The sequence below is a fragment of the Buteo buteo genome, chromosome 16 (genome assembly GCF_964188355.1).
Source record: "Buteo buteo chromosome 16, bButBut1.hap1.1, whole genome shotgun sequence".
Taxonomy (NCBI): Eukaryota; Metazoa; Chordata; class Aves; order Accipitriformes; family Accipitridae; genus Buteo; species Buteo buteo.
The window spans coordinates 30,399,149-30,539,372 of NC_134186.1; the positions used below are offsets into that span (position 1 = coordinate 30,399,149).

General features: G+C 46.1%; 3 protein-coding genes across 18 annotated transcripts; 1 reads left to right on the forward strand and 2 right to left on the reverse strand.

Annotated features, from left to right (window-relative positions):
• Nucleotides 1-621: 621 nt before the first annotated feature.
• Nucleotides 622-62,273, reverse strand: PLCB2 (phospholipase C beta 2). 15 transcript variants are annotated; one of them, XM_075048501.1, is made up of 34 exons: nt 61,936-62,273; nt 50,294-50,429; nt 49,564-49,661; nt 44,886-44,963; nt 42,414-42,482; nt 33,080-33,220; nt 32,256-32,335; nt 31,567-31,620; nt 28,904-28,979; nt 28,206-28,306; nt 27,320-27,486; nt 26,975-27,121; nt 26,497-26,654; nt 24,449-24,531; nt 24,140-24,224; nt 22,609-22,774; nt 21,650-21,747; nt 20,843-20,939; nt 19,863-19,947; nt 19,303-19,427; nt 18,086-18,240; nt 17,480-17,644; nt 16,273-16,372; nt 15,894-15,998; nt 14,811-14,896; nt 14,617-14,713; nt 12,882-12,935; nt 11,116-11,326; nt 10,734-10,902; nt 8,923-8,999; nt 6,617-6,712; nt 5,375-5,432; nt 4,655-4,741; nt 622-4,009 (listed from the first exon to the last, which is right to left on the reverse strand). In XM_075048501.1, the coding sequence occupies exons 3-34, from the start codon at nt 49,585-49,587 to the stop codon at nt 3,737-3,739; spliced, it is 3,567 nt and encodes a 1,188-aa protein (XP_074904602.1). In that variant the 5' UTR covers nt 49,588-49,661; nt 50,294-50,429; nt 61,936-62,273; the 3' UTR covers nt 622-3,736. The 15 variants fall into 15 exon arrangements, 9 of the variants coding, with proteins under 9 accessions (XP_074904602.1, XP_074904606.1, XP_074904604.1 ...); XM_075048505.1 differs by lacking the exons at nt 49,564-49,661; nt 50,294-50,429 and having other exon boundaries at nt 61,936-62,272; XM_075048503.1 differs by lacking the exons at nt 49,564-49,661; nt 50,294-50,429; nt 61,936-62,273 and adding an exon at nt 48,934-49,378 and having other exon boundaries at nt 11,116-11,176.
• A 651-nt stretch (nt 62,274-62,924) lies between these two features.
• Nucleotides 62,925-64,289, forward strand: INAFM2 (InaF motif containing 2). The gene has a single exon (XM_075047160.1). The coding sequence runs from the start codon at nt 63,139-63,141 to the stop codon at nt 63,577-63,579; it is 441 nt and encodes a 146-aa protein (XP_074903261.1). The 5' UTR covers nt 62,925-63,138; the 3' UTR covers nt 63,580-64,289.
• Nucleotides 64,290-70,076: 5,787 nt separating this feature from the next.
• CCDC9B (coiled-coil domain containing 9B) lies at nt 70,077-123,895 on the reverse strand. 2 transcript variants are annotated; one of them, XM_075048511.1, is made up of 14 exons: nt 123,662-123,709; nt 117,914-118,027; nt 116,169-116,273; nt 115,339-115,401; nt 114,779-114,943; nt 104,789-104,938; nt 95,191-95,265; nt 92,311-92,495; nt 90,879-90,940; nt 90,312-90,365; nt 89,751-89,856; nt 82,739-82,796; nt 81,565-82,382; nt 70,077-72,503 (listed from the first exon to the last, which is right to left on the reverse strand). In XM_075048511.1, exons 1-13 carry the CDS (start codon nt 123,680-123,682, stop codon nt 81,597-81,599), a joined length of 1,944 nt encoding a protein of 647 aa, XP_074904612.1. In that variant the 5' UTR covers nt 123,683-123,709; the 3' UTR covers nt 70,077-72,503; nt 81,565-81,596. The 2 variants fall into 2 exon arrangements, with proteins under 2 accessions (XP_074904612.1, XP_074904611.1); XM_075048510.1 differs by lacking the exon at nt 115,339-115,401 and having other exon boundaries at nt 123,662-123,895.
• Between the last annotated feature and the right edge of the window lie 16,329 nt (nt 123,896-140,224).

Consider the following 140,224-nt stretch of genomic DNA (forward strand, 5'->3'; position numbering starts at 1 on the left):
TGGGAGATGCTTCTGCCAGCGGTCAGAGCCGGCGAGCGGCCATGGGGTTGTGCTGTGAGGGGTGAGTGTTGCTGCGGGGTGGGAGAGAACCAGCTCCAAGTGTAAGGCTTTGTGTTGCTGTCCTAGTGTGTCTGTAAAGGACCTTTCTGTCTCGTGGCAGTGGCTTTGCTGGTCTGAACTAGGACTAAGCCGACACGAGGAGTGTGAACTCACCAGAATAGTTTTGACTCCGGTTGAAGTGCTCTTCTGACCTGTGCTTGGGGGGGGAGGAGGAGGAGGACGCAGCCACTGTATTAAGGTGAAGCAGGGTCGCCTGTAAGGGGGCTCAGGAGCAGTATTTGGACTGTGAGTAATTTGCTTTGCTAGATTTGGTTATTAAGTACAAGGAATGGAATGAACTAGTGCAGAGGAGAATGTGTGTGAGAAGGATATTGCATTAAAAAAAACCCCCACCTCACTGCGTATTTAGTAACTGAAGAAGTTGAATTTGAGAACTGCAAGCACAGATGGCAGAAAACTCTGGGCACTTGATGACTCTATTAACAAACATGTGCGTACATCAGGCAACATTTGGAACTTGTTCCCATATGCACTAACTGCAATTAAAAAAAGGTCATCTAATTTTTTAAGAAATGCAATGTTTTATTTTTTTTGAAAATAAATAAAAATCAGAAATTTACAATACATAATTCCAGTATTATGTTAACACCGCAGGGGAGGTGTGGTCTCTTCTTGGGTGTCAGACCAGGCTTGGAACATCTTGTCCCTCATACCTACTTGAGCTGGTTTTTGGGTTTTGTGTGGTGTGTTTGGTGTTTTTTTTTTTTTTTAATAGCAGCACTTCATAATGTGTTTATGAATGCAGTGTCTAGGTGTAACTGTTCTTGTGTAACAACCACTGTATGCTGTAGGTTTGCTGTGACTAAGCTCACTTTTCCAGAAAAGACAGAAACCTGAAGAACAAGTTGAGGGGTGAGTGGGGACTTTACGAGATTACACTGCAGCGTGGCACCTAAAATTTTGGGGAGAGGAGAGAGACTGTTGCTCCAGTCAGAAACACATCTCCTCTAGTATTGTCTCAAATTAAGGGCAAAGATTTTAATAACAAGAGGCTGGAAAAAGTTCCTTTTTTTAGACCATGGTCTCACCCATTTCTCTTCTGTGGCTGTGTTTGAAGACACTGTACCCTCTGCAGCTCTATAAGGTAGCAGTATAAGGGGGCTCGAGTGGCCAAATAAATACATTGAGGGTTTCATCAGCGCAAGGTTCTCTAGGCAGCTGGTGCTAAGAAGACATGCAGTAGTCATAGATCTGCTCAATTGCAGGTCGAGGTTTGGGGGGTCCTATCCCCCCCTGTTTCTCTTCAGCAGTGTTTAGGGGTTTTTGTTGTTTTTTGTTGTTTCCTTGAACAATTTGGAAGAGTTGACCTACAGTATCTCATCTCTAGGATAAGTATTTGTAGTAAAATAGTTGCAGTTCCCATTTCCTTTTGTCCCCCTAAGTGTATCTTCTTCCACCTCTTAATTTTAAATTGTCTTGCTATTTACAGATGTGTGACTGGAGATGGTTGACTCTCTTTTTTTGGGGGGTGTCAGGTCAGTTTCCCCCCCCTCCACTCATGACATCTGGTGACCACAAGTGCCTAATTTCACAGGGTCCCTGTGACCTGGTGCATGTATACTTTGGCAGGCCAAACTCCAATTCTTGGGCTAACATTATTTCAGGGTGCAATATGAGGAAGGTAAGGATGTGGCTGATCTGTACTGAATTATTGCTATTTCCTGCTTTTTTAGGATCCATAAGCAAAGTCTGTCTTAAATGGTGCTAGGAAAAGAGTTGGACCATATGTTTCCACTTCCTTCCTGCTGGATGAGTGAGAACTTGCTGTGTCAAAGCTGTTCAGTGCACAAGGTCATACAACAGGTGAGAGAAAGTATGCAAGGTGGCACTGGTGTAAGTTCTGCATTCACAAAAATAAGGCTTTGCTGTCCTAGAAAGATGGCCAGGAAGAACCTACCCTTTTTCTGTTGCAAGACAGGACCAAGATAATGGGAATCTGGACCTCCAGGTGCATTCTGCTGGAAGTTTTTTGTGTTATGTGTTAGTGAAAACAGACAGCAGCAAGTATGTGCTAGGACTAAGAGAGGCTGAGGACTGTTTGCCCTTGAAGTCATATGGCTGAGCCATTTTCCTTCAGTTAGGCTGTGGAATGAGATGTACCTGTTATGTCACCAAAGTAAGTGGGGAACCTGCTGTTAGTTACAGGTGCACGTATTTCGTGAAATGGGAAGTGACTAAAGCTTTGAGGGAAGACGTGTGCAGCACTCCTGTAAAGGGAAAGCAAACAAACAGCAGGAGTAGCATGTAGTCTTCCCCTCAAGGTCCTACAGAACATGGATCTTTGAGGAGTTTGGTTTTTCCAGCAGCAAGGAACAGATTCTACAGCTCACTGCTGAGCCCTCTGTTGTCATTAACTGGGATGGCAGCATGTAAAAGAAGCTCCAGAGAACTGCTTTCTGCTACCTGAATGGATAATTCAATGTGTTTTCTTATGAGCCGTACTCAGCTTTTTGCATAAGGGAATCTTATGGGCAATATAACTGGCTGGCTCTTTATTTGAGCAACAAAATTATTTTCAAACAGTTTAGAAATTTTGTTAACTGTTGTTAACCTAAGCCCATTATATGGAACTAATTTAGCTTCACGAGAAAAAGTTCCAGTGAAGCTCTAAAAATGTCAGATTGTTGTAGACAAGTACTCCACTTTTTGTGGTAGCTGGAACACATGATGAGGCTCTTTGACTCCTCATAGTCTGCCTTACAATTGCTCAAGGAGCCTGCTCAAGCCTGGCAGGGTCTTCAGGAGATACGGATCCAGATCGGAGAACTTGGCTGCAGGCCTGTGAGAGTTGAAGTTAGAATCAGCCCCTGGGAATAAGGGGAGGTTAGAAAGAATGAAAGAAAGAAGAAAAGCTACAATGCTGGTAACACACATTTCCACAGAAGGAAATGCTGGTTTATGTTGTATGGATACCAATGTACTGAAAACTGTCCTTGTCTGACTGGGGCAGGGGGCCCAATTAAAAAGCCAACACTAGTTGTGCAAGAAAGTGATATGAGGTTCTATCAAACTGACCTTTCCTCCTATAACCAGAGGCTGTGTCTACATTAGCAGGTAGTGTTGCCAGAAGGAATGGCGCTTTAGAAGACAACAGTTTTTGCTGAGCACCTGCACCCGCACTTACAGGTATTTCAGGAAGCTTTATTCTGGGCTAGCTCTCAGCTGGTAGGAGCATATTAGGTGGGCTACTGGAGAGTGTCTCTCAGTTAACTTTTGTTCAAAGAGATCTAGCTCTGAGACCGCACTGATGTGAAGAGATGCGTGTGACGAATGATGAGGGAACTTACTCTCAAAACTGAAGTCTAAATCCAGACTAAAATATTAATGTAGATGCTGCTGTCAATGCCAACAACCAGCTTGTCTTCAGGCACAGGCCCTTTCATGCTGCTTAAATACCTTAGTGCTAAGGCTGTGGAAGATAAAGAGCGCGAAGCGCTCTCTGAAGGGTGATCTCTTCAGACTACTTCCAGTATCTAGCATAATGAAGCAGTAAATTCCTGAAGGATTTCAGGAGTTCCCCAGAGTGGAAAGGGAGAGTAGTCTGTCAAGGTAGTCTTTAACTTCACTATATATCTCCATAAATCTTCTTGAAGTGGAACAGTAAGGCAAGCATCTCTCAGAATATGCTTTCTTCGATCTCGACATCTGTTTCAGCTCCTGGGGGCTCAGGCACAGCTATGGTGAGCCTTGACACCTCTGCCACTGGGATCTTGTCTTTCAGTTGTTCTGTAGACCCTTGTTCTCCCTCAGGAATGCTCTGAACTGCTTCCTTCTGCATCTCAGGCTCTCCAGGAAAGCCTAGTTTCGCGTAGTTCTTCACCATCTCCTGCACCTCCATACTCAGAGTTTTCAATTTCTCCTCATACTCTGCCAGTGCCTCCTGCTGGAGCTGCAAACAGACACCTCAAATCATTCTCCAAACACTGAAGCTAAGCAGACATCAGGCTAAGAATGGTATAAAAACCTTCTCTAAAAGAGACCAATATGATGAGATGTTAGTACTTCACGATTTTGGTCTCAACCCTATATTGAATGACTTGTCTCCATCCCCCAGGCAATCTTTGGCTTCCCTGAAGATGAAAGCAGGGAGGATTGCTGATGCATGTTATTCTAATTTGCACCACAGTTTGATGAATTAAGACTGCGTGTTCACTGCATGTGAACCTTGAAAGAACATGAATGTGTTTTGTGTTTGAGAGTTTCAGGAGCTCGGGGATGAGACTCATCTCTTGTAAAGATGCATTTCCATCACACTTTAAAATTTAGGGTGTTTCTTTATGGTTAGATGAATGCTAGTGCTGGCACAGGGAGTGCAGCACCTCTGATTTAGAAGGTGGTTCTACAGGAGCCTACGCAGATCTAAGTCAGTCATTCATTTTCTCAGCATACTGAGGAGTGGGTGTCTGAAGTGTGTGTGTGTAGGATGAGTGTAGCATTAATTAAAGAATGTGCAAGGAAGACTGATCCCCTGCAGTGTTTTGGATTTACTGTACTAAGTAACAGCACTGACCCTGAGCTTCATCTTTGCCTTTACCTGACTTTCTTTCTCCTTGATTGTTCTCAGATTGTCTGCCTGCTTCTCTTCCAGTTTCTGCTGATACATGGCTGTCTTTTGTGTCACCTTTAAAAAGAACAAATTAAAAAAACAATTGTATTTAAGCTTTCATCAACAAATGCTTTAGCATAACAGCAAGATACAAGGTTATAGAGCACATGCCACAATATCCCCCTCATTCCCAACTCTGAACAATTTCTGCTGGCTCTGAGTTATCTGTGTAGTACTTGCAAAAGTGTGCACATGTGTGGCACATGCACACAGACGGTCTGCTCTATAAGGGCATGGGTCTCTGAAGGGCAAAGATGAGATCCTTAGGGTCTCCTCCCCTTCTGCAAAATTTTGCACATTATTAAATAGATGTGGGGTTACGCTGCTAATTAGTTGTGCTTCAAAAATATCCCTGAACTGGAAATGTAAAATATCCTAGACAGCTCTGTTTGCACTGCATCTCTGACCAGGTGGGAGGACTCATTAGATCCTTATGGACCTCCAGTATTTTAGTAAGGGTAGTGGCTGTCTTCAGCTGCACTTTGGCTGTCTGAATTACACACTTAGAGTCCTCGATGCAGTAGCAATTTAACAGGACTTAAATGCCTCGGAGAACTCGCACTGTGAGCCATGCTGATGATGTACATGAGACACCCCCACTTTGCAGAAAACAGAGATGCTGTGACAGACTGCCACAGGAGAACTTACCAGTTTGATTGTTTGCACCACTTCCTGAATGTGAGAGTTATTAATTTCTTTCTTCAACCTTTAAAGAAAGGAAATGTATAAAACCCTATAATCCATCTGTTACCTTTATATAAAACCTGTTTATCAATACTGATAAAGTGCCATACAGTAAGAGAGGACTGCTAGTTCCCACACAGAAAGACAGGTGTGCTATATTCTCATAGTGTCCTCCCACATTCAGAGCTTGCTGTAATTTTAGGAAAGGCAAATAAAACACCATTCAAATTTGCCTGAGACATAAGCCAAATAATTGGATTAAAATTCTGTTTTTTTCAGCTTAACAGACAGCAAAAGGACCTTGCTATGAGCCGGAAGCAAAGGAGGTGTAGTGTACCCTCTTCTGTACCCTTGAACACATGAAGCTGTTACGACTGATTCATATCATGCAGTACTTGACTACACAGACTTGGTAGCAGAGTATTATTTTTATAACAGCAAATGGGAAGGAAGGCTGCAGCCATTATATGCCTAAACACAACCTCTTAACTGAGATGGTTGTTGAAACTGATTACAAACAGATTCTAGAGAGGCTGGGGAAGACCTGCCTTTGATTCTAAGGGGAGACAAATACCCACCAAGGCATGGGGGTAGGCAGGAGGTATTTGGAAGTGCTCTTAGGCTTCAGCTGAAGTGACTGGCAGGTGCATCATCACATCAGCAAGAAGCTTACATGTCACATAAGAGAGCCAAAGAGATGGGTGCATAGGAGGTTTGTCTTCAAGGTACAATTTCTCCATCTGTAATGACCTCCCCCTGCATTTCCATATGAGCTCCTACTCCCTGCGGCAGGGCAGGAAGTGTTTCTAAGGCACTGCTCCTCTCAGGCTATTCAGAAGTCCAGTAAGTGAAACCAATCTTGTGGACTCCCTTACACAAAAAAATTTAGCCTATGGAGAAAGCTCCAGAAGCCACTGTCAACAGTGGCTGCAGAAATTACATTATTGCTACAGCTAGGGAGCAGATGTTTGGCTTTGCTATGTATATGCCTGTGTACTGGAATGCAAGGGAGAAAAAGCGCTAAGCCAGGAGTGAGGGCAAGCCAGCCCACCTTCCCTGAGCCCTACAGCTTTGCCACCATCTCTTTGGCTGCTTTAAAAAGTTTCTCTGTTGGTGACAGAGACTGTGGTGTACCTCTGTTCCCTGCCTGGAGCAGGACAGCTAGTGTTCTGCATAGACAAAGCCCAGTAACATCTAACCCAGTACCTCTCCTGAGCTGCCTTGTCACTTGTATTCCTCATCATGGTTTGGATTCGGTCCACTCTCTTTGCCTCCAGCTTCTTCTTAATGTCTTTAATGTTGCTGCAGAGAGAAGAGAGTGCTGTGAGAGACAGGACTGGTTACAAACCCCAGAGAGTGAAGCAGCCCTCCACATTTGCTCTCTGGAGTGCTCTACTGGCCAGAAAAGCAAAGTTTGAGTGATTGTGCAGCAGAAAGCCGTAAGTCTTAAGAATATTTTAAGTCCTGTAACTTCTTTTTTGTAAAGGGAGTCATAACAAAGGGAAAAGAGAAAACACGTTATATAATTAGGTTGTATTGTATACCTACACTGGGGTCCTCTGGAGCAGCAGGAAACTTGCTGAAAGTACTTAAACTGCTAAATTAAAAAAAAGGAAAAAAAACCCCACCTACATGTCTGTAGAGCAGAGCTAAAAAGAAGACCTGAAGCAAGCAGAAAGGCACATAAACTATGTCATGTGACTTGCAAAGCAGAAACCCTAAACACTTAAAAGGCATTTGATCAACTAGTAGGAAAGATGAAAAGAACAAAATCCAGAAAACCTAGGATCTGTGCCCCTGACTGAGGCATGTGCGGCCACCAGAAATGCTAACTGCAGGCCAGAGAATGTGACAAGACAGACAGAGGAAGGTGCATCATCAGGGCATAAGAGGCTACTGACACGCCACCAGTACCTCATCTTGGCCGCCCATGTACAAAATGATTACAACAGGACAGCTGCTAAGGGGGATGTAAAAATGGCCATCAGATTGCGGTGTCCTGCATCCAACAGTGGAAGGAGCCTATGCTTAAGAGAAGCGTAAGAAAAAGAACAAGTATAGGGTCATTTTTCCTTCCTCCATCTTCCCAGTCTCCTGTCTATCCTCCAGCTTCTATGCATTTATCTCCCATGAATGTCTCTCATACCTTGGAGTTTAGCTCTACTTTTGGACTTCATAGCTCCTTGCCCTGAGAGGAAAAAAACTTAATTTATATGCTGTGTGACAGAAGTACTCCCTGAGAACTTCACTGGGTGCGCCACATTTCTTGTCTTATGAGAAACAGTGAGTAATCACTTCTCTATTCTTCTTCTCCATACCATTCATGATTTTACACACTTCTGTCACATCCCCCTCAATCATCTGTTCTCCAAGCTGAGTCCTATTTAATTTCTTTTTGTGCAGAAATTAATCCTCACTGCTGACTATCCTTGCTCTTTCAAAGCTTTTTTTTCAAGATGGCATACTGAAAAGGTGACTGCATTATGGAGATAGATCTAGTGGCATAATGTTGACTTTGAATCTTCCTCTTTCCATACAGTTCCAAAAATTCTATTTGCCACTTTGGCCACTGCAGAGCTGTGAATGATGAGCTGTTTGAGAGAAGTACCCACAGCAGCTGAAGATCTCTTTCCTGAGTGACAATAGCTCACAGCTGAGCTATGGTTATTTTTTTTCCATTCACATTATTTTGTATTTATTCATACTGAATTTAAATACCATTTTATTGTCTGTTGCTTAAGATCTTTAAATCTTTCTGGAACTCCTCATAGCCAGCTGTAGATGTGACTGTACTAAATGACATTGTATTGTTAACAAACCATTATTTAGCTACTCGATCTGTTTTTCTTAGTCTTGTCTGAATATGCTGAATAGCTGAGAGAAACAGAGGATCTGTCTTGATGAAGGACATGAAAAGAGGAAGTTTTGACTGAATTAGCAACTAAAGGCTGAGAGAGGATTTAATGGGAAGGAGGAATGAGTGAGGATTTTAGCTTCAGGACAATGTTACTGCAAGAACAAATGGATAAATGCCTGGCTAGAAATCAGTGAATTGATTCTGCCAGTTTATTTAAGTACTGGAGCCAAGATGCTCAATTCACTTAGAAGACTAAGCTGATCAGTCCCTGGAAGGGATTATATGTGATGGACTGACTACAGCAGATAGAGATGACATCCAGTGGCCAGCAGTCTTATTTCCTGTATTTCTGAATTAGTCAGTCAAGGCTACTTACTGCAGCTTGAACACTAGTACCCTCTTTGGTGCCTCGTGGTAGGAATGCTGTTCTGGAGATCACAAGACAAGAGCTGTCTTCCCACCACTGCCACTGTGTAACTGTGTGAGACCCCATGTCACATCACTGTACCTCAGTTTCTCACCAAAGTAAAAGAAATGCTTCTCTTCCCCTGTATTCACTCACTGTCTGTAGTACAGTGCTTTGAGATCTAGCAGAAAATGCTACCCCAGATAAGAGCTATGCATTATTACTTTGTTATTCAAATACTAAGTTTACCTTTCTGATGACTCCTTCAGTGCCTTCAGCTCAGCTGTCTGCTTCTCTCTGGCTAGCTCTATTATCTTGGTAACTTGCTGTTCAAGGGATGAAAACAAGATCAAAACCAAACAAACCAAGATGAGACACAGCACACCATCGGTATCTAATTACCATCAGATTCAGCTTTATCCCTCCCTGCACCGAATTCCAGGGGCCAGCTAATCCCTGAGGCTTTGTGCAAACCAGTGCACCACAACAGCAAGTTCAGATGTGCACACAGATTCAGTAGCACACAGGCTACTCTGTGAGCGATATCGCACACCTCCAGGTTATCTTTACAGACAGCTTCCTATCCCTCAGTGCAGGAGGCAGCACCAGATTCACTGTACTAGTGGGTAGGTGGGAAACAGCAGCAGAGCTTACCTTCTAAACAACAGAGGCTAGCAGCAAGGGGATGGGCCTTCCATCTTGTGGAAACAAAGTTCTGCGGAAACTCCTGGCAGATAAGTCTCAGTGCAGTCAGACCTGCCTGTACTGCTGTCTGCTGAGAGACAGCCTGAGAGGAAAAACCCTGACTGCTGGGCTACATGCTGTGCAGTGGGAACTCAGTTTTTTATTTCCTTTTCGTAGCCGTGCTTGCTAAATCACACAGTCTTTGACAGTTGTGAGACAAGAATGTTTTAATTCCTTTGGCTTCTCTCTCTGGTGATAAGCATGATTTCCAGGTAAGCTAGTTCTCAAGAGGCAGTTTTTTTATTCCCTCAGGGTTGGTACAGGCTAGACCAGCCAGTCTTCTAGACAGCTTGCAAGGCGCCTGTCAAGCCAAAGTGCACCAGGGAACCTAAGATTTAAGACACACGATGCAAACTCCTTTGGAAAATAATGATAGGAAAAGGCCTCCAAATCCTGGAATCATCCCTCTTTCATTGGAACAGATGGTGTATGCTGTATGCCATATTTATCATCACCAGCTCGTGGACTGCACCTTGTCTCCAGGCATTACTGTGTCTCTTGCTGGTGTTTGCTTAAGGTGGGGTGTCTGAGGGTGTGGGAAGCACTGATGCACTTGCAGGGCTCACTGGTGACACCATAACTGCACACTTACTTTGACTTCTACTAAGTCAAACAGCAAAACACTTTCCAGATTTCAAGAGGAATGAGATCCAGCCCTGCCATCACTGGTAAGGGGTGGTCCTATGAGTACTGTCCCTCACAAGGCTTTCATTTTATTAGCACAGATGTGGCAATGGCAAGCACTGAATGTATTGGTGGGGCTCCTCTGTTCCCACACATCATCCGTCCTGGTTGAATGACAGCAGTGAGTGTGACTGCCCCTACAGCACGTCTGTAATGCTCTTGTGGTTGCCACTGGTGAACCTGCAGGGCTTTAGCATACCTGTGTGTCGCCCTAGCTCTGACAGTACAGCATCAAGCAGGGAGCTTTGGGAAGCGTGGTACAGCCTCATGTACCCATGCTCCTAGAAAGCTGGCACCTGGCAGTGTATGAAGCCAGTAAATGCCACGTTAACCCCAAGCTAAGCTATCAGAAGAGTTTAAGCAGATGGAGCTTGATGTGCTCCAGGGCAGTCCTTCTCAATATTGCAGACCTATAAAAATGTTTCTGCTGGATTTTTATAGCTTCTAACAAATAAGCTTCACTGTCTACATTCTCAATTATCTTGCATGGACCTGACAATTGCTCTGAGGGGTGTCTTCTGCTCTGCGGCCACATTTCCAAGTTCACAGTTTAGTGAAGAACTTGGTTTTTCAGGCTGTCCTTGCAGGGGCAATCCTAGGCTACATTTTCTGTTGACACTTGCAGTCCTTACCTCTGTTGCATGCTGCTCTTTCTTTCTTCGAATCCCATCATGGTGTTCCTCTCCCAGGTGGATGAGGTCCATCTCCAGCCTCTCTCTCAGTTCCAAAATTCGGCTATCGATGCTTTCAGCCATTTCTACAGGATTTGCACATGTACCAACATCACCTGTTGTCAAACTCCTGCAGAACAGATACAGCAGCTGTGCTGCTTCTAGAGATGCCGATGATACAATTCTGACCTTCCTACCCACCCCTCAGTGGGAACACCCGACACTCTATAAACCCAGGGAGATGTGGATGCCTGCAGCACGCAATGCTTCCTTCAGAAAAGGGGAGTCCGTGGGGAGGTGACCCACAGGCCAGGCCCTGCTGGAGACCCTGTGCTGTATTTACCTCTTCTTCTGTGTCTTCCTAGTGTGTATCATCCTTTTCTTGCATCCATAGCAGACAGGGTCTGAAAAGAGTACAGAATATTTCTGCAGCAGCTCCTCCCTCCGTTTACTTCCTTTCCGCTCCAACTCCCTCAGTTCCTTCTCCTGTTTCTTCAGCAGCTTCAGAAACAGCTTCATCTGCTGCAGTTCTACAAGGCTGGCCGTCTGAGGCTCTAAAATACAAAATAGAGGCTTTTCTCAACCTGCTGTGATGCTTTTTGGGGTCAGACAGCTTTTTTTCAGCACTGCCTTCATTCAGTCTTTCCTCCCTCAGCCTTTCCTCCCTCTTTTCAGCATTACATACAGCACAGTTCACCATCTGGTGGATGCATGGCATGGGGATGGCCGGAAGAATTGCTGCCCTTTGGTATTTTAGCCAGAGGAACACACTGGTGGTGATGTGCTAGTCTGTCTTATGCCTTGCACCCTCTTCCACAATTCTAAGTATCCAAAGACAGCACAATTGTTAAGCTAGTCACCAGCTCTAATTATAAGGGAAAAGCTTTGTTACTTCATTACTGAATTTTGCGAAACTGAGTTACAATGACAGGTGCTTTCATCCCTTCCAGTTTTAATGCCTGGCATTTCTTCAGCTGTGAGGAATAAATGAAAGGGCTTTTGAGGGAGATGAAAATGAGAGGGGAAGGATGCCTGTGAACTGTTGGAGAACTTGTTATCTGGCAGCAGCAAGTCAGTTAGATGTGGTTATCTGTGGCAGAAAGGCCACAGGGAGTTATCTTCTCAGGGGAAGTAACTTTTTTTTTTTTTTGGCTTGGAATGTGTAAAAATTAACAGAACTTGTGGGTGTGTCTGCAACACAGCGCTGTGCTGTGCAGGGTCAGCTCCTTCCAAAAGGCTCGTATTGAGGAAACTGAAGTGTACAGCTTAAACCAAGTCTCTCTGTCAACACATCCAGACTCCGAAACCAGAGCCCACTATGCTTCCATACTATGTGATGCCTTTTACCAGAGTACATATTTAAAGTAATCATAGCTCTGTCCTGGGGAACATTTTTCTTTAGGAATAACTTTTAAAAACAAAACTTAATGTACATAACAGTTACTTGGCAACATATCCTGAGTGCAATAGGTTTACGCTTGTGCCTTCAGTTCAGTTTTGTGGCATAATTAGGCACACTGGTTACTAGTGTTTTGTGTTGATTTGCTATCACACTGCATTAAGACACAGAAAAGCAGGTGAACAATACATTATTACAGAGGGTGCAAGTGTGCTGGAGTCTCCCTGTGGCCACATTACCTCTGGTTTAGTCAGGGTAAAGGAACCATCGAATTTGGCCAGAGCAGAACTCGGGTGACAGCTCCAGGCTCCTACCTTGCTATAAAGCTGACTTGCTGCAGTGTTCCTGCAGCCAGTGGCCTCAGAGGGCTAAAGCTGGAGCAGTCCAAAGCTCTCCTGACCTATCTGCAGGTGACAGTGGCCCAGCTTGTCTTGAGACCTGCTGTGAGTTCAATCCCAGCCTGAGAGCTTGCCACACAACACGGCAGTTGCCAAAATGGGCAAATGGTGCCAGACAGGCAGGGAAGTGGGTCCCTGAGCCCAAAGATTCACGTGGTTTGTCTTCAGTCCTGGCTACAACAGGCAGGGTTGGGCCAGGTCTTTTTTAATTTGCATAACAGGCTTCATGTCTATCCCAGTCAGAAATTGGGCAGAGGGAATGTAAGATGACTGACAGGGCCTCAGCCCGTGTGAAAACACAAGAGGAGTTACCTGCAATCTGCATCACTTCTATCACATTTTCGTCCTTGGCAAATGCTGCTGCTCCTGAAATCACAAAAAAGGTTCCTGTTTATGTTCTATCTTGGATCTTCAGGTTGAAAAAGGACAGTGGAGAGCTCATCAAGAACATGGGCCACATGAAGGTTGTTGGTGTGAATACAAAGGAATTAATTAAGCTGCTGAGACACTTAAGTGCTTGGGAACTTTGTTAGCAGGCACATCAGAACGGGAACAGAATTCTCTGCCTTGCCAGAGAGAAAGAGCATTTGCTTTTTATTAGCTGAATATTGCTAGTAATGATTTGGCACATGTAAACTTGTTTTGATTAGGTGAGAAGGATATTCTGGTCTGAAATTTGAGAAAACTGATTGTTTTGATACCAATATATTTGAAAGGACACTAATCACATTGATACAGTAAATATCAAAGAAATACTGATTAGCTGTCAATTACTATAAAACACAATAGAAGAGAATGAGGTAATCTAAGTGTACAGTAGGGGACATGCTCTTACCTAACCTGAAATTGCTCTATCAATTAGTATATATTAGAAGCATGTTTGAGGAACATTCCTTCTGGCACTTTCACCAATACTACACCTTTAACGTTTGTTGGCTACCTTGTAGGTGCCAGTAGTCAAGGAACAAACAAGTTATCAGGAAGATCTTTCTCTGCTAGAGCTTCTTTAAACTTAGTAATAAATGCTGACTTTGTCTTTTGATTTCTATTAAAGCAAATCCATAACTTTTTTTCAACTTATCCGACTGGTCAGAGTTAAGTAGTTTTTGCCCTTGCTATGTTAATGGGTCTCCATTTAATCTAATGGTCAAAACACAGAACTGTGCTCTTATTCCCACTCTTGAAGAATGCCAGATATGGGATCTGTTCACTCTGAACTTGTAATGGATCTTACAAAAAGTTTGGTGCTCATCTGAGCTCATGAGTAAAATTACTAATCTTTAAAGCTCCCAAGTATTATACAACTAGACTCTGGTTCAGGCACAGTCTCACAAGATAGAGTTTTCAGGGGGATCTAAACATACTTAAAGTGTCAGAAATCAACAGTAATCTACAGAAAGAGACGCTTGAAAAGAACAACAAAGAGGTAAAGAGCAGGAAGGTATTATGGGACAAAACCAAGCCAGATCTTAAAACCTTTGTCTCAGAAATATCCAGAATTATCACTTTTTTGCTCAAAATCAATATTCAACCTCCAATTTCACACTTAAGATGAGAGGCTACATCTCTGCCAGAGGCCCCGCTTCTTCCTTGGACAGTGGTTCCCTCTTAATGTAGTTATCTCCCAGGGAACTCTGTGCTGAAGCTGGAAAACTGAGGTCCTCTATTGGAATCCTCAGCATATCTACAAGATAGCACAGGAAACAGCAGTACTACCCCAATACGTTAGCCCTGCCTTGGAGGGGAAAGACTATATTCATGCCAGTTGGGCCTTCAGCTTGTTTCCTGGTATTCTCAGTAGATACCTGAGATTATTTTTCTGTTGTGGAGTAAAAGCAGTATGCATGTCACACACACTCCAGCCCAAGAGTCAGGGGATAACTACAACTTTTGCCATTAATGACAAGCACCAGAATTTAAGGTGGTGACTTGGCCTGAGAGGTTCTGACCCCATTACCAAGGATCTTCACCCTCCAGTGCTGTCTCTTCCCAGCCTTTTGAGTGTACAGGCTTTCCCTTCTACTTTTAGCTCACCCCACAGCTTTACCTGCAGGCCCATTAGAAAGAGGAGTGCTGAATTTCCCAGTGGAGTCTGGTATCCCGTTAGTTTCAGCAGATGGGAAGTTCCTCTGTGTGCCAAGCCTCTAAAACAAAGATCAGAAGTAAATCAAAGCTCAATTATTTCAGGCTGAATCCATGCAACATGTTTTAGAGACAATGACAGAACTTGGAAAAACTTACCTCCACCGAGCCATCTTTTAGCTGAACTGATCTTTTGTCTTGCAGACTGAAGAACTTAATGGGGTTGGAGAGAGCAATAGTAAGATCTAGAAACAAAGAGGAGGTCTTTGCTTGGATTATCAAATAACTCATTGTACTCTGATTTTCCTTGCCTTCTGGTTTCCTTTCTGGCCTAGGACAGGAAATTGTGGAGAAGGGGTATTTTATACTCTCTACTTGTAACAAGCTTCTCCCTGACAGCACAAGGGGAGGTGACCCTCTTCACCTCAGTCCCATTCTGAGGCAATGGCTCACCATTGATGTTTAGGGCAGCTCTATGAAGCTGAAAAGAGCATACCGCTCCCAAAATCCAAATCCAGGTTAAGACTTTCCAAACCTGCACAGCTCCCTGCTCCAATTCAAGTCCAATGCTGTATAAACCTGGTCTTTTTTACAAATATGTGTTAAAACCATCAATTTCACAGGATTTACCCCATGAATAAGGTTCATTTGTATGAACACAGGGGAAGAGACAGTAAACATGAGAAGTATTTACAAGAACTTCTGTGGCTGATGCTGTTACATTCTGCATGGTTTTGTTGATGATTGTTAAAAAGTTTTGCTGTTACTACCTCCAGTGGGGTTTCTTTCCTGATTCATCTCTCGCTGTTCGACCATCCCCTTTTTAAAGGAAGATCACTGTATCTCTGTACCAGCAAGAACCTCCCTCTCTTCAAACAGGGGAGAACACTCCTGTGCTCCCTAAAACCCTATTCTTGTCAGTCCCTGACAGTTACCACCTCTGCACTCTAGGAAACCTCTCCCTGCCACTGAATAAAGGTAGTAAAGAGACCAACCCATTCCAAACAAAAGAGACAGTTCTCAGCCCATACTGGGAACCAGTCACAGTGCAAGCATCCACTCTCTTCTGATGAAAGCAAGGGCGTGACAGGATGCTGGCATGCACTCAGGTCCCACCCTGACAAGGAATTAAGGGTGCAGCAGGAAAGCACCAGGCTGGAAAATGCTTCTGGATCACAGTCTGGACAAAGCCAGAGCACCCCCCCACACACCCCTCCCCGCACATTCTAACACATACTTTACCTGCCCAAGCATCAGGAACATAGTCCTTTATTTCCAGGTACACAAACAGAGAAGGCATGGTGAGTGGCATGTTACTTTCACTGCGGAGACAAACATGGTGATAGCCTGAAAACAGAAAGCAGAAGAGGTAAGCTGACAGAATCTCTGTCCCTTCTTGTCTGTGTGCTCCAACAGCAAAATAAAGTCTCTCTTTACAGAAGGGCATGGTGAATATATTATGGAATTAAGCCAAGGCTATAATAGGATGAATTTGAAGGCTCCACTGCCTACAGGAATGGATATTAAGTAGCAAAACACACAGATGTTCATATCTCCTTTACAGCTTCCAATGGATAGGTCTCAAGGGCACAAAAGCTGAAGGAATTTCCACAAAATTTACCTGAGTGCACTGCAATAACAGGAATGACACGATGACCAATGAACTTCCCTCCTTCCTCCCAAGCCGCAATTTTGAGAGACGCCAACTCAGGCATCATGATCTAAGGAAAAAACAGAGTAAGGCACCAATGTCCTCACCTCTAACTCCTGACAGCATACTAGCTTCACTAGTAGAACTTTACTGTCTCCTCCTTCCAACAAAACAATGCTATCTCTCCAAAGAAGTCACTACCTATTTCTGCATCTTGTAATTTAAGGCTACAGTTTATCATGGACATAACTGAATTCACAGAAACTCCACAAAACACAGGCTTTTCAGAGGAGGGACTGCAGAGTATCACACGAGGGCAGTTTACCTAAAGAAAAAATGGGGCAACAAACCCTCCAAACCACAGCTTCCATGAAGCAATTCACCAGAGAAGGGAATGAACTTGGAAGGGTAATTTAGCAAGCATGTTAACTTTGCCATAAGGGCTCTTGCCTCCCTCTTCCCACATTTTTTTCTGCCATAAAATGAACTAAAAATTATTCTGCTAGAACTGAAGCCTAAAAAGTGCTTTCTGAAATGAGGATAATATTTATCTACCGCATCCCAAGTAGGCTGAAAATATCTGCTATTTCACAGTGTGCTTGACAGAGATGAATTGTGTAACATGTCTTTTGCCTTTGTAACTCACTGCAGAAAGGCCAAACATTACTATCACGTTTGACTTAACCTCCCTGTACCCTGTAGCTGGATTAGTGACCACTGAATTCTTGTGAACAAACAGGGCAGCTTTCCGTATTCTGGCACAACTGAAAACCTCCGACTGGTCCCTTTACTTCTCCAGTTTGTCTGTTTCTCATTTACAGTTTAACCACAGACATTCAGTTCCTTTCTGCTTCCTGGTGCTTGAAGTTTTCAAAGCTGATTAGTCAATTCAGTCTGAAGTGCATCACAAATGGAAGACTTTTGATGCCTGTTATTTCCAGAAATGTTCCCAGCTACCCCTTTTCTGTTCAGGGAAATACTGATGGAGAGTTATTTTGGATATTGTTGTTTGGATATTATCTGAGAGCGCAACACGTAACACCTTGTGTGTCTAAAGCTGTGACTGAGATCTCCAGAAGGGAGTCACTTCTGTTGTCACTGACCTCTCAAGAGGCAGTGCTTGGGGCCAACAGGATCTTTAAGGACCTCTGTCTAAATTACTATCAAATGTTATTACCTTTTCAAAAACAAAGGCCTCCTCTTTCCACACAGGGTTAATGGAATTAGCAGTGGAGGTCAGTTTGGTTCTGTATTTGCGTTTTGTGTCCCTTGGCAACCCGAACAGCTCTACTTCCACATATGTCTTCACACTGCGGTCTGAGAGGAACTGACCAGAGAGTATCTATGAACAAGCAGAAAACATAATTAGCAACTGCTGAAAAGAATAAAACAGAAGAACCCACCCATACCTTCACCCCAAGTCACTCGCCTGCCCCAAAACATCTTTTCTGCTGCAGCTTCCAATCCACAATAGGCTTTTCTTTTACTTCCACCCATGTTTCTTGCTTCAGTACTTCTCCAAACTCCTCCCTCCCCATCATCACAGCCTTGGCTTCTTCTGTGTGGCAGATGCTAATTTTCCATTTTCATGCGATTATGATTAATTTAAAATAGTGAAAAGACTGGGAGTTGCCATGGTAACACTCTCCCACAGGACTCTCTGGGTTCATTTGCCACTAAGAACTCTACTGGGTAATAAATAGCATGGACGCGGATGCCAGTTATATATGTGGTGCCAGGAACTGGCTGTCAGGGGAGGAGCAGCACCATGGTTTGTACTTGCCGTGACAGACAGGGTACTTGCCACCACCACATCCATGCGGTCCACAGAGAAGGGGTCAAACTGCTTGTCTGGACGCCGCATGAATTCATGCTTGAGCAGATAGCCACACTGGCCGTTGAACTCAAACAGAGCCATGTTCTGCTGCATAGGGACATCTGAGATACAGAGGAACACAGGGAGAAAAATTTCTGTTGGGCCTCATCAGGTGGCTTGCATGCTATAAGTGAGCTGAAAGATGCTGTACTTTTACAGCCCCTGCTAGCCAAAGGCTCACAAAGCCATTTCAGAAACTAATCAAGCCTCTCAGCACCCTACAGGGAAAAATATTACAGCAGCTGTTGTAAGAAAGGTAAGTGGTTTGCTTATGATTGCACCATAAGTCATGGGTAGAACTAAATTAAAACCTACTTTAAGAAGTACCCGCTATTTCTGGGTGTGAAATAGTTGTCTGAACCCCTCTACCCCTTCCCCCTTTCATTTTGCGCCTCCTCTCAGTCCATCTTCTCCTCCGCCTGTTCTCTTGAGAACACTGCTTGTGGTCTCTGCAACTGTCTTCAATGAGATATCCTCTTCATAACCAATCTCTCACCCTCTCCCTTTTAAAGTTCCTTCTTTTTCTCTCCTACTGATCCTACAGCTAGTCTCCTACACACTCTATATGCAAAACACTCCTCTGAGGAAGGAAGAGGGGTAAAGAATAGCTTTCTCTGGAGGCTTTTCTTTCCTTCTCATGCTGGTTGTGCAGCAAGGAAAGGCCCTTCTTCCCTGTTCAGGTCAAAATACTGGAAATAATAGCACAGACAGGCCAGTCCTGTAGCCAGATGGAGCTCTGCCTGCTGCCTTGCAAAAGAGGAAGCAACTCAGGAGAAGCAGGAGCTTCTGATGCATTCGGGCACATTATTTAGTCTGACATCATGTTACAGGACAGCCAGAGACAGTACCCAGACACTAGATGACAGCAAGTCCATGTATGTGTGTGTGCACAAGTGTGTAGGACCGGCATCCCAGACACTGTATGCCAGGTTTGTGCTGGGCCTAGAAAAGTGCTTTTGGTCTGTGGGAGATGGAGTCAAAGAGCACTACCACTTTGGGAGAAGGCACACAGAATAAATGCATTCAGGGAAACAGCAACAGTAGGAAATAGCAGCAAAGGAAAAGACAGTGAACGTGAGCACACAGTCTCACCCACTTAAGCTGGAGGACAATGTGACACTCACCCATGGTCTGGAAGTTCAGTGCCACCATCTGACAGCCAACATTCCAGAACATCTGGGGCATATAATTAGAGGAGTCCATCCGGGTGCCTTTGGGGTAAATGCGGCTCATCTGTCGCTTGTTGTATCTACAGTTGCTCTATTGGAAACAAGTCTGGAGCACTCCTTGTGTACCCTGGGGCTAGCTCACATATTCAGATTATGAAATTTGTTGTTTAAGCTCTGTTACCAAAAGCTCAGAGCCTTCCAGACAAGAAGTAAGAGAGGCCCTGGCAACAACAGGCTCCTTTCCCATACCCTTTCCACTTGAGGACAAGCATCTGGCAGCCTTGGAATTCACCACAGCAGGATGCATCCTGTCAAGAATCTCTCTGAATAGCTCCCAAGCCACCCTGGAAGATCCCACGTCTCTAGCACCTGCACAATTTCTATCTCTGATGAAGAGTTTACCAGGTCCTGAAACCAGAAGCCAATTGAATATGCCTCAGCCTTACCCAAGCTTCAGATTAGCTCTCATACACCATACAACCAACTACACTGGACAAAGGTTGCCAAAAGGATACTCTACAAACTGTGTAGGGAACTTGGTTAGTAGATCATAAGCCTTCAGCTCCGTGAAGGAAGAGATGACATAACTCCGGTTCTTCTCTAGAAACAGGAGATAAGAAAGCATTTAGAAGAAAAGCATGCCCAGCCCCCATTCTGTGTGTGGGGACTAATGGACCCAAGAAGCACTTGGCCTGTTTACTCCCAATTTCTATCACGTACTGTTTTCTATCAAGGCAATTTATCTTTCTCTGGTCCCTTGAAAAGGGACTGAAGAATAATACTCCATAAAAGGTGATTTATGTTTACCAGGGAGACAGTGGTTGTGCACTACAGGACAGGAACTTCATGGAGTACAGACAGGACTGGCTTGCAAAGCTTAAATGGCAATAATTTTGCCCATCTCTTCCTGGATTTCCATGACATTTAGAGAGTAGCTCCTGCCTGGAGTTTGAGTTCCAAGTAAATCCAAATAGTCAAAGTCTTGCACGAAGTTCGTTATTTTGTCAAGTTTCCCCTTCTTCACTCCCCTATTGTTTAATTTTTCTTTTCTTTGTTTCATCAAAGCAGCTCACTCAAAGCTAGACCCAAATGTGGGAACTGTTTAGAGGAACCTATTGTGTATAAAGAAATTGCCTGCATTTTCAGTGTTTCAGATGTTTCTCTGTCCAATCACCACAGTCACATACATTAGGAAAAGCTGGGCTCAACCCTGCCCTCAGAAGCAGCACAGCAAGCCCACAGAGATGTCACTGGCCTCTAGGCTGTTTCTTTTCATCTGCACTCATCTGACATATCTGTCTTGTCCTTACCAATTCCTTACTACAGGGAGGAGGGCAGAAGGGAAGTGTTAGTGACCATGTGCATGTTGTGGGAGAGAGAGAACACAACAGAAAACGGGTGAAAGCAAGTCAGGGAGAACAGCAGCATCTGAAAGCACTACTCTCCTGGTAGAATGGAAATGCTTGGGATTCTGAAAGAACTGAATTTGACTTACGGGCAGAGACTTCAAAGGAGTCAAATTTGATAGGCTGTATGTAATTAACTAGGCTGGACATTTCCTCGTATGCTGTCACTTCCAAACCAGCAGTGCCCTGAACAGAAAACAAAATCCAAAAGATGACAGATGAAGAGACCTTTCCTAGAGGGGAAACAAAACACACCTGGGCTTCACAGTCAAAGAACTCTGGTCACTGCCCTGACCAGAACACACCAGTTTCTTTGGCTTCCTGGTCCTACAGTTACAGTGTGGGCAGCATAGTTGGGGGTACAGAGTTTCGAAGTAGCTTGGCAAAAACTGAAACTGAGGCACATGGAGAGGTATTGGTATGTAAGAAGCCCAGGACCTCTTTAACATCTCAAAGTATGGAGTCTAGGACAAACCGGGGATGTTGTTTTCCCTCCTCGCTGAGTGATACTAGGGAGATGGAAATTGGAAATGAATTTTTTTATTCAAGAGAATGCTGAAGTCCTCCTTCCCTCTTCAGCAGCAGCACTTCATGTTTTGGTAACAACTTTTATCACACTAAGCCTCTCCAAACACCCTGAAGACAAACAATTATCTCCAAATCATGCAGAATATCAAAGGCAGAGTCAGAAATAATAACTCTTCTGCCATATTCTCTATGCTTGCAACATAATTTCTCTTATTCAGTTTCTCCTGCAAAAGTCATGTTGCACAGAGGAAGGATTGGTCATAGCACAGTTCATTCCCCTTTGCATTTTGGGTTCATCTCTATTCAATACAGTGAGGTCTGGAGGCCAGGTAAGAAACAGAAAAGAACAGAAACAACAGTGACAGTACCTCATCTGACTGCATCTTTTTAATTTCCTCTTCATCCAGGTTTCCAAGAAGTACATCCTCTTCCTCTGGTTCCTCTTCAGCCACATCACCTGCCCAGACTAAGCACACACAGCCCACATCAGTGGTACATATCAGTAGCACACTGAGACAAGACATTGCAGATTGCTAGCAATTGAAAGCTCTGCAAATCCTCACAACCAAGTCATGCAGGAACAGTAAGTGGAAGAATCATACAATTTTATTAGCCAAATCCAAATATGAACTAGCAGACTCTGGACTACCACACTCAAGAGACCAAATCATTCCTCCTGCAGGCTTCCCTCATACCCCAAGAGTGACAATCACAGTGCTGTTTTCCCCACCAAGGTCGCACACATTTGTGGGAATAAATGTCCATTTCTAGGTGCTCTATGGTGGCGCTCACCTTGTCCTCATATGATTTCATGTGCTCCTACCATGACAGGGACTGAAAATTCACTGTTCTATCATAGGTTCCCTGAGCCCAAGAGTTGACAGCCTTGAGACTGGAGGAAGAGAGGAGAGTGGGGCTGAAGGTTCTATAAACCTTCAAGAACCTCAGAGTGAAGAACTAAGCCATGCTGGATTTGTGGTTATTAGAGAGCTACAAGCAGTAGAAAATTATCCACCCTTCCATAAAACCAATAGCCAGTGTGTATCAGTGAATTACCAACTCATGCAGCCATATGCCTCAGAATAGGCAGAACTGACTGATGGGCAGGGCTTATGTTGATTGTCTCTTTTGTTTGGAATGAAGTCTTTGAAAATATTCTGAAGATTTAATTTATCTTTCAACCTTATGCTGCTTCTTGAGGTAACTGAATTAATGACTAGTAGTGGCTTGCCTCAAGCTAATTTGGGGTGATTTGGAAGGTCTCCAGTGGGCCAGGCTTGCTCATCTAGCTATACTAGTCCCATTTTCCCTTCAGATGTACCAGTACCTTCAGCATCCATAGGGGCTGGCTGCTCGATAATTTCTGGTTCCACATTCCTCCCTTTCTTCAGAGAGTTCTGCCTCTTCCCAGATATAGATTGGTTCTTTTTGTTCTTAATCAAGATTTTCCCTAAGAGATCCTTAGGACTTGGCAGAGGAACTCCTGGCTTCAGCTGCAACAGATAAACTTCAGACTGAATTTTCATCACAAAGACAGAATTCAAACACTCATCTCTCCTGTCCCTCCCAGTACCATTCCTCTGGTCATTTACTTGTGCATGGACACATCTCTCACCCACTGTATAATTTCTCTATCTGCTGCCATATCCCACTATATCTACGCAGATTTTTCCTAAGACTTCACCTTTGGTTTCAGACCAGGATTTTGCACCTCTCAGCCCTCTCATGTTCTGCTGCCTGCACATGCTATGCTGTTCCCAGCCACCTATCCTGTACCACAGCTAAAAAAAAAAAAAAAAAAAAAAAAAAAAAAAATCTACATGGCCTGAAGGCATCCACACACCTCTGGCTTTGACATTCCACCTACTTCTCTCATTATCCCAGAGCCTCAGACCTAGATCAGCACTCGGGCCATATTCAAACACTCTGCCTGCAGCAGATTTGAAAAAAACATCCCAGAGTAGGTGGCTCAAGACAAGGATGTGTGACTCAGACTGTGCTTCTAGCCCTACACTCCCTGTACAGATAGCATCAGGCCTATTATTAATTTAGCTAATAGCCTGAACTGTTTCTCCCAATACACACCCTGTTTCTCCCTATTGGCTGGACAAGGACATGGGTCTGGACAGTGGGCAACTGCTGATTTGCTTACTGCTACTTTTCAGCTCTTCTTTTGATCTCAGTGCTTTAAAATAGATGCTGGGGCTAGGTGTCTCAGCTCCCCCCTCCACTACATATCCCAAGGAACTGCCTCATGCTTTGTTGCAGAACAGAGGCACTGCCCGTTATTTGTAAATGAGTGTCCATGTGCAAGGAAGCTGAAATAGCAATGTGCATGGGGATCACCAAGGATGTCACTGCGTCCACAAAAATACGTGCTTGTACAAGTAAGCTGATGACTAGGGTCAAACAGATTGGGAGCTTTACTCAGCTGTTCTGAGCACAAAGCTATGCATGTCACTGACTTGTCCATCTATGCCTGGAAGGGAGTATTTCCAGGTTGGAAACAGGAATTGAGAAGCATTGGTAGGAAAGTCCTGAAATGCTACTAAGCCCTTGTTCCTGTTTCTTTCCAAAGCAAGTGCTGGCAGAGAGATTTGAAACAGTACCATGTACAAAAATACACTGACACATCTTGGTACAACTGGTACAACTTGGCTACCTAGAGCTCAAGTTTCCAAAGTCACTCAAGTCACAGAGTATTAAATAAGAGCAGAGTCAGACAAGTGCATAGGAAAACCTCTGCAACTGAGAGGTCTTCCATCCACTTACGATGCTCACACCTATGATCCAGGCTTATTTGTCCATGGCATCATGAAAGACCTCTCCACTAGCCTCCTTCCCCAACTCCCACTTACTGGGTATTTTTCCAGCGGCTCTGTCAGCAGCATATCTCCAAATATGGTTCGGCAGTACTCAGCCATCTTCGCCTGCTGCTTGGGCCTAATCAACAAAGAGATCAAGCAGGAGTGAACAGGAAAACAGATGCCCAAATCCAGAGCTTGGCATAAACAACCACCTCAAGATCTATGTACTCTACGCAGAAAACCATCTCTTGCCTTCACTCAGACAGCTCAGGCACCCACTTAAAACCCAGCAGCCCTTGCTTGTATACTTTCTGCTCTGGACAGCAGAGAACACAATTCTTCCAATCACTAGATACTCACGAGTCCACATGGTTCTCAAAGGACAGGATGACAGGGTAGAGAGATGTTTTAAAAGCACTTTCTGCAATGGCCTCGATGGCATCCTAAATGAGAGGCAATGGTCAGAGAAAAGATCAGCACTCATTAATAACAGAGACATGCAGCTGACCTCCTGCTGAATGGATTCCAAACTGATCATTGTCAGGATCTTCTTTTTAAAGTAACTAAACTTCTCCCAGTAAGAAGGTGAGAAGTGTCATCTTTTTCATACCTGCCCGGATTTCCAGCTCCAGAGGATACAACATGCAGCTAAACTCAATAGCTTGCATAAAAAATGAAGCTGAAGATGTAAGAATATGCCTTTTTTGTTGGTGTTACATAGTTCAGTGTATACATAAACAAATGTGAAGCAGAAAGGCAAGCCACTGCCCCATGCACTTTGAATTGGTAGAGAAAGGTGTATGCAGCACCAGATTGAACTGCTTCAAATGCTATTTTATACTTACCTCTGAACCTGTCCAATTTTTTATCATTTCACCTGCTTATAAAATCCTTCTGTCTAGCAGCAAACTGGAAAGTTCAGTAACCAGCAGTGCTGACATTTCAAATGCAAATACCATGGAAACGTTCTCAGCATTAATGATGTAAGAAAAAATAATCATATTTTCCCCAAGCCCCTGTTAAACTGCAACAAACTTTCCACTATTTTCTTTAATGGTGCTGCTAATTGACATGGTAAAGAAGAGTCATTTGCTCCTTTGCAATTACAGTCCCCTACTCCCCCCAAAATCCTGGTTCAGCCATGATCTTAGCACTGAGGGAGGCTGCCACAGCTGCTCCTGCATGGACCACTTGGACTTTCTATCACAGAAACCTGCAAGGTTTGGAAGAGTAGAAGCTACAGAAAAAGCTACTAAAAGGCCACAGGCAATGGTAGAAAAGGGAGAGAAATGTGGAGGGAAAGATCTACATATTATGTAAAACTAAAACCTGGGCACATGCTGCGTTAACAGGTTGTAATTTCCTTCAGGTAGTCACATGCTTTAACAGAACTCTGCAATTACCACAGCTACAGCTGTCATTATTTCTCCTAACTGTAGCGAACTGCTGTGCAAAAACCAGCAGTGGTACTACAGGATTTGGGAAATTACTGACACTGAATACAACAATACCTCTGATCTTAAGGACTGGGGTTTTTTTCCCCCTCTGACATAAATATTTTAGTAATAGTGTGGGAACTGGGGGGAAGATACGGAATAAGAATAAATAGCTTTAAAAAGAATCTAAAGTGCCTCTGCCTGTTGGTAGCAGCTGTGTAAAGGAATGCAGAAAAGAATAAGTGCAGTGCATTGATTTTTAACCTGCAAACTGTTTCTAAGTTCTGTGGTTAAATGCCCTGTATTTCCAAGGGAGAAGTAGGCTTTGCACTGTGCTTCTGAACCCTGGAAGCTGAATCCTCAGGGAAGACATCTGCCCAGCATGCTAGAGGGCAGTTGCTCCACTGAACACGTTCCACACACTCATGTAATTAGGAAGTAACTGAAACTTATATTCTTCCAACACGCCATCATGTGAGGCTGTAAGCCGCAGAAACCTGCTGTAGACCAGTTAGAAGATAAACTCATTTTAACCATTTGTTTTCTAAAACCCATCGTTTGTTTCTCTGACGTGCATCCATCCATAAATCCACCATCCTCATGCAACTTTCTGTCCATACATCCATCTTGCTACACAACCATATATATGCAAGCATGTCTACTCAACCATCTCTCCATCACTTCTACATGACTGCCTGCACTTTCCTCATTCATTCATCTTCATCTAGCTAACAACCTCTCTTCTAGGCCTCCCACTCCAAAACCGTACACAAACTCCAACCTATTGCGTATTTGTTCATCTTTCATTCTGTCTTACACTTCATTCACTTGGCATCTTGCCATCAATCTTCTCCTCTCAAATATCTTTGCCCTCAGCCCATCCATTTGACAGCTCCCTCAGCCAGCCTCCTCAAACAGAGATCAGTCTAAAAACAAGCAGGGGAAAGCATGTATGGAGAAAACTTTCCGTACCTTGAAGAGGATCTCAGTTGTCATGGTGAACCCATGAGTGATGATTGGCTCCTCATCTGGGGGACGGCCCTTCCAGCAATCCAGCTCCACACAGCGGCAGCCAGCCAGCAGTGTCTGGCGATACATTTCAGGAGATGAGATCCCAGAAAACTGACCAGCTGGAGGACAGCAGAAGGAGAGAGGCTCAACGTTAGCTACTCATATGGGACAGTTTCTGCATAAACCAGAGCAACAGAACTCTCTGCCATCCTTGAGCAGGTGTATGTGGCAGACTGACAAGATGTTTTTGGTTACAGGGTGACATTTCTTCTTCTTACACAGCATTTAAGTGCCAAGGCCCTCAGAGTGCATTACAGCCCTCAGCCCTCCAAACTTCAGGGCAGATACATCTGCCTGACTGATTGTCAGTATCATTCATCCATCTGCTGTGATGGTACATATGCGTTGGAGCTGAGGCAGACTCTGGAACTGCCCATACCTGTTAAATATGTGTTGTGTGATGAATTGATGAAGTAGTGTGAGAGTGGCTGGGTCATGTCCTGGTACAGCTGCAATTTGTCCAGCGCTATCACATTGTTCTCAGGGCCACAGAGAAACCAGACCATCCCCTCTGGAGACAACTGCCCTACAAAGAAAGCAAAGCTGTTAACAGTACCGAAACCAAATGGTTCTGGCATCTCCTTGCCGGTGCATTGCAATACAGGGACTTATGAGAATCAGGCTGACTGCTCCCCTGGGAAAGTCAGGATAGCAGAAGGTGCAGGATGCTCTGCTATTTTCATACTATCTTTATAGCAAAACTTTTGGGCTGAACAAGACTCACCTCTCTGGATGTTAATCCCACTGGGCTCATACTTCTCTATCAGGCTCTGCACCTGCTCAGGTTTGGCTGGTGGGAAGAGGATGTCATTGAGGCGAGAGTCTCGCTGCTTCTTGTTGATAAACTTTGCCAAGTGCTCTTTGGTCATGTAGGGCTTTGCTTTTAAATGGCTAAGGTGAGAGAATTACAGAGGAGCAGAGGTAAGGCCTGTGTATTACCCAGAAAACCTTTTCACAAAAGAGAGATTGGTCCTTCCTCAGGTTAGCAATAGGTGTCCACCTGCCTGGGCCCACAGTTTTCTGTTTTGTCTACATTTCTTCCCATAAGTGATGCTTCACACTGTGGCTTTTCTTTTTCCTCACTAATTCAATACTGTGAAGAGGTTGTACTGAGGGGAGCACAAAGCATATTTTGAGCCTCTGACTCGAAATCTAAAGGGACTTGAATTTCAGAGCACACCAAATTGCTTGCCCTATGAAATCAAGTACATTTAAGAACTCACAGACTTAGCTACTTGGGGGAAAAAAAAAAAAAAAAAAAAAGAGTCACTGGCTGCTTGTGAGGATCTATGGTTCTCATGCTGTACATAGCCTTGTTTGGGGCTAGCCACAAGCAGTATGGCATTACCATGATCTAGTGTTAAGCTGGAATCAGCCCTCCTGATGGTGACAGTTAAGAGTCCTTGCAGCACAGTGAGGTCTCATCCTTTTTATTCACGCTGTGAGTGAAAGTGTTAAGTTCACTGGCACTGTTTTGTGACCTGGGTTCCTGCCCTTCTAAGGCTTGAGACCAGACAAACGACATAGCATAAAATCCCCTCGCCCCTCCTTTTTGCCTCTCTTTTGCCACAAGAGATCAAGTTCTCTGCTGTGGCTTAAGGGAAACTTACTGTGAGGTAAATATCTCATCAATCTCAGGCCGTGGACACAGATTCATGAGGAAAGTTTTATACACTGTCTCAGGGAAGTCCTCTGGGTTGATGGCATCATTCTGAGAATGCAACAAAGACATGTCAGTATCACAAACTCATGATGGCTTTCAGCTCTCCATTAACACCCACAGTCCAGCACGTCTTTGTGACAATGCAAGTAAGTGACTGGAACATCTGGCAAGGTATTTAGGAAAGAACAGATGGAGTGGAGAAGCACCAATACCCTATTTTAGAACAGACAGTTATTTAAACTGTCCCTCGGTGCCTCTTGTGTGATGGTATAAAGCTAAAGCTTGATGCAGCAGTAGGAGCTGTCAGAGCCTTGGATTTTCTCTGCAGGTTGGTAGGAGCACCAAGATTAACTGTCAGATCTGTTGCTTCAAAGAGCAGACAGTGACACAGGTGGAAGGGAACATGCTGCTTCTTGTGCCACATACTGCAAGTGATGGAGTCGCAAGCGTTACTGCAATACAAACAGTAAGAATTGATCCTAGCAGGCTTGCAGTTAAGGCATGACAGCTAGTGGTAAGGAAGAGGTTTCACAGCAACAAAGAGCATCTGGGCTGATGATTTTTTCATACCCAAGGGCAACACAGTCAGGGTAGGCAAATATTCTCAAACTAACGATACCTTTGGCTACCTAGCAAAACCCTTACCTTGCCCTTTGGAAGATGACAAGCGGTTAATGCTGCTTCAACCCTCTTCCTGTCTGCAGGAAACATCTGAAAAATACTGACCAGACAGGGGAAAAAAGAAATCACCACAACATAGCAGAAGTGAATTCAGAAAGCCTGGGTTTGGGTGCCTGGGAGCTGCAGCCAGAATGCAAGACACTCAAAATGCACAGCCAAGGAGACTGACAGGAAGACTGTAAACATGAACCAGAGAAAAAAATGCAGTGTTTCTCCAAAGGAGTAACTGATGCACCAAGTCTTATATACCTACAGTGGATTTTTTGACTGCTGCCTTAATAGAGAAGTTCTGTTTCCGCTATGGACTCTGTGAGAGCCCTGTCACTAAACTGCATCAGCTTACTCTCCAAACCCCTCTTCACTGTCCTCCCCCTGCCCCTCTTGGAGGTGCCCCCTGTGGTAGCAAGCCTCATACCGCAATTCCTCAGGACACTTCCCTCCACAAGACGCTATCCCATGTGGTAGCTGGCATTAGCAAGGAATAACTTTGTAGTCTAGACAACATTCAAAAAAATCAAACAAACATTATGCACATTTGCTGCTTTGAAAAAAGGCAAAATTTTCTGGAACCAAAGGCTTTCCATGAATTCAAGGAACAAACTCATTACACAGGCAAGAAGCCAGTATACTACATGATGGAAGCACAAAAGTCTGCTGCTGCAGAAACCAAAGCTCACCTCCAATTTAGAAAGCTGGGTACTGGTCTGCAGGGCAGAATTCACTTGGTCAAGCCTTTAGCATAAAGCAGCCTCTTTGCCGCATTACGGAATAGCAACAATAACTGAACTCTCCCTACTGTCAGAATATCCCAGTCAGCAGCAATGAGGTCTCCTCTGTGGATAAATTTAGATGTCAGCTCTATGATGCTCCTGGCATCACAGCTGCTTACAGCCAAAAAGGGGAACAAAAAGTGCCAAGTGTGTTGACAGGTGGAAGAGCATTCAGTGGGAGCTGCAGCAGACTTATGCAAACTCAGTGCATATTCGTTCCCAAGCTTCCCTTTGCAAGGCAAAATTGCAGCACTCTTGTTATGATTCAAGAGGGAATTAAATGTCCAAAGAGAAAGGCAGATGCTCAGTAGAATTTTCAGAAGAATCAGACATGGAGTTTTGAAAGCCTTACATATACCTGCGCCTGGAGATATTGAATATTTTTTATAAATCTGGCTCTTAATTTGGACTATTTAATGGTCTAATGCTTTATACAGTAAAGCATTTTTACCACACTGCAAGACAGACAGACGAGGGCATTGAAGAGAGGTACAGCCTGTACCAGGTATTTTCTCTAGCTTATTTCAGAAGAATAAGCTGTTTTCTCTCTGCAGTAATGCTACCTTGCTTGCATTTTAAAGATCAATTCAAAATACTCTTCCCTAGTGTGAGTTATTCATTAAAGACCTATACATTTTTAAAAGCCCTTTGATGAATACACTGGTCTCTGCCAGAATGAAATTCTGCTGGTTGGTGGTTTAGAAAACAAACAACAGAAAATGTTTATTGTAGAATACTGGTCAACCATCCAGGAGCCCATTTAGCAAGCATAGACAATCTAGAATCGTTATGCAATATAACACACAGTAGGTAGCATATTTATTACAGGTGATTAGCGCTTGCCTCTTGTGATGCTATAACACAGCATAAACCTACAAGCAGAGTGGTTCAACATTTCCCAGTGAATACCCACAAATGCACTACCTGCAGGTCCTTATACTTAAAACAAAAGATAATTTATGCACCCAAAAGGGAATTCAACATGGCAGTGCAGCCTTTTGTCACTCATTCATGACTTGAATCAACATGGAGGAGCCATAGGATCAGTCATGGAATGATTTTACTAGGGAAGACACTGAGTGGCACAAAATCAATGCTAGATTTATGCTATGCAGTGCAGGGGGGAAGTAATAGGCTGGTGTTTGCTTCAGCAAAACAGCCTTGGCTTATTCTAATGGCAGTACTAGCCTGATGCACAAAGCCAACCATGGGGAAAGTGAAGTGCAAGTCTCCACTGTTCCGTACTTGAACCAGCATTAACATTCGCCAAGACGTTTGCCCTCAAAGGCTGTTTCCCTCTCATGCACATCCAGAGTAAAGACTGAGGGCAGCGGAATTACACCAGTGGAGAACGATTGTAGTGGTCACACGTGAAGAAAGGAGACAAACAAAAGCAATGGACCCCTACTTCAGGCTAGCCTGGGAGTGAAGCAAAAAGTTCTCCAAATACAGAACTCCTTATATGAAAGGCAAAATGAGTCCTACGCGTCAGCCACCTTTCAAATCAGGTTTGCAAAGCAATCTGTGATCAGAATTTTACTGAAGTTTCTTGGTTTTGTTGATTATTTCTTGGCAACAGCCAGGAAGTGAAATCCATGGCTGTTTAAGGCAATTTCTTGCTGTAGTTGAAGGCCACAAAAGGTCTCCTTTCCAGATCCAAATTATGTCCCAGGCCCTTCCCTGGGAGGCACCTAGATGCAACAGGAGTCCCTCCATGGCCTGAATCTGGAGGGAATGATCTCTACCTCTTAGGTGCAGAAAGAGCAGGCAGCTGAAGCCATTGGGCAATCATACTCTTACAAGCTGCTCTGCCTTTAGTCTGACTGAACACAGAATAAAACAAATATCCATACTCACTTCCTGACAGGAATTTTCCCCTCTGCATTAAGCTGCATCTTCAGCTTCACCAGGCTGTGAAAAAATACAAGATTATGAAAATGCACTTGTACAATCTTAGAGGTCCTATTCAGTAAGGAGAAAGAAAAAATATGCAATTGGGAAAACAATCTAACAGTTAAATGAAAATCAGACCAGTCCTACAGACCATCAGCTTAACCTCAGACAACCTGTTCCTGTTTCTTGGGAAGGACAAACCGGCAAATTATAAGAGCTTAGATATTAGAAATATTCCTCTGAAACATAAGATATAGATATGAGATAATGATAACTCCTATTATTTAGCATTCCTCAGTGATCTCAGATTGCCAACCAAACAGTATGAGGGTGCAAAGAAACAGAGGCAGCACTTTGTTGGGGCGAGTGCTGTGACTGCGGTGGGACACATTTGAGGCTCAGAATTTCAGTTTCTGTAATACCACGTGTGTGTTTGACTGGCTTGAGCACTTCAGCACCAGTCAGTTGTCATGCAACATAATGGCTCAACTACCAACTCCCCTACCTGTGCCTTGGGGCTCCTGAGCTGATACAGGACTTGTTTTGGAGGCTGCCAAAGGACCTGGATGCTAAGAAACCTTTTCTTTCTAGTACAGACAGAAAGGGCAGGACAAGAACGTTTCAGAGAACAACGTTTGTCAGAAATCACTTACATTTTCTCTAGGAAGGTGTACCGAGAAGCGTTGTATGTGAGGGGATTCCGAACAATGGCCATAATATCCTCAGCCCAGCTCTGGGAACAAACACACACAAAAGGCAGAGGCAGTTGGTCATTACGGAACTGCACCAAGAAGTACACAGCAACAAACATGAAAAGGGCATAGAACCATAGAATGATTTGGGTTGGAAGGGACCTTTAAAGATCATCTAGTTTCAACCCCCCTGCCATGGGCAGCGACATCTTTCACTAGACCAGGTTGCTCAAAGCCCCATCCAACCTGGCCTTGAACACTTCCAGGGATGGGGCATCCACAGCTTCTCTGGGCAACCTGTTCCTGTGCCTCACCACACCCATAGTAAAAAACTTCTTCCTTACATCCACTCTAAATCTGCCCTTTCTCAGTTTAATACCACTACCCCTTGTCCTGTCACTACAGGCCTTGGTAAAAAGGCCTGTCACAATACTGCTGGGCACCAAATCCCAACAACTGTGCCCTGGGCTTGGCTATATCACCTTCCTACTGCCTATATATACTAGCAGCTGAAACCTTTCCACTGAGTCTTCTCAGCTGTTTATCCATACAAAGCACATGAAGGACAAAAATTTCTTCTACTGATTCTTCTCCATGCAGGACAGAAGTTTTTAGAACTATGGAGGTACCACACCTTACTGGAACATAAACCTGCTTGTTTATAACCTTGCCAGTAAGACTGACAGGGTTCAGGTTCCCCATCTTCCCCTCTCCTTTCCTGCTCCCCACTTAATGCCCCAATCCTTAGTGTTTCCCAGTGTTTCCTAGCCCTCAGGACTCAATACCTTGCCAACATTCTCCTTGTAGGACACAAAGTTATGGAAAGTGAGGTCAACCATGTCAGGGCCAGATACAATAGTCAGAGTCTTAAGCAGGAAGGTGCTGTGAGGGTAATCCAAGTTAAAAACCTCTCGGAGCTTCTGGCACTGCAAAAGAAACAGAACAGATGGGGATGAAGGGAGAATGATGCAAACTGTACCTGAAAAAAACAGGAACCAATCCAAACATTGACCCAAATTCACGGCAAGCTTTTCAAGGGTTGCAAAACTGTTTAACATTATCTTCCTTTCCTTGGCTTTCCTTATTTTTCATCTTTATTCTGGAGCCTATGTTACCTGGATCCTCCATAGAACAAAACATTGTGACTAACATCACTGCACAAACATGCTGGTTTGGTCTGAAAAAGTAAAAGTTAGAGACTGCTTTTAAAGAAATTCATTCTGAAACTTCAGCCTGAACTTGCAGACAAGCAGAGGAGTATTTGGCCTGCTCATACCAGAGGTGCATAACCAAGTTATTGCAGACAGCCATTTGTGAAAACACACACTAAGGTCTTTTAGATTAGTGTGATACCTCCCTCCACCACAAGAAAGATGTTGTTTTGGACCCAGAAGGTCTACCCACTTTAGACATGGTCACTGGAGAGGTGGGCTGTTCTTCCTCCAGGTCACGTTTTCTGCTAGTTGTCAAGTTGCTAGAAGTGGTTTTTTCCATAGCAATTACAGTATCCTACAGCAATGGCTCACCAGAGATTTGTTTTGTTAAGTATAAGGCTCATCTGATTAGTCATACTTGGATTTCATCACCATATGAAAGTATTTATAGAATCCCTTTAAATTATTTAGCATTTTCTGCATTCCTACGTAAGGTGTCACTAAGCCAAGGTATCCTGGAGTTGTACTGATGGCCGCTATTTATAATGAAGAGATAAAATTCCCATGTCCTAGAATAAAGCACAGCAATTCATTATCTAAAGCGCAGGATAAATACATATCAAAGCAGACAGGGAGGCTGTCAAGAGAACCTGCTCCTTCAGAAACTAAGGGCAAAATTCATGATCTGGGATTGTTAGCAGAGCAGGTCAGACTCAGAAGTTTAACTGGAGCTAGAATCTGAGCTCTTGCTGTATGCACAAACCTACAGTTAGACACATGGCTGAGTTACTGCATTTCAACAAGTTAAAACATGAGTAATACCGTAACACATAACTTATCACGTTAACTTCCACAAAAGAGGTTTTAGCTAAATGACTTTACCTTTGTGTTTGCTATAAACTTAGAGCACACACAAAGTCAGTCACTGCAGTTCAGCTTATGTTTAGTGACTTGTTAAGCTGCTACCAACTGGACAATGTCTGAATCCTTGCAAGTTGAAGAAAGCGAATTCCCTGATCTCAGACTTCCATGGACCTCAATTTATCCCAAACCAACTAAAAACCCCTATATGCAATCATCTGTCTGCATCACATTGTGATTCAAATGGAACCAATTCCATTTCTGCCACAGAATTTTCTCTTTACATTTGGACTGTAATAGCAGAAACTCCAAAACAGCTCAGCTTCAGGCGTTCTTAAGTGTCTGTACCATGTCACGCACAGAGCTGCATATATATTTTATAAGGAACTCTGCAGATTTTTTCCACTGCGTTTTTCCAAATTTCTGGACCATTTGCAATTTTGACACATCTGTAGCAAACAGGCACCTTTAGAAAAAACAGGATGGGCTGGATTACAACTCATGATCATCTGCCTGCTGTCTCTCACTTCACAAAAGCAACTCTCCGCAGGGGTAACTCTGAAACCTGTATAATCCAAAAGTATTTAGAGGGAAAGAAGGGGGAAAATAGTCAGCCACCCAGAAGATTTGCCTATTTTCCAATAGTTAGGGAATTTCTAAAATGCCTCATTTTTGCTTTGTGAGCAATTTTCCTTCACAGAAGTGAGCAGCACCCACATACCCACACCTCCTTTCCACACTCATAGCAACTTCTTGATGGAGCTTAATTTTTCATTACAAGTGGCAAAGTGTTAGGATTTTAACTTTGAATTTAACTTCATCTTTCAAACCCACTGGCCTTTGTTCAGCTTCCTTACCTCTAGTGTTGTAAATTATATGAAGCTAAGACAATAGAGAACTTGTGGTTTATGCTGAACTCATTTCCTGTATTTGTTACAAATCGGCTCCTCCCAGCCCTTCCTTCTCTGCGAACTGGTGTTGCTTGGCTCTCCAGCAGACATTTCTGTTCATGCTGTGTCTCCAGCAAGCTGCATGCTGCATCAGAGCTTTTGCCTTTATCTAGCTGTGCTCCACCAGACAAACCTGACACATGCCGTGTTTGGTAATGGCCTGATATCCGATCACCTTCTCAGAAGTTGCTCATGGTTAGCCTTAGCTGCTCTTTATATGCCATGCCCTTTTATCAGCATTAACTTACGACACCTCCTAACACCTTGGCGACGTTGATAGCTTCATTTTACGAGAAGCAAACTGCAGTGGGGAGAGGAAAGGATGATCTTGTCAGGGATCTAAATTGGGTCATATTTTCCCAGCGACTGACTTCCTGCCTGGCCCTAAGCAAGTCACGGGCTTACTTTGTGCTGCCTTTTCTATGTGGGGATTATTTCCCTCATGGGATAAAAGCAGTGATGTTAGCATAACACTGAATGAAGATGGTGAGAGAGGACCAGAGACTGTGTCCAAGAGCACTGAACCTGATGCCACATCTTGGCTCTTTCACAACCTGTACACCTTGTGCTGCAGGTGGCCATAAAGGAAAAATAAGAATTGCTACATGAAAAGCAGGACAACCATATTAGCCATGCAAATCAGAGGAAGGGAAACACACTCAGCAAATCCACTTAAAAACCCCCAAACAAACAGAAAACAACCCACTGGCAGAGTGGCTGAAATACAGATCCAGCTTGCATTTCACTTCCCAGCTCCTGATTTCCCTAAAATCCTCATCTGTACAAACCAGATTCATAGTCCAGAGAAAAGCAAATTCTCATGCAAATATAAACAAAGAGCCAGGCCTAATGCAAGAGACAGACAGTCCTTTCTCTACTTGAAACGGGATACAGCCAAATGATAGCCGGGATTTGCCACAGCTGCATGCACTCACTGCACTGACAATTTTGTATCTTCATGAAACACACTACAAGATGCAGTGCTTGTGGTATTAGAAGACAGGACATGACAACAGATCTTCTCTTTTGGAGAAGAAAGGTCTGGTTTGGTTGCCAGAAGGGATAGGGAGCACCAAGATTATTCAAATGCTTTTGGCTCTGTAGGTAATGCTTGTGTCCTCATTAGCAGCACTGCTCCATCATGGTATTCAGCAACAAGACCGACTGCTGTGAAGCAGGGAGGGCTGTCCTGCCACCGCCTGCATGGCGGGGGCCAGCCTGTCTCTGCGCCAAGCATCTCAGCGAGACGAGGCAGAAAAAAAATATGCAGATGAAGCACTCTCAGCTCCCATTGCTGTCTTATCTAAAGGAACCGGAAAATGCAGCAGCACACAGATTCACATGGCACAAAATAACTCGCGGCATTCTGGAATCGAGCAGGAACAGACTGCGAGGGAGAGATGCAGACTGTGCATCATCAGTAACTTCTGTCCCTGTGATCCAAGAGCTCACACTGTGGAAAGATGGAAGAAGCAGAAAAAGGGCTCAGCATGGCAAAGGGCCGTTATTCAGATGTGACTGTTTCCTTGTTTGGCCCCTGCTCCCCTATTTATAAATCCTTTGCAAGCCACAGGCTTCTACCCTTTTCACTTGCATGTGCACATATCAGTTTGTCACCATATGGGCTACCTGTGATCACTTTTATATGGAGGCCTGAACATCAGACTGTGTTTAGTTCCATCCTTTGCTGATGCCCATTGCTGAATCCAGAGTGTAGCACTGAAATGATGCTGAATACCCAGAGCTGCTGCCTTCCCCCTGTGATGCAGCAGAAGAGCTGACCACCCACAACATGTTTATAGTCCACAGCTCAGCCCTCTGCTCAGCTCCGAGTGCAATGTGAGTGCTCCCTGCAGTAGTGTTCCTAAACACTACTCGCTCCTACTTTATCATCTCAAAATATGACACGTGAAATACCTCAGTATAATTCTCTCCCTTGTACATGTTCAGTTCAGAGTCTGCATCTCTGGGTTCGATAACAACAAAATGCGCATGAAGGATAAAACTGTTTTATAATCATAACAGTCAGAAAAAACAACTTCTGTTTTTATGAAAAATTATGCTTGTTTCAAAGCCAATGCCTGCTGAAATGTCTAAACAAAACCCAAGATGAAGCCAACAGCCTGGCCTAAAACATCATGTATTGTGGTCCTAATTATTACATTCTCTGTCAGTGTTCTAGGGTCTTGGTGCATCAGAACAAAACAAAATGGAGCAGCCATTATTGTTCCTTGTTACTCAAAGGAAAACACAGAATCACATTGTAAATAACATCTTGATCTGCTTCGGCATGCTGCTGAACTACATTCAATAGCTTTTTATCTTGTCTCATTTATGTTCAAAGTCCCTGCTAATTCTTATCTTTATTACTCTTGAACACGCGCCAAAGTTCATTCTGCCCCTTCTCTCAAAAAAGATCTCCAAGGAGAAAAAACACTGCAGAACACTGAGTAGCTCTCAAAGAAAATAAAGCAAAGGGGGTAAGAAGGAGAAACGTGCACATGTATAGAAGAGGTCATGGGAGGACTCGAGGGCTGTGTGCGTGCTTGTGTGCTAACATGCCAGGAGGCAAGGGCTCAGGAGGGGGCAGGAAGAGGGAGGAAAGCCTTTCTCAGAGAGCATGGCTGTCCCTCACCTTCAGGAAGGTTCAGTTCCAGGAATAGTTTCCTTCTGGGGCAAACAGCAGTGGCTCTTCTCATTTGGAGGGGGCTCCTGTTGCTGCCAGCCCTTAATGACTTGTCCCTTTTTCAGTGCCACACTTACTCTGGTGAGCACTACAGGGTGACTGTCTACTCCCTAAACACTTGCAGTGGCAGGAAGGGGGTCCCACCAGTCCCTGCCTCCCAGCTTGCAGGGACAATGCTGTGACCTGTATTGGCGAGGTAGTGCACGTGATGGCAGGTCTCTTCAGAAGCGGCTTCTGTGTGGGTGCTTTGCTGTTATTCTTCTCGCTGCACATAGAGAGGTTACAAAGAAAAACCCCAAACCTCTTACTTAGCAGCAGTGGGAAAGTGTTACTGAAAACAGAGAACTCCCAACATCCGCAGTACAACCACCCGCTAGCAGGGAGACTCATTTCACCTACACGGGTCTGAAAAACTCTGGGCATGTTTCACCCTCATGCAGCTTGAACCACAGCCAAAAAGTGCATAGTGCCTTGCAGAGGAAAGCAATAGTGCAGATGCTCTCAATAAAGCACTTTCCTTCCTTGTAAATGCCTTCAGTCACAATTCAGTATGAAAACCAGATCACAAGCTTTGCCTCACAGAGGCTGTGGATTTACTATGCACTATGGTATCACTTGCAAGGAAGGGAAGAGGAGGGGAAAAGGATGTTTGATTTGTTATTGGCACTATCCAAAGCTCTTCCAACAGCTGTGATGATCTTCTTGTCTTAAGTATCATCCATTAGCTGCTTCTCCTTCACTTTTAGCGAATGAAACAAGTAACCATTTGTATTAATTTCAGCAGTTATATCCCACAACCACTCTAAGCCATTATTTTGTAACAAGGGAGAGCACCCTTTTTCATTCTTCTACCCTTCACCTGTAACAGATCTTTGTTTGCTTCATCACACCAGTTTTTCATATTTATACCTTTTTGTAATGATGCACCTGCTGTAGCTGCCCTGTGTGGAGGGTGTGGTGATTAACATGAAGAAATTTTCACTGCTTTCTGCATTCCTTTGAGCAAATTCTGTTCTCAGGAAAGCCAACTGAATACACAACTGAGGGCTTTAAGCAAGCCCTGCAGAAGCATTGTGGATAGTACAGCCATGTGTAAATAAGAAATTTCAGGACAGGACAGCACATCTCTCCCACTGTTTTGGTTCAATGGACATTTCAGTGCCCCCACAAGACCTCCCATCATCCCATAAGAGAAAGGTGGATAAGGAGCCAGCCTAGTGCATTTTACTATGTATTGTCATAGAAGTGCCAGAAAATTCCCTGAAACAAAAAGGGGACTTATTTTAAATGGGTCTCTGTGAAATGCAGAATTCAAAAAGCACTTGGGATTTTCACAGCAGAGGTTGTCATCAAGTGCATCACTTCTGCCTGTTGAGAATACTTAATAAATCACTTGGTGCTTGACCTTTGTTTCTTTGTTTGTAAAAAATGAGCAGTAGCCAATTCCCAGGACTGTAAAATACTGTCTCTGGCCTATTACAATGGCTAGAATACAACAGCTACACCAGGTCAGACCACAGATCCATCCAGATGCCTGGGGAAAAGCATAAGAACAGGGCAAACACAATGATACTTCCCTGACAGATTTCTGCAGCTTCCAGCAATTTATGATTCAGCAACTTCCTAAACCTGAGGCATTATCTTGCATTTAGTAACCCTCAAAGGGCATTCCCTTCTTGTCCTGACTTTTTAAACTCGCCTATGTTTTCATGACTTGTGCAGGAAGGCACCCCACAGCGCAGCAACACGAGGTGTAAAACAGCAAGCAGCACCTCCTTCTGCTTGTGCTGAACCTGTCTTTGGAAAATTCCACTTGATGTGTAGCTCTCACACTGGAAGAAACACTGAGTAACTGCTTCATGCTCACGTTCTCCATTCAACTCCTGATTTTACAGCATTCCACAATACAACTCCAAATCCCCCTTTATTCTTTTTTTGCCAGACTACAGTCCCTGCCTACTCAGGTACTCTCCCTACAGTAGCCATTTCGTTCTTTTATTAATCTTGTTGCTCTCCTCTGCCTTTTCCAGTTCTTGTCTCATTTGAGATGAGGACACTAGAAAAGTGCAGAACTATGGGTGCATTCTCGGTATACAGTGGCAGGATTTCCTAATTCTTTCCTCATAATTCCTAACATACAACTTACTTTTTTTGAGCAAATGATACTGAACACTGCATTGATATTTTACCATACCCTCATGATCTTATTTCTGAGTAGCAACAGCCAAGTCAGAGCCTGTTATTACAGAAGGTTAGGATCAGGGCTTTTTTTCTGTGCGCATTGTCTGATTTTTATCTGTACTAAATTTTACCACTTATTAAATCATCCAGTCAATCAGCAATTCAAGGTCTTTCTACAAATCAGCCCTCATTTTATTACCCCAAATAACTTGTTACCATTGGCAAACTCTGTCATGTCTCTATACACCTCCTTTGCAGATCACATAAGAACACACAGTACGTCACAGGCCCAAGCACTGATCTTGCTGGGAGTCTGCTGGTTCTCTCTCAAGAGACCTTGCTCTTATTCTCCAGCAGTAATTTTTCCATGAAAAGATGTCCTCTCATTCTGTTCTTTAAGAGCCTTTGCTTATGATGGGAATCACACAGGCCACTTTCCAATTTTATTAAAAAGATTTAGAGCTATGAAACACAGCCACTGCTTGCCCCTCCTCTTTTGCTTTTTGCTACCCTGATACTGCTCATGAATTTCCTCATTCTCTTCACAAACTTCTTTGTGCTTTTTTTAAAAAATCTCTTTTAAAAGGCCATTTTAGTTTTTCTCTGGATATGGAATGCAGTCATCCCAGAATCATATTGTGAATTACTCTTCAAAAACTGGGGTTGGTCTTGTTTCCAGGGCAATTCCTTGTTTGTGAGCAGGAGCTCATTACAGAAAGATGCTGTTTGAGTAGAAATTCCTTCTGTCTAGAGGCAACTCTGACACTGCACTTGTGCCAGAATGTTTCTCCTGGTAGTCTCCAATTAGTCTTCCTTAACTAATTGCTAAAATCTAGGACATTTTTTCTCCAGCCTGTCTGTTGCCACCAGAAAGACATCCAGCTGTAGCCTCAATACTTACACCATCAATTTATAATCTATATCAAAGCTGAATTCATTTTGTAAACAGGTTTTTCCTGAAAGTTCAGCACCCGAGAAAATAGTATCTCATACCTCTTCTTTAAGTTGGCCTTTTCCTTACTGCATTCTGTCTGCAGCACAGCACCTAGCTCTACCAGCTCCAAATATTTTATTCTCTCAAATAAAAAAAAACCACAACCAAACCCAAACCAACCAACTTGCAAGAGCTTCTTTTCAAACATTATTCCCACAAAACAAGTTGCAGACAAAGTTTTAGGCTTGCTGAAAACTCGAATATGTTTCATTCTAGCGAATTTCCAAGAAGAAACGCAGTTTCTGAGAAGGAATGATGATTTTTAAGAATTGTGTAAGATGGGTATGGTTCTTGAGCTCTGCTATGACTTTAGCACCCACCTCATTATGGTCTTTTGAGGAACATCAGTCTCAGGGAGCTCTGAATAGACATTTTCAGAGCAGTATTAAGAAAACAGCTGTACTAATTACGCAAAGAGGCTGCTAGAGTCTCTCAGTATATATTGCAAAATCTTCCCCTTTTGCGTTAGACTGAGAATCACCTATGTTACCATATGGAGCCATTATCTTTACTCCTTTGTTTCCTTTTCACATTCTAGTTTTACCTCAACTTTCTGCTTGCCTTTTCCATACATGGAAAAGTTAAAAAACAGACCTAGAAAGAAGTCCTAACAAGGACAACTTTGCTGCAGGAAGCTTAAATTATAACTGAAACCAAGAACAAAGCCATAATCATGTGCCTCCCTTAGTCTGCCACCCTGCAAGCAGACAATTTAAAATTATTTGGGGAAAAAAAAACCCATTGGTTTTTCTGAAACTACACTTTCTTCCCTTTAAAGGGAAAAAAACCCTCACCACACACTGCATTGGAATCTCACTGTAACTACAGGTTTGTAGCTGCCTTGACCCAGCCTGTGCATCTTTGCACAAGCAAGCAGCTCTAGTGACTCAATACAGAAGCATCACAAGTCTCCCGCAGGACTTCCCAGTGTAGCTAGATGCATGGCAGGGGAGCAAACACAGCTGCTGTGCACAACAGAAAACAGCTCTTCTGGAAAGCACTTGGAAGGGGAATTGCTGTTTTCCTAGCTTTCTGGCATATTCTTTCCAACAAGCTCATATACCATAGCCTGGAAGTGCCTTTCTTTTGGGTGCACAGAGGACCCCAGGGAGTTCAGAGACAAGAGTAAAGATGGCTTTTCTATATTTACATAGCTGTGATGTAAGAAGACAAGGTCTTCTCCACCTTCTTGTAACAGAAAGCCAGGATAAACTGCCTCAGCTTATGCCAAAGCCCTAGGCAGCCTCGCCTTTGCCATATGAACAACCGGCAGAAATGAAGCTATGCACTCACCTTGGGGATTTTTGCATATCGCCCCACTCGGGTATCTCTGATGCTGGTTATATCCAAAATTTCCATTTCCTACAACAAAATAAGGACAAGGAAGATGAAGAAAGACAAAGGAGGAAGGAAAGAAATACATTACAGAGGCCTCCAGAAGCTGCAAAGCAGGTCTCAGCCAGCACCCTTTACTGGGGAAGAGCATTCCCACCAGGAACAACACAGGCAGGGAAATATCAGCTACTGATAGGCAAAGCTGGCAGGCTGGCAAGTGTGGAGGCAGTGGCGGTCTGCAGCACCATCCTCTTCAGGGTGAGGCCAGAGGCTTGGTGTGGATTACCATGAGAGGGAGCGTATGACATGCATACAGGTTTATATGGGGAAACTCTACCCCAGTTACAGTCCACGTGTTAATATAACCCAGTCTCCTGTCACTCATGTTCTCAGCCTGTCTTTTGCCTCCATGCATTCAACACCGAGTAGCTGAGCTGGAAGGCAGGCAAGACCACTTCTCCCTAGGTCACTCCTGGCAGACCTTCCCCTAATCTGTTCTGAAGCAATTCTCATGGAGGACCTTCCACAACCCTCCCTAGGCACTCCACTCCACATCCTCACTACTGGCTGGTTGTCATGTTTATTTTGTTTGTTCTTTTAATATCCAACCTGAATTTCCTTCCTCTGTTACTAACTTGTCTGCTCACCATGGATCTGGAGAACAAATTATACTTGTTGCAGCAGATAATATTATTTTCCAAGATCACAATAAGGAACAATGTGGATAACATGTCTTCTGGCTGTATCCCCATTTCATTGTCAAGTGGGATGGAAATTTTACTCCTAATCCCACTCCTTTCTGAATCCCTAGTGCAAAAGCAGTACAGTTTTTCTTCCTTGCTGTTCATGACAAGCAGATCTCAAGAAGAGTCAGCCAAAGATTAATAAGCCACATAAATTCAACAAACTATTGACCATACCACACCATGCTCTGTATCAGCCTGTCTCTTGTCCCTGGTTGCTGTGCTCATGTCAGCCTCCATGGGACCTTCACAAGCCTATCCCAGCTCCCTTTGACAGCCAGCATTTGCTCACCACCCTTGCTAGCTCACACTGTCTACATATTCCCTCAGAGAATAGGAAAGATGCCAGAAAAGTGCTTCCCCAAGGATGTAAAACAGGCTGTTGCTCCACTGTGGCTCTCAAAATTTGTTTACAGTTTATTTTAGGAGCTAGTCAATGGCATTTTCCAGGAACATGAGACCCTCTCCAGTCTGGGTTTCCTCATGTCAGCTATGCTTCCTTACCCCTGCCCCTTTCCCAGATAATTAAATCCCTCATACCATTAACCGAGTGAAATGTCTCAGTTTTGATGGGTGACAGCAGCTCCCCTTGCCCCATTTTGTGCACCTCCTTCAGTGCTACCACTTCTTCCTGCCATCTGCTGGAACCCTTACAACAAAAATCCTACCGCCAGGAGCAGACCTGGAAAGGGGAATGAGAGTGATGGAGATGGCCGAAAGGAAAGCACATCTTTTAGGGAGATGTGACAGTCCCCAGCCTCATGACACTGTTCTCAGAAGATACAGCTGTGTGGCAGTGCCTTGGCCCAGCTGGCACTGGCACACAATCTTCTGAGAAGGCAGAGCTCACCAAAACACATCAGGTCTCTTGGCCAGGGCGCTGTGCAGGACTATTGTCTCTATCTACCATGCCTCTTCAGCATGTAGGTCACAAAGAGGAAGTAGAGCTGAACCACAGCTCTGCTCTGGAAAGCAGAAGTAAGCCCAGCCTTCCACCTCCAGTCAGCCAGATCTCTCCACTCCTTGTTGCTACTCATCAGTGAGGAACTGAATTCTCTTTCCTAAATTTGTTGCCTCTCACTCTCCTCCACCAGCCAGCATGTTGTGGTTTACCTCCGGCAGTGTGCACACACCACCCTGGCCTGAGAGGAGCACAACTCACTCTCCAGACTTGATGTAGTCTCTGCATGGTTACAGTCACTATATTTTTTTTTAACCCCAACAAGTCAGTTAATTACAACACAGGCTGCATGAGGTACACGTCAGCTTAAGCTGCATACATTTAATTGCATGCATCTACCCATTTTCTTTCCAACTGCACCACTGTAGTGGTTGGGAGAATCCTTTAGCATGCTGGGTAACAGGGATATCAATACTACTGTTCTCTGTGAAGTCCTCTGAAGCACATCTAATGAACTTTGCAGGTATAAGATGCCAGCATGGCAAGCACAAAAAGGCCACCCTCATCTCTCTGGCATGTTTGCGGCTTAATTTCCTGCTCTTTTCTAGAGCTCTGAAGACAGACAAATCTGCCATTGAATAAACACAAGACTCTCAGGTCCTTTGTGGGAGGGTTTCCTGCTAAATGGAATGAGTGTGGTAGTTTGCTCCTGAGTGCAGTGTGTTTAATCTTGCACAAACTTGAATTGGATATTTGGAGACCAAGCTGTGAAGTCTTAGCACTTACCTTATTCTGATATGTCCAGTATAAGTAAAATCCCTTTGGATCCACTCGAAGAATCACAGGAGAAGCACTTGCTGTTTCCTGACCAAAAAAAACCAGAAGAAGGCTAGCACCTTACATGACTTGGAGAACCCATCATGGGACATAAGGTTCCCAGTTCAAATATAGACCCAGTTGGGTGAATCATCCTCTGTTATTTATGGAAATGAACCAGATGATTTTAGTACATCTCCAGAGTAACAGTGTGAGGCTATGGAAGCGGATCTCTGCTGAAGCCTGAATCTCACCTAACACTATGCATTTAGCTAGAACAACTCTCTTGGAGCTTTCTATGCAATGAATTAAGAGAATAAAGTACCCATAGATGCAATTAATTGTTTCACTTGAACTGCCTTCCCTCCAAGGCACCTACTGCCTTCCCTCCAAGGCACCTACTGCCTTCTATGAGCTCCAGAAGTAGCCTAGCCCAAGTAAAGGTAGCATTCATCCATGACATCTACTATCTAGGTGCTCGTGCTAGTTATCTGGGCTCTCTTTACAGAGAATGGGCCTAGTCAGGAAGAGTTCAAGGAGGGGTCCACCTAACAGAACAGATGAGTCTGCTTTAGGTGGTGATTCCTAAACTCCATGGACTAGTTCTACACAGACTAAAAAGAAGCAGCTATTTAAATATCCACACTACAGACACAAAATTAGATGAAACTATTCGGGGCTGATCCTGAACCCCATACAACAGGGAGGCCCTCCAGATCAGAGCCAAGACATATACTGCAGAGGAGACACAGGCTGCTGTGAGATTGTGTACTTTGCCTCTGAATAATTACACTGCTTCTGCATTTTCAGTTAAAGGCAACTTCACAGACATTTTCAGGACAACATCCATTCCCATCTCACATGCAAGCCTGTGCTAAAAGATGAATTAAAGTGAGCTCTTTGGAGGCAGAGATGAAGGATGCTTGGAGCCTCTGCTTGGGTCCCAGCCCATTTGTTCATTCAGTCTAGATGACTCCTCACTGCATTTGTACTCTGGTGCCACAGAAGATAGGATCTTAAGGCCTATCAGCCATTTCTAGGAAGGCCTCAAATTCAATTCAGGAAGCTGAAACACGCAGCTACTGAGATGAAACTAGTAATGGAATTTGGAAGTTGTTTTTGTCGCTTGGCCTTGGGTTCTTCAGTTGTTATTGAACTCATACTTCACTCCAGAGTGTATCTTTATTTCCAGGGACCTCCATTTCCAGATTCAGTATTCTTCATTACAGTAAACTGCCCATGCCACAGTGCATCGTATGCTCTCCTTTTACTCCCTACTCTTTCTCATGCCCATGTTCCCAAGAGCTCTTGGTTAGCTCCCTGAACACATGGCCACAAACCACGAAGAGCAGAACAGGCACTGTAGTACTACTACTGAGTATTGTGCCATGTTTCTAGATTAACCTTATCTCCTACCAAACAGCTTTCTCGAAAGCGAGTTGAGGCTGGCCTCCTGAACAGGCACATGGACAGCTATGGGGGGCAGGTAGACTCTCCTACAGGGTGGCTCCTGGCAACAAAGGAAATGGTGAATTCTACAGAAGATGGTCTGGCAGCCAAACTGGCTGCTGCTCACATTGTGGAGCTCAACTCTAGGGCAGAAAGCAAGCATCGTCTGGTAGAATCCTGTAATCCATGATCTTTAAGAGATAGTAACATTTTTGCTTCTACTGTGAGAGCTAAGAGTCAGCATAGGGCCAAATCCACATGCATCTGCTCCGCTTAAGAGGTCAGCTACTACACTGTGCCCTATCTGAAGTTTTGAAAGGGTTCCCAAGCTGGTTCTGGAAATAAACCCTCATCCATGTATTAAGACTTAACCTGCTTGGCAACCCCAGCCTGCTGGATGCTAAGCAAAGCACACCAGAGTTGCTGCTTATCCCAAGATGTCACAACTAACTCAGTGGGACAGGTCAGAATGGTCCTGCCTGTCAGAGATCCTACTGCACTCTCCTCCAAAGAATACATTACAAATGCTGGACAAGGTGAAGGCACTATAGAAAAAGTGTGGGTTTGCTTTTCTCAAGAAACTGTTGGATACAGTGAAGATTCCGGTCCAGTCCCAAAATTGTACAGAGCAATGTAAGGAGCCAATCTGATCCATCTTCATTCCTTTGCCTCAGATATTGTGGAAGGAATTCAAAACTGTTACCAACAGCATGGCCAGGTCAATTCAAAGAGTGAGACAAAAAACCACAGGCCCATCACCCCTAAAGAGCAGCAATCCTGCAGCCTGGAGCTCTTGCCATCATCCTTTGCAGCCTGCTTTAACTGTGGAGTAGCAAAGCGTGATGAGATGCAGAAATGTGACCAGAACAGCCCACTTGTGGAGAAGGCTTTCATTATTGTTGGAGTCAAGTCTGTAAACTACTTAGTAATTAGAGGCAACCTTTTAGGAATGTTTACAGATCTGTAAACCTTAGGGAAAAAACCCACACAAGACTTGGAGCTCCTCAACTCCTATGGTTGCAGCAGGAAATAAACACTTGGTAGGTCTTGGAAGCCCACCCTGACTCACCTTGGCTTTCAAGGGAGCCTAACTATCCCAGGAATTCCCAGTGAAGAACTTAACAGCTTCGAGTTTTTGGGAGAGTGGTGCCCAAGGACTGAGCATAGAAAGTCAGCAGCAATTTTAGACAAGTTTGCCTACTGTCATTCTCAGAAACCAAATCCCTTTTCAAATTCAAATTCAAAGAAGCCACAAGTGCATTCTGCAGGCAGTGGCCCCATTGGAAAGAAAGGGAAGGCTGCACATTCCACTGTACCCTGGTGTTATCCTGTTTATGTACAGGTAGTTGAATAACTGCCCAGTGATATTCCAACCTGTATTCCTCAGCATCCATCCTTTCTGTCAGCTGTGCAGTACATTGCTTTCTCATTTCTCAGTGCTGCTGGACCACCCCTGCTTCCACTGCACACAAGTGATCTACCTCCCCCGCACACACTGCCTTGGGACTTAAAACTCTATTCCAGCTTTACACCCACAAAAGCAAGCACTAATCCCTCCTGCATTGCTGCTGGAGGCTCCTTCTAATGTGTCTCATTTGCAATACCACATCAAATGTTTCCCTCAGATCTAGGTGAATAATCATAACCTGGCCTGCCCTCTGTTTTATCAACATTCAATAGCAGACAATTCATACTCCAGACAAAATGGATGGGCAGCTGCTGTCTTCTTGCTCAGGTATGTGGATATTGGGTAAATACTCTTTTGCCTTCTTAGAAAGTGAGGAGAGGGGCTATTACATTTAAATTAACTTCTCTTCTGCTGTGTCACACTTTCCCCCCCTCACAATGAAAGGCAAACAAAGATTGCAAACCAGGTGAAGATACAAGAGGACAATGAGTTGGAGAGGGAAGCAGCTTTTTGCAGCACCCTCCGGGACTCCAGCAGTGTTAAAGCACAGGTCCCTTGCTGCTCGGCCACTGCACATTTGGTAGCTCACAGACCCATAAGCCAGGCAGGCGTGGGAGGACATGGCTCACCCTCTGATCCACTCCAGCAACAGAGCCATAAGACGAAGCAACTTGGAGCCTGATTTCCTCTCTATCTGCAAAGCACGGAGAGTCCGCTCAGCTTTGGAGTAAATCCTACCCCTCACGCTCCTCTGGGCAAGTCCAAATGCAGTGTATGCCTCTTGCTCCAAGGAGACACCCAGCAGTGACCACCTTCCTGAGGGCTGGTTCACACACACAGACAGGACCCTGGGGTCCTACACCAGAGAAGCTGTGCACACAGTCCCAGCGGCAGTCCATTTACTTCCACCCTCCACAATAACAAGAGATGCAGAAGCCACACCACCAGCGCGTAACACATAGGCCCTTTAGCCCTCAGCTCTCCTGTTCCTCTCAGTTCACTCTCCCTATCCAGACATCACTGCTCTCAGGTACAACACACAGCATCCCATCACTCCCACTGAATACACACTCCCAGGCTCCCCACAGACTGTGACCAAAACACAGTATCTGCCCTGCCACCATGCATACAATCTAGCAAAGCAAAAACCCCAGTACTCACATCATCCCATTTGATGAAGCGCTCACCCTTGGATAGATACTCCTTTACCTCTGGGGGCTGCAGGACAGGGTTAAGCATTGACATTCTGTCCCGCAGATGCGCTCCTCAGCCACCAGAAGCAATAGCAGCTGCACAGTTTGCTCCTCCTTGGCCCCCTCTCCTCTATCTCTGCCTCTCACATGGCAGGGCTCTCTGCCATTGCCACTGTTGGCATCAGAAAGCAAACAGCCTATTATATCCCAGCCAAATTTAGGAGGGGCAGGGGCAGGCAGGCGAGGACCGGTGAATCTGCATTGTAAATCAACAGCTCTCCAAGCAAGCACACGGAGCTCAGCCCAAGGTCACCTAGAGGAAAGCTTGCGATGGGTTGAGATGCCCGCCTGAACAGTCATGCACGCACACTGTCTCTCCAGGAGGGACCTACTCCTCGGAGCTGTACTTGTGAAGCGCTCGGTTTGTAGCACTTCCGCAAGTGAACTTCCTTAAATGTTCTCTTTGACGAAGTGCAGGCATTGCCAGCCGACACTCAAACTATTTCAGCAGATGTGGTTACAGAACAGTTTGGGCTTTGGCTACAAGCAGACTGCCCCCTTCATGCAACGGGCCAAATATCACATAAAATAAACTTACTACTTTGCTCTGTACAGACTCCATTTCTGGGGCCACTTGCTGCACTGTCCAGCCTTTAACTTTTTTCCTTTCTCTTAGGGGTTCTTCTAAATGTCAACCTGAAAAGTGAGACAGACCAGCAGAGCAGATGGAAATTCCACAAACAGATGAAATAAAACATTCACAAGAGTCCCTAGGAACTGCAGTATTCTCCAGATTCATTTGGGTCTACTGCAGATACTGTGGGAACACAAAATGGAAGATAAGTGTAAGGTGGGGATTATAATGAAGAAGCTGCAGGGAAGTGACAGAAAGCAGAACAGAAGGTTAATGGCAAACAGGGCAAAACAAGTCCATGCTCCTGACTTTGGAATGAAGGATTTGCACATGGACAGCAAAGAAAAGGAGCTCTGGTGGCAGATGTGCACTGGCTAACCAGGAGGAGAGTGGCTTGTGGAAAGGACTGACACAGGTAAGGTTAATTTTAGTCAAAAAGGCAGAGCCCCACAACTAATTAGAAGTAGAGACAGCTGTGCTACACTTGCTATAACAGGATTCCCAGCCACACAGTGGGATTTCATCCTTGCTGTCTCCTATGAAAATCAAGGTGTAGCACTTGCCATTGCTCAACAGGGACAAGACACTGTCAAAAGTAGTGCAGATTCTCCAAGAGGGGTAGACAAAGAAACTCCCACTGTGCAAAGGGAGCCAGCTACATGGTTTTGTTGCTTCTTTCCCACTCCTGACTTACCCAGTTTGATAAGGCCAGCACTTTAAAGCAGATTGGACAGCCAACGTAAGGCTGACTGAAGGAATCCTAAGGGCATTCTCAAACATTAGTGGTGTAAGACAGGAGAGATTAACTGGACCTTTAGCAAGTGCTCTAGCTGTAAAAAAAAACAAAGATGGCAGCAATTATCAGAGAGATGCCTGCTGCAGAAACAGAGAACCCTGAACAAACCTAGCATCCTTTGAACATTTCTTTCATGGTTTTATCTGCCTGACAAACTGGGAATAAGAGAGATTCTACATTTCCAGCTACCATCGAGTTTTCTGCATTTACTAACCTGTTTTGCAACGCACCGTACTTTCCAAGAATTGGCTGTACAATTGCTAAGGCTGTTAGCTCTATTTTATTAGGGCAGCAAACTGAGGTGGCTTACCCCATAGCTGTGGTTGCTCGTATCAGTGCTGAGACTAGGGACACAGGAATCCATCACCTCCGGTCTCATAACCAAGCCACACTCATGGTATTATTAAGCTTCCTTTGCACGTGTGTCAAAGTGACACATGCTTCTCAGGCAGCCAGCTCACAGAGCACTGGGGTACTCCAGGCCCAGCCAAGAGAGCATCACCAGGACCCCCCCAGCCAGAGAACGCTGTTCCTCCCAAGCAGCAAAGCAGCAGATGACAGTGCCTGCCCAGATCTCAAAGGCTGAGCTGGAAGTGCTCAGGGACATCACCAGCAGCCTGGGACTTGGCATAAATGCCAGTGAAATGCCAGGCACTGCTGGGCAGGTTTTGTTCTCTGCGCTCTTCTTGTAAGCAGCTTAGGAACACACCCTGAGGCCTAGGTACATAGAAAAAGCCCACAGGAGCACAGGAGGCTGCAGTGAGGAGTGAAAGTTTTCTCTACCTTCACCTGATCCCTTCTGCAAGGCCAGAGCAGTTTCAGGGCTGCTTAACTTAGGGAGCAGCTGTGAAAAGGATAAAGAGCATCGATCTTGCTCAGAAACGCTGCAGCCCTCCCCTCCTCTGCAACACAGAAAGCACTAAAAGAAGGCTTTGGAGGTCACAGCTGTGAAGTGAAAGGTGGGTGAGCTTTGCCACCTTTGCCAAGAACAGAGGGACTGCAGGTAAGATCAGACAGTCACAGCTACTGGTTCCAGTGCCCTTTCTGGTATGTACCACCATTATCATCAGTTCATGAACGATGTCTGCTTCCTGCCAGAACCAGGGCCTCATGGAAGGCTTCTGTCTTGCGTTCTCTCAGACCTGGATATTCAACAGCTTTCTCTGTCTCATCAACAAACCTAAAGTAAGCAAGAATCCTGCCACAGCTTTACTTGCTTGTCACTGAAGGTCAGCTTTCCCTAAGGGATAGAACTATAAATTTAAAAAAACAACCCACAACATGAAGAGCAGCAACCAAGCCAGCAGCTGTCCTGTGAGGCTGCATGGCGCTGCACAACAGCTACTGCCAAGATCCCCGCTTGCATAAAGATGGTCACAAAAGCTGAAGCTCACTTCCTTTTGCATAACCAAGCCTCCTTATCTTTCATTTCACACTCCTTGCTCTATGTGGGAGCTTCTGTCCCTTGCATGAAGAGATGGCTGATGGCACAGCGATAGAATAAAGCAACAGTCCTGCCCTCTGCTGAAAGCTCTGATATCAGAGCGGGCAGAAGCAGCAGCACTTTGAGCAGTATTTATTCTAATCACCCTTTATTTTCCTTCTCCTGCAAGGCCCGTCACCCAGTGTATACTCATCCTATATCCCCTGGGTTCAGGGCCCCGTGCGTCCTTTGCTTTCATCCCTTACCTTCACCACCGTGCAGCCCACCACCCACTACAGGAGTTTTGATATACAAAAATTATTTTTTTTTCCTGGAGACCCTTCCTTATCTCCCTGTCCTACTTATTCTGCAGCCTCTACCTCCCACAAAGTGGATTCAGAAGCAAGGCAGTCAGCATTACCCTTCAGAGATTTTACAAGACAGGGTCTGTAGACAGTGATTTAAGCCATCCCATCTATTAAACCACCTTGACGGGATGGCTCCCGAATTCTAGCAAATTATTTTGTAACCTCAACCCCAACCTATTCCTAGCACACACAAAATCGGTAAGAAATCTCTTCCAGCGTTGTTCCATCATAATTACATTTTGCAGTGTGTAATACTGTCCTCTAGTGAACAGCTATGATATTGCACGCACAGACTTAGCATTGCATTCAAATACCCGTAACAAATTCACAGCTAAGCAAAACTAAGTTCATCCTACTGCTCCTTTTTCTATTCTGCCCTCTGAGCCCTGGGAGTCCTGAAAGGATTAATGACACCATCAGGAGCACAAAGGCCAATATTTTCTCACCACCCCTGGAGAGGAGAACTGCTAAGTGTGTGTGCTGGGGCATATTTTGTGTCCTACTTTGAGCCCAAACCACAAAGCCAAGAATTCATGACAGCTCTCAGTGGACAGCATGACTCTTCTACTTGATCTGCAAAAGTCAGAGGGGAGTGGACTACAGCACAGAAAGAAAAGTGGCCACAGATGCCACAATACCATAAAAGCAGTGAGGTCTTGTGTAAAAAAAAAAACAACAAAACAAACAACAAACAAACAAACAAAAAAACCCCCACCACACCAAAAAAATCTGATCAACCACCAAGACATGGTTAGGTCCATAATTAACTGTTCACTGGGCAGGAATACACAGCAGGAATATGTTACGCTTACAGCACTCTGATAGCTTTCTGAGTATTTAAAAACTGCACAGCTGAGTGACGCAAGCAGGCTCACACACTATTTAAACATCCTATACATTACTGCAAAATTACAAAAGTAATTGCTGCACAGGCATGACTGAACCACACAATTCCTAACTACTAGCAAAAGAATGAAACTTTCCAAGATGGATCATTAACAGAAGAGGAAGGAGGCTGAAGAGCAGCAGCACACCGAACAGAACGTGCCCATCTCATGTTACCTTGCAGTAATGGAGCAGCAAGAACAGGAAAGCAACTTCTACCAAATCTGGAGGTAAATGCATCCAACTGCCCCACTGCATTTCCCTACAGTATAAAACAGTGAACTGGAAATCAGGATACTGGGGCAGGAAGCCCCATTTTGCTCTTGACCTCGTTAACTTTTTCTACCTATTTTACCAGCTCAACTTATTTCAACTGTAAGCTGTCTCTTTCTGTGGATGCATTTGCTGCCTGCCACAGCAGATTCCCCAACCTGGCTAAGACCTTAGTATTACTGTAATACTTCTGCCACACTCACATCCTCATTGCTTCTGCTTTTCACAGTCACTGAAAGTCAGGCTTACATATATGTAAGCCCCAGTGCACTGACTTGGAAAGGCAAAGCACCCCAATGAATCCCATTCAAGAGACAGAGGCTCCCATTGCAGACTATACCCTAGTGCAGCACTATTCAGAATCAGGGATGAAAGAACAATGAAAATAAAAAAGGCTACAAACCTTCTTTACACTGCCCCTACCAGCTGATTCCAAGTTAAAGCAGCCTCAGACTGCTACACAAGAACCACACTGCCTACTCAGCTAATGGAGCCGAATAGTTTTTGGCCATGGTCTTCCCTGGCCCTTCCCCAAACTTCAGTCCTCCACATGCTAGACCAAAAATCTGCTTTTGTAATATCCAGCCTCAACCTTCCAGTATTCCCCTCCTCACTACAAAGGCCTTTACACACTATATTCCAAACTCTTCACCTCCTTGCGGTGAAATGCACTTGTGAAGCAATGACATATTCAAGTCTAGTCCTGCAGGAAAGAATGCATTTCCCATCAGAGGCTGCAAAGGAAAAGTCAGTAAGGTTTGCAGGTAGGTCTACGATCTCCACTGTAGATGAAGCTAAAGGTGTCTGAAGCTAAAGGGGCAAAATCACCTGTGGGCATCCTAAAGAGAGAATGAAATCCGTTTTTCTTCACTTTTGCAGAGAGGTTTGCTCTCTTGACACATCACTGCTGCCCACAATACTGCTGTGTACACAGGCAGGTTACTGACTCAGCCCAAGTGCTATTAACTAATGAGCACATGAATACGCACATGTGGCACGGCCATTGCTTCTTTTCATTGCCACTCTCCAAGAGACTCATCTCCCTGCCTTACCAGGAAATGCCCTTTTTACCTTGTTTATTGTTATTTGTGCTTTTTACATAGCTTTTCTAGCCCTGATGAATGCAATCAGTGCAGTGTATTTTATATTATCTCCTGTCTTCCTAGAGGTCAAAATTAGACCTTGAAAATGATTTTTTATTTCATCACATTATCCAACCAGGAACAACCGCCACACAAACACACAAAATGACTACAGATTCTTAGAAAAGAGCTCTCTAGGAAACATTTAACACTGCATGCAACTCCAGCCACTTTTTTTTTTTTTCCTGAGCAAACACAGGAACAGGAAAAAGCAGCAAACAGAATGTAAGTTGCTACCAGAGCACAAGAAAGGTCTCTTCCTAGGTCATTCTGTAGCATTCGCGGTGTATGAGTGACCAAAGGCAGTAGCACATTCATAAACTACACTGACAAATCCAAGGCTGGGTGTACTGGTGGGAACAGACTGTGAAGGTGCATCAGGAGGCTTCCATCTAATGAGGCATGTTCACAAAAAGCAGCGCAGCTTCCCAGATATAAACACCAGTTCTGACACATGCCACCTTGTCAGCACTCAGGGCATACACGACTGGGTTAGATGTCAGGTTTGATTATGTTCTGCAGTTCACCATTTGTGAGTTTTAAGATTCCAGTAAACAAGCTGCAGTTGGTCTCCAGGCTCACATGGCCTCCATAGTATTTTTCAGCTGACAATGAGGCATGCACCATGGTCCGCAGAAAATTGAGGAATAATACTGTTACATAACCAAAACCATTTGGACACCTCTGCTGGAAATGTGTACATCCAGAAGAGTGAATGATTATCAAACCACTGGATCTGAAGGAAATATTTCCTGAGCAGAATGGCCAGTAATACAAGATTTATCTGAAGACAACACAGCATTAACAAGGAATCCCACTTAACCTCATTGCCAACAAATCTTCCCCCTTTTAACAGGTGTACAACATAGCAGGACTGAACTTTCTGCTGACATCTTCCATGCTTTCTGCTCCTGGAAGCATCAGAACAGCCTCTCCCCTAGGACTTTACAGCTCCATTTCCAGTTGCAGCCTGAACCAGGATGGCAGAAGTGTGAAAACAGTAAGATGTTAAGAAGTTAAGAATCAGCTCCAGCAGAATCAGGAGTAGTTTCAGACTGCTATTTTAATTCAGTTAAATAACTCTCCCTTGCAAAGGGTTATCAACATGGGTCCAGCACATCTTCCTTATTCAACTACCAAAGCCAAGCACATGGAAATGGAGAAAATAAAAAAGTAACAGCCGCTTTTGATTTTTTTCTGCAAGGAAAAACTACTGTGAGATCAGGGAGCATTATCACATTCAAAGCTACATTATTTTAACCAAGATGAAAACCCATGTTGACCTTGTATATAAAAGAATCTATTTGGATCTTTAAAGCAGTTAAAACTTCATGGTGTCTTAGTGTTAACTCAGTAAGGACCCAAACTTAAGCTAAGTCAAGCTGACTTTGAAGAATGAACAAGTTGCTGGGTCTAACCAAGAGCTTGGCTGCATTAAAGACTGGCCCCAAAGATGGCTGCAGCAATCATGTACAAATGAACCACTGAAAAAGGACCCTTCTCCATCCTGAGGAAGAAAAAAAAAATAAAAAAATCAAACTATCCCAGATTGAAACAGTAATAACCCAGACTAAACCAGTATCACTTTAGCTTCAGGGCTGCATCATGAGATTGCGGATAAGGCTTCCCAAGAAAATCCTGTTCCAGTACTTGCAGGGGCAATCACAAGTTAGTGCAACTCTGAATAAACTGTTGTCATTCTGCAAACATTATAGGTTGTATTTTCAGACAACCTATGTCAGTGCTCTCCCACACATACATGTGAGCAAATCCTACATATATATATGTATAACTGTGTGCATGAGGGAGAAGCACAGCTTGTACACATTCATTCTCCACGCATAAAGGTGGGCAGGTTCAGCTTCTTCAGACCATGAAAACCAGAGGCAAAGATGCACAGTCAGATTACATGGCCATTAATCATCAATGCCCTATTGCTTGAAAAGTGGTGGTTATTTCCAAAACCTCAGAACTGTGTTCAGATGTAAAGTGTGTGTGGGTGTGTATATGCACATTTCCTCCTTGCGAAATGAACAATGAAGTCCTGATTTTTTTACTCTAGATTCCTGCACAGAGACTGTGTTTAGAGTCACAACCACAGACAGAACAGGTTCACACGCAAAGAGAAACCACAGACAGCACAGGTTCACATGCGAAGAGAAACTTTTTTTTTTTTTAATTAAAAAACCCACAACATTCACCCTCTTGAAGTCCTGCACTTAGCGAAACAACTTTCCTCTCCACAAACTGATGTGTGAAGCCTACAGCTCAGAGCGCTGGGAACCCCTGGGACTAGAGCTTAACATGAGAGCAAATGGCAAAGTTTCTCGTTTCAGTGAATGCCCAGGGCACTGTCAAGCCACCCTTGTCAGCCTTTTCTCAGTTTCAGAAATGTGCCATGAAAAAAACAGGCCAAACAGAATTCATGTTTTCTGGGAGAACTCCCTGCCTCCAGAAAGCTGCCTGAGATACATCTCCACTCCACAGTACCCCAACCCTCAAATTACACTGAACAAAAGCAGAGCCTCTGAAATGTTGTGAGCACCTCTGCTATAAAGCTAATGGAGTGGTTCTCCCCACTCCAGAGTCTGAACCATCGTCTACCTACAGGAGTTTCTAAACATTAAAAACAAAACAAAACAATAAATTCTTTTCAGACATATTTTTCACTCCCAAGAGTTTTCCACCAAGGAAACATACACTGTGCAAGGCTCTCCTGCAAGTAGGACATACTCTTTATACTGTGCAGATGGTTCACAGGATAATAAAATGGTTCAAAATGGGCCTCACCAAAATTGATGATACAAGGTTGAAGCTGCTGATGCATCACTACCCTGAGCTACCAGGAGCCTTCTGTCCAAGGCTTCTATCCTGAGCAAAACCAGACTTCTTGCTGTTGTATCTCAAATTCAGCATCACTTCTATCTTCCCCACCCACCCTATAATCTCTGCAGATCACCTTCCAAGTCAGCGCAAGACAGTGGGTTGTGCAAACTTCACTTACCACAGCTAAGTCAGAAGCTGAAGGAATTAAAAGAACATCCCCAACCGCCCCCCATCTGTTATTGGATTAACAAGGGAGACAGCACCTTCCCACATAAGACTGAGGAGATCTTGAAGTGTAAGAGGAAAATGCCAGGGAAGGACAGAATGCGATTCCCTGCAGACTCCAAACGGGAGACTGGAACAACAGTGTGAAATAAGGCATATTTCCTTTAGAAGAGTAGACAGCAAAGCGTGAGAGATTGTCCCATCAAAAGCAGAGACATTCTCTGTGACAGAAGGCTCAAGCCTAGCGAAGTATTTGCTCAATGACTTCAGCCAAGAAAGAGAGATGAATTTAAGCATACCTGTTCCATCCTTTAAACATTAGGAGGCAGGTAGAAAGACCTCATCCATCTCTCCCCTCCCCAGCTCACAAATGCAACTAAGGAGACAGTATAAAGCGCACCACACAGCCAATAAGTTTCAATTCTTTATGAAGTCTATAATCTGCCTGTAGAAGTCACACTGCTGGAGGCAGACACCAAGAATAAAAACCAGGGCCAGAGTTCAGACAAGGGAGTGTACAGCATCATGGTAGTGAATTATGATTTTAGAGTCACACAAGCTAACCTGAATGGAGTATCAAACAGCACAACTCATGGAATAAGCTGATCATCTGCAGGGTGTCACATCAGATGGCCTCCTAATGACAGGGCACAGGAGGGAAAGGCAAAGTAGCTGCCTTTGCTGAATCAAAAGCACGGGGGCAATGGGACTGTGGGAAGCCATCCAGCTCATCCCTTGTCCCAGGGCAGGATCAGCTGTGACATTTATCAGCTCTGACACACATTAGTTCAGAGAGCTTCAGGAGGCCTCCGATAACCGTGCAGGCTCAGCCACCTACCAGGCAATCCAATCCAGTGTTTCAAGGTCTATACAGAGGTAATATCCTTGGCCAATAATCTTCCCTTAATTAAGTCTTTGTCCTGAAGCACTAGATGCTATCCACTGACTCTGAACATGGGAAATCAATAATACAAGTTTATTTAGCTACATCCTTCAGGGGCCATTGGAGAGCAAACAAACATCCCATTGCAACAAGTAGCACCAGAATTCAAGCAATGCTGTTCAGTCAGTAGGTGGAACACCAGATCTTCAACATTCTCAGGCACTTGGGTTTTGAACTAAACACAGGTATAAGGCAGTAATTAGCAGGGTTGTAAGTAAATGAGTTTTCTAGTGGACCCTCAGACCAGAGAAGTAAAAAATTAGAGAAGCTTATAAACAATAGGACCCTGAAGAGTACAGTGTTTGGACTGTCCTGGGAGAAAGGCTAGATGTTCAAGGGCTATATAGCTCTCCTTTGTTGGCAGGTCCAGCCCCAGGGTGCATCACATGCCCTTGACTCGGTTTGTCTCAGGCGAGTGATCTCCTTTGTGTTCTTTAGGCAAAAATCTCAGAGAGGACTAATTTGCAAGCTTTGTCTAGTGCCTGACACATTCACTGACTTCACGAGACCTCTGAGCTCTGCACCCCAGAGCTCTATTTCCGCACCACAGGAGCCTGCTCAACGCACAGCTTGGTATTTCTGCTAAAACCCAGAGGACAAAGAAAATGTCATTATTGCAGCTCTGGCTTCCTGGCTCTCATTTGCCTTTATGGGTGGTTGTTAGCAGGGAACTAAGTTTAGGAACAGAAGGCACACGCCTTCTGGCAGCTGGCTACACTTGAACAAAAGGACCTGGAGAGAAACTCACACCCATTTATTTGTTCACGGTAAAAAGAAAAGCTTACACCTGATTTTGGCAAAAGCCAACAAGACTCAGTATTTAATGAACACAAGCCTTACCTTATTCAAAGCTGAGACAGCAGAGGACTTGGCATAGAGAGAGCCTTAAGAACACTGAATTTCTTTAATAATACCATAGATTGTTGTCTTCTATGAAGCGTAAGTCTACACTGCAGCCAGGAGGCATACTGCAGCCTGAATAAGCAATGCATAAGTGCAATGGGGAGATGAAGGTGCTAGGCTGAAGGCAGAATGTTTCTAGAATGACACACTTCAGTTTTAAAACAACTACAGATCTGTAGTTCTGAGAAGTGAAGGGGAGAGGAGTAAGAGAGTTGCGAAGGCAGGAAGGAGCGTAACTTACGTTGAATTATCTATCGCCACATTTTCTAGCTGGAGCAGCTTTAGTTGCTCCTAGAATCTACATTCAAATGATACGAGGTGTAGCAGGATCTCAACCACACCACACTCACTACCTTTGCTGGGACTGTTTCTACAACTACATTGCATGTCCTTAGCCAACCGAGTCTGCCAAGACCTCTGCTGATGGCAAAGGAGTGCTATTAACTGTTGGATTTATAAACAAAGTTTTGGTGAGTAGAGGAAAACAAAAGCAGTACCAGTGAAAGAGCAGCAGTCATTTGCACAGAGATTAAGAAGGATTGGTTTCCTTCCCTGAAGAGGGGAAACTAATTTTGGGGACATAGGACTAAGATATGCAGCTCTAACTGCTTTTTATTACATTGATGCCTACCACCTCACTGTTACCTTCTGTGCCTATTTCTGCTGACTCTTTTAAACATCCTTTATCAAACTCAGCATAATATACATTTGAATACCAAGCGACACCAGAGCTCTGATTTTTGTCTACCAACTTCTAGACACTACAACAGGGTAGAGTTAAGCAATAGAGGAGGATGTAGCATCTCCAAAGACAGACTTAAAATGTGGGAAGACAATATGGACTAGACAAGCATCAGGCAAAAACCATCAAGACCTCATTCAGCCCCAGAGGAACCACCTGTATACGTCAATCCTCTCCCCCAACATTCCAGAACTAGAATTAAGGAAGAGCATAGGGAAAAGACTTGCAGGAAGTAGTAATTCATCATCCTTTCACCATAGACAATGATAAATTGTATCAGTGGCCACACCAGAGATCACAGACAGCACAAGGGTTTGGAATGAACTGATTTCTGCACAGAGGATTTGAGGAAGAACTGTGAGTGGACAGACAGCAGCCCAGTGAGGCTCTGCCTCTGCCTGTCTTTGCAGCATTCAACAGCAGGGAAACGAAGGCCAGCAAGAATGTGAATACAGACTGGCAGCTGAGAGGATGGATTAAAAAACAAGCTGAATATCTAAGAAATTGTGCTAGACAAAAAGAGGTCAAAACTCAATCTTAAAATACTCTGTAGCACAGAAACCGAAAAGTCTCTGACCTCAAAATAAATAGCTCAGTGACATACGTAAAGCAGAGGAAAGGTGTGCTGAAGTTCTAATCAAGTTACAGAATTTTTCTTTGAAATGCAAAGAAAAGATGGAGCAGGAGACAGCTGCTGAATGAAACAGGAGAAGAAAGGGGAAAGGGACTGGAGCAAACCCATCATCAAGAGAAAACAGCCTGAAAAATCAGTAGAAAATCCACTCTGAAGGAATTGCTATAAATCCACATGTACCACTTAACTTAAACATATACAGCCCAAGAAAATTTTTGTATAGAACCTATAGAACAACACAGAAGATATGTTTCTATGACTCAGGAAAGCTGTGTCAGTAGGATGACAACAACTCACGCTATTCAGGTGTACAAAATTTGACTTCAACAAGAAAAATGCAGTCAGGTGTAATAAATCAGGGCAAGAGAGATAAGGGGGCCAGCTCATGCTATTCAGGTGTGTGAAATTTGCCTTCAACAAGAAAAATGCAGTCAGCTGTAATAAATCAGGCAAGAGAGATAAGGGGGCCCATATAAAAGTCCTAATACCTACTAACAAATGTTTCCCAGACATACTGGGTTACAGCAACATTTCATGAAAATTAAATATTTCAGGAGGATAGAGCATGTCATTAGCTGTTGTTCAGAATCATTTAGGTTGGAAGGGACCTTTAAAAATCATCTAGTCCAATCCCCCTGCCACAGGCTATATGCCCCCTCTGCCTTCAACAGGCAGCGAAATCACTGCTACCCTTGCCAGTGCTGGCAAGGCAGCTGTTGTCCCACATTTGCATAGCTGCTCTCTCCCAAAAAGTTTAGTCCCCCAAATTCCTTTGCCCTTGTAAGAACAATCAGCCAGGTGCCCCTCACTGAGGGGCTTCACAGCCCCTTTCAGAAGGCTCCCTTTGCTGCTGGACACTGGGAGCTCCCTGCCATGCCCCGTTGAGGGTCAGTGTGCACAGATCATCATTGCGGTACTACCCTTCCACGTGCACACAGCAGCCCTTGAGCTTTTAGTGAGCACAAGCCACCTTTTCACAAGAATTACAGTTATTTTGAACTTACTCCATTTTATTCCCTAACATATCTTCTGCCCCAGTAGTCTTCCTCAGAGCTGCAAGCTTCATACTTCTTCCTGCAAAAACTCAAGAGGTTTTCCCTTTCTCTCCCAACCCTCCATATTTTTTCCTGCTATTGAGAGTAAAAATAAAATGCTACTCAGAACTCAATCACTCACTTCCTCTGATGCCTTTCTGGGTGACAGTCATTTCTCCATCTGCTGTTAGCCTCTTTCAGAGCTGCAACTCCTTGTTTACAAGAGGTTTTCTGCTGCAACACACCTGACTGGCCTAAGATTTAAGGGAGGGAGAAAGAGAAAGTTATTGTAAAAGGAGCAACTAAATCATTCTTGGAAGTAAACATCTTGCACCATAAAGAAAAAAATAAAAAGGCTAATCCACACCCCAGAACAGCGTTTCAGCTGTCTTCTGAACAAGCCAACATAATGCTTTTGTGGGGGACTAACACACGGGGAGTAAGGTCAATCCGTATCCTAATAGTGGCTTTAGATTGTAGCAGTAGGCTTGGGATCAGCCCAACTTGAAGGGAACGAAACAGCCTCTCTCTCCAAAAGTTGCTGCTTAGCTAGGGCATCCTTCAAGCTTCACAAAAGTTGCAGGCAGCATCACGTACCTTGCAGGCAGGGAGACACCGAGTAACTCCCATCGAGAAGAGAAAGCAGAGGGGAAGATTTCTAACCTCCTCCTCCTACACCAGCCCTTTGCCAGGAGCCTTCCTCACGCTCACCCCTCCTTGCAGCACTCCCCGGGCTCACAGCCCGAAAAGCAAGCCTTAATCTCAGAACGGCTCGGTAGAACACCTCCCGCCCTGCAGACCCCGGGGGGCTAGCCGCCGCCGGAGCAGGCGGAGCCCTAGACCACCCCTCAAACCCAGGTACCTACCCCTACCCTCCACCCCGAGCTGACCCACGCACGGCGGCAGAGGGCGGGGGGACTCCGGCAGGCAGGCAGACCCAGCGGGGTAAAAGGACCGGACCCCCCGCCGGACGCCATCGCCTCCTCACAGACAGACCGACCGACCCGCCCGCCCAACGGCCGCCGCGCGCCCCCTCAGAGAGCGCCTCAACGGCCGCGGCGCGCGCAGCGACCACACCCCGCTCCCCAGAGCGAGCCGGGTGCGCGCCTGGGTGGGGGGCGTTGGGGGCGCGTTTGGAACATCGCCCCTTTAAACACAAACCCTCACCGGGCGGTGTTGCCCCTTTAAGCTCCGCCTCCTCGCCCCCGCTCCGCGGAGCTGCCGGAGCAGCGCGGGCCGCGGGTAGCGGCAGCATGTCCTGAGGCGAGCGGGCGGGCGGCGCGGAGCCGGGCCGGGCCCCACCACGGAGGGGTCGGTGGAGCAGCGGGCCAAGGGCCGGGCCCCCATGAAGGAGAAGGAGTCGGGGGCGGAGCGGGGTAAACCCGCCACTTACACCGGGGACAAGAAGGCGCGCATGGCGGCCAAGACCAACAAGAAGTGGGTGCGCCTGGCCACCGTGCTGGCCTACGTTCTCTCCGTCTCGCTGGCCGCCATCGTCCTCGCCGTCTACTACAGCCTCATCTGGCAGCCGGTGCGCGGCGGCGGCGGCGGTTCCGGCTCCGGTCCCGCCGCCGCCGCCGTTACCTCTCAGCCCCGCGCCGCGCCGCCGTCGCCGGGCCCCGCGGTCAGCCAGCCGCCCGCCGGACCCACGCAGGAGACTCCGCCAGCGCCGCCGCGGACGGGCCCCGACCCCGCTCTCGCCGAGACGGACCGCCCGGACGCAGCGTCGTCGTCGCCGCCGCCCGGGGCCGAGGCGGCCACCGCCGCGCCGCGCCGGAGCCCCTGAGGCGGCCGTCAGCGCTCGGCCGGCCGGCCGGCCGTCCGGCGGGGAAGACGGGCCCGGCGGACGGCGGGAGGCGGCCGCGCTTCGGCCCGGGAGGCCGGTGCCGCCTCCCGGGGTCCGTGTGTGTGTGTGTGCGCGGCGGGGGGTTGCCCCCCGCCGGGGCCGGGAGGCGGGGGATGCGGCGGCCGGGCCCGGCGGAGGATGGAGGCCGGCGGCGCGGCTGCCGGAGGTGGGAACGCTCCTTCGCCCCCGCGCACCGGCCGCGCTCGGCGCTGGGGAGGCGGCACCGCGACCCCCGGCGCGGACGAGCCCCGAAGAGTTCGGGCTGGAGACTGAGCCGGCCCGGGGGCCGGCGCGGGAAGGACGTGTTTTTACTTGGTAGAACTGCGGTATCTTTTTTTTTTTTTTTCTCCCCCCCCCGTTTTCCTCGAAAGGGAATTTTGTGGCTTCGGTTTTTTTCCTCACCAGGGCTAGCTTCTCCCTTTGAACCTGCATTGAATTCCTGCGCTATTTATGCCAGTCTGTTACCTATAAAAGGATGTCGGTGTCCAAGATTCCTCACTATTTACAGGATCAGCTGGGAACAATACGAATTTAGAGGCTGTAATCCATTGTTTAAGTAAAAACAGTTTTGTTTAACAATGAGCATAAACTTATTTAAAAACATGTGAAAGGTAAATTGACTTGTTTACGATATTAAAATATTTTCCCAATATGAAAGTCTCTGTAATACAGTATGTTCTCTTTGGTGGTGGGAGGTTGATTTGGGAGGAATGTCGAACTGGAACGGCTCTCCGGGTAGCAAAAATGGTTTGCCTGCTGTAATGGGCAGCTGTGGCATATAATGTTGTTGATTCATGTGTCGTTGGTCTCCTTAGGTGAGGCTGGAGAAACCTCCATACGTGCCTAACTCCCGCTAATCATGGCAACTAAGCATTGGTGATGAAAGAAGGTTTGATCTTTCCTGACAGAAGCAGGTGGAGCTCTCGCTGTGGGCGCCGATGGGCAGCTGCGGCGGTGTGCGGTGCGCTTTGTGGTTTGTACACCCTTGCTCCTGCCTGCGTGGGATGGCTGAGCTTACAGACTGTCACGGCACCTCGGTGGCACCCTGGAGCCCGTGCCATCAGGAGGTAGGTCTGTGCCAGCCAGCTTGTGATGTGCCCTGGGCAGGCTTTCCTCCCGGCTTGATGTTTTCCTGCCGTGTAGTCTTCAGAAATGTTCTGCGCAGCCCTATTCCTTGATGAACAGTGCAAAAAAACCTGGCCTTTAATGACTGTAGGATGAGGGCTATCAACTAGGAAACTGTAAGACCCCTGTCATTCTGAGCAGCTGCTTTTCAGATTGATGATGGTTTTGGTTGAATGCCTTAACTGTGAGGCTGCCGGGCTATTCTGCATCCCTGTGAAATGATCCCTGGAGTTCAGGTTTCCTCTGCCGAGGGATAAAAATGTGTTCTAATGCGGTGTACGTATTTCAGTTGTGCAGATCGCGAAGGTACTGTAAAATGCGGCACTTTTTTAAAGTTGGGGAGGGGTGGGAAAATAGCTGTTTCATACCTAAATCAGTATGCTTTGGACTGGTGGTGTTGTGGTAAGCCTGCATTGTCAGCTGGGCATTCCTTTACAGCATCTGTCAAAGGTAGAAACCAGGAACAGAGGGCTTCCAGAAAGAAATTAGGCAAAAGTGTATGGGGAGTGTTTGGGGTGTGATCTTCCACCCTCCTTTTCCATTTTCTGGAGAGCATGCAGGAAACTCTGTATGTTGTTAATGCGCTAGAAAAGAAAGCTAGCTGGTGGGAAGGAAAAAAGATCACGCTTAGTCATTTTAGCCAAAAGCGTGCATGTGATCGTTGCCACCTTTCTACAGGGCAGGTGAAAGAACTGGTGAAGGAGCTGAAAGCCCAAAGCTGCCGCTGTAGCAGGCGGCTGCCCTGCCATCCTCTTCTTACCTCCTGAGCTGCTTCTAAATTCTTCCTGTTTGCCCACTGCAGTGGATGGGCTGGTGGTACCGTGGCAGCAGCACCAGATCATAGCTGGGTTTAGCTCTGCTTGTGTCTGTTCTGTAGCAGTAGGTGATTTTGTTGCCTTGGCAGTTCTGCCTGCAGCATGTTGATACCTGTTCGTGGGGCTGCCATGTGTGTGCGGGAGCTCTGGGTCCTGGTGATAATGATGCTGTTTGCTCTCCTTGGTGTATACCTCTGGTTGTAGGGAGAAAGGCTCCGTCTCTAAGGGAGGAATGAGTAAAAGAGAAACAAACCAGGCTCATTGTTTGGTGCCAGTTGAGTTTCGTCTGTTTCTTGGCTCTGGTACTAAATGCAGAACCAGTTGGGAAGCATCTCGGGGAGGGAGCTTGTGTTGTAACTTTTAAAACCTTTGAAGATAAATAAAAGCTGGGTGGAATTACACAGATGCTGGGATTTCTCTGGTCCTGGCCTGCAGCTCAGAACTGGTGAGTCTAAAGTGGCTTTGAACAGTACATCCAATGTATGCTGGATATACACAGACTCCTGGCATTTTTCACTTTAAATACAATTGCTCTCAGAAGACTAATAGAGCATGGCTGCATAGAGCAGATGGAAGAGGAAGTGAATTGAATTAAATGGGCTGCATGGCCCTCTTCCAACCTGTCATGTAACTGCGGAGAGATGCCTTGTACTCAGGAGCAGGAACAACTTAAAGCTTTTCACCTGGTTTGTGGTTTTAGTGGCAAAGGATCTTTGGGACAGTGATGGTGTTCGGAACCGCTTTATCAAAGGCAATAGACCCATTGCTGACAGTTGCCTCCCTTTCTGGTGCTAAAAATAGTTGATGAGCCAGTACGAAGATGGTTGTGGCTGTCTTCATTCCTGTATGAAAGTGCAGGCTTGATGAGTTCCCAGACTGTGTTTTTGCATCTTCTCTTCTGCTGACAAACTGAGATGTGAAACACTGCTATTTCTGTACCTGTTACAACTGGCTTTGGAGCATCCTATTACTTCACTACTGTTGTACTAAGTGTGCAACAGGGCGGAAACTTTGTCTTGCAAAGATGCAGAAGGATTGCGGACTGCTGGCCTAATGGCCAGGGAGCTTTTGTGATTTGAGCAGCCTCGTTTTCCAAAGCCCTTTTGGACCTAGATTCTTGTGCTAAAATCTCTTCTACATCCCTCCCCTAGCCAGGAATCGTAGTCCTCTGTAGGAAAATATGTTCCCCTGGAGATACTACTGTTGCCAGCCTGCAATGAGCCAGTCTCTGTGCTTGCTGCTCTCTTCATGGCAGACTGTCCAAGAAATAGGTGACTAAGTGTACTTTGCAAATACTTCTAGTAACCAAAATGGCTTGTCTGGACTGGTTTTGAGGTGTAAGCTAACTTTTCAAAATGTAGGGTGCTAGGGATTTCTTGAGAAGTAGGTTGGCTGCAGCAGATAACAGCTGGATTGCCATCTTGGACTGTGAATTTTTGCATTGTGTTGCCATCTTTGTACTAAGACAGTCATCTGCATCTGAACATACTGTTTTAGTGCCCTAAAATGGTGTGGTCACCAGTCTCGGGTAAACCTGAGGTTTAAAAGGCAGACTGTCTTGTTATCTTTTGTATTACTTCAGCTCCAATTCAGTCTTTCCCTTCATAGCTCCTCAAAAAAAAAAAAAAAAAAAAAAAAAGAAATCAGTTCACTTAGTGTAATTGTATCAGGCAAGATAAGGCACAGGCTTTTGTGTTGCTTCCTAGATAGAAATCGCTGTAACCTCATGATTTGTAATGTTATTTCCTTGGAATTGCTGGTGAGGGTTATTCCCTTTACACAAATGCTGTCCTGCTGGTTACTTGTAAACAGAGCTGTGTCGTATTTCCAGTGTGTGTACATCAGTATGAAAGGGACTTATCTGAAAGTCAGCTTGGACAAAGAAGATAATTAAACACAAGTGAAATGTTTGGTCCTGGGCCCTTTGCTTTAGTGATATAAGGAAGTTAACAGGAGTCTCAAAACTTTGAACTGTGGGATGCTCCTGTAAAAACACAATGGCTGTAAGAATATGGCTGGAATAGTGGCATCTGTGCTTCCATTTTTTTTACTTCAGTTTTTTTATTGATTGAACATGCTAATAATTCTGTAACGCCAACTTTTCCTCCAAGCTTTGAGTCTCTGTATCATTTAGGGCTTGAGTTCTGTATTTTTGTGCTCATAAGAGCCTTTAAAAAATTGTGGCATAGAGAACAGAAGTCGCCGTACATTTGTGCTTCAGGTGCAACTTAGTTCTGAAACACAGTGACAGACTGCATCATTGTCAAGTGTCAAGGGAAGGTAAATACCACGGTAGCTTTGATTTTTCCAGTTCCTAATCACAGTAATCGCTTAAGAGGATGGAGGGAAGACCAAGTCATGTTCTGCTTTTCCTTTCTGACTGAGAAGAGTCTCATGAGGGAGGAATCGGACTTCTTGTGAGGAAATTTCTGCTAATACCGCCTCGTCTAACTGTCGTATGACAATGGTGATTCTCCAGCACTGTGTAATACTGCCTCTGCTTAGATCCTTACAGAAGGATTTGAACTACAAGCTCTGGCAAATAGAAGCGTTCCCTAAAAGGAGAAGTAATAAGTGAAGAATTATTAATAATGTCCAGTCAAAGGTGTATCTAGATCAGAGGATGTTGTCTCAAACCTTCTTGGTTCCTTCCTAGCATGTAGATGCCTTTGGGCTTCCACCTGCGTATTGACATGTAATACTTGCCCTCTGCCTGTACACACTGGTCTTGTCCCATTGAGCTCAATTTGTTTAAGAAGAGTGCATCTGGTATAACTCGTGTGCAGAGGGACCAGGAGGAAGGGAAATAGCTGGGAAAAAGTTACTGGAGCATGTAATGTGCTCCAGCAGCTGGCTCACGTTTTCATCTTCCAAAAGCTACCTTTTCCCCATGCATGTTCTCTAGTGGTCTCAACTGATGTAATGCACACCATCTTAATCCCAGGTTCCTGGGACTGGGCTGTAGTTCCGATGAGGAAGGTGGTATTTTTACTCTAGATCTTCACTTAATTCACAAGTGTAGCTGAAAAGCAGTCTTGTGGGGTAGTGTTGATAACAAAATCGGTGGCCGCTTCTGGGCAGCAGGGATCTCCTTCAGAGAAGTCAAAAGTAATCTCAGCGGGCTGCCCTGGAAAGGGTTATGCGTGGGGGTGGGTACTGATGGCTGGCAGTGAGTCCTGGAGGTGCTGAAGTGTGTGGAGAGGGGAATAGTGTAAGAAACAGTCGTACCTGAGCTGGAGCGTAAAACTAAGGAGGTGAAGCTTGACTTGTGGCTATTCCATGTATTTTTGGAGGCAGTTTGGGGAGAGCCTCATCTCTGGTCAGCTGTTGTATTGCTGCACTAAGCTGGTGTCATCTGGAAATGGCTGCAGAATTCCCAATGCCTTAGTTTTGCCTGCCAGTAGCTGCAGAGTCTGTGAGCCTGTGAACGGGTCAAGCTGTTGTACAACCTTTCCAAGGGAAGGCAGCAGGCGGTGTTTTGAACTTCACAACAGTGTTGTACCCTGCAACAGTGTTGTACCCTGCTCCTGTTCTGTGCCTCTAATTACTTTAAAAACTTTCCACGTAACTTAAAAAGCACTAACTGCTGTATTACACGCTTTTAATACAAAAATTTCTGACTAAATGCTGGTTTAGCTTCAGGCTCCTATGCCATTTGCAGCCAATTTATGTGGAGGGGAACTGGTGTGGAAAATCAGTGAATGTTTCTGTTGTTTCTACTGCTAGACTGTATAGGGCTTTACTTCTTTGTAGTCTGTGTGGTATGCTTCTGCTGTAGGTATTGGACTTGTTGAGGTAGGAATGGAGAGCTGGAACTGCTGTCAAGATTCTATGTTGTTGCCTCTTGCAGTAATTGGCTTGGTAAAGCCTTGGAAACGGAAGTGTATTCAACTTTATGCAGACATATTTTTGTCCTTGGGTTGATGTTTTTTAAATTGATCTCTTTATACAAGAGTTGATTGCTAGTCTGAAATACATTTTGATAGGAATTTTAGCTACAGAGTTGCTGTGTTGAAATTGATGGTAAATTTTGCCAGCTAAAAGAGTGTTTAGCAGCAAGCCGTTTCTTTGGTTTAAAGAAAAAGGTGTTCTGCCTGAGAGTCGCTGCTGCTTTCCTGTTGTCTGGAAGAGCTAGAATAGCTTTCACAAAATCCCTGAGCTACCAACCACTGCTGGGAGGAAACAGGTACCTCTATAGGCAGATGACTTTGCACTCTGCAAGCTGCCATCGCATTTGCTTGCAAGAAAAGTGCTGTGGTAATGAGAAGGGTTTGATGCCTCTATGAAAAAGTGAGCCTCATGTTACAATGCAGGCTGTCATGACTGCAGTGAGCTTGTTGGGTGAATTAGATGAGCTAGTCCAAGAGTTAAGCACTTTCCTAAGGGGTAAGCAATCGGAATTGGAGCTGTTGCTCTAAAAAGCAGAGATCACTGATTCCATTCAGAAAACTCTACATGTGGGACTGAGAAACACTAAGAAACTGGAGCTTTTTCCTCATTACAACTTTTATTTCATATAAATAATCCCTCTACATCAGATTTTTCAACTCTTTAGTCTTTTCTCTCACTGTAAAGAAGAAACAGCTAACCACAGTTTTCTGAAAAATTGCAATCCAGGCACCAACCAAAGTGCATTCCAGCAAAGTGTTAATGAGCAGGAAAAAAATTACACTTAGAACAGGCACTATCTGTATGGGCCCATCCCTGGAGCTTGGTACAGACTCAGTCCTTCTAGGCATCATTAAATGCAAAGTTACTTGGATTTGCAGGAGAAAAAGGAGGGAATGGGGGAAAAGTGACGACTTTCCTTTCAAAAAGGAGTCTAGGGTGGTAAGATACGGCAACAATTGCAGTTGGGTTTTTTATCGCTACAACTAAGTGCTGGACTAGGGGCAATGTGAAAGTTTCTGTCTAGCTGGCTGTGTGCCCAGCTGCTGCTGAGGTGCAACAAGGTCTTGATCTGAGACTGTATTTTGCATGGACCATGAGGCAAGCCAGTTCCTGGTATATACTGGTAATGACTCAGTCTGACTGGACCAAGACTGAGGTCAGTGACCTGATGTAAAAAAAAAATAATAAAAAAATTAAACAATTGTAAGCAAGTTTTTGAGCCAGTCAGATAAGGAAAATCAGCCTTTAACAGTGACGGAGAATCTCCAGGACCTGGAGCAGTTTTACAATCTGGCTTTGAGCTAGCTGTTCTTTCATGGGCTTTGGTGGGGTGAAGATGTTTCTACTGATAAAACATGAAAGCTGCACACTTCTGGTTCTTGAAAATACCTGGTCTGAAGCCAGTAAACTCTCCTGAATTTGGCACGTAGAGGAAATTCCCAGGCTTGTCCTTCATGAGATAGGTGCTGTGGATCTAAGTTACGTGGAAAAACAAAAGGTTTATCTGTGCAAATATTAGTTTATTAAAACAGTGTACAGTATTTCTGTCCACACATGCCAACCTTATCACCAAGGCAGTCTGCCATTTTGGTTAGCGAATGCATCCTGCAATAAAATCCAATAAATCTCCACGCATATGTGTCTGCATGTACGTTTACTCCTGCATCAAGTTTTAAAGCAGTGCTTCAAAATGAGGGTGATCTCCTCTCTGCTCTGTCATTCAGAAGTCAGAAATCATGTTGTGTTACTCCTTGTGCCTGCCCTTCTTAATGGGTAGCCATATTTCAGCTAGGTCCTAGTTTGCTGTGAATCTTTTAGCTGCTTGGAAATCCAAGCAGGTGGGATTCTTGCACATTTATGCTTGTAAATGCTCATCCAGATCCTCGATTTGAAAGGTGTCTTTTAAGGCCAGGTCAAAATGTCTGCATGGCAGCTTCCAGGGGAACTGCTGCCCTTTTATTCAAGCACAAGGCTATGAAAGGCACAACCAGGAAGGTGAAAGCATTTGATAGGAAGCCTTAGCCCTTCAGCTCCAATTTGGCCTGGGTCCTGCTGCCAACTCCTTTGTGCAGTGTGGTGGAGAAGGAAGATTATTGCATTTGTGCTGTCCTCCTCCTTGCCCTGCTTGACACACAGAGCTGCAAGTATCTCCAGTTACTGTAGCCTTCCTGGTCTTACGAAGCGGGCATGGTGTTTTGCTGAGCTGCATACATACCTGCTCAATCTAGCAGCCACCTTCCTTAGAAAAAAGTACAGTCTCCTGATGTGCTGATTCAGCCTCTGCTGCTTGTGCCCAACTACATCTAACAGGAGGAGGAAAGCAAGCTGTTAAAGGATGAGATGCTGTGGTTGATGTGTGCTCATCAAAAGCACCTGCACCCCACAGTGCAACTGAAGAATGCTCCATCCCCTTTGTGCCCTGCGGCCCATGCAACTACCGTACATCTCTGCCAACACTTCAACCACATACAAACCTCTAGTACATGAGCTGCTCTGAACACTACATTTTCATCTACCTACTTGAACTACAACGTAATGCCTCTCACCCTGTCTCCTAATGTTCTGTCAGTCGCCTGCTCCCTGCCTAACAGTGAGGGAGAGCTTGCACAGCCCCTGCTGTCCTCCCAGCACATGCAGTTCCCTGCCAGCCTCTGAGGGAGGAAACCGGTGCTGTGCCCAGAAACCTAAATCTTAACTTTAAACAGAATTAGTTATTAAATAAAATAAAGTGCATCCAGTAGACATTTCATTGGCTTGCCACACAGCTGCAATATAGGCAAAACAAATAAAAAAGATAAGTGACAGTGTTTTCTTTGTAGGTTGGGAGTGTTTGTACCCTTCCCTGTCCTTTGGCATACGGCTAGGAAAGGGTGATGCCAAAATTGTGAGCAGGGAGTGGGGAGTGGTGATGGGGGACCCCGTGTGTTGTGAATGGGTGCTGAAGGGCTGAAAGCTGATTTCATAGAAGGTCAAAGAGTGAGGACAAGCTTGTGCTCCTCTTCTCTTCTCATCCACCACCTTCAGCACGTTATCCTGTGAAACAAGAGCAGAGACGGCAGCGGGATTATCAGTCTTTAGGGAACTGCTGAGCAGTAAATTAAAACTGTCTGCTGAGTTTCAGCCTGACCTTCCGGCACGGCTGGGGCTGCTTGGGAGGTACCACTGTGGCATAACCCAGATACCTGCCTGCCAAATCCGATGGGAACAACGGGGGGCTCCGCAGCCCAGGGGATGAACTGAATGTATGAGTCTCAATGAAACACACTCCCAATCCTCCTCTGGGTTAGATAAGACTACTGTCTCCTTTTGTCTCAAGAACAACAATCTTTATATGTTTTTGTGTGTGGTTGTACAGCACCTGGAGCAACAAGAGGAGAGGCTGATTTTGGGTAAGGCTTTGTGGTCCTCTCTTGTGAAACCTGGCCTAGAGGTGCAGCACTTGTGTTTGCCAAGGGCAGAAGGGTGTATCAGCTTTTCTCTAGTGAAAAAACTAACCTGTGAGTGGAGCCTGCTGTCCTGTAGCTGCCTCCAGACCCAGATACGTTGATTTTAATTGGGAAAGGCAGACTTTTCTTTCTCCAGTTGCCAGATGCTTGGGTGCTGCTCAGAATTGCTGAGCTGGCATTTTCCTGCATCCATGTTTAAATCCACAGATCTGCCTTTTGCTGATGCCTATTTCAGCACCCAAAGCTCCCAAGAAAGGGCAGAGGAGGGATATAAAAAGAAAAACGGATGAAATACCATGAAGGCAGGAGAGGCGATAGTAAGCTTGGCTCACATAAAAAGGAACTCTCTAAAGGAATCATTTAAGGACACAGCCATGAATATCTAATAAGGAACTGCACTGAAATCATACCTGAGGTACTGAAACAGTCAATGCTATGTACAGCTGAGAGGAGATTCTAAGACTGTTGCTGGAGACATTTTTCATTGTCCTGTTTGTGTGCAATGGATGGGGTTGGCCATATCGTGCTGCCAAGAGGTTGCTCAATGCTGCAGCAGCACACTTCTGGGATTTAATGCTACTTGGGAAGGGCCAGAAAGCAGATTTTCAGAGTTGCGCTTGGTGGTCCAAATATTGTAAAAAGTAATCTGTTTTACAAGTCTGAACTGACTCCAGAGCTAGCTCTGTTTATTGTTAATCTATTTTATTATTAATGGTTTCAAAAGTCTCTTTGACAGCCCTGTGCTATTAGTGCTGGTAGACAATTCTCTCTCCCGTTTTGCAGTATTATCCTCTCAATACAGAGACCTTCTTTCTGTGCATGAGTGAGTCTCTGCAGCCACAACACTGGTGAGCTTTAAAGCCATTACTTCTCTTAATTAGACATAGTGATTAGCATTTCTCTCATTTCACACTGTATCCTCTTTTCCATGCATAACTCAAGGGCCGGTCAGAGATTTAGCAAGCTCTGCGCTGGCGTGACTGTTGTGAGTCGGGGCTCAGGAGAGCAATGCGGCTGTGTGCTGCCTTTGACACTGCCATCAGCAGCAAGGGGGTGCAGTGCCAAATTTCCCTCCATGTGTCACTGTCACATGAGAGGATTAATGCAGATCACTGGTGGTCTATCTCAAAGGGCCCATCTGCCTCGCATTTCCCAGCCTGACAGAGCCTGGCTGGACGTGGGACGTCACTGGGATGACTTTCACAGCCAAGCCAACAACAACCCATTGTAGGACCTACTGGTTAAATCTCATGTCATGGAGGTGGATGTACATGAAGACCCTGAAGACTGCAGCTGAATGTAGCTGATGAAGTCTGGCAATTTGGCCCTTCTTCCTTCAGCTGAGATTAGTGCTATCTGTCCTCTGCTTGGGTTGGAAGACATAATTTTGTTGGGTCTCTCCTGGGGCAGGTCCAGAGTTCCCGGAGACAGTTTTGTTCTTAGTGGACCACTCAGACAGTCTTGTGAAATACCACAAGGCAAACTCAGACATGACATGTAAGGACCATCTGTTAGACATCATCATACCAGATTTTCTCACTTAGCATTTTTTAAGTGGATATATATATCTGCTGTTCCAACATACACAGTAAGGCCAGAAAAAAGACCAGTAAGATCATGAGACATCTTCTACCTAGCACAGTCCATTGGACATCTCTGAATTAATTCCCATTTGAATTAGAACTGATTTCTTTAAGGGGGGAAAAAAAATCCTAATCCTGTCTAAATTTGCCACTGGTAGAAAAATTATCACTGCAACCCTTGATGAGTTTAAATATGTAAAGACAGTCTTTGGTGGAGATTCCTGTTGGAGTGGTTTAAGATATTGTCATTCTTTACAGTCTACCTGTTCCTTCTCAACAGCAGAGCTGGCAGAAAGGAAGATGTGCCTGTGGCCCTTGGCATGGCAGACCACAACGCGGTACACGTATCTCTAACTCCTTTTCATCTGGGGCTTACATTAAGAGGGTTAACACAGGTGGCTGAGGTATGGGCACATGCTCCCTTGCGCCAGCTCTGCAATAACAGCAACAACTGCAGGCTACAAGAGCAGCTCTGTTTTCAATGTTTAGAATGGCAACAGCTTGCCTGTCAGAGCCCTAAATTACGTTTAGGCTTGTTAAGCTTCAATAAGTAGCCATAAGGAACTATAGGTGCTCCAATGACTACCTTTGGTCTGTGACTCTCAGCAAGTTAACAGCTTGTAATAGTTCCTTCTCTCCTCAAGTCACCCTGACAGACCAAAGAGGAGACAGAAGCTCTTGCAAAGTTCCAGAGAGATTTAGGAGTAAAGACCTTACGTTTCCAGGTGGGATGTGTACACTAATTCTTTTGGGTGTCAGTGAAACCATCTGCTTTGACACTGGTCACCAACTTTGGCAGAAGCATATACAAATTTGTCACCAAATCCATCCTGTTGCTGTCACAAGCACCACATTACCTAATCCCTGCCAAAGCATGCTGGTCAGGCCAGCCTCAAAGGTGACAAGAGTCCCTGCTTGAACCGTGGCACGCTTCCAACTCATCCATCCTCTGACAGGTAGCAACCTTTTTCTAATTTTCCCATATTTATTCATGGGCTTCTTCAATACATTGATTCATGCACCAGCATTGTTTTCTGGCTTGAATGTTTCTTCTCCTTCACTGGTGTTTACTACCCCATGGTATTTGCAGAGATCACAACTCCATCACTTTCTGCCTTCATTTTGCTATACTAAACAACCATTCCCTGAACATTCCTGGAGTCCTTCCCTGTGTTTCTTCAGTCCAAGTACATTTCTCTTGAACCATTCTCACATAATCCCTGTGTCTTCCAACGTTAACAGTATTCTCCCATGTTGTGCCATGGGAAAGGCTTTCCATCGCTCCAGAGGTATGAAGATAACTGTGTCAAGTCCTGTATTAAGCCATACCACTGCCTAATTCTGCATGAGGACTAAACTCTCTGCTTTGGTGGTACGTGGTACCAAGACATGCTCTGGGAATGTGAAATGGCCATAGCATGATGGTGGGCTCCAGAAGGTGTTGTGGGCTGCAGGGAGGACCAGGGAGGCCGATGCTACTCAAGTCAAGCCCTTGAAACCTCACCCTGCCAGTCCTAGACCAGCTGCAGCAGATGGTATCTTCTTGTCTCTTGAACCTTGAGGAAACTGGTATGTTCTTTGGTAGCTCCATAACTGTATTGAGCAGTGTTGGTTTCTGCTTGTATGGCTTCCTGCACCAACCTTTAGCACTGGTTTGCATCAGAAAGCTGACCTCTTCTGACCTCCTCGATCCTGCAGCACACAGGCCCTGCCTGCCCCACTCCTGTTTACGTCAGCCAGAGCTGCGAGGTCAGATCCCTGGAGCTGCTCTGGAAATCTACCCCCAGCTGCATTTTCTCTAAAGATGTTAAGATTAATTTTCTCAAGAGAATTCAGGGAAAAGCTTCTGTGGTTTTTGTGTATCGTTTACTTCTCTGGGACTTGTTGGACATTCTCCAGGGATTCCAGTCCTGCACTTCGGGTAAATATTTATTCCTTGTTATTTGAAGCAAAGGATGAAAGCCCCACCACACTCTCTGCACAGCATCTCCAACTGGTTTGAAGGTGCTGGAGATTTTTAGTGCCATAAATAGACATTAGCAGTGGAAGCTGTGAAACTCACATGGTGGCTGCTTGCTGCAAGGAGCTGCAGTTCTGCAGAAATGGGTGAGGGGGTGAAATCTACACATTAAAGTGTGTGGGATATAGGCCCCACAACACCCAGGAGCAGGGCGGGTGAAGAGCATACTGTTCTCACTGATTACTGATGTTTACTGCCACTACAGGTACCTGCCATGCTTTGGGACGTGTAAGATCCATGAACAGAGGGCATGTCCCTGGCATCAGGTGAAATGACCTGCTACAGGATTTTCTACTGGATGGAAATTCCACAATATAAACTTTTTAATGGTATGATATTTTTACATTCCTTTCAGGGTTGATAGGTTCTATTTTGCAAAATCATACCATCTGTTTCAATGCTGATTTTCCAAAAATTGCATCGTATCAAAACTGAATCACTAGTATTTAAAAACATAACATTAAAATTTTCTGTTCTGAAAAGGTTTAACGAGGGCTCCAGTTTGGGTTTTATGAAATACAAAATGTTGAAGCAGACACATTTCTGGTACATGCATGGCATTTGTCAAATCTGTATTTTTCACAGAGAAAAAAAAAATCTCACTGGGAAGTTACCTGCTACCTCCTGGCAGGAAATTATTAACCAGTCTTCATAACCCATGATGGTGCATCCCTTCAGGTGCTTCTCCTTAAGGCTGGTCATATCTCATGTGGGTCCCGCTTACATTAATCACCTTCCTTTTTTGCTACAAACTCTCTGTCCTCCCAGACAGTAGTCATTCAGACTCTGTATAATTTGGATTCTTGGCACAGACTTTGCTCATGTTTTCTATCAGGCACTTCAGGGCATTCCCTGGTATAATGTCCACTGGGTACATGGACACAGAACATAGTAAAGGTTTCCAGCTGACCTGGATTTACCAAGACAGAGCTGCTCAGTACCTCCTGGAGGCTTGCATAACAACAACCCATTTACCTTGCCACATGAAGTCCTTCATCTACAGAGAACTTGTGTTACCATTGTTCACATACCACAGGGTGAAAAACACCCCCTCCTTCCCCTGCTGCAATGGGATAATCTTGTAATTGTGTTGGCCTGACATCAGATCAATAGTTAGGCACGGATGTCTGCAATTCAGTGTAAGCATAATTGTTAAAAACTACACGTGAGGCACCAGCCCACAGCCTCTTAACTGGATTATGGGCCATTCACTCAGGACTACCTGTTCCTTAAAGATTATACCTGAGTGGTGCGAGGAAGCAAATAATTAAGGTGGTTTAGGCACCTGAATTCATGGTACTAGGCACAAAAGGAATAAATAAACTTTTAATTTTGCATTCCAACAAAACAGTGCAGCTTTGTTTAATGCTTGATCTTACTTCTTTTTCAGTTTCCTGAACGATGCTCTTTTCCTGGTTCTTGCTAAACCTAGCTCTGCCCAATAATGCTGCACTTTTGATTAGATAGGCTGAAAAAGGCAGAATCATTAGCCTGCCACATGTGGTTACATTCATGAAGGGACTCCAGCAGATCTAGTGATGTTTCCCTCTAGAATGGTCACACCTATTAAATCCCGTTGTGGGCCACATGCAATGGCTTTGCTGAACGCAGGTTTCCTATGGGTTGCACTTTGGGCAATCCTTGCCCTAAAGCATCATCTGGAGTCAGCTCCAGGCATCAGGCTCAATAAGCCAAAAAAACAAGAGGAAAACCCTGCCAAGGATTCAAATGCACCTCAAATGGGGGCAATCTTGTGGGATCTGGTTCCAAAGAATTGCTGTGAAATAACACTTTAGGGAGAATTACATGAAAATAAAGTAGAGCTTTGCAGCTTTTTATGCATACCGTCTAAAACTAATCTGTCTGTAGAGCACTAGGAAACAGAAGCCAAGGGAGAAGGGAAGTGACTGTTACCAGCCGGTGGTTATTTATGACTGCCATCTGTGTCATTATGCAGCCTGTCATGTTGATTTGGGAACTTCAAAGCAACAGCAGGAATAGACACGAGACCTTTTCGCTCCAAACACACTGACAACTTAACCAACTTGAGCCAAATAAGCTATTGCTTTTTTGGTTGTTGTTGTTGTCTTTGTTGCTATTTTGTTGCTCCTAGGAGCCCTGCTGTCAGGCGACACAGATGAACTGTTCTGGTTGTGCTGAGCTAGTGCTAGAGAAATCCAGGTCTTGCATTTTTTTTGTCTGCCAAGGGATGTTCCTGACAAATTGGACACAGGGAGCAGACAGTTAAAGACAGGTCCCTCTGTCTTCCTCTTGGCTCTTCTCCCCACTACAAATAAATCATGGCAGAATTCACTCTGTCTGCAAATCATCTTGTTTGGGAAAGCCAAGCCTGAGTGGCCTGTCACTGGTGCAAAGGGAGAGGTCAAATTGCTTTGTGGTGACTTCGGCAGACAGGAGGTGACAATGATGCCCTAGAACATCACTGAAGACTAACAGCCAAGCAGCACTCATGCACTCATTCTCTAAATGCTCTTGCAGTCGATGAAGTGAAAAAAAAAACAACCCCAAACCAAAAAAACCCAACAAACCAACCAGGTGAAACCCATTGCTCAGATGGGGGACACAAACTGCTGCACTGGCTCACCCTGGCACCTCCATGGGTGCCCTGCCTGCGAGAAAGTCAGAGGCTTCAGAGGAAAGTGCAAGAAACCTTCAGGTGAAACAGTCACAGACCACTGTGCTCAGAGAGGATAAGTCATTATATCTTTGCTGTGAATTAGTGATTGGTGATCGCTTTAAGGACTAAGAAGAATGAAAATGCATTGTCTTGGTGTAAGATTTGATATAGCTATGCCTATTCCTTTGATCCTAACACAGGTCAGCACTGCCTCTTTTGGTTAAAGGCTGACTCTGCCCAAGTGACCTGCCATCCAAACCCAGCACAGGGCTCCCCTGAAATCTGAAGCATCTCCTAAGTTACAAGAAATATCAAAAAAGGAAAGTATCCTGCTTTAATTTGTCTGCATCAAAAAGCGTTATCTTATGCTGCGTGCATAGTTTAGGCACACCTGGAAACTCAAACTGTTTGGGAAAGAGGAAAGTGAGGCAGGAACATGCTGTCTTGTGGGGGCATAGTCAGGCAAGGGAAAATGAACACTGCAGCTAGAAAGGAGATAGATGGAAAGGCAGGCAGGATGAAATGGTAGAGGGTGACTGGAAGGCCAGTTAACTCCTCATTTTCCCCTGGCATCACTACACTTGATGTTTCCCAAGCAATAAATGTTTTCAGAGAGCAATACCAGTCCCAAGTTCCAGCTTAGCCAAGCAGATACATGAGTGCTTAAGTGCAAACACCAGGTTAAATTGTCTTGTCTTCTCCAAGACATAAGGCTATGTTTATAATTAAGCATGCCATAATGAATTCAGCAAGGAGTGGGGAGCCATACTGAAGCGGATACAGGGCCCTATTACCAAACCATAGGAATTTCCATTGCTGAGATGAAAATGGACTACTGTAATTTATTGTTTACTCTTAGTTGGTGTGTAATTAAAGTTATCCCAAGTGAGAAAAGTAGTCATTAATTCCTTCATCCTCTACTTTGGGGGGATTTTTGGTAGATTGGAGAGGCATGGCCTGGACAGTAAACTCCCACTATGTGCATCCAGGTGTCTCTTAACATTTTCCTAAATGCTGTTGGAATTAATTTCCCTTACTTGAAGGAATTTTAGTTCAAGCACAGAACCAGCTCCTGCTAGTTCCTGGTGTTTTGTCTTTTTTAAATAGCTGTAATGCTTGCGCTTCTCCATGCCTTTTGTATAGTATTGGATTATAGTGAAAGTCTTTTTGTTAGCAGCTTAACCACTTCATCCCTAAGCTCATTTATACCTCTGGGATGAATACTAAGCAATACCCAGTGACAAGCTGCTGGGTTGGGGTCTGAAGAAAAGCCTGCTGGAATCAGGGAAAGGCACTTGGTGGGGGCGATCTGCCTGCCTAGCTTTGAGCAGCTAATTGCCTGAAGTGCCTACTTAATGGAATATAGCTGATGCCTCTCTACTTAAAGGATAGAGCCAGGAGTATCCTGAGAGCAATTCAGGTGTTAGGCAAGTTGGATTGCATTCTGGAAGTGCTCATGTCTCTCTTTTGAAGAAAAACAAAGCCCAGATCTTAAGTTAGGTGCCTCTGTTCTCAGCCTGAGTGAATTGCAACCTTACTGCCTAACCTGGTGGTAGAATCACATCCTGACTTACTGGTCTGATCTAGCACCTGTGGGTATGATATCCTGATCTGTGTGTGACATTGCCTGGAAAAATCATGTCTTGCAAAGGTAACTGCCAAAGAGTCCCTACACTGTCTCCTTGCTCCTTCCTCCTAATTTCTACCTTACTTTTCTGCCTGTCATACTTCGTTTTTTCTCCTGGCTTTTCTTCTGCATTTGCCTTTCTAGAAGCAACTTCTTTGCTGGAGTAAAACCTGGAGCATTGCTATGTAAGCAGATCTGGGTTTTCTCCTTTCTCTTTGGTTCCTAGGCCTTTTCAACAGGAACCATCTCACCCTTTGTATACACTGCCTTGCACATTAGTGTTACCACATGTATAATTCAAACTGTAGCATTCACAGATTTTGTACCGGGAAGAGAATCCCACGTGCAGTCGACCTTCTTCAAACTACTGTCCACGAGGTGGGCCTTTATAGCTTTGCTGACCTCAAGTTATTCTAGTTGTGATCACCCCAGAGACATAAATTCATCCTGCTATCCTTTCTGAGGTTGTCCCTTCCCAGGAATAGTTTCAGTTTGTGCCCTAACTAATGCATGTCATCAACCAGACTCAGCAGGCAAGTTTTCTGTCCAAATTTTCCTGTCTCACTTTCCATTGCTTCCTCATCCACACCAGGGCAGGTCTTTGTGATGCACAGACCTAGACTACCTGAGGGATCCATATCACTGTTAATGAACATTTCTGGATAGTTATCTGGTATGATGCCATTATGGCCACAGAAAATGGAGTTCTGGACCTGTACTATGGCTGAGAGCATTAATGGGATAACAAACACACCACGGGGTGTGGGGTCAGGAACTCACCTTCTGTCTCAGGCAAGCCGGTGCAATCTTTGCTAGTTGAGAGTGTCCCCACTGTCCTTGTCCTTGCAATCCTCAGGCTGGTCCCCTTCCCTGGACTGTGATTTTGCTGTGTCCTGCTCAGACACAACAGTCTTGTCAGAGTTGGCTTTCCTTGGGGGCAAAGGCTCTCCTCTGTGTTCAGTGCCTTCAGCATCTTCAGCTCCTTTCAGTGCAAGTGTCTGCCCCTGAAGGGCGGTGTTTTGGGCCACTTCCTCCCCTCTTTTTCTCACCAGCTGTCCTTGACCTGCATCCAGTCTGTCTCCTGCTGCTGTGTCCAGCTTTCCTCCGTGGCTGTTTGAAGAGTCCTCAGTGGACTCTTGTTCTGAAGCTGTGTTTTTCTCTAAGCCAGCTCCATCTAAATTCGCTCCCACAGGCAATGACAAGGTCTTCTCACTGCCATGCCTGACGGCTTGCACAGTGCTTGGATGGCTGCTCTGTGAAGCAGTGCTGTTAGTGCTCTCCTTCTCCTGGGAGATGTCAGCAGTGCCAGGCTTCCCATTGGCATCTTCCCCAACACCTTCCTTACTTGGCTTGGGCCCTGGCTCTGAGTCACCTGTGCTGGCCACAGACACCTCCATGCTGAAGCCCTTCACTCCTCTCCGCTCCTCCTTCTGGCCATTGTGGGCAGACTGGACCTTTCCACTTCGTAGCCTTTGTGATGAGGAGGCCCCATGATCTTGGAGGCTTGGCTGTTTCACCTTCTCCTCCAGCTCAGCTGTGCAGTTCTCTTCCATCCCCTCCTCACCTCTGCTCTTCCGCTTGTCCGTACCAAGGCTCCTCTGAGAAAAGGAGGAGATATTTAGTTCAGCTTATTAAAATACCAGTATTTGGTATTCCTTGTCTATGATGGTTCTCAAAACTTGAGGAAAAATTGTCAGAGGCCATTAAAAGATGTAAAAGGATGTAGCTGGAGAAGTGTTCAGGGACCAGAATAAGTGGGGTGGTTGTGCTGACAGAGGGTCAGTGCAAGAAGTGAAGTTGGTCTCACATCATGCCATCTGGAGAGTGCTAATGAGGGCTACATTTACCCCAACATAGAGGTCTCCCAGCTCTGCACTGGCTGAGAGCCTCCAACTTTCCTGATAGTACATGTTTTGAGAAAACTTAGCAGCCAGCCTTGAACTCATGAACTCACCTGGCCATCAAGGTCATCCTTCAGAAAAGACATGTCCTCGCCTTCTTTTGCATCCCATCTGTCAAGAAAAAAATAATCAGAATTTAGGCCTTCATGTCCTCACATGGCAAAGCCACTCTCCCTGCCTGACACCTGGGTAGGAATTGCTACAAGGGCCATGCATTCCTTGTCTGAGCCCCTTGACCAGGCAACAAGAGATAAAGGTGACAGACATAACAGGTCCGGTTCCTTTTGGCACCTGCAAAGCACTCAGCCCATCTAGAGACACTGATCTGAGACCACTAAATCTTAATGAACTGGTTGTTATAATTCTAACTATTAATGAAAACGTAAAATCCAATTGCCAGAACAGACAGCTGTTGTTAGACTAAATACAGTTTACTTGTGCTGATGCCTGCCACAGTCTTGTCCTGCTTCCTTGACAGTGCCCAAGTGTCCCAGATCTCCACAATGGCAGAGGCAGACAGCGAAGGAGAAAATTGCTTTGAAGTAGCTTGGGAGATTGGAGACGTGGATGCGTGCAAGCTGACTGGGAGAATGGCCATAAGGATCAGACTGAAGGTCCAGCTAGCCCAGGCTCTCTTCCCCTCTCAGCATCACTAGCAGATGCTTAGGGTAGAGTCTGGAAAGAGGGCAAATGTGTTTAACACCTCCCCAGTACCCTACCCAGCTTCCAGAAAGTGCAGCTCTGGGATTTCCTGAGCCTGAGATGGTATCTTTGTGTTGAGTCATGCTTAGCAGACAGTCTCTTCCAAGGATTTGTTTAAGTGTGTTTTGACCCTGTAATAAATTTGCAGCAGATACAACATCCTGTGCCAAAGAGGGCCACAGCTTAGTTAAAGGCTGCATGACAAACTGCTTTCTTTTGCTTGTTTGAATTTGCTAGGGTGAATATAAATCTGAATTTGCCCATGCAGTGCTACTGGGCTGGGAGGGGTCTTAGTAACCCTTACCTTCTTATATGTGTGCCTGGTGAATTATATCACGCACACACACACATTTTATATATATACATATACACACACACACACACACATACACACATACATATGAAATATACATATATTTCTCCCTGCCCCATACTCTTAAAACACATGTGAAAAGGTGAGTGAGATTTAATTCTTTTCTAGACAGACTCTTGCTGGGCTTACTAGCCTCTTCATTTGGAAAATTTGGGCCAAGATACAAAAAATGAAAATGCACATTGAGGTGACTGCAGAGCCAGGCATTTCCAGAGGCAAATGTGTTACAGTGACCCCATGTGACCTTGTGAAAATTGTGTGGGAATTATCATCACAGGCCCCACCATACAATCACACTAAGCTGCTTCACACTGCCTTTTTATCTAGCAAAGTCCTTAGGGCAGAAGTGAATTGCATTTGCAAACACCTCAAGGCTCTCTCAGAGTGTAGAGCTGGGTATGGTGTCCTTAATAAGCCAGAGGGCGAAGCAGCTTGGAGCAGTCCTACAGGGCTTAGAGACAGACCCAGCACCCAAACCACAGCCAGTGAGGTCTTGTCCTGAATACAAGGTAGGTCCCCACCACTGGCTGTGCCAGCTCAAACCACAAAAAGGCCCCTTTTCTTGGAAGTAGCCCTCACCACTGGGGTCGTATTTTCAGTGGTGCCCTGCAAAAGCTCTGAAAGTCAGGCTGTATGGGTAGAGCTCATCAAACACAGTCAACCATGTTAAATTTCAGCATGGGCTGCCCTCATGATCAATTCTCCGCTGCACTCAGCATTGATGCTGGTGGGACCAATGACTGCTTTCCCCAGACAGATACCTAAACAGAGGAATGACTTGCTGACTGCAGGTTTCTGCCTCTCCCTGCTCCGTCTACTCTACCACTGCATTGCTCCTGCAGACCCAGCCCAGAACAGACCACCCCCACAGGTCTAAAGATAGCCCAAACTAGCTAGACAGAAATTTTGAGATATTCAGCATCTCCACCTGACATGTTCTTCCTCCCCATCATTACTGCTAACACACCAGTGTGTGTTATTAATCACTAACATGCAATGACAATACTCAGCGCGTTTCCTAGCATGGCTAGTGCTATCCATGATAGATGCTTATTTGGGAAATTGGCTCCAAATTCTTTATGGGGTAAGGTGCTGCTGGAAGTCATGACCAGATGCTCCAAATGAGTCTTACCACTGCCCTTGTGTTGCTTGGACTTAAATGAGAGAGGAGTCTCTAAGTGATAAAGGGCAGATATGAGTGAAGGTAAATAATATTCAGCACTCCAAAGGCTCCCCGAGCTGAGGTTTGAAATGAGAGGAAAAGCTTCAGGAATGGCTCTTTCCAAAGAGAAGCAGTGGAGCAAAGGATGCTCTTCCAGCTTCAGAGACAAGATTACATGACCAGAGAGTCACAGGATCCCTTCTAGATCAACAGAGGACACAGAAGATGCAGTGAAGAGGAGATAAGAAAAACAAAAGTCCATGAAGTGAGATGGATGGGCAGAAGGCAAGCTGTTCTAAAGTGATTCTGGCAGGATGGAGCAGTTGGATGGTGCTGAGGGAGGTGTCTGTGCTGCAGCAGAAAAATGTTTGGCTTCTTCATTTCCCCTGATTTTCCCAGGTCCACAGGTAAAGGCGAGGACTTTATGGCATGATTCCATGTTCCAGCTACTCACATGAGTACTGTTTAAGATACTTCTTTGTAGTTTTAAATGAACCATGATTTTCCATCCTAGTAGCTGATAAATATGAAGTACAGCAAACAAGAATGAAAAAAAAAACAAAAAAACAACAAAAAAACCCGAGACACCTTCTAGCCCCATTTCTAATGGAGGATGTTCAGGGAGGAGTACAATGTATTGTTTTACTGTGACATAAAAAGAGAAAAAATAAAAAGAACAAGAATAAAGAATGTCTCCGTGGAGAAAATAGTATATAATATTTTATAATTTAATCAGCAAGAGAATTTAGGCATCTAAACAGGATTCTAGCACCAGCCATTTTGGGGCCTTAAAGCCTTTAAACAGATATGAATAATAACCTGATTGAACCCAGCAGCCCTAGAGAAGTTAGATGCATGAAAAAGCCTCCAAGATTCTGCACTGGAGGCACAAACACGTACTGGAAAACATACCTTCTCAGTTTGTTGTGAGAAAAGAAACAGGCTGTGAAAGCCCATGACAAGCCAGGCATCCTCTCTGCAACACATCCTCTGGGCCCCCCAACAGAAGGTGCTAAACCTCGCTGTGTAATCTGGCTAGCTGACCTTCCCCTCTCCCCAGATAATGAACACATCCCAGAAACAATTGTCACTTTGAACTGGTTGACATTGCTGGTAAGCTTTGACCCTGATGTGCTTCAAGCAGGCATGTCCGAGGCACAAGGGATCTTAAGTCTGCTGGACCCACTGCATAAATCTCCTGCTAAAGGGGGTGGTGGTGAGAAAAGCAAGGGAATAATACTATATTATTACAGCAGGTAGAAGTGCTGATACCCAGGTATAGGCCTACAGAGTTTGAAATGATGCCAGATGTCCCAGCCGCTGGCAGAGAGGAGGCTGCCTTCAGTGACCTATCCAAGCTCTGGAGCAGAAAAGGCAAGCAGAGACCACTGCAGGAAGACACTGAGGGCTGCTAATGAGGGGCAGCTCAATGAGATGTAATCAAACAACAGTCCAAGCTGGCCAGTCAGAGGCTGAGGCAGTCTGTACAAAACATTAAATCCCAGCCCAACATTATTTCTTTGAATTTCTGCCATAAGACAGCTAGCCAAGGCATTCCTCCTGGGCATTGCTGAGAGCTCAGCATAGAAGGAAAAAGAAATAGCTTAAGGCCCTGTTATGATTTCTGGAAACTAGTCAGCACACTTTGGGGCATAAGTCAACCTTTGCCAAGGAAGAGGACAGATGGAGATAGGGGAGTGGGCAGGCCTTCATCCCATCCCCTGGGTCTGACCAGGGCAGAGATGGAGCCCGAGGCAGGATCTGAGCACAGGCGTTTGACCTGTGGGCCATGGCATGGAGGCATCAGATCATAGTGTGATCCATCCGTCTGCTCTGCCTATAGAAGGGAAGCAACAAACTCTGTCCATTCCAAGAAACTGCTCAAAGCCAACACTGCTCTTTCAGTTAGAGTCTACTCACAGCACATATTTAACCAGCCATATGCATCTAAGTTGTACAGCTAAAATGTCCACAGAGCAGAAAAGAATGACTGCATTAAGATTAAACTTTAAGATTAAACACTGGAAAGCATGAGGTTGATCATCTAACATCTAGGTATCCAACATCATCGTTATTTTCTGAAGACTTTCCTTATATCTTGCTGCTTGGGAAGAAGGACAGGGGTGGGCCACATCTGGATGAGCTAACTCGCTGATCCCATGCCTTATACACCTGATCCTCCCTGAAGGGTCCCAAGACACATCCCAGCTCTCATAGTGAGACAAGGTGGGCATGGCCAACAGCTGAAGACGTGACCAGAATAAATCAGCCAGGGAAACCTCCTCTGCGCCTTCCCACCTCCCTAGGTCCTGAAGTGCAGGAAAACAAAAGAGTCCAGTAGGAAGAAGAGAGAAAGGAAGACCATGATCTTTGCAGTGGGTATAACTCACATTCCCAGCAAACGCTAACGTAAACCACAAGTTGCTTGTTCTGTGCAATTTCTTCCAGCCCTTGGGAGCACTGAACATCTCTCCCGCAATGAGACACAATCTGCTCTGCAGCAATAAGGTGTCCCATGAACCCTTCTCAAAGCAGAGGAGATGGCACTAGATGTGTATTTTAAGGGAACAGATGGATCAAAGTCCAAAGGAAAGGTGTCTCAGGAAACAGTGTTCTCTGATTAGCTTGGAGGAGACTTAGACAACTGATAATAAATGATCCATTTAAGTTCAGAGGGAAGTAGAGACAGCAATGCTGCATCAGTAGACTTCCCCCTGAATCCAGTTTGGCCCAAAACTGGTGTGTGATTTTTAGGAAAGCTGTATTCCATAAGAAGTGCTATCTTTTAGAAGGGATGATGACCTAAAGTCAGGTCATTTGTGGCTGTTTAAAATCTTATAACTAGTGTGGGAGTAGCAGTGTCTGCCCAACAGCTACCTGTGCTTTAACTTCCTATATACAGTATCAGGTGGATATATTTTTCCTTTCTGTTTGTCTCCTCCAGTGCAGCTGTTGAAGTAATTCTTGTGCATAGATTTCCTTTCTATGTCTCTCTCTGTCCATCTTCCTGTCCCCAGTTTTTAGTTCTTCCCTCACTGCCTTGTAGCCTGTCCCTTTTTAAATTTTATTCTTATCTCCCTCTGTCCAGCTCCCTGCCCTGTAGCCCATCACTTTTTAAATTCTATTTCTGCCTTTCCCTCTGTCCAGCTCCCTGTCCTTCTTTTTATTACCACAAATAACCAATTTCAGTGGCAAACCTCAGAAGCAGAACCATGCTTACTCCTGAGGGTAGTTGTTGAGGTCTGGGAGTTTGGCCCTGATGGGTTGGCATCTTCAGGCGGGGCAGAACTGCGTGTAATCACTGCATAGTTTTTGAACAGCAACATTCAGCCTGCAGTCCGAAGCCTTCTAAGGTATTTACATAAAGTAACAACATAAAGCAAAACTATTCGCATGCCCATCCTGCACATCCTCTGGGAACTGCTGTAATTCCCTGATGCTGCAGTCAGCGGCTAGGGGAGAGGGAGCATAAGCACAGGTCATCAGCTTTTCTTTCCCAAGTACATTTTATTGGGATGGAGCTGAAGAATGGAAAGGGGGGGAATGTAACTTACAAACAAAGCTAACTTGATTATTTGCATGCTGTTGATCCTATTCTTCATTAATTTATCAGAATTAAATTTAATTTTAAAAAGTATGATTAACTAACAGGGCTTAGGAAGACAGAAGATAACCCATCTTTATGCTCTAAGTAGATTCCCAGTCCACAGCATAACTAGCTGAGAGTTATGGCTGCTCAAGTGCATTTCCTCAAAGCAGAGCAGCTGAAAATGAAAGCAACATTATAAGATCTTCAGGCTTAATACAGTGCCAGGCTCTGCATATTAGGCCTACTACTGTCCTGACACAGCAGAATCCCGCACACATAGACCCTGCCTAACACTATTCATTTCAGACAAGTAACAGCAAGCAGCAGATGACCTCCAACTAACTAATTTCTTCTGGGAAATGCCAAGTAACCCTATGAAGCACTTATCTGTTTAACTGCATGGTCATAACTGACCTCGATGGTTGAAGAATGCTAATATTAAATGCTGCCCGAATGGTTTTGTATCTGGATAAATGAAGAGGCTTGGGGTAGGTAATCAACTCTTCATCCTTTTGTTACCTGCTAAAGGGCATGGCAGTGCTGCGAAGATGATCACTGTTATTAAACCATCAGTGTGGCTCTAGGAAACTGGAGAGTGCACTGAAATTTAATTACAGAGAGCAGCAGGGGAGGGGGGGGGGGGCCCTGGGAGGATGTGGGCGAACCTGTAAAATGCACTTAGTTTTGCTGATATTCTGAAATTACTTCTGTGCAAATTAGTATATTGGTGTGTGCTGCCCACAGCTGGCAGGAGCAGGCCACTTCCCTCCTCACCAGGTCAGGGATCTTTGAGAAGAGTTGTTTAAGAAGACAAGACATCTGTACTACAGTATCAGTCCTAATTACTATTGGTTCAGTTGGGAACTATCTTTGGAGGCTGCTCCTTTGTATCAGCAGCACCTGGAAGTCAGATAAGATGTGTTCAAAAGCTTGCCGGCGCATGTACCAGTGCTACCCAAATCTGGTCACAGAGTAACTTTGACCCCCCTGGGCTGTTCTGCAGAGAGTCGATGCAGTGGGTCAGTACAGTGATGATGCACCCCACAAGTACACCCACAAACCCCACAAAGTGAAATCCTGCCGGACATGGTCCCAGCCAACCTGAACTCATCTGAACAGCTGCCATTGTGGAACAATATATTTGTTTTTGTCTGTCCCTCTTCACAATTAGGCAAGGAATGAGACCTGGACATGCATATCACAACCAATAGTTCACAGCACTGCTGCCAGCCTCCTTACCTTCTGGCTCTGCCTGTCAGTCTGTCCTTTCCTTTGGCTCGGCTGCTCACAGCAGGTACTGCTTTCGGACCAGGATCGCTCACATTCACTCCATGCTGTCCTCCACCTAGAAGACAGGTTGGAAATGCCATGCAAGAGCAGGCAGAACCAGTTGATGGAGCACTGAAGGGGCCAACATCCTTGTATCACTGGAAAGTACCTCTGGAGGGGGAAGCCTCTGAAGCTGTATGCATACTATCCATATATTTTCTAAAGTGATAAATACAAATTAAGAATTTAGGAGTGTTTCTCCTCCATTTTTTATTCCAAATTCCAATTATAACTTTAAATCTTATTCCTTGGATACAATCTTCCTTGTGCTGTTCTTGGAAGACTTGTTCTTGTTCTCCCTTGCCACACAGCACAGACCATACCACACAGCTATGAGAGCAGCCACGTGGTATGTTCCCAAAAGGCACTCCAAATCTGCTAGAGTGCCTGGAAAGAACTCTCTCCATGAGGGCATATGAGAAGTGCTGATATTTAGCGGGGTGATGCAACCAAGTTGTGTGGTTTACTCACCTCTCCCATTGGGAGGAAAGGACCTGTGCTGGAATTTCCTTGCGTTTCTTCCCCCTGAAAGGACAAAGCAAAGCATGCATGAAAGTCAGTGAGGTTCTGTAATGGACATGCAGCAGAAAGCCTGACGTTCAAACAGGGTGTCACAAGGGAAAGCTTTGTTCTGCCAGTCCATCTCCTGAGAAACAGGAGTCATGATGGACTTATGCTAGTAAAGAAGCCAGCATGTGCCACAGGGATCAGAGATGATGTGCTCTGGAATAGGATTGCCTCTCAAACCAGTGTTTGGGAAAGGAGGCAGTGCTGAACCTCCGTATTGTGTCGTACAAGGTTACAGAAGCCACTGCTCTCCCTGGGAAGGTAAAAAGCACTAGCACCCAGATGCTCAAATCCCATCCCCTGAGCACTCTGCAAAGCAGAGAGGGCTGAGACCCCAACACTGCGCTCAGAGGCGTTTGCCCAGGAAAGCAGAGTTTCACAACTGACAGCCACGACAGCTGCTGTGGCACTGGGATTCGCACGATCAGCATTCACTAGCGTCAGGACAGAGTCTAGGTGTCCCTTGCCAACCTTTCTTATTGCTGGGATTATCCAAGGCTGGCTCCCCATCCTTAACAAAGTCCTCTTCAAACCTGCAGGTTAAAAACAGGCATTGTCAGACCTGACCGTTCTCCTCCAGTGTGCAAAAGCGTGGGCAGGAGACCTCAAGACGATGCAGGCTCCAGCCTTCGGCCCTTCTGCACCTGCCCACTGGCAAATATGTGCAGGTTTATCGGGAGGAGCTGAAACTGCATGCACTAATCAGGAGAAATGAGGCTGTGAGGCAATTCTACCCCAAAGGAGAAGCTCTAAAACCTTTACATCAGTACCCATATATATATTTAATTCTATGAACATCCACGAAGCCTATAGATGCCTGTAGTGTAGCTGTACCACACTCAAATGCAGCTTCCCAAGCTTCCAAACGCAATCTGAAGTAGCTTCAGGACTTGTCATCTGAGATCAGACTTGTTTGGTTGGTTTCTAATCCTGCTTGTTTTGTTTTATGGCTTTTCTCTTAAAAATTGATACACAGGAGAACGGTAGGGCTCAGAGCTGTCTTGCCAGCAACACTCAGCACCCACTTAAGTCAATTCACCTCTAATTATTTGGGTCTCAGTGACTGAAAATCTATGTATTTGGTCCCATCCCTCAGCCAAAAGATTGTCCCACCTATCTGCCCTGTACAATCTATCAGCAAACCTATGTAACATTCCCTAACTCCACACCCTGTCAAAACCTTATCCTACTGCAGGTGCCAAGTCATCCTCCAAAGCTTTCTAGCTGGTGTGACCTAGTTGAACAAGCACAGTTAGAGGGAAAGTGTTTAAAGCAGGGAAGTGTCAGACCCTATTAAGAGCTCTGCCATACTGTTGTCCCCAGCATTTCCTCTATATCATATAGGCAGCCTTTTGAAGTGATCCCCTTGCACCACAGTGCCTGAATGGGCTCAGTGTATGAGGTGTGGAGGATTTAGGCATGTTGGCCTGTCCTGTGACTGAAAAGGAAAAACAAGCCAGGCAGTGAGAAAACCTGTGGACTAGCAATGCGAGTTTGTCCATCCCTGTTTCTAGAAGAGGGCCTGCACCCTCCTGCCATTGGGTTTGTCCATGCGGAGATGGAGAGGATCCTCCAGATGTAGACTGAGTGTTGATTCATGCTCCCCTCCCTCCCATAGTCCCAGGTCCTGGTGGGACCAAAGCAGGCAATCTTTGTCAGCACACAGTATCTCCTATCAGGGTAGGAGACCTCATGTCAGAAAGAAAATATGAGAATCACTCTGATATCTGGTCCCACTGATATTCATGGTCAGGAGGAGAAAGAGACAGCAATGTGAATTTGGTCAGGGAGAGGCACATGACAGCATGGGATTAGATCAGCAATAAATATCTGCACAAGATCTCATCACTGGCTTTAGATGGCCTGCTGCAGACAAATCACCCCAGGACACTGGAGGACCTACATGTGCTCTGACTTCTCCACATCCCAAGCCCGTCGCCACTCGCCCTTCGCGTTCTTGTGACGTGCCAGTCGCTCCAGGTCAATCTGATCTCGCTCCTTCTTCCAGCGTATGTACTCCGAGCGTTCCCGTCCCGTCATGGGGAAACTCAGGTCTCCAGGGCTCTTCTGGACTGACTTTCCACCGTCCTAGAGGAGGCAAAAGAGCTTCTTGTTAACAAAGATGTCTGAAACAGCTTTATTCAGTGTACTTTGTACTGTCACCACCAGAAATGCTCAGTAATATTTGAAAACAACTTGGAGCAAGGTCAGCTTCTCTCTCTAAAGTGATGTGCACACAGAAGGGCTCTGCTTTACCTAAATATATTTATATTTATAAATTTTTATATTTAGCCTAAATATACTGGTCCCAGGGCTAGTTGACTTTACAGAGAGAAAAACTGAGGCAGGAAGAAGTTACATGGCTTGCTTGGAGTCACATTGTAAATCCATAGCCAAATCAGAAAAAGCAACCATTCCCTCTCAGGGATATTCAACAATTATAATGATAATTTGTGGCAATGTATTTCTGAAAAGTTGTTCCACTTCATCCAGACTACACAAACAGTGTTACGTTTTGAAGGATTAAAATTGCTTCCACCTAAACCCCTGGATTTTGCCATCCTGTTGCTTAATGAGATGGGGCTTCACTTCCATTTCCCTAACCTGAATCACAATGTTTCTCTGGCTCTTGTAGCGATATCTAACCTCCTGATCCATGAAGTAGCTGCCATAAGATGAGTTTTTCATTCTAGTTCTTCAATACCTGATTATAAACTTTTAAAGCATGCCACTGTAATTCTGTGTGCAAATGGTCACAGGATTGATTCACCCCATTTGTACTTGCAGTCACTTTAACTGCAGGCATAAATTAGACAGTGGTTTTCACCTGCTGTGTTCCTACTCACCTGAACGTTGTAGAACAAGACCTCCTCAATTTTTCCTGGAAGAGGCACTTTGCTAAGGTTTACTTATGGCATATAGTTAGTTCCTGGACTGCTCACCATGTCTCCCAACTGAGTTTGAGAGGTTGAACTCTCATAGAAGATGCACCAGGCTGATGAATCCCCCCACCTGAAGACTCTGAGACATTTAAATCAAAGTTATGCCTATGAAATCCTTCACACTGACAGGGTCGAGGAGGAAGACAGCCTTCTGTGACCACCAGACATCCACAGGAGCCCATAGTCACAGGGCTGGGGACAACCCTGTGCCCAGGGCATGCAGTACTACAAGTGCCAAGAGCAGCATTCTCAGAGCAAAGGGGCTCTTCACCTTCATTGCTTTCAGTCTCTTGGTTTATCACTCCTCCTCTTGATAGACTAGTTAAGGGCTGCCACTGTTCAAAAATTCAAAGCTTCATGAAAAGATAGTTCAGAGCTGATGGAGCATATGAGGGGGGGAGGGGTAATCCAGCTGTCAGGTTAATGGATGTGGTGGAAACAGGAGCCAACTGGCCATGGTGTGTTGTCAAGCAACACTGCGTAGCGAATAGCTTAGTGCAGAGCTGAGTCCTGGGGTGCTAATTACCAGTGGATAATTCATCACTTCATACACGTGCCCTTCCACACCAGCCACCCTCACCCTTTTCCCAAACAGGAATTCAATCCTCAGTGTTGCACTGCTGATAAAAGCAAAGCAGCAGGGAAGGAGTGACTGAAAGCCCTGTTACCAAGGAGACCCACCTGTGTGGGCTGGAGATGGGGTGGCAGTAATTGCTCCTTCTTCATTCATTAGCTAGCAGGACCTGGGGGACCTGAGACTGCATCCCCAAGAAGGGAGAGATGAGGTCCACAGAAAGGCAAGGCACACCAGGGCAAAGCAAGGGCAAGCAGTGCTCCCTGGGTTGGGGCACAGGCCTGGAGATGCTCCCTACAGCTTCCAGCTCCACGGCACAGTAAGGCACAGAGGGTCCTGCCGTGATGGATCCTGATGTGCCCACAGAGAAGCATGCAAGAGCTGAGCAGCACACAGCCTGTGAGAGCTGGGCTCAACCTCCAGAGCTGGAGGATAAGGGAAGTGCCCTGCACCTTACCTTGACCGTTAGTAAAGGGGAAGCCAAAAGTGAGGGAAAGACTGAGACTGGTGCCCATGCTCTCTCATGGGTAGATGCAGAGATGGCTGTGGGGCCTGCAGAGCAGGGGGGGGGGGCTAATCCCTGACCAGGGGCTCACCTCAGTTGCAGCATAGCTGTGGTTAGCTAGACCATGAGGCTATCGTGCTCCCCTTTTCTGCTTGGGGGGGGGGGGGGGGGGTGTGTCAGCTGGAATTAATGTTTGAGAGCTCATCTGTGTCCTCCTAATGAATCACATTGAGGTGGGGCTTTTCAATTTGTGCTCCATTAATTAAGAGCATCTGCAGGCTCGGGGGAGCCAGCATGTCCTCCAGGGTTTGTATTAAACAGTCAGTGGGAAGGCCTGTGTTTTAATTTACCTCCATCCCACTCAGCTTCTGCTGAAGTGAGGAGCTGTAGCTAATACGGCCTGAGCCTTTCAACCCACAAGCAAACGGTTTTGGGAGAGAAACCAGCTAGGGCTGTGCTGCCACATGGGTGAGCACATGTTACCTTTCGTAACATCCCTGCTGCTGTGCTAGGGTCTTAAGCAGCCATGACAAGGTGTGAAGGGCATGTCCCCTGTCACCTCTTTCCAGCACTGCTTTGCTTCAGATGTGTTAGCTGCTCAGCAAAGTTTTGGATGACGAGGGATGAACAGTGGGGACCACATCAGAGCAAACTGCTGCTTCCTTCAGGACTGAGGCAACTCTTACTGGTGGGGAGGCACATCCTACTGGTTTCCTCTTCCAAGACAAGGGTCCCCCCAGAGGGACACAGGGTCCCACTCACCTTCCGGCTGTGCTCACTTTCTGGGCCTCTGTCACTGTCTGATCTCCTCTTCTCTGCTGTTCTCCTCTCCTCTGCCTGCAAGAGCACAGACACAAGAATTACTTCAAGGATTAAGCAAGGACTCCTGGCAGGGGAGTCAGTGCCTGACCCTGTGCCCATCAGAACATGTAAGAACTGCCTAGAAAAGGTCAACAAATGAGAAGATTGGTTTCTGGGGCCCTGAATCAAACTGATGTGGAAAAAAAAGAAGTCAGAAAGTAAGGGTTGTATGAGAAAAGCAAGAAAAAGGCATGCATTCCCACAGGTCCCTTCTCCTCCCAAGCTAGAGGCAGAGAGGTGTCCTGCATGGTCCCATTTCTTTCCAAGGCAGAGCAAATTTCAGGTACCTTTTCAGATTTGGGCCAAAGACTCAGCTTATGATTCAACTGTATGAGAGCTGGGAGCTCATCTAAGATGAAGCTAAAAGCCAGCATGGTAAAGTTGGGAGGGATTTTTGTCCGTGTCAAACACGGTGCCCTTCTACCAGGGTCCATCCCTGCTTCCACTGGCTTTAGCCATACTGCTACCAGATTGGCAAGCTCTGCTTTAGTGTTGATATCCCCCTGCCTGGCCCGAGGTGAAAATTAGCCCCTCTGGCTTAATGAACTACAGACACTAAACGTGAGGCATGCTATGGGCCAGGCAGTTCTCTGCCCCTATGTGGGACTGATAATACAGACACAGCTATGTCAGAAGCCAGGGTGGGATCACAGTCTTAGCAAAATAATCTGCAGAGCATAAATATCTTTCAAGAAAGGCTTTCTGGTTAGATTAGTATTGTTAGCGTGCCACTGGGAGGGCTGCTCGCTGTTGCATGTGCCGGGCAGCTGAGGGCAGGGTACCAGCTTGCCCCCCCCCACTGCTGAGCCCCTCAGGGCAGGGGGCTGGTGCTTGCTCGGGGCTCTGCCCTGGGGTGGCCACACGCCTCGGTGAGCGGCTCCCACTCCCACCCGGACGCTGCCACAGCACGATTCGCAGCACAGCGGCTGCCATGTGGTACAGCATTTATCACAGCTGCCTCCCCCTGTTTTGTAACTGTACATGGCAGCCCTGGGGCTGCCTCACACAAATGCTGCCAGGAGCGGAGAGGCCGCGGCATGCTGCAGCCCAGAGGGTTCCCTTGTACCCAGTGGAGCTGGGGCACCCCCAAATTCCCCTCCCTGCTGAACTGCTACAGGGCCGGGGAGTGTGTGGGGCTGAGATTATCATCCTGCCATTTTGCACCGGCAAGCAAAACTGAAACACAAAGTCGCAGCACGAACTGCCAGGTCAGCCGTTCGAGAAAGTGTCAGTGCAGTGAGGTCCAACCCAGGCTGGAAACAGGACTTTTATTCCAGTCATTTGCCAGCCCCAGGTTTAGCCCAGCATTACTGGACTGCATACTGGAAACTTGGGATACCAGTTTCAATACCTGCCGGCTCTGCCCAGCCTCCTAAGGCAACTCATCCCCGCTGCAGCCTGTTCCCGTGTACCCAGTGGGATTGTGCACGGAACGAGCTGGGGGCAGTCTTTTTGGGGATTGTCTGTATGTGCTAAATCTTAGGCAGGTGGGAAGTGTGACCATATAGCCAGTGCTCATGGACATTGCACTTAGTGCACAACAGCTTCACTGGTCTGACTGGTATGAAGCTGGGGTAGCTCCAGTACAGGTGGAAGCTTGTGTAAACAGATCCTTGGAAATAATGAGGAAGATATTAGCTGTACTGTCCTAGGACTTCTCAGCAAAGATTTGGGAAAAAATGCAGAGGGGTCTGTGCTCAGAGAAGCCACCGCTCACCATATCCTGGCCTGCTACAAAACAGGCCAGGATATGGTGAAAGATGATACTGGGTATTTATTTCAAAAGGTTGCTGCAAAAACTTACGTAACCAAAAATGCTCTCACCAGGCTCTAAGTCAACTGCTTGTGCAGCCCCATTTGAAGAACCTAGTAGCGAAGAATCTAACGAGTCCCTGCATCCCCAAACTGAGACCTTGCATTTATAGAGAGATTAGAACGGCAGAAACCTGGAAACTTTGCTTATTTGGGGAGGCTGGCTGGGGAGCAGGGTGCAGATGGATATTTAGCATTTAAAGCAGCTGTAAAAAACTCTCACCATTTTAGAAAGAATACAAAGGAGCCGGCTGCTGCAGAAGAGCTGGAGCCCCTCCATCCCTGGGGGAAACCTTGTGTGGGAGGAGAGGCAGGAGAGAAGGAGCACTGATACCTCAGAAATGTCAAAGAGCTCATAATTGATGGGGAAACTGAGGCAGTGAGCTGCATGGGTGTGCTTATTTTTTCATCTGAGTCTGCATATTTCTCATGCGAGCTCATTCAAAGATTGATTCAGTCTGGACCCTTCACAATGCCTAATTGTGTCCCTGAAGACGGGAACCGGAAAGCCAGAGCATCCGCACAGCCGGAGCACTGAGCCAGCATGTGCGTAAGCTGTGGGGGGAGCAGTGTGCCTCTGCCTGTCTGCAGCTCAGCACAGCTTGACTTCAGCCCTGTCTCTGCCAAGGAGCAGCGAAGAGCGAGCCTGCGCCCAGGAAATGTGCTGGGACAGCCCAGCTTAGGGACTGCGCTGCAGCTCGCGAGACACGGGAGAAGATGCAGCTCCTGTGTGGCTGACCAGCACTGGAGACCTGCATCCCGGCAGCTCTCGTTCTGGGTGCTAGCTCTTCGGTGCACACCACAAATTGCTTTGTCACAGGGACACTGTACAACTCTCCATCCTTTTACATCCCTCACTCAAAGCCAGGCTGCCTTTTTCCTTAGTCTGTTTCTATTTTTGCTTCTCAGAGGGCACTGTGGAAAATAGAGAGGACCAAAAAAATCTAGTTCTCTTCTACCGTGAAAGCAGGTCTAACTGTGCAGTTAAGGGAACATGGTTAGCTTTGATTTTGCACTTGCTCAGGAGCAGATTTTCGCATTAGTTCTGCGCTGCCCCAGAGCTGCTGTTAGCCTGTTATGACACACCCAGGCCATGGGGAAGCAAAACATGTTTTTCTCCTCCTTCCTTCTCTCCGCCCCCAAAATTATGAAATACGACAATGACATTATCATCTCATAATTTAACTGTTCCTGCACAGCAGGGGAAGAGATGTGAGGAAGGAACAAAAACCTAAAGTAGACAGAGAAGATTACATTTGTTCATCCTGAGATTTATGCAAGGATTTCTCAATTTCTCAGCCACAGAATGGTCCGGGGTGGGGCAGAGCCTGCTCCTAACCAGGATACAGCCCTGGGATCCCAAATGCTTTCTGCCACTGGGTTTGTCTGACCTTCAGACATATATATATATATCCAGCTAATGTTAATGTGCAATGGTGACAATGCTGATGCCATTATCCAGCCATGTTAACCATTGTTTTGTACTAACAGTTCTCCAAACCGAAAGGTTTGAGGGGCTTCGATGTCTCTGGGCTACTTCAGGACTTCTTATTTTAAAAATAAGCACCAACAGATGTGTTAAATTAGCTTTTTGGTACCCACTTCCTCAGGCACATGTCGGCACTAGAACTGGCATTTCTTCTGCAGGAGGAGAGTTATGCAAGAGCTTAGAGCCGGTTTTCCAGTGCTTGGCTCCCCCACTGGGCAGGATTTTTGAAACTAGTACATGAGAGGTTATTTTTTTCTAACTGTTTTGAAAAATCTGCCTACTAATTGTGCTGCCTGAAGGGAGCTAAAGACTTTTCAGCCACCCTTTCTGCCTATCCTCCCCTCCCATCTGCAATGTAAAAGCAAGTGTTTCTCCTGCCACAGGTTTGGTTCCTCTCCTATGCAAGCATGGGAGTCAGAATCATCTGTGTACGCCCCTGAAAGCAGCTTTTGTGTCTCTTGATTACAAACAGTCACTTCTGATATACCATCCTGGGAAACTCTGTTAATAAAAGCACAGTTTAAAAGCCCCGAAGCCCTATCAACTGTCCATTTAAAAGATTATTTGTAACCTGCTGATTAACCATTGTGTTCCACTGGTCCTGGGTTGCTGGCTCACAGCTCTAATGTGTTAATGGTCCTGAAACACTGCCAGAGCATGGAGTGACTTTTTAGGAACACTGGTGCTAAATATTAGGCATTATCCCTGGCCCTACTTACAGGGAGAGCCCTGATGCAGATTTAGGGGCAGCCAGGCAGACGTGGGAAGAAAGGTCCCAGATGTGGCACCTCCAAGCTAGCAGAAGCACTGGAGGCCATGAAGTTCATCAGTAATGTGCTCAGGCTAATTCATTCTGCAAGGAGACAGGATAATTTGGTCCCCCCAGCCCTCTGATCTAACAGAGAGTGAAAGAGTCTTTCACTGGGTAGGAAAAAACAGGCTTCAAGATGGCAGGGTAATATAAGGCACTGGGGATGTTTCAGAAAAGAAAATCATGAGAACAGCTTTTTTTTTCTTGCATTTCCTCTTTGGCAGCTTCTGCCACAGCTGTGCGCTGCCAGCTGTGATGCGGTCTGGGACTGACAATGTGGTGCTAGCTAGAAGCATCAAGGGTAGCTCGAATGGGAGTAGGTTGTTTTTTTTTCTTTTTATTGAATTTCATTGTGAATAAAAATAGAGAAAAATGTGGGATAATGAGGATGCCCATTAAATGTTTTAATAGGATAAATCTGGCAAGTGCAGAGAGGACGAGGCAAATTTGACAGTGGCCAGGTTACAAGATGTTACCAAAGGGGGAGTGACACATGTGATCTGCTCTCCTAGGCACCAGCGAGGCCTCTGTGACAGGGAGGACACAAATAACCCAGAATGAGCAGGGAACCAGCTGCGACATGAGGCGAAAAACCCCAAAGGATGGACCATGCTGAGGTAATAAGGGATGCTGAAAGCTAATCCTTGAATTGGGGGTCTCAGTTCAGGTCCTAAGACACAGCTATTCAGATGACAACACTGATACCCCATCAGGCTCTCCCAGTAGCTCATCAATTTGGGGATGAAAATGAAGTTTCTTTTTTGTATTGACAACTAATTAAAGGATAGAAAACAAAAAGTGGCAAGAAAATGCCAGTTTCCATGGTAGAAGATTAGCAGGGATGTGCCACTGGAACATGTGCTGCTCAACATGCTCATAAATGGTCTGGAAAAGGAGCTGAATAGAGAGATGACAGTTTGCTGATGACACTAAATCATCCAGAGCAAAGAATGTAATTTGCCAGGAAAGAGCTGCAAAAGACCTCTTGACATTGAATGCCTGCATCATAAAATTACAGATAAAATTCAATATCAATAATACAAAATAACTCACATGGAGAAAAATGTCCCTTCTTATATATATACACACAGTAATGAAGCCTGAACTATGATTAACACTCAGGAATGAAATTTTGTTGTTATTGTGACTAGTTCTCTGAAAATGTTAGCTCAATTATTTAGAAAAAAAAGCAAAGAAAATGCAAAGTTGTTTGGAGAAGAATAGAGAACAAGCCAGAAACATTGTTATTTCACTGAGTACATCCACAAGAGCCCACAGCTTGAATACCATGTACAGTTCTGGTCCTCTTGTATTAAAAGAATATAGTAAAAATAACAAAGACACAAACAAGGGCAATGAGAGTGATGAAAAATACAGAACTACTTCCTTGCCAGACATGTCTAAATAGGGTCAGTCTCTTAAGCCTGCAGGAGAGATGGCTGAAGGGAGATGTGCAATGGGTCGATAAAATTGTTTGTGCTTTGGGAAAGTGAACAGGGGATGATCTATGCACTGCTTCCCGTGACGCAGAAGCATCAAATGGAGTTATCAAGTAACAAGTCTGAAAAGAAAGAAGGGAGGCATGTTTCAACACAGCACGTCACTTAACATTGCAGCTCCTGGCTCAAGATGTGTGTGGGATAAAGTTTAGATGGACTCAAAAAAAAAAAAAAAAGATTAGAATTCAGACAAGAAAAAGCCTGTCAAGGAGAAAGATGCTGTTCTTGGCAGAGGAGGCCCCTAACTTGGGGGCTGGCAAGTATAGGAGGGGAGGGATGACTGCAGGTTTCCCTGCTCTTCTGCTCTTTCCCTGATGCTGGCTGCTGCTGCAAAAACTTAGTGTTAGTGCAAACACTGCTGCACAAACAACTAATGCTCCTATTAGTGCATGGCCCACACCGGGCAGGTCCCAGCTCTGCGGCAGTGCTGGAGTGGCTTTGGGTTGCTGAGCCCACCAGGGCAGGTTTCCCTGTTTACCAGCTGGTTCCCTGTTTACCAGCTTTCCTGAAGTGATGCAGCGCTGAGCCACTCAGCATCACTCACATGGTTATTGTCACCATAGCTAGGAAGGCAGAGGCACGCTACAACCCTGTTCATGTGGGGGGAACTGAAGCCCAGGGCTGCCAGGTTTGTGGATGCTGTGATTCACCAGTGCTGGTGGGATTCGGCTTCCATTTCCAAAGTGAATTGCTGTATTCAACATCCCTGTGACACACATTGAATCCTGCAGGCTAAAATTATTTAATACAGCATTTTATGCATTTTGGTGTTACTAACTCTGATCTGCTTTCTGCACTGCAGTGTTCCAGTGCCTCTTGGAGAAACACATTGCTCTGAGGCACAGCATGTGAGAGACTTGCCTGGTTACAATTTTTCAAGCACTATCACTACTAGTAAAAAAGAAGCAGTTGTTTAAAACACAAATCCTTAATGCGGCTTAGGAACAGCTGAAGTGACAGGGTGGGCCAGACCAAATCTCCCTTGACTCAACAAGCCCAAGCTGGCATGATGTGTGAGATGCCAACCTGACCTGTCACTTCAGGCCCTATCTGCTTCTGTCACTGATCCTGGGAAAAGGTTGACCAAGTGTGGATGGAAGAAAGTAGCTTGCAGAAGTGACCGTGAAATTCAACCATTTAACTCTCTTTACAGCCACATCTTTTTGTCACGTTGTAAGGTGCCTGTGTGCTGAGAGCTGGTTTTTGTCCTGGCTGTTGTAGCTGTTATCTGAAGTTACACAATTAAAATGGTACTATGAAGCTATCTATCTTCACTAACTAGGGATGGAGCATGGCCTGATCAGTCTAGTGAAATCACCAGGAACAAGGAAATCTCCTCAGCTCAGCTGGACTCTGAAACATATCCAGCTGGTAACAGGTATTGGATACTAGAGTATCAAACACTTTTATATCTTTTTCTAAATTATAAGAGGAATCCAAAGAACAACAACAAATGCTCCCACGAAAGCCCATTTTTAAAATAAGCTCATTAACATGCTCTTCTGGACCCTTCACTTCCCAGATGTGGGAGGTGTGCTCCATGGCAAACCCTGTGCTTGCTCCCTGCCTCCTGCACAGGCTGGGAGAACACATGGTCCCTGAAAGCACCCTGCTTTCCAGGGAGCAATAAGCTCCCATTCTGCCCTCTGTGAGCTTCCAAGAGGCTGGGGGAGGTATGCTTCAAAGCTCAGTAACAGAAAGCAGGGGAGAATTTTTCTGTGCCAGCAAGAAGCATGATGCTATCCCTAAATAGCTCTTGCCAGCGACATTAGTCCATGACTGCTGTTGAGCCAGGCTATCTGTCCAGCCAGAAGACCAGGTGATCAAGCAAAACTAATTTTTCTTTTCAGTCTTAAGTAATGCTGAGGGCATATATTGCTCCTTGGTAGTGTTATTTGATAGCTAGAGTTATATGAAGCCTCTGTGGCTTTCCTGTGCTCCTGACAGAGATCCTTCTCTTGTTCAGCCAAGATGTGAAGGCACCAAATCGCTCTGCACAATCCTTCTCCCTGTGGACGTCAGCATCGGCAGCCTCTCATCCAGCACCGAATAGGCCTCCCTCACAGCCCGCTGTTGCTAGAAGAGTGCCTGAGCTTCAGTCCTACCGTCTGCCAACTGAGCGACTGGGTTTGGATTAAGGGGGAAAAAAAAGGGAAGACTTTTAATGAACTTTGGTATCTGAGGAGGAGCAGCATAGAGTTATTTGCATTCCTGGGGATTATCAGGATTACCTTCTAGCCCAAGCCGTGTGAAGGAGACCACTGCAGCTATGTACAATTGAGGAAAGGAGGGTTGATAAGAGTTATGTGAGCTCCTTGAACTGCTATATGGAGGTAAGTGCAATCATTGGGAATTAATTTAAATGAATGGGCTTAAATGAATGGTAGCACAGTGGGAGCTGAAAGCAGCGGGAGCAAGACCCAAAACACCAGCCTCTGCTGAATCACCAAAATCAAATCTGCCAGGCATTAGGGACTTCAAACCCTCTTTGCCAGCCTACGGTTCACAGCATCAGATCTTCTGTGGTTCATGTAAAAAGGTGTAGGCAGGTATGGCTTTAAACCAGTGCAGCTGTAGGCCTGCTCTCTTACACTGTCTGAATCTAGCTGCTTTGGAGCCAATATGAGCAAGGCATTGCCAAAACCACATATGTGGACCCCTCAGCCTCAAATTTCATGTTCCATAATGAATGCATATGAGAGGTTACCTTTTCCAAGGCTGTCCATACACTTAAAACAAGGCTCAGGTTCTGAAGCCACAACCTAGGCACTCCTCCTCCTACTCTGTCCTAGCACAGTCTCAGCCTTGATGACCTCAGAGACAAGTATTTAAACAAGCCCAGCAAAAGCAGAAGTGGAGACACTTGCCCTGCATGTCACAGAATTACATTTGACAGCCTCAAGGACAGCTACAGCACAGGCATGGTCAGGTCACTCTCATCATGTCTAGGTGTGTTCATGATGCCTAGACTGAAACGGGTGACACCTGCCACGTGAACCCCTGGCAAATGGATAGTTACTAGTGGCTCGATCAGGCAGCCAAAATGAGGTTTATGGCATTCAAAATAACTGCTTGGTAGCCATGAGCACATGGGCTTTCAGAGCCTAGGTAGACTCTGGGGAGGAGCAGAAGCTGAAGTTAACGTGGGCAGTTAGCAGATGGTTGGCTGCTGTCCCAGAGAGGGTGCTGCATAGGTCTCCCAGCGTTCCTGGGTGTGTTTGGCAGCTACACTAAGTGTTGTTTTCCTTCATAGTCCTTCCTGACCCTGTTTGCTGCAGGCATTCTTACTTATCTGTGCAAACTCTCAAATAGGAAAATATCACATGCCTCCGTGTGTGTAAAGAGGAAGGTATTTGTGAAGAAGTATTTGAAATATGTTTCAAAGATTAACAAAGTTCAGCCAGCTCACCCAGTAGGTTATGGCCAGGCACAGCGGGACCTGGGTTTAGAAGCAGATATTGCCCAGCTCTGTTAACTTTTAAGTCATGCAGTGACTCAAGAGGACAGCACTCCTGACTCAGTCTGCTGTATGGCCCCAAAAAGAAGTTGGTAAGAGACAGGGGGTGAGTTTCATGCCCCATATCTGGCAGTGCTTTCATTGATCCTCCCAAAACAGCATCTGCTATTTCTTATGGACCCAGTACATTTAAGAGGCTGCTAGTCCTAGCTAGGATCACAGAGAAGGGAAAGGATTGTAGCCCTTCCTCTTTCACAGTGATGGAAACCAGAGAGTTTTATGGTGATAAGCTCCACACTATTAACACATAGTCTCTTCCAATGTCCTGTTGCTAGGCTAGCTCCTAATCTGTCTCCACAGCCCTTCTCATGCCAGCAGAACGAGTGGATGCCACTGATACGCTGCAGTTCAGTTATTCGCAATGCACTTACTTTTTCTTTGTTATCCATGGTGATGGCAATCTGCATTCTCCTCCCCCGTCGGAAAGCTACCAAATGGTCTGTCTCTTCTTCACTCAGGTCTGGCACTCTGCCTGGGCCAGGGAAGCACTCGGTGCGTTTCTCACTGACGATCCGCTTGCCCTGGAAAGGATAGGATGAGTTAACACCACCTCTGTTAGCCCTGTGCAGTGCCCTTCCTAGGAGATTGGCCACCCCCAAACTGCAAAGGATTTTGGTCTGGCAGAACAGAAACACGAGCCAGATGATAGTCAGTTGTCTTGGTTTATAAAGCTGTCACCCTACTTTAAGGCATATGTAATATTACATAGGCATGCTTAACTGAGCACAACTTAGGTAGGGTGGGATTTACCCTGTTTAGATGCTTTGCAGTATGAACACTGATTGATGTTTTTATTTTAGACAGGCAAGCCATCTTGCATTTGTGTCTTTGAAACAAATGTGAAGTTGTCCTCTCACCAAACAACACGACCCAATAAAATGTGAGGCTACATTGGAGCAGAAGCCTAGAGGGTGAAAGAGAAGGGAAACAGTGGTGTTCTCTCTAACCTTGCCCACAAAGCAGTTACTACCCTGACATGTATTAACACTTGATAATTTATCATCTTCATAGTCATTGTGTGTTCATATTTCTGGAATGATTTATTCAGCAGTGAAATAGTTTAGAAAACTGATATATAAACTCCTTGAACAAGGGCAGTTTACCCCTTTCAGATATTATTTCCAGCTGTCTGTATCAGTTCATGACTTTACTGCATGGATTTACATCTGGTTCTTATTTTGTTAATTATCTTTGTTGCTGGCTGAGCTCCTGTCAGTGCCCTCAGCCATCACTTCCACAAAATGAGCAGATCTTTTGTTCAAAAATACATACTTTTTCTCATTTAAAAGTATCATCTTTCAGTTCCATCATGTGCCTTTTTATTTTTGCCTTACAAGGAAATTAGAGACTTCATAAAGTATCTCCATCTTTACCTCTGACCTTTTTCTTTTCTTCTGTATGATTCCTCTGCTCAGCTTTACCAGGGATGAACAAACCTCAGAAACTTCCCTCTCTAAAGGATGGTATGTTTTCCTCTGTTTTTCTCCTTGGACATACACACATACTGAAGTTTTCATTTCAGAGGAGCTCAGAATCTCCAGGTAAACTTCAGTGAAACTTGGGAACTCTTTGTTGCTACGAACTTGGTTTCAAAAACAAACAGCACACACTGACCTTTGATTTTTATGGAAGTGTTGCAAGCATCAGTGAATTTGCCATGACATATGATATCAAGATGTCTTGCATTAGCCTCATCTTCACTTGGCTCTGCCAGAAGCGCAGATGTTAGCATGGAGGGAGCCTTGCTGTAGACAGCCTCCGTCAGCAAGACCTTTTTTATTGCTTGTCCAGTCATCGAGCTTCCTAACACATGATAAATGTTTTAGGAGGTACTGGAGTATTTCCAGCATTAGACCTTCAGTCTCTTGTTTATTCTTTCACATCTGTGTAATTTTGCTGTCTCAGCAGAGACAGTTCTTGAGTTAGTCTGATGCACGCAAGAGGAGGAGTGGGTCCCTGCATTGCCTTTGGTTCTGTCTGCCAGAGCTGTGTGGACATGGTGGGAACCTTTTTATACATTCCCTTGAGTATGTACAACTCTGGTTTTAGGTTTCAGCTGTAGCTCCTAACAAGTTTTGCTGCCCTTAGTAGGACCCTTGCTATTTCTGCTTTCTTGAAATAAGTGAAGCCACATGTTGCATTCAAAGCAAGGATCTGCTGCCAATCTGTTCACTGCCATTCTAGTACTTTCCATGTTGTTCTCTATGTTTGTGTCAATGCAGCTTCCTACTCTGACTGCTGCTGAGGACCAACATCTGTGAGGCATCCCTAGAGATGTCAAGATCTTTTCCTGAGAGAGTAAAATCTGATAGTCAAGAGAATAGGCAATCATTTAAATACGGAGTACAAATGTCTTGGCATCTACCATAGCCAGACAATTAGGTGTACTTTTACCTGCAGCTAAGATATATGTCCTGGAAAAGTCCCCATACCTATAAACTCTGTGAGCTGTTTTAAGGTTTTTGTCTATGTATCTGTCTTGAGAAGGATATGATTTTATCGGAGACCGGGCAGAGCCAGAAAGTTCAAACTGGAATCTAAACTGCTCTGAAATCCTAGCTTTACTCCTCCCCCCACAAATAGGGCATGCTATACTATCCTTAATTACACATCCCATTGCAGTCACAACATTACAAACAATTGCATTACTGCAGCTTAGTAAGTGACTGCCCAATTACTAAACTAAAGTCACAACTGGTTGAAGACGTGAAGGTCAGTGGCAGCTTTGGCAGCAGTGACCAGAAGACCATGGATTTTAGGAGCCTGAGAGCAGTAAGGAAGGCAAGGAGCAGACTAGAGACCATGGGCTTCAGGAGAGCAGATGCTGAATTGTTCAGGGAACTGGCAGGCAGGAACCTGCAGGAACCCATCTTGAAGGGGAAAGGAGCCCAGAAGACCTGATTGATTTTCATGGACAAGGCACAAGAACATAAGTAAAGTCTTCCTGTTATACAAGAAATGAGCAGTTGTGGAAAGAGGCCAGCTTGGCTGGATAGGTTGCCTCTGCTTGAACTTAAATGCAAAAAGGGAGTGTGTGGGAGGTGGAAAGGGACAGGCTCTCAAGAAAGATTATGAGAGCAGGACCTGGGCATGCAGGGATGGAGTTAGAAAAGCCAAAGCTCACCTGGAGTTGAAACAAGTGAGAGATGTGAAGGTCAGCCAGAAGGACTTCTGTATATACATTAGCAGCAAAGAAAGTTGATGAAAGCTGTTGACCTGCTGCTGAATGGGGTGGGCAACTTAGTGACACAAGGCATGGAAAAGACTGGTTACTCTATGCCTTCTTTGCCTTGGTCTTTTACTGGCAAGGTCTGCTCTCTACCTCCCAAGTCCCTAACCTAGTGGCAGAGTCAGAGAAATGCTTCACTCCCTCAGCATCCTGGAAGATTCAGTTATGGGCCATTTAAATAAAGTAAGAAGGTGGCACTAGGTGGGCTGCATTCAAGGGTGCTGAGCACATACACTGATGTCACTGTCAGGCTGCTTTCTGCTGCTTAGCATCTTCTTCAGTGATCTGGATAATAGGACAGACTATACCTTCATCAAGTCCCTGACTGACACCAAGCTGATACACTGGAGGATGGTACTGTCATGCAGGGGGATCTTGACAGGGTGGAGGAAGGTCAACAAAAATAAATGACAAGTCCTGCACCTGGGACAAAAGAACCCCGAAGAATTCCATGCATGACTATGGGCAGGGACCCAGCTGGCTGGGAGCAGCTTTGCAGAAGTACTTTGGGAGCCTGATAGGCAATGATTTGACCATAAGTGAACACTGAGGAAGGCTAGTTGTTCACTTGCTTCCATCAGCACGAAGATAGCCATCATGTTGAGGGAAGTGATTGCCTCCCTCTGTTTGGGCCATATTTCAAGTATTGTGTCCAGTTTCCCTTCACTACAAGATGAGAGAGGTACAGGGAAATTGGAAAGAGTCTAGTGGAGGGTCACCAAGATGGTTACAGGGCTGGAGCATAGGATGCATATGGTGAAGCTGCATTTTTTAAGTCTGGAGAGAGAAGAGAAGGCAAAGAGGGGACCTAATTGCAGTATTCTTCTGTTTGAAAAGGTGTTATGAAGAGAACAGAGTCCAACTCCTCTTGGAGGTACACAGCGAAAGGACAAGAGACAATGGACATAAACTGCCAAAAGACAAAGTACAACTGGAATTAAGGGGGGAAAAAGTCACAACGGTGGTAGTCAAACACTTGAAAACAGGTTCCCAAAGAGGCTGTGAAATCTGTCACTGGAGATTTTCAGAACTTGATCGGACTCAGCCCTGAGCAACCTGAGGTAACTTTGAAGATAACTTTTTAGCAGGGGATCAGACTAGATGACCTCCAGACGTCCCATCCCACCTCAGTTATTTTATGATTCTGTTATTGTGTCCAAGTCTGTAGCCTGCTTCAACTATGAAGTAAAACCTACTTAGGTTTTACATCTGCATATGTGTGTATATGCACACATGCATGTGTGTAGATGTACGCAAGTAATGAATTTAATATGCAAGTATAAATTTAGTAATTTTGCCTATTTTCTGCAGCTCTGGCTTTTATACAACTAGAACTAGGTAGTACAGACCAGAATTCAGGATCAGCCAGCCACAAAGCTCACAAGCACTTAGGACTTGGCTTTTAAGTGGCACCTGCTTCTGAATGACTGAATCACATCATGTCCAAAGGTGACATATTTCCATTGCCAGAATTATTAGCCAATACAAACACAGGATGTTTTAAAATTAGAAGAATGTTTCAAATCCTGTTTATGTTCTATGATTCATATATTTTATTCCTAAATTTCACTGAAACTGGAGACTGGAATTAGAATGGTCAGCATAGGATTCCTGCTTGCAGTCGAAGAAACCAATGTGGTTTTTCTTTATGTCAGTGCAAATCAGTACTAATGGACGTGGGTGGAAGAAAAATTAACCTTTTGAATAGACTATCTTGCTCTTGTATTTCAGACCACAGAGCTGGGCTGGATAATTTGAAGCTGCAAATCTCTTGTGCCATCCCCTCTGGGTTCACAGGGCAATGTCTGTGGCCACAAGAGTATCCTCTGGTCTCATTCATGTTGGCAGTTATGCTGAGATGATCTAGTAGCTCAGATATACAGTATTAACACGGTTGTTTTAGGAAGTTACTGTGTATCAGCACTAATGGGCCATGCTGGTGCTCTTACCTTGTGATTAACACAGGAAAATGCAGTTTCATTTAACTCTTCCGTTAAAGACTATGTAAATGGACACCTCTTACACAGTAGCTTGCAAAGTTATACTAACTGAATCACGTGTCTTCCAGATACATTAACAAATACTTCCCATTGCAATGAAAAGGTAGTGAAAGCTGAAATCTTGTCAGCTGCTCTGAAAACCTGAGCGTTCCTATTTAAACTTTCCCCCACAGCTAGAAAAGATGAAATGATAAGCATCATTGTGTGTGCTTCACAGCTGCCCTTTATAAAGAAAACTAAACTCCTTCTTATGCATAGAAAACATGGAAGAAAAGTGCTTAGCAGTTTTTTGAGGCCCCCTACACATCATAGGGCTGTGACTTAACCCCAGAAATGTCAGCGGAGTCACCACAGGGACAAATACAGCCTCCCTGTTTTGGAATTGGTGTATACAAGACTGCACCTCTCTTCCTTCTCTCCCCACACCAGCCTCTCCTCTTCTAAAAACCTGTTCCTTGCTCACATCTTTTGGGGAGGAGGGCACTGTAAAGCAATCTGGGCAATTGCCCAAAGCAATCTGTAAAGCAATTTTCTACAAAAGAATCTCTTTCTTTTCCCCAGCATCTGCCTCCCTGGCAGCAACCCTCCAGCCGAGGAAGCTGCCAGCTGCCACCAAGGAACTTTGCAGCCCAAGCAAGGCACTCCTGTTTCCTCAACATGCAAACAGTCCCCACAAAGGATGGTGTTCTCCCACTGTAAGAGCAAAGCTCTTGGGAATCATGGTAATGACTTAAGTTAGAGCCTCCTGCACAGGGCCCAGTCCTGCATGACTGTAACATATTTGGGGAAGAGCTGAGATCTGCTGACATCCTCTGAAAGCAGCCAGACACATTACACCTTGCAGAATAGGCTCTTAACTGCTTGCTGTCTTGTTTCCCTGCTCTATTTGCAGCATGATTCAGAGGCTGAAAATATGGTGTGACTTTGCTTTGGAACCACTGAATTGCTCAAGCCTGGCAGATACTTTGGTGCTGAAGCTGCACATCGTTTTGTTCTTCACTGGTTATTATTCCCAGGAAATATCTTTGCTCCAGGGATAATCCTGAGTTTCCTGTGACATTTAAGGCAATACATCTTCCCTCCTTTAAGCCCTGAGCAGGCATGTACAGTAATCCTAGGTTGTACTGCTGAGGTTAGTTAATGAACTAGAGAGCTGGGCTTGCTCTGCCCTAAACAGAGCATCTATATGAGTTGTTTAGCATTCTAGTTAATTTTTTTTATTATTAAGAAAGTAAGCCCAGTGATGACTTAGCGAGGTAATAGTAAGCTATTACTCCATAACTTGTACATCAAACATTAATTCTAGCTTAAGTCAACTGCTGTTCCTTAGAGCTCTTCAGTGTTTAGGTGGTGATGGCCTGTCCTTTAGACAAATAACATGGTCACAAGCCAGGCAGGCCCAGCACCGGCTGGGTATGTTTGAAGATGGCTTCACCATTTACTATCTGAGAAAGTTCTTCCTGAGGAGGGACATGGGCCCTGAGTACAAGCAACAGCAAAGCCACTACCCAAAAACCTGAAAACCACTGCAGAGGACCTTGTACCCAAACACTGTGAGCAGGATGGAAGCCTCAAAGTGCACTAATGGATTTACACGGAGGCGGCACCTTCCTTGGGCCATTAGATGTTAAAAGTCACAGTGGGAAGGCTGGCGCGCTGGCAAAGCCATTAAACCCTGCAGTTTATTGAGCAGATGGCCAGGAAGACTTGGAGGCTGATACAGGAAATATCTATTTAACAGAGCTGTGATAGCAAGACACATACAGGCTGGGGGACCACCAGCTTTTCTAGGTAATACTCTCTCTCTCTCCCTCCCTTGCTCCCCATATTGCTTCTGGCTAAGATGCGTCGCCTAAAGGCATGTTCTGCTTAATGTGCCGACATGTGTCTTCTTTCGCTTGTTCATTATTTTAACAATATCATGATTTCCTAGATTGCTTGTCCCACATTGGGAAATCCTGGTCCTCGGTTTGTTAGAGCCCAAAGCGAGGGATCTCAGATGAGGAAAGTGCCCATGCAGAGCCAGCAGAAACAGAGAGCAGGGCCCAAACAGCTGGCAGTGCCGGGCAGAGCCATCTCTTCCCCTCCTCACAGCCCATCCCCAGCTCACTCACTGCCTGCAGGGGATTTGAGACTCTGGCATTAGCTATTTAGCTGCAGTCAGACAAAACTACACTGCTTCCCTTCTAGCAGTTCACTGAGAAACTGTAAATTGAGAAGTGCCCATCTTATGTCTGAGGCATGCCCCAGATTGCAAAGGTAGTGTTAAAAATACCTGTCTGAGGAGTGTCAGGAAAAAGAACATGGGCAACAAAGGAAAACCCCAAACTTCTGTCCAGTTTATGCAGTTTTCTAGCTGCCTCGCCTTTGGGGCTTCTCGTGTTACAGTGATTTGTGATATTTAGGATTGAATGTAAATGGTTTTCTGCACAGCCCAGCAACTCTGTTGCTTGAACCTTGCCGTGGTCATAGGAAGGATGGTGATGGCCCATTTAGTCATCCCAGTATCACCAAGCAAGTCTCTCCAGGGACACCTCGTAAAACCTTGCTCAGTGGGAAGCTGAACCAAGTTATCTACCTTCATTTAATCTTCAGCAGCCCAGAGCATGCCTTACCAGGGCAGCAGCAAAAAATGAGCTTGTAATTCATGTGGTATCAAATACAATTTTGTCCAAAATCCTAATAATTTTTCCCTCTCACCCATTACAGTCCCATGCTCTTCCTACTCATCCATTTTGAGAACTATATTTAAAGTAACTACAGGAAGGTTCTGGACTGATGCCACTGGAACATTCTCCAATAAATCAGTTTTCCTCTGTCATCAAGTCAGGCTGCTGGGTTGTGCTTTATACCAACACTCAGGAGACCTTGGGGGGCTTCTAAGGCCTGTGAAAGGCCCATAATGCAAGCAAATTCATATACACCATACAACAGGGAACTTACAGGGAGTTTACACAGAGGTCTGCGTTTCCAGCAGAAAAATCTCAGAGGTCTATTAATTGGCCATGCTGAAAAACACTGGCACAGAGTTTAAGGCAGCAATGTGATTTAGCTGCCAGTGCTTTGCGCTAATACAAATCCCCATCTAGGACTTGAATTCTGAGCTATAGATTATGGAAACGGCTCCAGGGGACACAGGCTGTCTATGAGAGCCACTCACTCTGCAAATGTAATTGCTTCAAATACAAGCCTCCCATGCAGAGCTACATAGCCATGGGAAACCTCAGAGGAGGCTCCCAAGTATTTCATTGGTAAAGTTCAGTCAGTAATGAGGATGGTTACATTTCTATGTTCTAAGAATAAACAGAAATTTTCCCCTTACATCAGGAGGTGGTTTGGTTGTGCTGGAATGAGATTTCATTTGAAGGGAATGTTCATGCTACCGGTAATCTATATGGAACAAAGGAAATGAGAGGCCTCAGTCCCTTTCTCCTGAAAAATCATTCTGAAAGGTGCTTTATTTCCTAAATGATTCAGTTCCTTCAAGGTAACATATAATGACTTTATAATGGCACAGTGATTGTGGCCCATTTCTTCATGGAAAGAAAGGGTAACTAGGTCATGGAGAAACAGAAATGAAAAGACATTCAAGGCACAAAATCAGAAAAATATTTCCAAGCTGCCTCAGAGGGAGAAATGGCTCTCTGCCTTTTGTTTACAGCCAAGGTTTTCAGTACTCCTACCCCAACGTACCGGGGTAGCAGGAAGGGAGGGGTTTCGCTTAATTTCCCTGGGGAATGTCTTTGGCTTGGACATCAGTTCAAAAAAGCCCACTGTCATTTTGTGGGCCAAACACGTTGCTGTGCCTAAAAGGGGACCCATGGGAGCACCATTTGCTGCCACCGTTTCCTTTTCCCAGCACTGCTGTAACAGAGACAGGGGCTGACCTCGTCCGCCCCAGTGTCTCAGCAAGGCGCCGGGCCAGCTGAGGCTTTCTGTCTCCTTCACGTCAGCATGGTCAGCACAAAGGGGCTGTGCTCACCTGAGTGTTGTGTCTCCTGTTGTCTCACTGGTGTCTTCTTAGTCTTAATCAATAAATAGATAAGATTGCCTCTTGTATTCTTTTGAAACATATTCAACAGCAAGAAGTATCACCTACAGCAGTAATCTGCCTCCAGACACTCACTAACTAGAGGGCTTCCCTGAGTTCCCATACAAGTGCATTTGTGCATGCAAATACTACATTTTTTTAAAGCAGGTGGCACTTCTGATTCTTGTTCCTATTTATCTCAGTGGTCAAACTCACTAACTCCAGTGAGAACAAGATCAGTCCCCTGAGATACACTCCAAGCGAAGAAAATAAGAGCGTGAAGCTCATACAGGCACGTACTTCCTTGGACATGCTGCCAATACTAACTGCCAAAGTTTTATCAAACCCTTCTTGGCAAGTAAGTCCCGACATGCCAAAGCTGCCATTAGGATCATTATATCTAGAGGCACAGACTCCACAAGGGATGGGGTAGTGCCCAGGAGGGGATGTTTTGGGATTTAAAAAAATGTAGTAGCATTTTCAATTACTTTTGCCTTTTCGCACAATTTTTAATTAAGTCTGCAAATACTGGGTCACATTTTCTGCCTATCACATTGGCAGCTCCAACAGATACTCATGTCACTCTGTTTTTTCTTCTGCATTTAGGACTTCCTGGGATACAGTAACATGGAGAAATGATGCTGTTTTTACCACCAAACAACACTACCTCCCTGGGAGTAGCTGGGGAGTAATGCAGCTAAATCTGTCCACGCTCCCACTTATTTCCATCCCCATTCCAGGCACAGCAACACAATTTAACACACCCGCTGGTGGCCCAGGAGGGCAGTGAGGTGACTGATTTCACAGAAAAGGAACTGGCTACTCATGGCTGGATGGAGCCACTGGGAGGTTTAGCAAGGCCTGGGGGCTGATTCCTGTGAATCAGACGTGGGGAGGAAAGAGCATGGCAACTCGAGATGAAGACTGAGGCTGTGCTGAAGGATTGAGAAATGAGAGAAAAGGACCAGGAAGGGAACTATTCCCTTCAGAGATGAGACACCCAGGGGACGTGCTGAGCAGAAAGCTCAAGTGAGAGGCAGAACAGAAGCCTCTTTGTAAGTCAAGAGGTTGCACTGTAAGAAGAATCCTCTTCCCTGCTCACCTTGGCTTTGTTGTCCATGGTAACAGCCAGCTGCATCCTCTTCCCCATCCTGAATGTGAACATATGATCTGCTTCCTCCTCCTCCTCCTCTTCCTCACTGCCAATGCCGAACCCAGAGCTCGCAGGACAGGGGCTTCCCCATTTCTCACTCACCACCCTTTTGTCCTGGAAAATGAATCACTTCTGTTAGCAAATCCAGGCCCCTTGGCTTACCAATGCGATTCCCTTCCCCAAACACACCTGCACGCGAGCAGGGAGGCCAGCTACAGAAAAGGCAGGCCTTGCCCTGAGGAAGCTTTCTGTGCCCGGCGTGGTGCCGTGACATTCCTAGGGAACAAGGGGCTCGTTGTCTGCTTGGCAGCAAAACCCACAATTACAGCGGGTCTAGAAAATCCTTTGCACTTACAAATCTGACATTTCAGACTAAAATGCCAGAGTTATAGGAAACAAATGTCATCCTCATCTCTTTCTGCAGCACACTGAGTTAGATCAGGAAAGCCTAAGTCCTGATGGAGATGGCCTTGGAAGCCAAGTGGATGGCTCCTGAGGGTGGTGCTCACCATCGAGAGGGCTGGGCTATCTTGTCCATAGTGTTCAGTCTGGGTAATTGCATCTTTCAGGTCCTGTATGAGAGAAAAATGTGTGCAACAGCGCACCTCCGGAGAAAAGCAAGGGCCGGGGCATGGTTGAGAAGTGAGCAATGCACTACCCTGGATCGAACAACCCAGGAGTGCTGACTGCACGCATGGAAGGAGGGTGGGCTGGCTCTGGTGAACTCTGGCAGAGGACTTCACCCAGGGGTTAAAGAAGGACTGGCCGGGTGGTTTACCAAGCCCCACACTGCCAGGAGGGGTGGACAGGGCTTGTCAGACACAGGTTTTGTCCAGTTAGGAAGGAAGCCTGGGACTTGCAGCCTTTGCCCCAGTTGTGGGAAGCCCCAAAGCAACCAAAGGCTGCTTGCTTTGCTCACTCACAAAGCCTAAGGAGACCATGACTTTGCCCAGCCTACAGGCATTCTCAGAGGCATTCCTAATGCCTCCAATGACACACATACACCTGATACAGTCTGCCTACGTATTTGCAGCGATGTTGACACCTGGGACCCATCCAGGGCCAAGTGTGCCTGTTCACACTTTCATCCATTTGCCTGTATATTCTGCGTGCTTGGGTACAAGTGTCTGGGCATGGCTGGAAATTTATGTGCATCAGCTAAAATCATTCTGAGCACACATCTCTGCAGAGTTTTCACATCATTTTGCAAGGGCTTAGGAGCTATGTCCTATGCCTAAAAGAGCTTTGCTGTCAAGGCTATCTCTTTCCAGAAATGTCACTTTGCTGAGGTAGGTCTGGAGTGAGAGCTGGCCCATGGTGAAGGAGAGGCAGCACTTACATTGTGAGCTTTGGTGATGGTAATAGTGAGTCCATCCTGCTTGGGTCTCCTGGAGGTAACAGCCATTCCCTCCTGCTCAGCTCGCTTTTTGTCCTCTTCTATTTCCTGAAACACATATATATCCTTATCATCAGCCTGTACCTGTATGTCTACAGATGTTGTCCATTTTGCTGTTTAGGATTTCTCCTAAATGGACCCACCTCCACCTCTAAGAAGGAGTGGACCAACTTGTGTCCCATTTGTGTGCCCTTGGAAGGGGTCACAGGCAGCTGTGACCTGCATTACCTGTCCCTTTGCCACAGGCATCTTAGTAAATCTCTTTTTGACTCAGAGTGTCTGCTGTGGTCTCAACACATGCAATGGGAAGCAAGCATAGAATACAGGGGTCCCTTCCTGACAGGCAGGGAAGATGATCGGTTTGAGGTTCAGGAAAAATTGGATATAGGACCTGTGGAGAGGCTGGAAGACACACTAGCGCTGCAGAAAGGGAGGGCTGTGAACAGGAGCCATGGTCCCTGTGCCAGTCTGGGGCCAGGGCATCATCTGTGGCCAAGGGAAGGTGGCCGAGATCTGGCTGTCTGCTAGGCAGCTTCTTCTAGAAGTCAAGTGGTAGTAGCAGGTGGGTAGCATTTCATGGGGGAGTAAGAGATTCCCTCCCCCAGCTGCTTGTGGCATTCGACTTTTCCCATAGCTTTCCACTATGTACCATATTTTGCTGCCACCAGAAAAGGTCCATAATGGCTCCTATGGTATCAAAGGAAATTTCTTCTAAGCAGGACCCAGCCCAGAGCACCACTCAGTCTCTCAGCTCTGGATCCAAGACACAAAGCGTGCTCTGGGTTTTGGGGTTTTCAGCATGGTTCTCTGTCAAACTTGAGACTGCCCACCCAGCTGGCAAATGTTAAAGAGCCCCTAAAGCCAAGTGGCCTTGGGCACAGACAGGCAGGAGAATATCCCAGACAAGCCAAGGCGGACCCTTCTGCCAGGATTACCCTCAGGCTCTTCTACTCTGTACTGCCATACACAGACACTCATGAAGAAGGGTAAACAAATCCACAGAGAGAGCTCTGGGTTACCACAATGTCACCCAAACCAGCTCATACAAGCCAGGCTGGATATCTCCTGCAGGCCACTGTGTAGACTCTTTTGGCCAAGGCAGGATCAAAACCCAGAGAGTGTAGCTGGAGTACTTCCTCCTAATTCAGAGGGTAAGGCTGCAGTAACCAGCAGGCTGCTAAAGCCTTGATTTGCCTTCATCTTCTTTTTTTTTTTTTTTCATGGAATCTGTTTTGGACACCTCTGTGCTCCACAGAAATACTGGGACTGGCCATGGAAGAGCTTCAACCCATACCACCAGGTTGGGAAGATAAACCTGTCAAATGTCTTGAAGATGCAACCTCCTATGCATCCAAGAAGATAAACAAGAGGCACTGAGAAGGACAGATGGGGGAAAAGTCAGGGGAATATGAGGTGAAGGGGTGGGAAAGGTGTGATGCAGATAGAGGAAGATGGTAGGGCGAGAGGAGATGCTGGAGCAGCAAGACAAGCATCGGCGAGCCTGCTTTCCAATCCAATTCAGGAGCCATAGCTAAAGGCAGAGCTCTGCCCACATGCTCCAAATGCTTTCTGATGTAAAAATGATACCTATATAACAAAGTCACTCTGACACTGCTGACCATTTTCCTTACCAGGTGAGTTGAGGACTCCAAATCAGAGCTGGGGAAGGTAAAAATCTGCAGACTTACCTGGTATCTTCGTATGAGTGCTTCATTTTTTTTCCGCAAAGCCAAGATTTTCTTATCGAGTTCAACATCTTTCTGCTCTTTCTTCCTTAACACTGCATCCTCCACAGCAGCATCCTGAGAACAGAAGGAGCAAAGCTCTTCTCAGTCATCACAATAGGACGAAATGTGCTCCTTCTGTTTGGACAGGGTGGGAAGTGGAGGAATCTTTCCCCACCATTTCTCCCCTTGGTCCTACATTAAAAAGAATACTGTATCTTGTAAACTGACTTTTTTCCTGACAGAATTGACCTTTTATTTTCTCACAATTTTTGTTCAGCAATGAGGTAGGTAGAGCAAAAAGCTGATGTCCCACTTTGATGGCTGTTGGTAGGCTCCAGAGTTAACACACTGCTTAGCTGAACGGAGTAAATGACACCTTTCCCTACTGTTGGTTCAGGTGTTCTCAGGCACATCAGTTCCCGTCCATTTACATTCAGAGAGCACCTTGGTTACCACAAGGGATAACAAATAGGATTTTTTAAATTCTAGTGACAGCAGTGTCTAGCGAAAATTAATGCTGATGAGTATCAACTCACTGCAGCAAGCTGATCCATATTGTCTAGACTTCGCCTGGTGTTTGCATGAAGAGCAAGGAGGCAAGGCTGAGATCTCCAAGGCACTACGGGTTTATTTTTAAACAGTGTTTTTGTGCTCTCCTTATCAGCGTGGCATCTGCATGCCACAGAGATCTCATATTCCCTCTCCTTCACTCACACAGAGAGCTGGGTAAGATGAAGTGAGACTGAGGAGGGGAAGAAAGAAACCCCAAATCTCTGAACAGTCATTGCACACCTGGGTACCCATTTTGCTGATATCGCAACTCTAACCACCAACAGGCTACCCCCAGCCTGCCACCCTTGCCATTTGGCCCCGTGCAGTAAATCTGCCGCAGGAGCACTGCAGCAAATCCAGCTGCCATGCACGATGCATATTGCCCACAGCTCCAGGAAAGTCTGGAGGAATCGAGAAGCAAATGGAATGAAAATGTTGCCCATCTTGCTACAACTAGATGTTGCTCTTCTGGGTGATTCTCAGGGTTGTGTCCCTGTGAAGCAGAAACAGCCAGTGCCTGGCAGAAAGGCACGTTGATGGTCCCCAAGGGCTGGCAAAGAGGTTCATGTGTGCCGACATCCTCTGGGGCCAGCATTGCCTCCCTGTGACTCTGGTGCTGCACAGCACCGTCCTGGCCCCATCCTCGCCCTGGACCTGTCGAGGTCTCTGGGGCCAGTATCAGACCCGGATTTGCGGCACCTCAGCCCCCGGCCATACGCCGGGGGCAGGGAGAGGGACCTGCCTGGGGGAAGGCTGCACCCCACCCTCAACCCCAGCCTCGGAAACCTTCCCAGCCCCAGCCCGCTGCTAACCTGACAGCTGCTATGAGCCTGGTCCTGAAACCACCCCAGTTGTATGGGTATACTGGGCATAACTGGTGAGGTTTCGGTGGCGGCGGGTAGGCTGCGGGCTGCCCTGTGAGGGAGGAGACCGCCGACTGCTGCCAGCCCGCTCCCTCATGGGCCTCCCGCCAAAAGTCAGCCAATCAGGGGAGTCCGTGGGGCCTCTGAGCCAATCAGAGGAGTCCGTGGGGCCTCTGAGCCAATCAGGGGAGTCCGTGGGGCTCCAGAGCCGTCAGAGGAGCGAGGCGCCTCTGCGCCCTTCAGGGGCGGCAATGGTGCCTCTGTGGAGCCATGTTGAAGAGAAAAGGGGGAACGAGGACAGAGCAGGAGCGGGTAGAGAAGAAAAAGGCCCTGCGGGGAGGAGGAGGAGGGAGGCCCGCCCGAGTGGGGACACTGGAGGGGCTGTTGCTGGCCGGGGGATGTAGGGGTCGGCATTCGGAAGATCTCGCGTTGTCACGGAAAGTTAGAGGGTTAGTCGCAGCCTTGTGATGTACCTGTAACCCCACCTCCCCTTGTTAGTATAAAAGGAATTAACTGCGCAATAAAAGCCGGAAGTTGGCGCTCACACTGTGTGTGTTATCTGTCTCTTTCCCTGGTCCGGGCCGACCAGTGATCTAAGCGTGGCACCTTGATATGTAGCGAATGCTACAGGGGGGAGCCACCAGGCGCGGACCCCGCTGCCGGGGCTGCCCTCGCCTTGCCGAAGGAACAGGGTGCCCCGTGCTGAGGGGGACAGAGGACAAAAAAATGGGGGTGAGCGGTGCCGGGAAGGAAGCAGGGGTGTTTTTCCTAAGGGTGTGTGTGGTTTTATTTTTCTTTAAAATGAGAATCAGTCGTTACTAGATGGTTAACTGGCAAATAAAATTGATTAAAATTCCCCTTAACAGTAAAGTGGTTTTGCTCGTGATGCATGGGCAAGGCATGTTTTTCGCCCATCCCTCTTGGCTTCCTGTCAAATTCCTCATAAAAACACCACAACTTTCAAGACAACTGTCAGTTTCCCCATTTTCACAGGAGCGAATCACCACTGCATCCCTGCGAGTGAGTATTTCTGCCGCCCTCGCTTCTTCAGGGCCGACGGCTCCCGGCTCTGCCCATCCCAACGCCAAAATCCCCAGAAGCATCCTCCGCTGCAGGCTCTGTAGCGTTCAAGGCTGGGAAGAGCTTCTGCACAGCCAGGAAGGGTTTTTCCTTCATTAATCATGACATAGCAGGTGTGACCTCCTTCAGGGAAGGATACGTCAGGGGCCAGCCATGGCAGCTGGGGACACGGGATCTGGGTCCGACACCCGCCGTGCCCTGGGTGCCTTTGTGCCGGCGGTGAGTCAGGCAACCAGGCTCCCCAGGGTCCAGCCTCGAGCGGTAGCCAACGGGCTTGCAAACCCTTTCTCCTGGGAAGGGAGGGTTTCTCCTGGAGACCTCAGCTGCCTTTTGCCTGGTCTTAATTAGGTCACCAGAGGAAAAACTGGAGCGGCTAAGGTCCGGAGGAGGAGATGGAGGGGTGTTGTCAAACACAGCCCTTCTTAAACTGAGCAAACATACAGTGAGAAGCCCAAGGCTTGAAGGCAAAGAGTAAAACCACAGATGCTGTAGCCCAAGGGAGGGAAAGCCTTTGACTATGCTCCATGTTCCCAGCTACGTTTGTGAACTCTGTCCAGTGATGTACAGGGGCTCCAGCCTCCTGAAGATGTACGTGTTTATAGTGTGACAATGCATCAAATGAGACAGAATTAAGGCGCTGTGAACCTGACCCTTGATTTCTTGTGTGTCATGTAGCATTTTGCCAGGATGAGAATTTCCTGCCCATTTGAAAGCATAGGATTTTAGATGAGCTGCAGGAGCTACCTCCTTAACATGGGAAGGTTTTCAGATACCTGGGAGATGGACACCAGGTAAGAATGTGGGCACGTTTCATCAGCTGGCCCTTTGGAAAATAATTCTAGGTAGTGCGTGGGATTTCAGCCAGGGGTTAGCATCATTGCTCTTCCAAAAGTGTCACAGGCCTCCCGGGAACCAGGGCTGCAAATCATCCCCTGTGTCCATGGCCAGCGCTTGCCTTCAAAGGAAGGGATCCAGCTGCTGAATCACTGCACATCCCTGCAACGCTAGGTCTTCCTTTCAAGGGTTTTACATGAAAAAAAACCCCAAAGCTAACTAAATTTCAGCTCTCGTCAAGCAGATCTGTGCTTGATCTGCAAATAATAGGGCCATGGATGGGGGGAGAAGGCTGCCTAGTTAATGTTCTTTGGAGAAAAGGGACTAAAGGTTGAAAACATGATACCATCACAGAGGAGGTGGGCTGGATGTCAGAAACCAGAGAGGGGAAAAGCAGGAGAACCGGTCTGCTGAAGTAGAACTCAGATCCTGCACAAGCACATCTTCACTTGTATCCCCAGTGAGGGGTATCGTATCAGTGCTGATTTAACAGCCCTCGGCGAGGGCTGCTCTGCCAGGACACAGGCATGCATTTGTGTTCAGGTGGAACAACAGGGACATTTAAACTGCCTCCACACATTCTCCTGCTGGACAATGGGATTTTGTCAAGGTCTGCAGGAGAATGAAACACGCTTTTCCATTGCCATCAATCAACCGGCTACGCGACAGGTGAGTAGATTGTATATGTGGGTGGATACACTTTCATGGCCATTTTGCAAGGCTGATTAAAGCTGAATTCAATGTTTACCTGAACAGAAGCTATTCTGTGAGCACTAAATTGGCAGGTTCACTGTTTGCTGAGTGCTGGGGTGTTGGCTGCTTGAGGGTGGGATCAAAGTGGTGCATGCCCTCAAACACACCCCTTTCATCTTCAAATTCCTTTGAAGGAGGACTGACAGAGCTGCCGGCTCAGGAAGAATTTAAAAATTCCTGCAGAGATTGTATTTGTGCTCTTCTCTTTTCAAAGGCAAAAGGTGGAAAAGACCTGTCAGGCCGTTCTCCCTCTTTGCGCGAGGCTGCACATTTGTCAGCATTTTGTCTACGTTGCAACACAACAGGGGGGGAGGGGGGTCTTTCCGTTTCCAGCTGGTAACAAGTCACTGGAAGGAAAGTTTTGCTGGTATTCAGCACTTCTCCTCCCCTTTATTAATGAAGCCATTAATGTATTACTCTCTGTGCGATCTGTTTCAGCAAATGCATACGAGAGGTGGTCCCTTGCCAGCACACCCCGGTGCCACAGAGCAGCCCCGCTGCGTGCAGAAGCGCCGAGTGGCGTTTCAAGCCCACGCACCGGCTCGCAGGGGCTCACCCATTGTACAGTTAAGCCAAGTCAGCGTTTGCTCATCAGCCGCTGCTCCGAGCCAGCCGATAACAGGGGGATGTGCCCTCTCCTCCGCTTCTGGAACGAATCCGCCACCCCTGCCCATGCCGAAGCTGATGCTCAGGATGAAAAGTGGCTACACCGTGCCCTCCCCAGAGTAAAGCTCTTCCGGGGAGCCAAGGTGCCCGTATGTCACAGCGACGGGAGAGTTATAAATGGCTTTGGCAGAATGAACGTGCGATGGCTTTAAATCAGAAAGCAGCCGAACCCGATGCCTCCTAGATAGCAAGGCAGAGTGACGAAGCCGCAGAATGAGAGGCCTCTTTCTATCGCAAATAAAAATGACACACAAGGAGAAATGGAAAGCGAGCAGCTTTGTGCTTCAATTCAATGACGACATCTCATTCTGTCATACCCCCCACTCCTAAGTGGCACACACACTTGCTACGCAGCTCATCGGGGGCTGGAGGGACGCCTCACTCCAGACTGTCTCTGCGTGCAGTGTTTTCCCGCATACTTCCACGATCGCCTGCTTCTACAGCAAGAGACCTCGGAGGCAGAAGGGTTGGAAAAGCGAGAAAGACAGAAGGTGGGGGGGAGGGAAGAGGAGAGAGGAGCGGGGCCCTTAGCTAACACTCTTCTGCGTAAGCAAATGCATCCGCTCTTTTTAAGAAATATCCTCTGGCTTGACAGCTGCAGCTGAAACCCTTGCTGGGATAAGCAACATCCAGCACTGCCCGGGCTTCTGTTTGTTATCTACCCTGGTCTCCCACCCTCCTGGGGGGCACATTGTCCTGAGCCAGCCACTGCAACCTGCCCCGGCGATGGACGTGCAAACCCGGGCACCCAAAATCCACCCCCCTAGCACCCCCCCACGATGCAGTACGGCTTGTTTTCTCCCGGTGCCTGCTGGCAGCCAGGCGAGGAAAAAAAACAACAAAGCGACAACCACCGAAAGGCCACCCTGAAGGAAGCGAGTGCAAGTCCTTTCGTGGCCTTTTTGGGTGAGGGACCCCACCACCCCGTGCCCCTCCCAGGCCCCACAAAGGCAGCACTCACAGCTCGGTGCATGTTGGACATCGGCGGCGAAGCCCGGCGGATTCCAGAGCAGAGCTAAAAGAGGAGAGCCATCAGACGGCCTTTCTCAGCACTGGTTGCACAGCATACAAGATCATGTTTTGATTACAAAAGCCTCGTCTGGGCTCCCAGCCAAGAGCACTGGCTGCCTAATATACCAAGCACAGACAGGGTTTTGAGTGCCTGTGTCCTCCTCTCCAATCTCACTCTCTTTTTAAAAGAAACACTCCCCCTTTTCCCCCCTCCTGACTCCTTTTAACTTCCTGATGCCACAAGCCCTCGTTCAAAGTGGGAAAAGCCAGGCGAACAATGAAAAATGGATCAGGCAAACAGCTTGACTTCACTTCGTTGCCATTCATGGGGTCGTGTTATTTGTTATGCATGGCTAGTTGCACGCCTGGCGGGGGATCAGGAGAATATCTGGGGTCCTGAATGTCTTGTGAGTGTGAGTATGTGCATGAGCCTTCATGGGAAAACAAGTGCCGGATTTGCCTTTTTCTGTTTAATTTCAGTATTCTCTGGGAATGATTTTGCTGCTTTTAAAATGCGCCTTTCTTTCAGGGAAGGAGCAGAAGCGATGCTGTGGGGTGGGCATTACCAGCTGGCACCATGACTAGCAGAAAGCACATAGTCAAAGGAGAGGGCCCCCCTGTAAGTCCCTGTCTGAAAGCTGCCAAAATGACCCCCAGAAGAGTCACAAATAGCAGGGCTTTGGGAGAAGAGGGAGCATTCATCTGCTGCATCTTGGGTTGCCAGACTTGAACCCTTACCTCAGCACCATGTCCTGGCTGGGTGCTATGTCATCCCTCAACACAGACTGGCAGCCCTTTCCCTCAACCTCCCAGGGACCCAGATCAAGCAAGGGGCGAACAGGAGATGGAGGAACACAGGGGAATATTTTGTTGCCCAAGGACTGATGCACACCCCAACCTTAATGAAGGCCCCGCTATGTTCATCTGTTAAAAAAAACGAGCAGGCTCACTGCTGGTACCTATCCCCTCTAAGACCTTTAAGCAGGTCAACTGCTCACAAAATCCAAAACGTTCAACCTGAAATCCAGCATGGTTCAAGGGAAGCCTTCAAAAGACTTTGAAGAACTCTGAATCTGGCCCCTCCTCTGCGCATAACTTTAGCTATTGGAGATCAGGGCTAAGGCACTAAAGGAGCTGGAAGCATGGCTTAGTAAAAGCGCTTAGAGGGAAAGACTGACCCATATTAATTAGTAGCTACCCAAATGATGAAAGGAAATTGAAACCATTTCCCAGGCTGTGCCTCTTGGATTGAGGCTTGATGAAGGAAAGGAAGACTCTGCTGTGGATGGAAAATTGGGAAAAAGACACGATAGCTTTGCTAGAGCCCAAGAGCTTGTCAAGAGGTTTGTGATGGACAAGCCTGTGCAGGAGGTACAGAGCCATGCAGGGCTTTTCCTTGCCCTGGGAACACAGGGGAGCTGGGAGGATGATGCTGGCTTGGGTTTCCAAGCTGGCATAGTCCCTTGTGAGGGCAGAGCAATGGCCCATTGTTGGTTGGGCTGGTGGCCACAGGGACAAAGTCAGCCCTGGGACCTGCTGCTGGGCTGAGTCAGAGAGCCAGTGTTCATGGAAACACTTTTTCCAGCGATGGTGCATTACCCTGTTTGTATGGTGGCCGTGTGTCTGGGCTTGAGGAGTCTGCACACACTGCTAACACCCAGTTAACACAGAGATCGACAACATTATCCCTGGTTCTTTGCACAGTGCAGGGTAAACACCATGTGCAGTGGGCTCCATTGTGCTACCCATCGATCACAGTACTTAAGGGACCATGTCATGCCCAAGTTGCCAAGGCTTAAGCTAAGTGCTCACAAGGAGTTTCTACAGACCTCATAGCCATGGCATCCTAGGTCTCTGCTGTTATTGATGGTGTGGCCAAGCTCTTCCAGCAATGAGCAGCGCCATGAGCAGGCACAAAGAGCCCCAAAATACCTTTGCCTTTGCTAATGTCTCTGGAGAGCTGCAGTTCCCTCCAGGGCAGCATCAGCTACTCCACTGCCCTCAACACAAAGAGCTGACATTTCTCAGCTGTCCTTCACCATGTCTGAGTAGCATAAATGACAAGCATCTACTTCTGCATTGTCATCTGAGACCAATGAAAAGATAAATGCTCGGTTAACGCTGTGGACACGGAAACCCAGGGGCAAAAGAGCCCAGTCAAGGAAGCAGCATCTGCAGCTTCAGCAGTGGGGCAGAACAGGCTGGTTTGGGGACCTGTCTGTGCTCTTGGGACTCTCACAGGTTGTAGAAAGCAGAACCTTACAAATATGCTGAGATTTATGGGGTTATATACATGCACATATATTTGCTTATTCCTGGTATCATGGCCAGAAAGGGCTGCAATAACTCCACAGCTGTCCTCAGCTTGAGGGCTTGCTCTGAACTGTCACAAAATCTGGTTTGCTCTTAAGTGCACTGTCAATCCCAAGATTAGCACTGCCTTCCCATGGGGTCTGTGCCTACCTCAGTGTAAGGGCAATCCTCCAGTACCATCATCCTGGCACCAGGGAGCACCAATACCCAGAGTTCTGCCACTTGGGAAGGAGAGGAGGCAAAGATGGTTCCCAGTCTCCTGCTCCAGTGAGAAGGGTGTTCTGGATGCATGACATTTCAGGGGTCCCACAGGACCTCAGGACACACTAAATCCTTGTTCACATGAGCACTCTCACCTTGGTGGCTGAAGCACATCAATACTGCTCTCTCAGGCAGTTGGTGGCAGCTATTTCCCAGCATGCAGCAACCTGACAGAGTACTTCAGACAGCAAGTATTTATTACATCCATGTGCAACAGGAAGGATGTTTGGAGAAACCAATTTAATTACTGACTCAGGAATTTGTCCACCACCCCTAGAGTTAATCCCTTTATTCTTCTAAAATTGCCAGAAGACCTTTAATAGGCAGGATGGCCTGATTCTGGGGTCTTTATTGTGCTCTGGCTGCTGTGGACTGGCTTGTGCCATCTCTGAAGCCTACTCAGCACAGAAGCCATGGGGCATACCCAGCATAGATACCCCAGGTTGGCTCTACAGTTTCAGCTTCACGGGAAGGGGATGTATCAGCTCTTGCTAACTACTAGCAGCCCCTGAAGGAGCATTCCTTGGAATGGGCAGCAGCTTGCCTTCAGGAAAGCCTGAAAGCTGGAGGAATCAAGAGGGCATAAGGGGATTTTTGCTGCATTGCCCTACTGGGGCTGTGCTACACAGGGGCTCGGCTGACCTCCCTTAAGCACAGCCTCCAGCTGCCTACTTGGAGCCGCTGCTCTCCACTCAGGACAAAGTTTGCTGGAGTTTTTTCTGGGACAAAGGAAGGAAATCAGGGCAATGACCTGTCCATTTTGCGCTCATGATGGTGAAATAGTCCCTTTCCCTAGCTGTGTGCTGCAACGCCTCTCCCTTTCAGTTTCAGCACAAAGAACCATCTCTGACAGGAGTCTACAATCTCCCCTCTCCAAGACAGCATTCAGCAGCTTGCAGAAAGTAGTGCCCCACATTTTGACAGTAGGACTATTTGTTTCTTCTCTGTCTGTCTGCCTTACACAAAGGCTGAAGGAAAGAATCCGATTCCTCAATAAACCCAAACCTAACTGCCCCGAGAAGCATTCCTGGCATCCCTTCATCAGCCCTTCCAACAGCAGGAACTGCCTTGGCTTGAAACCCTCCTTCCTTTTCCTTTTGCACTCTGTGAAACTCCTCCAAAGCTACTCAGTCCCATGCTGCCACTTTTCCCAAGTGCACTTCACACATCTTCATCTTGGCTTCTCTCCATTTTTTGCATGACCGCTATTTAGTCAACAGATGGCACTCAGTAACTGCTGGGAGAACCTGGGAGCCAGCTGCCAAAAAGCCCACTGTACAAGGAGCTTGAAGCCTGGCTGTTTCGGGAGGCTGGTTTTATATTGTGTATCGGGACTGCAGATAAGCTGCATGGCCGAGTTTCAGAGGCGCTACTTCATACTGCCATATGCAGTAATGAACTCACAGATCATGCTGCCCGAGGCTCCTGAGCAGAACTAGAAACTCCTCTCCAGGCCTGTCGGATAGAGGGAGGGATGGGAACATGCAGTATATCAAAGAAGAGTTTCCCGGCAGCCTGGAAGCATCTTTTGTACCAACCAGAGAGCAAACTTCCCCTCAATGAGCAAACTCCTCCTTTGCATCCCTTGCTTACCCCCCGCTCTGGTCCTTCGGCCAGCTGCAGCTGCAGGATAAAAAGGCGTCTGAGGCGTTTCCTCCAGTCAGCCAGGAGAAAGGTCAGCATATTCCCTAGACTGGGAGGAGGGACCAGCCAGAAACCTTAAACGGGATTTAGCTGGAGAGACTCATAGGGATCAAAGGACTGCTGAGACATTCATTTTTAAATGTATCAATATACAATTAAAATGAAAACTACCGAAGCTAGTTAAAAGATGTAATGGCAGCTTGGTCCAGCTTAAAATCAGTGAAGATCATAGCTGCCTGTTGGTACTTCCCGTAGCGATACCAATCATAGCACCATCACAGAAACTTCTCAGGATGTGCAGAGACGCCCTGTTCCTGTTGGAGGACAAGTTTGTCCCCTCTTTTCCTCCTCCCTGTGCATCATCCCAGCCTGCAGGTTCTTGCCCCAAGTCCCGTGGGGGAGATCTGTGCCTACCCCCATTTAATGCCACCTTGAATAACTCATGATCTCATCACCTCACCTGACATTTTCTGCTCCTGAAAAACTTGTAATTCTAGTGTAGGGCATCTGAAATAGTTATAGGCTGAGTGAATGATGAGAGGATCTGTCCTCTTAGTTCTTCCCACTTCCAGACACACACAGCAGAGCCAAATGCAGGTTTCCTGACCCCATTTGCTACCCCAGCCTTCAGATGTAGGACACACGACCCAGCCTTGGGAAGGGTGCTAGGCTGTGGAAAGTGGCTGGGACAGCCAGTCAGGCAGGTTCTTTTCATCTTTTATGGAAATGTAGTCCTTGAGGAAAGCATGGAGAGCTGCAGACAGCAGCTGGTTTTCCCTGGGTGAAAGCTGTCATCAGCAGGGGCCAAGGGAGGTTCTCCATTCCAGCCCATGGCTTCAGCCCAGGTCTAGGAGGACCTGGGCAGCCCAGTGGCCTGTTACTTGTAGTTCACAAGCTGCAAATGAGCATGCCAAGAGCCAGCTGGCTCTTGGCATGGTCATGTGCCTCTTGTGAACTACAAAAAGTCAAAATTATTCAACACAGGACTGCTTTGGGGCTACACCAGTGGCAACATGACCCACTTTCAGTCTGATGCAGGAAGAAAGAGGTGGCAAACTCAGTGGCTGTTCTCCAGGCCCATGAATGCTTCTCATCCCCACCAACCTCAATTAAAACCTAACTTCCCTTTGCCAGCAGAACTCAAAAATGAACTCCAGAGACCAACCTTGGCTCCAGGGTCTAAACTGGACTGAAGACTCTTCATGAACTCCAGCGGCGTCACATCACACTGATGCTGCATGGGTTCGGTTTGGGCTCAGCTCGCCGAGACACAGGCTATTCTTGTGCAGAGGGGATAAGGTACGGAGCTGATTGGATGACAATCCCAGGGAAAGTGCAAGGGCCAGCCTGCAAGAGGCACAGAGACGCCTGAGAAGGGAGGAGATGAAAAGGGGAGTCAAGCTGGCAATTAAATATTAAAGGACCAGTTCAACAATAATTAATACTTGGGTGGAGAGTAAGGGTGGAGGTGCATGAAGCACTTGCAGACACTTGCTGCACTATGCCTGGCTGGCTGACTACTTCACTCAAGTGGCAGAAAACTCTTGAAATTGCAAATAATCCGTTCTCCAGCAGGATGGAAATCATAATTCAAGAGGGTGAATTAAAACCCAGCTAGAGACACTGGTCCTTCTCCCAGCTATGGTCAGAGTTTGAGCCACATTGGCCTTATTTCAAGCTTTGCACAAGCTGAAGAGGCTCAGCTTGTGATAAATTTATATCACATTTAGTGAGGTCCAAGAGGAGACCAATTACTCCTGGGAGGTTTCCTAACTGGACACATGACACTCAGAAAATCCCCTGCAAAACACCTGGGAGCCACCATATGCACTTGCCTTGTTCTTTTCTCTGAGCACCCATTTCAGGTGTCTGTGAGCTCCTGAGTGAGGTGGCCCTCCATTGGGAATGTGGACATTTTGTTGGTCTTTCTGACTTGGTCCCTGCAGTGTGGCCAAGCATGTTCCTCAGGGCTGGGGGCACTGTGCAGCCCAAACACATGGGATTAGTGTGAGCTGAAATACAGGGTTTAGAATTGGGTTTGTAAAAAGGAAAAATTCCATTTCCTTTCTCCCTGGAATACTGTGTTTCCTTCAGTACCTTCAGAAGGGATTGGTTAAATAACACCCTTCCTTTGACCTGTTGTTATTTAAACCTTTTGTTGAAAAAGGTTTGGAACAAACATTTAAAGATGCCTTTCTCTGGAAGCATCAGCTGAAATATTTTCAGCATTTCTGAAGCTCAGTTTCTAATCAAAAAAAGCAGAAACATTTCAACAATTTGAGGGATGGAACCGTCCCCCTCCACTCTCCCACTTGCTCTTGAGCCCAAACAACCGCTTTTCATCCCCCCATGGCTCTGATACTCCTGAAATGGGCCATTTTGGCCAATTTCCTCTCCCAAATGTCAGCTGGGTCATCCCTGGATGACACTGACTCACTGGCACTGATGCCACTGGGACGGAAGAGCTTGGTTCTTGCTGAATCCTGCAAGTCCTGTGGGGCTAAGATGAACTGGCACAGGCAGGGATCAGCAGTTCACGGCCAGCTCTGCTCTCTCAAGTTTCCTTCCCATTGCAGGCGACCGTGCAGGAGCCAGACCAGCTGTAATCTTGTGGGATCCAGTTGTAAAGCTAGTATTTGTGGTATGAGTAGGGTTAGGGTTGTTATTATGAAGTAAAAAGAGCAAATTCACAGCTGAATACAGGTTGAGGGATTGGTTCATGGTTAATTCTCTGGTTGCGATGGCCCTGGGCATGCGATGGATTGGGTCTGGGCTAGTATCAGCTGCTGCCCGTGTTGTATCAATGAAGGCTCAGAGGGCTGAGGAAACTGCTTGTGCCAGCAGCACTAAGTAGCTTACGGGAGGAAAGTTAACAGTAGTTCAGCTCTGATCAGCAATTAAAACAACGATCGGGAATGGGGCTGGCAGCTCAGCCCCACAAGGATGGGATGTCTCAATCTTTTGCTGGGATCTGCCAGCCCTGTGCAGGCAGGAGGAGTTTCTCCCGGCAAAGAGGAAGACCTTGTCAGTGCTACGTTCAACAGCCAGGATTAGGGTTGTATTTCAGAGTAGTTCTTCTGTCCTTCATTATACCTGGTCCTATTCCCAACTGCAGCTTTGATCATCACCTTCACAACAGTCCAGAAACCTGCTAGAGCCACCGAACTCATCTTACGGAAACTACCCTGGCTAGCACTAGCTTTTCCCAGCTAGCTTTTATGGTTGGAATTTAAACTCGTCCTTGGCAAGACTGTGATATTCCTATTTTGAAAGTGTTGTGGCAAAACTTAGATTCCCCAAGATAAAGAATGACACAATAAGGTTGTAAAATAAAAAGGTCTCCCCATGTTAAAACTTCCTAGCTGACACCACTGGTCATTCATCTGATTTTATTTTCCTCGGCATGGACAGACTCATACAGGCTGAGACTTTCTCTTGTCCTTAAATCTGTTAGCACTGCCTTAACACACCCAAATGAGGAAGGGGAGAGCAGGAACCCCTGAAATAAGCCTTGCCACAACAGAAGGAGCAACATGGTCCTCTCTTCACAGGGCTGGAGCAGGAGGGCAGACAGTTAAATACTCCCTGGAGCTCTCAGGCAAACTTCCCTACTGAAAAATTAGATTAGCAAGGCTGAGAGTCTCCTGGTAACTGATACCTTGGCTGTGTTTGCCGAGTGGTGATAACACAGTCATATCAGCCTGCAGAGCTACCAGACAAAACCACGGGAGGCAGCAGCACTTGTAACCTGCGAGCAACACCGCTAAGGAAGCAAGTGAGCTTGGGCAGGTGGGACCTCCAGGTCCAGAGGGAGACACCAGAGCTCGGTGCAGCGGGGAGCATCACGCGGCCACCTTTGGAAGAGGCTCTGTGGAAACATTCTCAATGCAAACACTTTTGTCTGCTGACACAGAAGGGCTGTACGCAAAGCAGGGGACATAAGTTTCCAAGGGCCTATCTACCTCCATCTAAAAATACTTCAGGTAGTTGGAGGATTTTTTGTAAGATTTTTTTTTTCCCATTCGGGAAATGTCAGTTCAGGAAAAGAGGCTTTTTTTACATGAAAAGCCCTGTGCCAGCAGCATATCTCCTGTTTCAAAAAAACTAGTATTCTGAAATCTTGGAGCTGTGGCCCTTTTTGTGTTTCCAAAGCAAAGTGCCCAGACCCACAGACAGCAGAAATGTGCTGTCTCTCACCTGTGTGTTCTTCAGCATCAATCAAAATCCCCCTTTTGTGCAAAGCTGCGTCACTGTCCAGCTTAGAGGCCCAAGGTTTTGCCAGCAAATGGTGCCTCCCAGTGTACTTGTCACATTTATTAATGACCTGTCCTTCTGGAATGAAAACTTGATGCCTGAGACTCACCGACCTGCAATACTCCCTTTTCAGCAACAATCTACCTGCATTGAGCCAGGGGCAGATACAATCTGAGAAAAGCAGGGTGTGCAGAGATGAGATAGATACAGCAGAAAATTTGTGGCTTGCTCCCTTCTCTATCAGCGTGGCATGATAAGTCTCAGCCACGTCCTGCTTCCTCCCACATCTTCATACCAAGAGAGTTATGAAGATTTATTCATTTTGAGAGTTTGGGTCTCTTGGATCTCCTGGGGTTTACTTCAAAAACTCCATAGGCTCTTTGTATTCTCCTTCGTGGTCTCTATAGAGGCGATGTCTAGCTTACCGCTCTTGCCTGGAGCTGAGAGAATTGAAGGCTGTGTCAGCAATACGGGTCACACATTGCAAACAGCATCCTCTCCACCTGTAGCAGACCTCATATGTGCTGCGAATCATGACTGACAGCACAGAGGAAAAACTCCTGTTTCTGGGATGGGCATAGGATGTATATAGAGCGGGACTAACACCATGCCAGGGCTTTACTGAAGACTCAACCCCTTCCAGATAAGTGGTCTCACATGTTTGTTTATTTTTAGGTTTTAAAAAGAGGGTGTTTGCCCCGTTCAGCACATTATCATGGCCAGATCTCCTTTCCTATACTCCAGACACGTGGGTATTTTAATGCTAGGTTTTAGTGTGCTGTGAGACACTTGGGTGTAGCGGATGTTGCAGAATCAATCTTGAAATGTGGGTCTCGTGAACTGCAGGAGCCTGGGAAAGGGGATGGCTGTTTTTGCAGTGTTTAATCTCATATGAGTGAGTATTCAGCCAAGTCCTGGCAGGACCACACTGTGCAAGCTGTTTGCAAAATCCTCAGTTCCACTAAAAGTCAGCCATGATTTTCAAACCTTTTTGAAGCGAAAGAAGGTATTGTAACAGACACAGTTATTCAAAGTATGTTGATATATCCCAGCGTCTTCTCTGAGAATTTATGTCCCAAATCCTCATAAGAAGAATATTTACGTGCAAAGGATGAATTAGTCTGGGCTATCTCAGGATGCTCTGAGGGAACTGGCTCACTGTCAATCACGTTGGGAAATGGTGCGAACATATGGGCTGCTTCAGAGCAAATGTGGCTGTGCTGCCAGCACAAGGCACCACAGAAAATGGTACAATATATCTACAGTGACATTCTCCCTGCCAAGACAATGCTAAATTGGGTCTCCATGGGCCTCCTGCCCCTTCAAACACACAGCAAACTCATCACATCTCTTATTTGCTTCAGTTTGCAAAGTACTGGTGCCCAGAAACATAATTGCCATATGTCTGGTACCTCCTCAGCCCATGGTATTGTGTCAACAGCCACGCAAAGGTTTCCAGCACTGGAGGAACCTCACAGTCACCCTGAGAAGCAGAGAAGGGCCCTGCATGGACCTCTCCTTCTGCTCCAGCACACACACTGGGCACATGCGATGGACAGAAATAATAACTGGCCATTAAAATTGCCCTGTGAGCCTGATTCCTCAGTCCCTTTGAAATCTTGTGTCTTATACTGATGCATATGTTGTGGAGGATGCTTCCTATTGGCACAGACAGCTTTGTGCAAATTTTGGAAGGTGACAGCTCCTCTAAGCCCATCCCAGGACAGAGTGGTCACAAATGGCTTTGAATAAATAGGCACTAAATCTTATTTTTTCAGTAGTTATATTTCTAAGAATTCACAGCATCAGTGCACCTACAAGCCAGAAGGCGGCAATTATGGACCAGTTCATCTGACTTACGTAAATGGAATTGCAAGGAGGAAAAAGATGGGCTCTGTTGAGTGCAAATGTCTGCAGAGACACGTGTCCTTCTGTGTGCAACGGCAGCTCGTGCTGTGCTGCCAGCGCAGCAGATCAGCAGCAAATCAGACTGGGTCTATAAGGGAAACCAAACACGCATTTAGGCCTTTCTCTTTAAGCACCCAGCACCGACCTTTTTGGCGTAAGTGTCAGCCTAGATGTAAGTGGCTGTTCGGATAAACAGGTCTGACTCAGGAACTGGCATTCAAACTGTGACTAAAGCACATTTCTTTCTCTAAATTAAACCCTCTTGAAGTTGCAGAAGGTGGGTAGCTACATTCACCTGTAAAATAAGCTCTGTACAGTGAAGGTGAGTGGGGCTCGATTTGCTAACACAGCACCAGCCCCACCGTGGACCTGTACTCTGGCTAAGGAAACAGTTTCACAGGCTGAGACAAGAGGAGGTTTATGAAGCAGAAGAGCACAGGACTGCTGCTGCTGTACCCATGGAAATCTTCCAGCACAGGAGGTGTCTGGCACGCTGTCGCTGGCTTTGAGGAGCAAAAATACCCTTGCTATTTTATTGCTCCAGTGAGCAGTGACAGGCCAGGGTTTGAACGTAGCTGGCTGCAGATCTGCCAGACTTTGCAGATTGCTTGGAAACCAGCAAGCTGCTGCAAACCAAAGCAGCGCGTGCAGCCATAGAGCAGGGCTGCACAGTGATCTCCAGCCTTGCCTTGACCACAGTGACTCCAAGGGCTTGGCTGTCCACAAAATACGTAATATGAGTGATTTTGCACTGTCCAAAACATCGTGGTGGTGTCACCACTGCAAGCAGTCAGCTTTGAGCGTGGTTCTCCTGAGACCCAGGGTAGCACTGTCTGCAGCAAGACAGGCAGGGATGTATCCCTATCCAGAGAGACTGATCTAGCCCACTCTGCCTCCATCCTGCTGACTCACCCATCCTCCAGATGAATGTTTTGTGGGCAAGAAGGATGGTCTCAGTTTCAAGGAATTGTCTTGTGGGCATCATTTAAGTCCCTAAAACAGTCTGGGAGCCCCATTTGCTCACCCTTCCTGTTCACTCTTGGATTTTTCCCATAAGGGGATGAAATCTTGGGATCAGCACATGCGTCCCCTAGAACGGCACTGAGATCTGCTCTACCAGTCTCAAACTGCCCAAGCACAGAGAGGCCACAGAGTGGCAATATCCTAGATGGCAACAGGCACTGGGGACAACAACAGCTTCTGGCCGATGGTGTGTGCTGACGGGCACAGGCAGCTCCTCCGCTGCTGCAGTACAGGGAGAAGAGCCAAGCAGATTTTGAAGAAAGGGACTCCCAGCTTCCAGGATTTTGGCCACCACAGCCGCTCCCTCCCAGCACTGATTGCAGGTGGGTGCAAGCCCAAGCAGCAGGTCCAGGCAAAGGTCTAGGAGAAGCTCCCGCTCCATGCCAGCCCCCTGCTTGGATGTGGATGGCATGGGATGAACGTAGCCGTATTTGCAGCAGTCTGTTTGTATCAGTTGCCAGAAGGACTGCAGGACTTGCTGTTTTTTCTCTGTGCTGGCACTGGCTCCTCGCAAAGCCAGACACACACAGCAGAGCGGAGAAGCAGCAGAACGTGGGTGTCTGGCCAGAAAGGCAGGGGCTTGTTTTGGAGCATTACTGTGCAACATGGCTCCACCGGCTGGTGGAGATGCCTCAGCTGGGGGATAACCATGTGGTGTGTACACGCCTGTGCTGCTTGTTGTGAATCGCTTCAATCAGGGAAGTGAAACCCTGAGGATTTGCCCTAATGGGAAGAAGTACCAGTGTGTAGGTAATATTTCTATCTCATTTTCCTGCCCCAGGTGCTGGGGGTATCCACCAAACCACCAAAAAAGGTTATTTTAAAGCCGTAGGGCTCTAAGTGGATTGGGTGCCAGGAGACCACCACTTGCTGAGCAGTAAAGCTTTTGCTTGCTTTGCAGCTGATGCGACTGATCTGTGATGGGAGCTGCTCCGCTCGGAGCTGGGCAGCACCCATGTGTGTGTCTACAGTGCAGCAGCTCCCAGGTTTATTGACATAGTGACTGAAGGAAATATGATGGTCTGTGTTGTAGAGGAGCAAGATGACCATCACAGCTCTCTCTGTTTTCAAGTCCAGCCACGTGCTCATGCACAGCTTGGTGATGTTTTTATGAACGGGAGCCTCTTTGCATACAGGACCTGCCTTGGCATAGAGCGTTTGGTGTTAGTCATATGCACTCATGGGGGCTGAGAAAGAGGCGTCTTCAACTGCAGTAAAAGCAGCTTCATTTTTTATTCCCTTTGCCCTATTCTTATTTTTCTTCATTGGTCACCTCCTGTATTGAACAATGTTTTACGGATTCAGGTGAGGGATCCTTTGGCTGTTACTTAGATGCTCTCGGGTTTTGCCCAAGACCTGGCTTTGTTTTGCAGGCTGCTGCTGACACTGTATTTTTCTTTCTGTCCTACTCTGAGGGAGCCAAATGTCAGATAGGGACTAAAAATGACTGACAGCCATTGGAAGAAGAGCACATTTAGCTCCAGGGGCAGGTATCATCTTTACTCACTGTGCCATTTCAGGGATGCCAGCCAGTGTAGTCTCCTTAACTAGTAGTTAGAACCACAAAATAGCCTGGCCTGTACTTCCAAAGGGGCCAAATCCTGAAACATCTCCTGGGGCAGCAAGAGGGAGAAACAGATGCCAAAACCAATGCCCAAGATTCAACAGCAGGTTGTAGGTCCACCTTGTTAAAAAGTGGTCAAGGCCTTATATTAAATGAATATATTTGGAGTGTAGCAAGAGGGATTCTGGAGGTGCAGGGACCCACCGTGTCAGTCCTAGAGATATGATTATCTCAGAGGGCGATGCTAGCACAGCATAGGAGTAAAAGCGGGCTATCAGGAGCTGATATCCTCCATGGACGTGTCGCTGCCTGTTCCTGACAATCCAAAGAGGAACAGGAGCAAGAGCAGAAAGGGCAGAGCACGGGGGGGGTTGTCTTGTGACAGCATCAGCGGAGATGAACCGAAGTGATCCGAGCCAAAATAGCCAATGGCAAATGTTAGCAACCAGCCAAGAGACTGCAAAACAGTGGGAGCTTGGGATCGCCACGCTTCAGCACTCTGCCTTGCCTGGCTGCTGCGTGGGCTTCGCTGAGCCAGCAGCGGCTGGTGTGTGAAATGCTGAGCTCTGCTAACAGGAGTCAGGACATCATGAACCGAGCTAAATTCTGCTTGGGGAAATGTTGATTTACGGTGAAGGAAAATGAATTGTGCTGAAAGTAACCATGCTAAGATAGGGCACCATGAAATGAGCCACGCTGAACTGTGACTGTAGCGCAAAGCAAATCCATTGGGAAATGCTCTCGGTCATGTTTGCCAGCCCATCAAGTTAAAGCCTTATTCTGCCTTCTTAGACTTCCCTAAGGATATGCCCGGCTTGTACTCCTAAAGCTTGGCTTTTACTCCTAAAGATAAAGGAAGCCTTGTTACTGACTTTGGTGGGAGAGGGAGTAGTCTCCAAACTGGGGGGAATTTGCACACACAGCAAGTGAAACGTAGCATTTGCTTCTGAGTCAAGACTTCTCTTGAGACACAGGAGAGCTGCAGAGACAATGTTTTGCTTTTTGTTTGTGAAAGAAATGCAAGTGGATGGTGAGCAGCAGGGCTAGGAGAAGCAATAAGCTATACAAAACAAAGAGAAGAGATGCTTCAAGTAAAAAATGTATCAAAGCTTAAATGCGAAGTTTTTTTCTCTTCTCTCTTTCACAGGTCAAGCAGGAGACGTAAGAAATCTGTCTTCAATTGCCACGAAGATGAATTAGTGTCAAAAATACCCAACTCTCCTCCTGGGGCTCTGTTACGCAGTCCCCTTGGCAGCCAAACTACCTCACCCTGCCTCCTGTGGAGACAACGGGCATGAGGTGGAGAGGAGATGTTTGCCCTGGCTCTCCTGGGATCAGTGCTTTCTGACCTTTTTCCATGTGTGAATACCTAAGCCTTTTACTAGCAGAGGTTTACAAGCCCTGCCCGAGGAGCTCAAGCCCCGAGCCAGCAGGCTGTCTGCTCTTGGATACTTCTTATGAAAGAGGAGTAGTTGATGGATCGCCTAAGTTTCTCAGGGTCAGCAGCAGAAAATTGCGGTCTCGCATGACAGAGAGTTTTTTGCAGCATAGCAGCTTCATAAACCTGTCTCACCCCTTGGCCACCTCTTACATCACCCCCAATGCATCTTTGTCCCATTCACCTGGTCATGTCTTTTCCCTCTCCTTTACCCCTCTCCCCCTTTCTCTGCTCATCAGCTTTTTTCTCTTTTCCACAGGTATCCATTACCGTCTGTGGGCTTTTTTTAATATTCCTGACCCTACACCTCCCTTTTTTGCCATTTTTCTCTTTCCTTCTACTTTTTTTTTTGGTCATCTCTCTCCCTGTCCCTCTCGCTCACCCTCCTCCACCTTCCTCCACATCAGAGGGACACCAGGGACCAGCTGGACCCATCTGATGCTGGCAGGTCTCAGATATGGGTTGCCATGGCAAAGAGCCAGCTCCCATGCTGATGAAGAGGGAAAAAAAGCCAACATGACGTACTGACCGACCGCTCCAGCCCTGGCCATGTAACAACAGCCCCAAGAGGGATGTGGGCATCCCCACTGACTGCCTCGCGCAGTGCTGCGCAGCTAGCTGGGAACATAAGCCCTGCTGTAGTGCCTGGGTAAGGGCAATTAAAAAGAAAAGAATCCATGTGTCAAATACCTTGCAGGCCACCGAGGAAACCTGCCAAGCTGTAGGAGTGAGGAAGTGTGATCACCCCCACTTCACAGACAAGGAGTTCACACATTGGACTGAGCCAAACTAAAAGCTGTAAGATGTGACTGTCTGTCAGAAGCAGTGGGATGTTTGCAATTCAGCCTATTCCCACCATCCTTTAGCTCCCATGGCTTTATTATTATCATTACTGTTGCAAGTATTATTATTTAGCATTGGGAAGAAAGAAAAGGAAATAGCACCCATGTCCTTGTCATCCCATTAATGCCAGCCAATATTTTCAACAGATACCAGGTTTCAGACTTTCCTGCTGGGCCACATAATACAAGCTACTCTGTAGCTGCTTCTTGCAGAGTATCTGATCCTACCAGGCAAGCAACATTTCTATGGCTAAGGCTCAGAAAAGCACCCTGGGATCCTCTGGATGTGGGCAGCACCCTGCGACCCAACCCAGCAGGGATCATTGCACTGGGGCACCGGCGCTGCCTGCAGCCTGTCCTCAGAAACTCCCTCTTGATGGGTTGGGAGAGGTGTCAGCCTACGGTCGGAGAGTGTCACCCACCCTGGCATTAGGAAAAGCTTTATGTTCTTTAAGCTATCTCGGGCGTTTAAGTCATTAAGGCAGGAAGGGCTTACTCTAAGCAGCTAGAGGATTAGTGGGGGTTATGGGATACTCTCTGGTCTAATACTCTTCCTTTTTGCCTTGGCTTTTCTGTAGCACGTGAAGCAAAAAGGATGCCACCCTCATGAGAAAGAAGGTCACTGCCACAGCGAGGGCCACAGGCATGGCCATGAGAAGGGAGAAGGTCATAGCCATCACCATGGCCACACGCAGGATGATGAGAAAGGAGAAGGTCACTGCCACTCTCAAGGCCATACACACAGTCACAAGAAAGGCTCAGGCCCTTCCTAGCACAAGCAACATCATGGTCATTGGCATGGGAGAGGTTGTGGAATGAGCAGCCACCCCGAGTCTTCCACAAGCTCTGTGGGAAGCTCTCCCCACGGCACAAAGGGACATGCGTGGCTACCACGCAACTCGGTGCAATTTCATGGTATCAACAGACAACGCTAGCAGGATCCTGCAAGGAGGGGCAGGGGTCTGACCTCCTTACGTTCTCTGTGCTTTCAACTCCGTTGTTTCAAAACTACCATCTACGTCAAGGAATTGCTTACTTATTTAATGCTGCTAAAATCCAGAGGGTGAACCCACATGCTTCAAAATGCTGCCCGGCACCTGCCACGCGGGTCCGGGACTGCTTCTGGGAGCTCTCCCACCTTGGACCAAAGCAGGAGCACAACTCCGCTGAGCCGATGGCCCCGCCGCCCAGAGGGATTTGTGCACTCTTTGACCCTGCAGCCCCCCCCCCCAACCCGCCCCAGCCGACTTTCCTCAGGAACCGTGC

Coding starts and splice junctions, on each gene's coding strand:
- PLCB2 (XM_075048499.1), bottom strand. CDS start 49,017: ATGTCAATGCTTAACCCTGTCCTGCAGCCCCCAGAGGTAAAGGAGTAT. Junction 27,487..28,205: donor GATGAGATATTTACCTCACA/GTAAGTTTCCCT, acceptor CTCTCACCTTAG/CCATTTAAAAGCAAAGCCCT. Junction 6,713..8,922: donor CTGAAGGAGTCATCAGAAAG/GTAAACTTAGTA, acceptor TTCTCTCTGCAG/CAACATTAAAGACATTAAGA.
- INAFM2 (XM_075047160.1), top strand. CDS start 63,139: ATGAAGGAGAAGGAGTCGGGGGCGGAGCGGGGTAAACCCGCCACTTAC.
- CCDC9B (XM_075048511.1), bottom strand. CDS start 123,682: ATGTCCAACATGCACCGAGCT. Junction 116,274..117,913: donor CACTCATACGAAGATACCAG/GTAAGTCTGCAG, acceptor TATGTGTTTCAG/GAAATAGAAGAGGACAAAAA. Junction 104,939..114,778: donor CCATGGACAACAAAGCCAAG/GTGAGCAGGGAA, acceptor TATCCTTTCCAG/GGCAAGCGGATCGTCAGTGA.